We start from the raw sequence: 142,026 nt of genomic DNA, 5'->3' as shown, positions 1-142,026 counted from the left end.
AAATGTTACTTGGCTCGTCAGGTCACACCAGTCCCGACAGTGACTGGAAGCTGCAAGAAATACAGTCGCTAGTCTGGAGTACCCCATCCATACAGAAACCGCAAGTTGCATAATGTAGCTTTAAATTTGGTTCAAACATTTAGTCGTGTCTGTCACTTGTCTCCAGGCCTGTCACGCTCGCTGGTCTTCGTCAAACCTCACAAGTACAGCCAGATCATACCCCTGAGCACCAAACGTAGAATATTGCATCAGTGACTGCTGCAGACTTTTGTTTCAGGACTACAGATGATGAAGACATTATTCTGGATCACCTAGGAAACTGGCACTGTGCACAGCTGTGTGTTCATCTGTGTCGTCATGAATGACTGCATCATTAATGAGGCTGTGTCCAAGGCTCTGGGGACCACAGCGATCACATGGGTCCTCAGTTTGACCTGCCCCCTCTTCCTCCGTCTCTTCTTCTCTTTCTAAAAAGCTGTGCTGATCCCACAATTCATGGCCGTCACACACTTCAATCCCAGAATCCCCTGTGAAGCGCCGGTACCTGCCCGGTGTTGAGTCCTTGTTGGGGTTGTAAGTGCTGTGAAGGTGTGTGTGCGTGACCTCTGGGGGAGCAGGGAGGGCTGCATCACTGTCACTGGGGACGGAGACAGTCGAGTTGGGGTAAGGGGGTTCCTCAGGTGGCTCTGTGGACAGGGATTCTGACTGAGGTGGGGTGTAGGGAGGAGGAGGTGTCACTGGGCGGTCAACTACCTCTTCATAGGCTGGCAGCAGGTAAGTGGGCAGGAATCCTGGACAATAACACAATACAAGTATGTTAGTGTCTTAGTCATTCTCAGTTAGGTACAATGTTAGCATCATAGAGCTGGTTGAGGATACAGAGCTAATGCTGCGTTCATGTGCACTCCTAGACGGTAAACCAGGTATCATTTTAGTGGGCAGGAGCAGGACAGTGAAATGCGGTGAGGACAGCAGTGAATCTCAGCAACTGTAACTGTAGACGGCATTGCTGTCCAAATACTTCACATTATTGCAGTCATCCACAACGGCATTACAAGCAGCTGTTACATAGCTCCCTCACACAATATGCATATGAGGTAATATGTGCTATCAGGCCTCGACACCATGGTGCATCTAGCTGCAGTGGTCTTACTACTTCAAACTTCACAGCACCTTTAATCTGTCACCTTTTCAGTTTAATTGCTTAAATACATGAAACCTGTCACTGTTGTGCCTATAGTTTCTGCTTGTCTTCCCCTTCCGTCCAGTTTCCTGTGCATCCTCTTAGTTTGTGTGTGTGTGTTTATCTCTATCTCCAGATATGATGGTTTTGAATCTTTCTAGCAAACTATAGGATGAAGTGTTCCTTCGTCTGAGAAAATCCTCATCCTTCTTAAGCTAAATAAACTATTTACCACTCTTGGATCAGCTGGAAATAGCCATGTCATCTTATAGAGTGATGCACTGCAGATTAAACTACCCACCAGGATATAAAGTAGTTCAAATTAGCACACCTTTAAACTTTATAGCAGTAAAACATACGTTTGTTCAATCAGCTCTGAGCAGCGTGAACCTGACAGAAGCGCATTCACAGTGATCGTAAAGTGTCATCATCAATTGAGCTCCGATTCTACAATTTGCCACGACAACAGGTCAATACATTCAGAGGATGTAGAAATATTAATGCATGTGTCTGTGGACTGTGGACATTTATCTTAATGAAAAAAAGAGCAGGGAAAAGTGTCAATAACACAATTCTGTTTATTCAGTGCATTAATTCATCAGTGAACACTTACATAGCCTATATTACATTTTTAATATATTTGTTCAGCCTTCATCTGACGGGGACAGACACTGAGAATAAACAAAGTTCCAGATAGGGCTGTCACGATAACACAATACTGCACTATAGAAAAGCCAACCGCAGTGGATGTAACGAAACCGCAATAGTCAAGCTTTTCCCAAATAGTGGAGGTGAATGGTGCTACTGATGTGCACGTGACCAGAGTGCAGCCTCTCAGCCCCTTCAGCATTAATTCCTTTAGCCAAAGGCTCTGAGTGCAACTGCCTCTGTAGCTGTTGTCACCTGCTCAGGAGACAGTGATTAGAGCTGATTTATGTAGCACTAAAATCAGCATTAATTAATACTGCACTACTGAGCCACTCTAAATCACTGCACGCTCAATTCCTTCATTGCAACAGCCTTGGTTCAAGATTTTTTTTAAAGATCAAAGACACAGTGACATGATTTTAATCTCACAATCTGATCAGTAATAATGCGTTTGGCGATTGCACTTGAAAAGGTGTGCATTTTAATATGCAGTACATTTTATATATAAGCAGCTAATTTAAAAAAAAACTCACTTTCAAATTACATCCTGCTGCTGCACCATAACCCTGCTCACTCAGGAATATTAACATATAATCTCCTGTATTGGAGGAATTCTGTTCAATTGTTGTGTCCACTCACATCTTGAGTGATACAGATAGAGTGATTAATTATTCATTGATCCTAAAGCCAGAGCCATTTTTACCATTTAAAACTGGGATTACACGTGTAATGTGCTAAACATTTTAGTGGAATTGCTCTAACAAACTGACGGTCTTGTGTGCAGTGTTGCAAAAAAAGAACTTCCACTCACAAAACAGACAAGCAGAGGTATTTTACTAGGATTTGACTATGAAGTGCTGTTCAAAGTGAGTGACAGCATATAAGAGCAGTAACTTGAGATTCCTGAGTAACAAATATCAGTAATATGACATCGTATGACAGTAATAAGACTGTAAATCTTTGCTAATTAATGTAACTCCATATGTGCTTTGATATGGTCAGAATCAATGAGGAAATAAAATAGTGTGTCTGTCTCTAAGAGGGAGGAGACAGACAGAAATTCACGGTTTGTTAAAGAAAACCTGTCAGCAAGTAGCTTAGGTTCACAGAGTCATGGTAACTGACCCAGCCTTATGAGTGTAACATGGAGAGGCAGCAGCATGTCAGACACATACTTACTGAGATAGAGGGGGAGGTGAGAGTTGTTGTGAGCCTCCCTGTAGGCAATGAGGTTGATCTCATTCTGCCGCCGCTGTTGCTGGAAGCGCTGCTTGGAGCGCCAGTGTTGACAAACACAGCAGCATGTCAGGATGATGATCAGAGTCCACACCAACCAGAACCCTGCAGGGAGCCCACAGTACATGTACCAAAACACACATCGTACATATCCTGACAAATGGTACAACCTCTTTTATACAACTGTCACAGTCTAACTTTAGTATCAACAAACAAAATACCTTTTGCGTTAACAACATACATGTTTTTTCTTCATCTCTTAATTTTTTAACATTACAATATAAGCCAAACTTCTCAAATGCATTGTTCTTTAATGTGGCTCAAGGCTCACGTACAAGGTTCTTAATGGTCAGGCCCCATCATATCTTAAAGAACTCATAGTACCATACTACCCCACTAGAGCACTGCACTCCCAGACTGCAGGTCTACTGGTGGTTCCTAAAGTCTCCAAAAGTAGTGCAGGAGGCAGAACTTTCAGCTATCAGGCTCCTCTCCTGTGGAACCTCCTTCCAGTCTGGGTTCGGGGGGCAGACACCCTCTCTACATTTAAAAACCTTCCTTTTTGATAAAGCCTATAGTTAAGGGCTGGATCAGGCCTTAGACCAGCCCCTAGTTATGCTGCTATAGGCTCAGACTGCCGGGGGACTCCTATGGTGCACTGAGCTCCTCTCTATTCTCTCTCCTCCTCTTCCTCTCCATCATTATGTCTCATGTCAGCCAAATGTCTGCCTCTAACTTGCTATCTTCCCCGGAGCCTTTCCGTGCTTTCTCATCTCTCAGGTTCCTGTGGATCCTGCTGATGTGGTTCTCTGCTGCGGATCGTCGGCCACTCGTCATGTTCTTCAATAATACCATACTGCTAATCTTTTAGTCACACTCCTGTTAGTGCTATAGTCATTGTTAGTACGTTGGTTGCTGTTTTTTCTCTCTCTCTCTCTCTCTCTCATATAATATCTGATGCTGCTCATGTGGGAATTCTTGAATCCTTAATGTTGAATTCCTGAATCGTTGGGTCTCTCTCTAATTAAAGAGTTTGGTCTAGACCTGCTCTTTATGGAAAGCGTCTTGAGATAACGCTGTTGTGAATTGGCGCTATATAAATAAAGATTGATTGATTGATTGGTTGAGTGGCTGTGACACAAAAAGCATTAAAAGTGTATAAACTAAAAAGTAAACTGATTTTTTCTTTATTGTGCCAACTTTTAGGAGGTGTTTAATAGGTGCTCATTTGATCAGAATGACTTTTATTTCATGACTAAATTGAAAAGCTTAATGTCATGAAAAAATATTGACAAAAACTGTGGCAAAATCTCTCTTCATTCTGCCCTGATGAGTGGGACCTGTTCGTTTATTATTGCTCTATGTGCTGTAAGCCTATTGTTAGCTGTGTAGCTAACCCTCTGTTAATGTAGCATTATTTCAACTACCTAGCTAACGCCTATATTATCTGTGCAAAGTATCTGTGAGGGCAGCATCCTCCGGTTGGTGCTCATGGTGAAACAAAAAGGTGACGTATAGATATAAATAATAAAAACAAAGAGGTGATGAGAGTCTTTCAGACAGTGGCAGTCAGTGGCATAGAAACAAAACCCATATGCAGCCCATTGCACAAGCGCTTCATCCAGCCATCTATATGGGCAGAGTCCACACCGTACACCCCCTCCATGAAGCTCCAGCAGGCTGTGACCTTTCCTATCATTTCTCACATGGCACAGAGACAGAGGAGCCCTTCGCAGGCCGATCATGTGACCGCTAGAACATCTGGAACATCAGTTTAGCCAATGTTACAGCCGTTCATTTCTATATGATATGAAAAGTGCAGAGTAAGTCAATAACACATTCTCAGTCTAGATGACTGAACACATAGTTCAGGGTCTGCTCACTTCTTATTGGGGTTTTTCCAGCCAGGAGAAATGTCCCTCAGCAAAATCCATCACTGTCGGAGAAACCTATAACTAAAACATTGATTCAACCTAGACTAAAATTAAAAATTCCACTCAATAACTTAACTAAACAAAAAGACTAAAATGTGGCTTTAAAACAGCTACAATTTTCAGACAAAAACTAAAGACAAGTACAAAGTATGAAGACTAACTAAATTTGAAATTCGTATCCAAATAAACAGTGGTGCTGAAAAAGTAGTGAGTGATGTGTAGTGAAGTGACACCTTATTTTAGCTACTATTCATTAGTTTTCTTCACTGTCTGGCCAATGTCACTGGCTTTTATATTCTTTGAATCAAAAAACTTGTAAGTGCACTAAATGATAAAACCATTAGAGATTGTTCTGGAAGGCTGGAGGCACATACAGTAGGTGCCTCTGTAACATGAGGGTCAACCTGGCAGCTGAGCAGCAGCAGCACCGATGGGCCGGCTCCACTGGTCTGGCTGGTAGCACTCCTGACCGTTATCAAACATCAGCTCCTCACTCTGCTTCCTCCTTCCTACTACTTCCTTTGTGCTTTCTATGAGCCAATGCAGTATCAAGTGTGTGTGAATGTTGTGTATTTGTGCATTCAAAGTGAATAAAGAAGAGGTGGGTAACTCACACCACAGTTCATAGTAGTAACTGCAGCACTGCGTTTCTCCACAGCAGTGACCCGACTCACAGACGTAGCTCTGGTTGTTTGCTCCCTGGCACACCAAATTGGCCTGGAAATACACAAACACACCACTCTGTCACACATATGCGGCAATTCTGCCACAGTAAGAAGAGCTGGCCTTTTTAAAATGATGTTAATTACCATAACACTTTCTTGCATCACAAGCACTTTATTAATCAGCCACCTATAAGTCAGACTGTAGCTACAAACTATCAAACACTGGTAGTGTTATTATAACTACCAGTGTTGTAGGATAGGCAAAGTACAAACACAAGTTCCTCTGGTTCAGAGCTCCACACTGTGTACATTTAGTTATGTTTTGTGGTCATTTGTGGAGACAGTAACTGTATTTAAAACCAGGAGCACCAGTGCCACCCGTTTTCAGTGAATGTGGTGGTGTTAAGAAAAAAGGTTTAAAGAGAATCTCATCTCACATAAAACTATGTATGTTGTAAAGTTTGGTGTTCTTTCTTTAGTACGGCATGGTTATGCATGCTGGTCACGCTGCCCCTCATGATGCCAGAAGAAAAAGGAAAAAACACATTTTATGAGCTGATATCAGGGAAATACATTAAGATATTGGAAACCTGATGAAAATACAGAATAAAACAGCACAGTTATTTCTGTCTTTGTCTATTTGCATCCCTGGGGCCTGAGCAGGCAACACTGACTCAAATTCAAATTGCTGGCTAAGCATAAGTGGAAATATAGTGAGATCCTTATTCACATTGGCGGGGATGACTCCCGAATACACCAGTTAGGGGTCACTAAAATGAATGTGGAGTCGGAGTGTAAACAAGAGTGTCGGGCTCTGTAGTTTTCTCTGGGCCCCTGCCTAAACGTTGGGAGCTTCATAGATAACCGGCAGACTTTTTGGGGAGGACCTGGTCAGATTCTCTTTCACACTTCACTGAACTACCATTAACAGGAGAATTGAAATCATCCAAAGCTGTTTTAGTAAATGATCTGATGTCAGACCATCATATTGATTTATTATCCTGCTGAAACCAGTCCACTCCCTCTAGTCATATTTAGACTCTCATTCCTTAAGGCTCTGGACAAGGAAGTGAGTTTCAGCTATTATCATTTAATTAATCTAATTTATTGATTATGACTCATTTGAAAGCCTTGTTATCGGTCTTTCACACCCAACGCCAGGTCTATTTGTTATAGTGTACAATGCTCCAGGCCTGTGCTCTGAATGTCTTTCTGAATTCTCAGAGTTTCGGTCAAATTTAGTCTTTAATACAGATAAAGCAATTATAGTAGGTGACTTTAATCTTCATGTAGATGTGGAGAATGACGGCCTTCACACTGTTCATCTCATTATTAGACTCAGTTGGATTCTCTCAGATTGTAAAAACACCAACTTACTGGCATATGGCATTGAAATTGGACACTTAATAAACACCCACATAAAACACAATTCAAAGACAAGGAAAAATCAGGCCCATCCTGTCTCAGAATGATGCAGAAAATGAGTCCATACATTTGTCACTTCTTGTGTTGGACTATTGCAACTCCTTATTATCAGGCTGCCCCAACAGGTCTCTAAAGACTCTCCAGCTGGTCCAGAACGCTGCTGTATGTGTACTGACGAGAACTAGGAGAAGAGATATTTTTCCCCAAACTACGTTCAATTAACTGGCTTCCAGTAAAATCCACAATAAAATTTTAAATCCTTCCCCTCACCTACAAAGCTCTTAATGGTCAAGCACCATCATATCTTAAAGAGTGTATAATACCCTATTATCCCACTAGAGCACCGTGCTCCCAGAATGCAGGCCTACTGGTGGTTCCCAAAGTCCACTAAGGCAGTGATGGAACCAGAGCTTTCAGCTATCAGACACCCTCTCTACTTTTAAGAGTAGACTAAAAACCTTCCTTTTTGATAAAGCTTATAGTTCAGGGCTGGCTCAGGCCTTGGACCAGTCCCTAATGATGCTGCTATAGGATTAGACTGCTGGGAGACTTCCTATGATGCACTGGGCTCCTCTCTCCATCTATGTGCTTCATGTCCTTTAATGGATGTTACTAACTTGGTATTCTCCTAAGAGCTTTTATGCTTTGTTGTCTCTCACCTTTACTATCATTATTTGTCATATTATTCATCATTAGTCGTATTGCTATTATCATAAATACACTTGCTATTGTTATTATTGTCATTGCTCTGCATCTCTCCCCCTCCCTCTCTCAACAGGGCCCCAGATGGAAAGCCACTTACCTCTGAGCAGGGCTCTGTCTGAGGTTTCTTCCTGTTAAAAGGGAGTTTTTCTTGTCATAGTTACCTGGTGCTAGCTTATGTCGGGATTCTAGATTCTTTGAATTTTAATTGTTCAGTCGCTCCTAATTAAAGAACTGGGTCTTGACCTGCTCCATATGTTAAGCGTTTTGAGATAGAGAGTGTTATGAATAGGCGCTGTATAATTAAATATTGATTAATATAAAAAAGCATTTAACTGTAATACAGTTAAGGTGGAAAAAAATGAACGTGTTGTGATGCAATTAAAGTGGTGCTCCTAAACTTTGTGCGGGGCTACTTGTGTTACTAGTGAGAAGGTTGAAAAGGTCTGGAGCCCTGTCTGATGCATACACAATGCATAAGGCAAAGTTTTACCAAAGTCCTGCCCAGCCGGCACGATTAACTAATCATCAGAGTAGTAGCAGAATAATATTCTTTGGCTGAACTCATCGATGGGCTCATCTTTTCTGCTCTAACTCTAATGCCTGTTTACATAGTTGCTTCTCTTGCTGAAGAAAACAAACTTGAGCTGGGCCACCCAGAAACGCTGTTCATCCAACTGAGCAGATCATGTTGCCCATGTAAACACAACTGTGCCACTATGACCGCACTGGAACTATGCAGGAGTAGTAACACTTTACCAGCAAAGTCTAATTCTGTAGTGTCTTGTCTTTTTGATATAGGCCAACTGACTTACATCAACAAACTGCAGACAGCACTAAATGCACCTTACATTACTTGTGCAATAACACAGTTAATATGACATTTTATAAATATATAATCTCATAATATTAACTTTCTATTAACTTTTACTTTCTACACTGTAGATTAATATTGAAGACATCAAAACTATGAAGGAACACAAACTAAAAAGTGTTAAACAAACCAGAGTATGTTTTATATTTTAGATTCTTCAGATCAGCCACCTTTTGCTTTGCACTCTCTGCATTCTCTCAGTCAGCTTCATGAGGTCGTCACCTGGATGGTTTTCCAACAGTCTTGAAGAGTTTCCTGAGGTGCTGAGCACACATCTCAGTTGGGTTTATGTGAGGTGATTGTGGAGGCCAGGTCATGTGACGCAGCCCTCCATCACTCTCCTTCTTGGTCAAATAGCCCTCACACAGCCTGGAGGAGTGTTTGGGCTCATTGTCCTGTTGGAAAACAAATGATGGTCCCACTAAGCCCAAACCAGATGGGATGGCATGTGGCTGCAGAATGTTGTGGAGACCATGCTGGTTCAGTGTGCCTTGAATTTTGAATAAATCACCAACAGTGTGACCAGCAACAGTCGAATAGGGCTGTTCACTGTATAGAACTGTGCACCAACCTGACCTCTGCACAACACAACTGATGGTCTCACACATTACGCTGGCTACTCTGATGAATCTAAAATATAAAACATACTCTGGTTTGTTAACACTTTTTTGCTTACTACATATGTGTTCCTTCGTAGTTTTCATGTCTTCAATATGAATCTACGACGTAGAAAATAATAAAAATAAAGAAAAACATTGAATGAGGAGGCGTGTCTAAACTTTGGATCGTATCTATGCGTCATTATACATTCAATTAATATTGTGTTTCTTTAAGCTGTAAACACAGCCACTATTGTCTGAGTAATGTTACTGATGTCTGTTTCTAGTGCCCGTTGTGTGCACACACCCTGAAAACTAAACACGCAGAGACAAAGCTCTGTATGAGCCTGAAAGTGGGCCTGATTCCTCGTCCCTTCTAAAGTTCAACATCATTTTTTAAATTTGAAATTAGACTTTAGAAGAAGAAAGTTTACGTTGAATGGCTGTTTAGTTGTCCTGATTGTGGAGCTGACGCACTTTCATTCATGGGCTCTCAGTTTGATCCACTGAGGACCGGCTAAGTCACGTGCGACACCTAGTGGTAAAGTCAGTATTACGAGTCCAGGCTTGGGCTTACACATCAAACAGGTTTAAACACTTTACATCGGTCCAATCCTATAACCAACCGGTTGAATTAGATTCCACCATGCCACTTTCATTCATCATAACTTTCCAGATTTGTAGACGATGCTTATTGACCTACATTTTCCATTTCATATTCTGAAGTGGGACAACTAATGCCACCATGAGCACTACGAATGGATTCAGCTTCACATTATTGATAATGCCCATCCTGACGTTTTCTTTTTTCCATACTGGATTAACATCACATTCTGTGACCAATCAGATTCAGTGACAGTGTGCAGTGATTAGGGTTGTCAGCTATATTACAGGTATATAAATATTAGTCATGGCGACATTCTGTATTTTCCTATCTGTAACCAAACATAATGCAGGGTTGCACTCTCTTATTAGGTGATAGCAGAGGTGCTGACCAGTGATGAGTGCTGGAGGTCGCCTGTCACTACTTCGGACTCTCACAAAATATGAAAGAATCATAACCAGTAACAACAGAAGCTTTAACAACAGGAAGTATATCTCAGCAGATTGATTCTGTTAATGGGTGTAGCTAACAAATTACTTTTAAGTTTGTTTACTGCTGGCCTTTGAGTGTAGCTCCAAAAGGTGCCATGTAAGTCAGCTAGCTACTTTAAATATATGACTTAGTGACAATATGTCAACCATAGTTTTTGCCCTATTGCGGGGCCGACATACACAGTACATGACGGCCTTGGTTTGTTAGGAAATGACGTTAGGATATCAACTTACCCTCGGTGCCATTTGAAGTCAAGCAGAAAACTAAACGTTTGCTAGTTCCCATCCCTGCTAACGTTAGCTAGGTTACCTCAATTAACGTTAGGCGGATCTAACTTGCTATTCTAACAGCACTGCTAACCTTAGTACCCATGTTTCTGACTGTTACTGTTGAGGCGAATGCGAAAACTGGACTACTAGGAAGATAACGTTAGCTTTCAAAGATCAACCCACAAGCTCGTAGCAGGCAGTCAAAAGGAAAACAACATGAACTATTTGGTCCAAAGCGGGCTGGTGCGTTCAGCTAACAGGCTAGCTAACTTAAATTAGCTATAGTTAGCTAGCTAAACTGCCAAACGTCGGCTAACTTGGCAGTTAACGTTACCTCAACAACTGTGGCCGCCGTCGCTGAATTGTCTTGTCCAGTGTGGAACTTCAGTGACCCCATTGTCAAAAACATTACAGACTATTATTTCTTTACCACTGAACTGTTAATTGAGAGTCGCATTATTTAAAAGACGTCGGCCTCGGTGGCTGACTACAACTCAACAAGTTCAGATAAACTTAATCAATTCTTCCCCCACACCGCACTGACCCTCTGCCATTGGTCCATTCATGAGTCTAGTCATTTCTCGTACAGCGATTGGCTCTTTCTGGTGTCACTCTAAAGTGGTGCTTTCGTTGGCATGTGCATCATCTGTCACCATGCAGGCGGGGTCACTTTACCTCCGTGTTTACCTCAGCTGTTCTTTTTAAAGAAATGCAGCGGGGAGCCTGAGTAGAGATCATCGGCGCTGCCCATACAATTACCCCCAGTAATAATTACTTGATCAGTTAACTAGGCAACAGTGAGCTTGTAACAGTGAGCCGTGGATGACAGATGTACACGTGTTTTCTATTACAGTAGGAAGTACGGTAGTAGAGCTAAAACTGTTATTACTGTTATTAAATGGTCAGTTAAATGAATACAGTGTTTATTTGTCCAAATCTTGACATTTCTGTCTCTTTCTCTTTCTCTTTCTCTTTCTCTTTCTGCCACCACCCCAGTACAGTGAAGGTTTTTGGTGCTCAAATTGTTAACAATTAAACTAAAAAACTTCAGCGGTGATCTTCTTTCCAGAAAAAACGCCCTAATTACTCAGGATAATCACAGAAAAGGTCTTAAATAGTTTGTCACTTTCTGCAGAAAGTACTATCCTGAGAGAGAGAGAGATTTTTATTTGTTGGGTGAAACAACAATTTAATTTGTTCTTTTAAAAAAAAAAAGTGCTATAAGGGGGACCACAGGTGAAAACCTCAGCTCCAACAAGGATGTAGTCTTGGAATAATGCCCCCACCTCTATTATTCTGTCTCATAGTGTTGTCTCTTGGTTATCGACTGCAGTACATCATTGGTTGCACAAACACCTCGATCCTTTCTGGCCAGAGGCCACAGAAAAGCCCAGTCTCAGTCATCTGGGATTTCATTTTCAAATGTTTTACAGTGTTTTCCTTGTTCAGGGTGAACATCATGACATGCTGCTCCACTTTGTTTTCTGTGTCAGCCCAGTGCCACAGAGGAGGGGCACAGTGCTGACCACTATGGTGGGAATTCCAACTCAGAGATGAGCTCGAGGGTGTGGGGGTCCTCACTAAGGTGATACATCCTGTCATATAGGTCTATGGGTTCACGTGGTTGTTGGGACAATCTCCGCACCAGTTTTATCTGCTCGGGGGGGGGGGCCTTCAGAAGTCAGTGACAACACAGCGATAAGGATGCATCACAAGAATGGCAATACATTATATTCAGTCCCCGGAATGAACATTCCAGAACAATGAGCTCATGGGACTTTTCTTCTGTATTTTTCATTCAAGCCTCTCACCTTAATCTTTGTTATAGTAAACACATGTGACATCGTCTGTCATAGACTCTAACCCGTCCTGTGCAGGGCTGAGTTAACCCTCTAGAGAGCCCTGGGACAGAAATGAGCTGTGGGCCCCATTTAACCTCTCCCATCTCTCTCACCCTGTGCATTGTGTATGTAGTCATTTGTCTTTAGTTTGTGGTCACTTGATTAAGCACAAATGTGTGTAGGAATGTGTGCCATGTATGCGTGTGATGAACTGAAAGAATGTAAGCATTAAAACTTTACAAGATGGGGCCTCATGATGATGTAATAATTTTTACTCTTTCAGCGCTGCTCAAGTCGGGATGTCTGTTAGCCAGAGGAACCCAAGTTGAAACAGTAGATGACTTTCATGTATTTTTTTTTTTTGCAGTGGAATGAAATCGGTGTGCCTCCCTTCACTCTCTTTTCTTCCATCGCCGTTGGTCTTCCTCCCACAAGAGCCGGTCCTTTGAACCTTTCAGCCAAGTTTGAGGGAACAAAAGCAAACAAATCACATTGTCCTTTCAGGAATTTTGTCTTGTTCGTTGCCTTTCATGACCTCTTCTTTAGGCACCTCTCTGCCTTGCCTCATTCAGGGTCCCCAAGAAAGTCAATGGTTCCTTACATCCCAGTTTGACAAGTCAGGAGGATACACACTAATCCCCTTAATCTGGCCTTTCTCCCGCATGCAGCCACAGGGAAAGAGGGACCACAGAGAGTAATCCTGTTGGAGAAACAATAGGATTAAGGGCCCAACCCGTGAGTGACAATCAGGTATCCACTGACTGATCTGCAAAGCAGGAGCCCCAGCCACTCTCTCTTCAATGTGACTCTATTTTTGTTTGGCAGGCCCGAGAGGGATGGGGGTGAGGTAGGGGAGGGACTGGTGGGCTGTGATGGGAGGAAGGATATTTCTTTGAGGGGCTGCTGGAGGTCTGACAGGCCTGTGGTCCCCTGAGCTCCAGGGACCCAGGGATGACTGACAGGTGAAGGGTGAGAGCTGAGAGGGTTTGTTATGGGAGGATGGGAAATTTGTATCTGGGGTGTGGGCTAGGGGTGGCAAGGACACAGTTGGTTTCTCTTCACATTTCTCAAGGGATATTTTAAGGGGAGATGGGATGAGTGTATTCTTGATGGGACAGAAGGTGCAGGGACACACAACCTTGGTAAATAGCAGTTTGTTCATATTCCACTGTGGCAGTAGCTGCATAGAATAACATAGTTTCATTCTTCTATTGCCCTGTAAAGGACAAGACTGGCATGAATGTATGGGCCAGTTGGATTGAGGACCATCCCGTGTGCTAATCAGACAGAAAGAGCAACGTACACACAGCTGTTTGATCCAGTGTAAACGAAATGTATAGTTTCATTAAAAAAAGAGTGATTCCGCAAAACAGCTGGGAGCTGTAGTTTTCAGGACATGTTATTTAAGCAGGAGGGGAAAAGGGCATTTATTGGGGGACAATTTTCAGTGTCAGTTTGATCCACATTTGCTTTTTGATGTCATGTGAAATATCTGAAAATGTAAAAATGCAAGAAATCATATGTGAAAAACATGTTATTCTCATTTGGACATGTGCTTTCAAAAGGGGGACAAAACGTCCACAGACTGTAATATAAAGTGAAACTGTCACATAATCAGGCATACATGTCCTTTTGGAGATTTCACATGTGAGTGAAACATTTCATATGTGCTCTCTTGTCGGGGCTTCATCACGACAACAGCAATATATTATACTAGATGGGGGTTCAGTTATCCAAATGGTGAAAAGGGTTGTTGTGGCAGCAATGAGATACAACGAAGAAAAAATATCTAGACATGGGAAACATCCACAACCATGCACAAATAATACACATAAATAATGGTATCATCTCAAGATTATTGAGTGTGTTCATGTCCATGCCTCTGAGCTGCTGAACCCCGTCTGCTATGGAAGAGATGGGAGCTTCCCCTTATGAACACCAGATGGCCCCATTGGTACAAATACAGTCTTCAGCAGGACTCTCACTGTAAGAGCGCCTTCTGCACCCAAACAGAGAAAAGACTGCCCAGTGCACCGACACTTCGAGCACAATAATCTGTCCAGAAACCATGCAAACCTCAAGCAGTGAGGTGCCTCTGATATCCAGTCCTCTGACTGGACTGGCTGCTGCAGCCAGGACCCAGCTCCAGGTCTCAGAGCCGAGGGAAACAAGGCTCACATCCCCTGAAAAGAGAAGCCGTCCGCTCCATTCAGCTCCAGTGGACTTGGCCAAAGAAAACAGAGGCCAATTCTTCACATCTCCTCGTGTTACAGCGATGGTCTTGTTAAGTGCTGTGGGTAAATTACAGGTTAGCCATTGTGTGAAAGGGAATGAGCCACAGGATGGTGGATTTCCATGTGTGACAGGTGCCTGCAGTGGTTACTCTGTGTTTGTCTAGGCTAGCTGCAGCAGCATTTCTCAGTGAAGGCTCAGCCTCAGAGGTAAGGGTTATCCAAGTGGGGTCCAAAGTACTGTTGCTCTCCTGAATGCATTTAACATTTGCTTAATTAACACTGCTGGGCAGAAGGACACAGAGGGAATTTGTTCTAATTGCTTTAACTGAGTAAAAATTTGGTTAATGTTAATGTTCAACATCAACAGTGCAGACTACAGCTGGAGACCCTGCAGAGACGTGCTGAGTGGAGGAAATAGTTCCAACCACAAACTATTTTATACATTTGTGTGCACATTAAATGAGATACAGTGTGCTCATCAGTTAGTTTTAGTGTGTTTCCAGGTGTATTTTTGAGCTTTTGACAGAGCCAGACTAGCTGTTTCCATCTGCTTCCAGTCTTCATGCTAAGCTAGGCCAACCATGTCCTGACAGCTCAGTCCTTATCACGCAGACATAATGTCCATCTGAACATCTCACTCTTGGACAGAAAACACAAAGGGGTTTTTCCTCAACTGTTAAACCATGACACTTTTTCACCTGTTTTTGGCGGATTTACATTCCACTGATATCATTATCTCCCGGGACCAAATCTCCGGCTTAGTGTGCAACATGAAATAGGATTTTACGGGTGGAAATGATAATAGTAAAAAGTTCAGCAAGATAAAATCAGCATATACAGTTGCTTTCTTTTTGTGTTCTTGGAGATAGTGGAAGGCAAACTGGCCACAGATGTTCAGCATGGCATCCCATAATGTCCCAGGTGTCGTGATTTTTGGGTCTGATAATCAGGTTGAATGGGGTCAGATCAAAAACACTTTGTTGGGTAGTGATCATAACATGTAATGGTATCAACTATTTTAGTCAGTCTGGCGGTCTAGTTAGATCATCACTCTAACCGTAGTTTGGACATTCAGACACTTGTCTGGTATTCAAAGAGACAAAAATCTCACTCACCGTCAGTCCAGAAAGTAGTGTGGCCTTTAAATAGCACAGAATAAAGTGAGGGTATGGAGGTAAAGATGGTGGATGAGTTCACATCCAATCACAGACTTGAGGTTAAAGTTTGAACTGCAACTGTTCACCAAACCTCGACCAGACTGGAGTTTGCATTCATAGCAAGTTGGTGTTTTTTATAATTGTTCATATGCCTGATGAAGGTCTTGTTGACCAAAATGCTTTAAAAAAAATCTCCAGTCACTTTTGAATATTTGTGTTTCCAAAGCACTTCAGTCCAGTTGAAATCTGTGTGGTCAAAAACCTTGTCGAGCTCTTTGAAATGGGACATGCAGAGGGATTCTAAATAAGGTTTTCAGAGCCCAGATGTTCAGGTGGGGCTCTATCACAGTCGGTGCACTTGGTTGGTTCCTCCACCATCTTTAATTTGGTGGTGTGTGTGGTGTGTTGTTTTGGGGACTGCCCCCATCCCAAGCCTGTATGATTAATTCAACTGTCAGGAGTCCCTGGGGGTCATATCTCCTGCATGGGTGTGCAATGTCTGTACGCACCCTGGCCACTCCTCTTAAGTGGCCCTACCATATTAGCTAATGGACGGCATATGATCTAATATATGCCATTAATGGCCAGCAGGGAGTGTCACTGCCCAGACTCACAGTGGACACCCTGGGACACGTGGAGCTGTTGGAGCAACACACGAGCACACAACCTCATTATACTGTAGCTTCACTGTGTCTCTCCTAGTTCAAATAACACAAGAGAGACTTTCTCGTCATCCATCTCTTGTCAAGGCAGTACGGCTACAGCAGATCAAGGAATGAAAGTGTTTCACCCGATCCCTGCTGCAAAACAAAAAGAATGAATGATGCAACACATCAGGACGTGTACTGGACAACAAACACGTGTGAATGGGACCAAATGTTAAGTGACGTGGAGCAGCAGTAAAAGCAGATCATGGGTCAGTGATGATATTAATGTATACAGAGTATCTGTGTGGTAAGCTCCAAAGAATCAGACAGGCCACGGTATCCATAAAAGGGAAGCAGGAAGTGAAGTGACGAGTGCAGGTGTGTGTGAGTGTATGTAAAAAGGGACAGAAGGGGTCCACAGGTCTTGGATATTGGAGCACAGGATTTTGAACTTAGGGGCAGCAGGGTCTTGAGGAGTTCTGATGCTATGGTGCCTTTTTCCATCCAGAGGTCCCGATCATGGTCTCGACTGGCTTAACTATCCTTGGTGGAGACTTGAGATCTGAGTTGTTGCAGTTCCCATAGCAGATGGTAATGCAGCTGGTCGTGACACTCTATGGTTTCTCAGTGGAAGCACTGATCTGCTGATGAGGAGAGCTTGGTGGACGGTGTGGGTCCTTCAGAAGACAGTCGTCATCTCCTTCGTCTTATTTGTCTCAACGACGTTAAGAGATGTTTGATGTCTCATTGGGGTTGCCGATGATGGTGTCACGTCGTCCACTCACACCTTCAATGTAAATCATTCATTACACAGCCAATTAACCTTAATGGTCGCCAAGACCATTTGTGAGACCTGGGAACACAGCAGACTGGGTAAGATGATCAGACAGGTCAGAAACAGAAACAAACCAATCAGGTCAACTGAATGGAGGAACGGCAGTGCCACTCATTCACACATACACTCCCACTCACTGGCTCACTGAGTCCAGTCCTACCTGCTGGTCCTCTGACTGCTGGTGTTTCTTCACCTGTCAGACTTCATCTTAGTGATGCCACTGTGTTCCCAGAGCTCAGCTATCAGCTATCAAAGTTATCATCAAGTAAAATCAGAATCAGAAATACTTTATTGATCCCCAGGGGGAAATTCAGGCATTACAGTTGCTCTGATACAGAGAAACACAAGGGAAATATAGGGATACAATAAACTAGAATAACAACTGTTTGCATGTACAATATACAATAGATAAGAACAAAAATAAAATATAGATAAAATACAAATAAAAAATATTACATGAGTCTGCCACTGAACAAGCTCCTGTGCCACCTGTGACACCACCGTTGGAGAGTCCAGCTCCACCCCCACAACATCACTGGTCTTGAGGATCAGCTTGTTCAGTCTGTTGGCGTCAGCTACCCTCAGCGTGCTGCCCCACAGACTCATGGAACATCGTCAGCATCGTCCTGCAGATGTTACAGGACCTCAGCCTCCTCAGGAGGTAGAGGCGGCTCAGGCCCTTCCTGTAGACGGCTTCCGTGTTCTTGGCCCAGCGTCTTTGGCACAGGAACGAGGCATTGCCACAGCAATCTTATTCGAGACAAAACTTACAAAATATTCCAAAGTCGTGACAAAGACAGTTATCCTTTCAAAACCTCTGATCTACAAAAACAACAACATTTGGTATTGGAAACCTGTCAGGTCCTGAAAGGTGACACGAAAGTTCAGATTTATAACCTCTTTCATTTCTACTGTATATCTCTATATCTAATTGCTTAGCTGTTGTGCCCATTGATGGTTGGAAAAATAGTTCACAGCTTAATGGACCCATAAATGTCTGAGCCAGAACAGCTTTACTGTTCTGGTTCACTCGAAAAGTTCAGTGTACACTTCCAGCTCAGCAGCAGACGGGTCCTCAGCTGCTACATGCTTCACTATGGAGCATCGCCAACAAACATCGTCCTTATTACGTTATTCATGTCCAAACAAGATCAACCTAGGATTGGGTTATCTGTGTTTATTACTTGTTATATTTTTAACTGTTATATTTCTGTTTTACTGTATCATGGTTTTTGAATTGTGCTATATAAATAAAGATATAATTATCATAATTGACAATAATACAATACAAAGTAATAATACAATTATTACTACCTCAGCTACACACACACACACACACACACACACACACACACACACACTCCATACCCTCCTAGGACATGGCCTCCTGCTATGTGTGAAACTCCAGGTGCACTGTATGTGTGCTTTGATGATCTGCATGTGTGATTATGTAGATTTGATCTGTGTCCATCAAATGGATCCTTGCATTGTACGGAGTGGATTTGTGTCGTAATATCAGGTACAAGGGTCAGATGTATGTAAACCCAAACAGTGTGTTTCCACAGTGATGAGATGGATTTGTCAAGAGGTTGATGGGCCTTAATCCCCCCGAAGGCTTTGGCTCGATCCAGGCAGCCACTCCAAGTGTTGGGGAGGAAAGGCCAAGCTGTGTTTTCCTCACTGGGACTCATTCACTGGCTAAACGAGTGCCTCGAGCTAGCAGATGAGCCCTTCACCAACAGGCTCCAGCATGTTTCTCATGTCCATCGAGTGGTTTTAGCTGATCTTCACAGAGTGTTACACTGTACTGCACTGTCACTGTCAAAAGTCACCATCATCCCAGATGACGATGCTGCTCACAGTCACATCGATATTTGTAACAATGCAAATGGAATGCATAGTTTTTGGCACTGGCAACAAATTCATTGTATAACTTAAGTAAGACCACAGAGGGTTCTAATTCTAATACAGGGTCTGTTGACACTTTGGCAGGGTTGCAAGGCTTCATTTTTAAACCTGAAGAAATCATGGTTTAACTTTGAATGATGCACCAAACTTTAAAACTAGTGTTAAATTAAGCCTCTTGTTTTCAATCTGCTCTGTGCAGCACACACTGAATCCTTTAAAACAGCCCACCATTGCAGGCACGCCATTAGTGGTCACTAACACCAGCTTAGCCATCAGACACTGCTTAGGTCTAAGGGCCCATCCAGCTGCAGTGAGAAACACTTACTGTGTCCGATGTGCTATGTCCTGCCTGAGCTGCTGCGTCAGATCATCAATCATCACTTCATAGTGCCTTGTGACTGGAAAAGTGAACAGCTTTCACGGCAGACGTTGTTTCAGGTTTCTCAATCTGCTGCCTCAAGAAAGGCCTCTTTCCCCATGCCATCATGTTTAATGATGGTGTGACTCATCTGGACTGATATCCCAGTGGCAGCCTTTGCTTTTGGCTTTTGGCTTTTGGCTGTGTGAAAAGTGTCTGATTAACACTTCCCTCACCTTTTTCGTTTTGAACTCACTTTTGGCAGGGAGGTCACTGTTGTAGTTCTTGTGAAGCGTTGGAAAGTGCCTCTTCACATTCATTGTCTTCTGAATAGTAATGCTAGTTTGGCAGATCTGGCAAAAACACTTTGACTAGGGCAGCCTTCATCCTAATTGCATGGACGGGGTAAGTTTTTATCTTCTTACTTGGCCCCACAGTCATTTCTATGTCATTCTTTTGCTATTACATATTCAATTATTACAGCTTCATATTGGATTAAATTGTTGCTATAAATGAATGAGATAAACTCACAAAAGTTCGCCCTTAGCTTTCCCTTGGTTAGCTTGATTAGCTTGGTTGATTAGCTTCCCTTGGCAGCTCAATATGTCAATCAAGTGGCAGGTGCTATAGGAAGGAGGGAGGAAATCTGAAATCAAGTTTAAGATCTCTAGAATGTGCAGTTGTCAAGTTAGAAATAAATGATGGGCAGCGCTGAGAATGCACTGAGTGGTAAAATAAATATATTCACTTACAAATTTACATAACTAGCAATTGTCTTCCAGAATTTCTCTCATATCAGCAGCAACATTTGCTGTAATGTTGTTTTTAATATTCAGAGGTCTCCATTATAAGAACCTATTCCTTTTGAAAGAAATAGGCAACATACGATCTCTCCATTCTGCGTGGACGAGGACTCAAATGATGCCAAAAGCCTGCATTTGTGTAAATGTGCACAGAGCCTAAGAAATTGATTACCACTGTTGTGACACCTGTTATCTCTGATTGGGGTTTTATGTTTGTCGATCCCGCTCATGCAAACAAAACTTGGCTATGTTTGCTTGCATGTGTGAGTGTGTGTGTTGGAGCAAACTGCAGGAGAAACGTAGGATGCGTGTTTGGGGCTTAACACTAGGGACTGAGATTCAGAAAATCTTGGCCTCTTTGACAGTCTTAGTTCTTCCAAAGCCAAAAGTGAAGCACAAAATCGGCAATGCTGTATTTGTGGTAATTATATTGCTGGATCAAAATAAGCAGTTCTTCTCACAATGTGAAATTATTATTGTGAAAATAGGTAACTTTATTGAATGGGTAGATTTTGTGTATGTGTGCTTGTCATGTGTCATCTAATGTGGATAGGGCTCCTTCTGAAGTCCAGTGAATGCAGTGCGGTCGCCAGGGCAGCGTACAGGTGAGAGCTGCTGAATCTCAAGCAGTATACTGGGCTGCTCACTGGGTCTGAGCTCAGCTGGAAGAACTGCACAACAAACAAAACATGAAATCAGTTTATTGTTTAACACTGAGAATTCTGCTTATAAAATGGTCTTTTAAACCTGCCATGAGATAACACTGTACATACCACAGTCACACTGTACACACCTGCAGGCATTCAGTCTGCCGTTTGTCCCAGAGTCGTACAACACCGTAGTATGAGGAGCCGCTGGCTATCATGTGATTTCCGTCTGTCTGGATGCAGTACAGAGCGCTGTCATGAGGCTCCTCCCACTCAGTCACACACTTCCTGTTGGGAAGGATGTTGAGATGAATTTTAGTTTTTTTTTGCTGTGGTAGCACCAAATTATGTCCCATTCTTGAATGTTCTTTTTAACTCTTCTCATCTTTACTGTTTTTCCTGGAGTGCCAGGGGCTCTAGGGAGAGACACTACTTTTGTTGAAAGGCAGGCGTACCCTACTGTAGTGGATGGGCATTACTGGCTCTTGTCCATCTCCTTAATCTCTTACATACTTGCTCCTAGTGCCACACCCCAGTGCACTGCTTCAGCTGGCGGGCCAAACCATGTGAGGGGGTGGTGTTTACACTGCACCACTCGGCAGATGAGCTGCAACAGGCAGCCATCAGCCAGGGCTTCACTGCTTTGTGCATGTCTTCTGGAGAAGGAAAAGCTACCGGAGCAAACCCACACAGAAAATCTGGAGTGGATCCCCTAAGACGGCTGAACGCCATTGCTGACTTCCTGCCAGGAGCTCCTGTAGCCAAACTGATGCCAAATACATTGCTTTGTTGTCCGTTGCACTACATCAGGGTGGGGATTCTGGGAACCCCAGGATCTCCATATTCTATGCCTGGGCTTGTGTCCTGGAGAGATCACTCCAGTACAGCTCATCTACACTGGCAGAAACAACAAGGGTAATGAGTTAAGAGCAGTTATGAGTTATAAGTCCAGTGTGATTGGTGTGAGCTCACGCGCTACGGCTGTCGATACAAGCTACGGTGGGAGGGACCATCTCAGTTCCACTGGCCAAGCTACCACCTTCTTCAAGCTGGGTAGCCCCCAGGTGCTGATGATAGATCACAGCATCCTGACTGAAAGGCTATCTATCTATCTATCTATCTATCTATCTATCTATCTATCTATCTATCTATCTATCTATCTATCTATCTATCTATCTATCAGTAGGTATCTCTTATCAATGTTATGCTGTATGTCTCAAACCTGATGATGTCTGCCATTAAGGAATGGATGGCTAATAACTTTTAACAGTTAAATGCAGGTAAGACTGAGGTCCTTATTATTTCTTCAGATAGCATAAACTTTCAAGGTCTCTTGAATTGTTCAACAAGCAACGCTAAAGAGAGATTGCATTACGTCCTTGATGACATTTACAAATCTGCCATAAACATCTTCAGCAAGAGGGAGAAGAAGAGCCGAGACTGGTTTAAAGCTTGAATTGGTGAACTGGAGCCACCAATTGCAGCCAAGTGAGCAGCATTATTCGACTAAAAGAGGGAGCTTCAAGAGAAGACACTTGGTGCACTCAAGGAGGAGGAAGGCCACAAATGATGCCCAACAGATTGCTCTACAGTGTGCCAATGGCTGTTGACTGAACCTCTGTCAGAGCATCCAACTCTTTGATGACTCTGGCAACATTCGCACCATGTATGAGGGCACGAAGAAAGCCTTTGGTCCAAGCGTGTCTGCTTCATGTGACACCATAACAGACCAAGGCAAACTGATGGAGAGATTGGAGCAGCATTGCCAGGATTACTAACTCTATTCAAGGGATACCTTTGTCGCAGACACAGCAGTTAAGAATACCAGCCTCCTGTCACTGAAGAGCTCGACATTCCACCATTTGTAGAAAAGCTTCATAAGGCCATCGACTCCCTAGCATGTGGCAAAGATCCAGGAAATCATGCCATTCACCTGGAGGTAATCAAAGGTGGCAAGATGAGTGCTCTCCAAAACTACATGCATGAACTCCTACTGCAGTGCTGGGAGCAAGGGACAGTGCCCCAGGATGCAACATCATCTCACTCTAAAAGAGCAAAGGAAATTGCAATGACTGCAACGATCAAAGGAGTATACCTCCCTCAGCACGTTGGAATGGCCTCTACCCATGTAGTACTGAATAGGTTGCAGTTACTTGCAGAATGGGTATACCCTGAGGCACAGTGTAGAGACGAGGAGGATGATCAACAATCGATATCATCTTCTCCCTAAGGCAGATGCAAGACAAGTGCCTTGAGCCGAGGCGACCACTGTACATCGCCTTCACTGACTTGAACAAGGCTTTCAACTTCGTCAGCAGAAAAGGCCTCTTCACTATTAGGCAGATGATTCAATGTCCCCCAAGCTCCTGAGTATGATTACATCTTTTAATGACACACAAGGCACACAAGACACAGTCCAGTATGAGGGCTATTCCTCTGACCCACTCCCAATTAGGAGTGGAGTGAAACAAGGGTGCGTGCTTGGTCTGACACTTTTCAGTATCTTCTTTTCTTTGCTGTTGATGATGGCGTATACCCCACACCAGAATGGAAACGTCACTTCAAACGTCACAGATCCTTGTACAAATACTTGAGTGCACTCTTAGATGTTGCTGTAGATTTAGGGGCACAGTACTGTATGAACCTTTTATACAATAACACCATTCTACATTACAGTACATCATCTTAGTTCCTAATGCAGTGAGTAATTTTGATTAAGCAGGAATATTCTATAGAATACTTTAGGCTTGCTGTAACCTGGCTGTAATAGTACAGGATTGCTGTAAATAGTGAAATTGTGACACCTGACGTCAAATCACAGAGAACACCCAGCTCCTGATCATCAGATACTGGAGAAGTAGAAGCGTGATTTCTGGAAGTTCGGTTCATTTTATGTTTTTCATTCAACCTTGAAGCATGAGGTTTTAGGATTTTGCACTCTGTGTACTGCAACATGTTCTTTTTAGTGTGGGATGAGATGACAAAGTTAGCCAGCTAGTGGAGTGCACCACATAATGGTTTTTACCTAACCTTATGACTTTCATGTGCTTAGCAAGCGGCTAACCTCTAAATTGCATTGGACCAAATTTGAGGCGGCTGTGATGAACCTGCTGGGAGGGGTACATCAAAGTATAAAACATGTCATTTACTGTTGCCAGTAGATGGTGCTATGAGTATGATTCAAAATTGGCTTGTAGATGTCTTCAGGCCTGTGAAATCTGGTAAAACATCTGACCATGTGGAGTCCAGTTACAATAGTTTATTTGTTCATGTTAAAACATCAAATTTTACTGTGCTGCCACAATAAAGCCGTTCAACATCAGGCATCATCAAGGTGTTAGGTGATTTTCTGATGATTTTTGAGGTGGATGTGGTCTACCTGCTAGGAGGAGTACATCGAAGTGTAAAACAAGTCATTTCCTGTTGCCGGTAGGACTTTGAAATTTGGTGATTTGTCCATCGAAACACGTGCACTTGCCATGACCACGCAATTTGATGAAAACTCAAGCTTTTAACAGCGTTTTATCGTTACGTCTTACGTCGTCTTTTCATTGTAACGATTGTTGTACACACTTACCTAAGTTTGAAGTGGATCTGAACAACCTCCTCGGACTAGTTTGTTAATTTATGACTCCTGTAAATGGCCAAAAATATACTCAAAAGTGAAATTAGTTTCAAATGGCTGACTTCCTGTTGAGTTTAGGGAATGGCACCAAGAGACTTTTTTGTGCATCTGGACATGATACATCAGTGTGCCAAATATCGCATATGTAAGTGAAAGTGGAAGTAGGGGCTTAAGTTTTTAATTTTTGTAGGGAGCACTATCGAGACATTTTGCCAACTCATGTCCAAGACCTATAAAACATGTAAATTTTCACCACGACTATAGGCGCCTAGATATAGTTAAAAGTGGGGGTGCATGATTAGTGACAAGTCACGGGAGGTATGGCAGGAAATTTTTCATTTAAAGGTTTCATATTCTGCTCATTTTAAGGTTCATATTTGTGTTTGGAGGTCCCACTGGAGCAGGTTTACATGCTTTAATGTTTTTCTCATAGTATACATGGCTTCTGCAACTGTTTTCAGCCTCTGTCTGAATGCTCCATTTTAGAAAAACAACAATCTGCTGCTTCTCTCTCGCCATTGTGTTATCAGAGGCTGGTGTTAGCATGGAAAAAATAATGGCGGACAGTGAGGTGGATACAGGAGGTTTTCAGTTGGCGGGGACAGTCGGCCTGCTGAAGGGGTGGAGGAGGTCACAGATCCCCTTATGACATAAATCTAAACGGCGTGTTTTCACACACATTTATCGAAAGATGGAGCAGAAGAAAAAGAGAGAGGATGGTCTTTTTGGATAGTTTGTCAGACTCAAAGCATACAGGAGATACCAATTTATGTTGAAATGACATAAAAAATCCATTTTGCACAATATGGGACCTTTAATTAAAATAACTCTAAACCCTAAAAGTATAATAAAATATAACAAACTACAAAAGAAATACAAAATACAGTAAAATATTGTTTTGTAGTAGTAGTTTTGTATTGTAATGTAGTATTATTCTAAATACTGTAAACTGCATCACAGTACAATTACAGTAGTTTACTGTAAATCGAAACACAGCAAGTGGTTGCTAGTGAAGTAGTAACTGTGTTGATGTTGCCTTGACTGTCTGTGCTGAGGAAACTCTGCAACAACTCATCAGCTGCCTCGCAGAAGAGAGAGAGTTTAGTCTGCCTTAAGGCAAAGCAAGGCAAAGTTATTTGCATAGCACCTGTCAGACACAATGAAATTCAAAGTGCTTTACAGGGACATGAAACAATAAAAACAACACAGAGAAACATTAAGTTGCATGTAAGAGTTGCAAGAAAATAAATAGTTAAGCGGAACGCTGAGTAGACCTGCACCAGGTGACCTCTGGACGCCTCATACCTTTATAAGTAAATCAGTTATGTATTTGGGTACAAAACCATTTACTGCTTTGTAGGCAAGTAATAGGATTTTAAAATCTATCCTTTGGCACATTGGACGCCAGTGGAGGGATTTAAGAACCAGTGTGATGTGCTCCATCTTCTTGGTGTTAGTGAGGACGCTGGGCTCTGGACAAGCTGCAGTTGTCTAATTGATTTTTTATGAAAACACTATGGCAATATTCTAGCCTGCTGATGATAAATGTGTGAATAAGTTTTTCTATGAGTTTTGGCCATAATAGGCTGATTGGATGATTGTTTTTATGTGGAAATTGAAATTGAGGTCTGAGTAGATTATAACACCAAGATTTGTGGCTTGATTAGTGGGCTTTAATTTCATGGAGTAAAGATGAGCGCTGACTTTTAATCTTTCATGCTTGGGGCCAAAAACAATTATTTCAGTTTTATCTGTGTTTAGTTGAAATCCAGTCATTGATGTGTTTGATACATTTGTTTAGCAAATGTAAGAGATTGTAGTCATGCTGAGAGACTGTTACATAGAGTTGTGTGTCATCTGCATAAGGATGATACGAGATGTTGTAAGATTCAATGATCTGAGCAAGGGGAAGCATATAAAAGTTAAAAAGAAGAGGTCAAAGAATGGACCCTTGAGGAACCCCACGCTATTTTTGTTTGCTCAGATTTAAAATGACCAATTGACACAAAATAGTCCCTATGCTGCTGTAAAGATTTGAACCAGTTTAACACGGTGCCAGACAGTAGCACCCACTTTTCCAATCTGTCCAACAGTATTTCATGGTCAACAGTATTAAATGCAGCACTGAGATCCAATAAAATTAGAACTGAGATTTTCGATGCATCGCTACTCAGATGGATGTCATTTAAAACTTTAACAATTGCAGTCTCAGTGCTATAGTGTGGTCTAAAACCAGACTGAAAGAGATCGACAATTAAAAAGAACAACATCAAGGGTCAAGACACCGATTGGTGACAACACCCATGATGGAGGACTTCAACATGTCCAGCACCCTCTCCCTCAGCAGGGCAGCAGGGCAGTATCGACAAGAGCCCCTGCTGTAACTCCACGCTGACCAGTAAACCCAGGATGAAGGTGTGTTGGGTATTTTGGTATGTATTTTGGTCTTTACAGCTTTACAGAGACATATGAGACATCAGGAGAGGGAATGACATGCGGCAAATTGAACCCTAGTTGCTGCAGTGAGGACTTAATGGTATGCGCTCTACCAGGTGTACCATGGATCTGCTCCATGTGGGAGAAACCTGTTTAGCATCAGGACAGAGCATCAGGACGAGTCTCAGTTTGCTGCTGGACAGACTTTTTCTAAAAGCTTGAAGAGTTATTTAAGGAACAGTGAGTAACGTACAGACTTCCTGGAAGATTTCAAATGAGCTCCAACTAAGTGCACCAATAGTATTTGGTACCATAAACTGAAAGATAAAATCTTGGGGGTTGGTTATTCAGTACTTATCAGGACATTTAAAGGTGAATTACTTGACTATTGTAATAAACTATTTTCTTGTTATTACATTCCATTTGTGTTTGTTAATGTTCTATGATGATATTGTGATTCAAGTAGTAAAACTTGGTAAGAGTTTAGGGTTAAGGTGTCATCAGATGTATTTCATGACCATCCTCTACTTATACCAAATTAGAATTGAGTGAGTGGGCGACAATAGGAAAACATATTAGAAGTTTATTTGAATCTATATGCCAAAAATGTACAGGTCAAAAATCTTCTGCCTGTGATTAAGGAACAGCTAAAACTTCTCACTTATCTCTTATATCTTGCACAGGAAAAATATAAATAAATTAACATGGAGGTGAGTGTGTGTGTGTGTGTGTGTGTGTGTGTGTGTGTGTGCATGCAGCAGGAGGCTGAGTGAGCAGCAAAGCAGGGTGGTGGTGGCTGTGGTTAAGAGAGGGGAGTATTTTGGGGATAAGTATTTTCTACCAATAGACATCGATCCTCCATTAGTGCAGCCTCATCAATAAGAGATGGACAGACACCAGGGGCAGACAATGGGGCAGCAGAGCTGTCTGGAGGCTCTCTCTCTCTCTCTCTCTCTCTCTTCTCTCTCACACACACACACACAGTAATAATAATACATACAAATGCACTCTCTAAACCTATCAAACCTGTACGGGGGAGGTGACCCACTGTCACACAAACAGTACAAAGCCACTAAAGTTACTGATTTACATTTTATAATCTACACACACAAAGACAGAAAACTTACTACATCACAACCTAGCAGGATTATTGATAGCACAATGTAAATGGACATACTGTGATGGAGGGTTTCATCTGACAGTGGCTGGGACTGATTTAGTAAGCACCGTAGACCAAACAGAATCGGAATTCGTTTTCTTTTATACCCCAGTCCGTTTCTCTTTGGTGGTGAGACCCACTTCCAGACAGCCTGAACCTCCGGGATGACCCTGGGAGCGTTTTGAGGCCGTTTGGGTTTGACCGTATGAATTATTGATATCTAAAGAGGGACCCCCCTCTGCCAACCTTCGCCCCAACCCAATCTCTTTCAAAGTCCCCAGAGCAATCTGCCAATCAAATCTTATTTGTCTTACTTGACTGATCCCCCTGAATTACAGCCTGAAGCCCATCTAACCTAAATGCTACCCTCTCCAACCATGTTGAGGACCCTGCTGTCATGTACTGACTGCATTAATACGGATGCCACAGTAGGCTGAGGGTTAGCTCCCTGTGCTGACACTTCTGAAAATAAAACAGCAGACTTGGAATGACCTTATGATTTATGACTGATTATTATTAATGATTAGACCTATGGAAGGAAACTAAGGAGGTTTTTAAGAAAATAATCGAATGTAAGGATCCAGGTATGAAGCAGATTTTCACAAAGCAACCAAACTATGTGCAGGAATATGCTGTGATAATAGCCGGCTGACTGGCTCACTCAAGATTTATGACAGATATGATCCAAGATAATCCAATAGATGGACTTGAGAGAAGAGTAAAGTCTCACTTAGCATTGTGGGTTTAACATTAGTAATTGTTGTTAGTAATCATGAATACCTATGATTATTGGCGTATTAGGGCCGTCATTTAAGCAAATCTAAGCAAGTTTAGGACAACTTAATTGTGGTCTGAAGCCACGCTGTTGACAGGATTTCAAAAATACTGCTTTCAGTCAAAGACAACTGCTTTCACTTTTGAACTACTTGCATCGTTTACACTGAAATTGACAATTCTGTTGCCCACTGGGCTTTAGGTAGAACATTTTCAGTTTTTGAGTCTGTTCCCAGAAGCTACAAAGCTGTGAGAGTTTCTCTCTCACTCTTTCCCTCTCTGTGTGGCCTGTCCTACTCCAGGTCTCGAAGGTGGACAGGAGGTTGTGTGGTTTAGGCCCTGTTTGTCAGGTGACACCTGAAGCTGCTTATTGTCCTCCTGGATCCACATTCTTCACACGTTTTATAATCTACACATATTTGTTATCATTTAATTATCATCATAATTAAAACGGTATAGTGTGATTTTGTTAGTCTGTTCTGCACACAAAACATCTGTTTCATGTCTGTTTGTCCCTTAAACAGGGAAAAATGGAAGAAACCTCAGGAACAGGAGGGATCCCTCTCTTGTTGACCTTCCCCATTTCTTCAATTTTTCCCTGTTAAATGTTTTTTTGGGGGAAGTTTTTCACACCTGAATCGAGTTCCTAAAGATTGACATGTCATATGTTGCACAGATCTTAAAGGCCCCTCAGACAAGTGATTTCTAATTTTTGGGCGGTATAAGTAAAATCTGACTTTACTTGACATTCAGTGATATATACTGTAGCTAATATCAGACCTTTAATTAAAATGGTTTCATTGCTGTATATGAAAAGAATGTAATATGTATTTATGGACTTAAGATGAAATCACAAGGAGCATTGACTTGTATTAAGAGACCGTACCGTGGGCTGACTCGGAGGTCCCACAGCCGAATGAAGGTATCATAGCCGCAGGTAAAAAGCTGGAATGGAGACTCGAACACCATGTCCAACACACCGGCCCCGCGACGAAACTGAGAGCCCAGACTGCACACACATTCCGCCCTGACGGAGAAGAGAGGGATGAAAAGAGAGGAAAAATGAACATATGCATTTCCTGTTTCCACAAGGGGAACATGATTGTTGATGTGACGGCATAAGCCTATAAGTGAATCCATCGCATATGAGATGTGGCGAATGAATAAAAAATAAATGTGACAAAATCAACTTCACTTCATCCATCATGTTCGGACTCTTTTCAAGGTGGTGAAATCATCATCAGTTTCTTTACGCTGAGAACAAAATGGCTCCTTTTGTGACCTCAGTCTCTCTGACTCCACAGGCCACTCAGGGCGCAGCGTTCCGCCCCAGAAATGGAGCAAGCCCAACAATCATCAATGACAGTGAAATAAAGAAGTCAGTGATAAAATATACATGGTGCAATCAGAAAGTTGTACCTACAACAAGCACAAACCATATGTAATTTAAATGCGGCTGCCACCCTTTGAAGCAGTCCCTTTGTGCAGTCGTACACCACTCACAGTGCTCCTGTTACGCTTGGAACACTCCTTAGAGCGAGCACGTCAAGCACCATCTGCAATTCGTGCTGGATATTCTCCACAATGTCAAAACTGCCACCCTTTAGCTTCTTTCTGTTCCCCCTTCATTTTGGGGAACAGAAAGAAGCTAAAGCTGCAGGAAGCCAAATCCGGTGTGCAGGGGGTGTAGGGAGGGGTGTTTCAACATGCTGTTAGCGGGTGAGTTGTCTTATTGGAGCACATAATTCCTCACACCTGCGACATTACTGTGCTATAACATTTGAGTATCTTTAACCTAAAACATAACATTATTTAACTGGTGAGGTTCTCTTTGGGTGGTAGGCTTCAAAAGGTGAGATGATTGATTGCAACGCGTTATTTGGTCCTATCATGATGATTAACTAGGTTTATAGTTGTACGCTAAGGGGTGATGGTCCTCAATTCTATAACTCCACCAATGGGCAAAACAAAAGTAGCTACATACGTTTTTGCTTGACAAACCATCATTGTGACAGTTGAGTTATACCCAAGAAAACAAGGCCACAGAGCGAGTGTGTACGGCTCCTCTGAGCATGGCTCCGCCTCGCCCTGATGCTGCATGGACAGTGGTCGTGGTGGTGGTGGGATGAAGAGAGCGGCTGAAGATCTGAATGGGTGTGAAAAGGGGTAGACTTCTGATGAGCTCAAAGCTGGGCGCTGAGTGTAATGAAACTGGAGGTGATTGGGTGGAGGGAGGATTCACAGGAGAGGGTTTGTCACACATAAACATCACACAAAGTGGCAACACCCATAATGCAAAGCGTTTTTAAAGAGTTTGGTTTAGACCTGCTCTTCATGGAAAGCGAAATGAGATAACATTTGTTATGAATTGGCACTATATAAATAAAGATTGATTGGTTGATTGCTAGATAGATAGATTGACAGATCGATAGATTGATTGATCGATGGCTTTAACAGGTGATGTCATGGTGGCTACGTCACCCTCTGATATACAGTTACACAGGGAAATGGACATAGAACCCAAACACAGACAAGGCAGCAGATGAGTTTCACTGATTGTAATGATGAAAGAGTTTACAGGTAGGCAGACAGGCAGACAGGCAGACAGACAGACAGGCAGACAGGCAGACAGACAGACACGTAGGTCAGTAAGTGCAGGTCCAGGTGATCTACCAAGGAGTGAGTGAAAATGGGCTGGTTGAGTAATGGCAGCGCTGATGAGGACAGAGACATATGAGACATCAGGAGAGGGAATGACATGCGGTAAATTGAGCCCTGGTCGCTGCAGTGAGGACTTAACGGTATGCGCTCTACCAGGTGTACCATGGATCTGCTCCATGTGGGAGAAACCTGTTTAGCATCAGGACAGAGCATCAGGACGAGTCTCAGTTTGCTGCTGGACAGAGAGTTCGGACAGACTTTTTCTAAAAGCTTGAAGAGTTATTTAAGGAACAGTGAGTAACGTACAGACAGCATCTTCCTGGAAGATTTCAAATGAGCTCCAACTAAGTGCACCAATAGTATTTGGTACCATAAACTGAAAGATAAAACCCAGGGGGGTTGGTTATACAGTACTTTTTAATTAACGTGTTTTTTAATTATAGGGACATTTAAAGGTGATTTACTTGAATATTGTAATAAACTATTTTCTTGTTATTACATTCCATTTGTGTTTGTTAATGTTGTATGATGATATTGTGATTCAAGTAGTAAAACGTGGTAAGAGTTTAGGGTCTAAGTTTGGTGCATGGGAGGATAGCTCACCATAACAGTAACCATAGCTACTGTATATAATAAGCTAACCAGGCCTCAGAGTCATATGCTTCAAGACATTAGCTATAGTTTGTCAGGTCCCAGTTTTGGTATGCTCTCACCAATGCACCTCCCATGCTAAGGTGTCATCAGATGTATTTCATGACCATCCTCTATTTATGCCAAATTAGAATTGAGTGAGTGGACGACAATAGGAAAACATATTAGTCTCCAGTAGTTTATTTGAAACTGGATGCCGAACATGTACAGGAGTGTACACTACCGAGGAGTGAGCAGCACTGATGAGGAAGGGGGCCTGGAGAACAGGGAGTGCAGATAGAGAGGAGGGACACACAGACAGACTGTGACAGTTTCCTTTTTTAAATTATTGCTGTCATGATTTGTTTTTAGTACCTTCACATGTATTTGAATTTATATCTTCTATCTTTGACAAAGAATTGTTTACTTGGATTTGGAACCACTACTGTCAGAGTGTGTGTCACTGAGCCTGGGTTAGTGAGCACAGCTCTGAATGTAGAACTGGGGACACATCATTTGTACGTACAAGTGATAAATAAAGGTAGTGTGTGTGGGTTGATGCGGCCATGTGCTCGTGTGTGTGTGTGTGTGTGTGTGTTTAGCTGCATGCAGCCCTATGCTCTTGTGATCACAGCTCTGTCCTGTTTGCTCCTCGCCTCTTGATTATTGGAGAATAACTTGCACTCAGCAGGGCAGATTATTGCAAAATAACTGTCTCTTTGTTGCCATTTAATACCCTCCATGACCGTGACTGTGTGCAACTCTCACACGTTTGATACCTGCCCCATAGCAACCATTTAGAGGAGGCCGCTGGCCTTGGCGACCGAGCTGCCTTGTGATTCGACTCGTGGCCCCCTCCTTTGCCCTGAAGCTCAATCTGCAGGCTTGGCCTGGTAATCCCCCAGCCTTACCTCAGGGGGCCTTCTTATTGGACCAGGGCTTTCTCCACAGGGTGCCTTATTGGGTGAGAGCTTTCTCATTGCCAGGGTCTCATGACTAAGCCCAGGCCAATGGGGAGTCTGTGATGAGTCTGAGTTTGTGTCTGTGTGGGGTAGTGACTCCTCGTTTTCCCATTACCACTAAAACCAAGGAGCTTAGCAAATGCCACACAAAAAGATGTGATTCAAGCCAAAGGGATACGAGCCTGTTCATTCATAACTAAATAATGATGTCTCCATCACAGCAACACCCCCTGAACTAAGAAATGATCAATTCATGACCTTACCCACTGAAACCCTTCAAACAAAATGATTACATTCTTTTGCTGTTCTGAAAAAAAACCCAGTTACAAACACCCAAATGTGAAAGGAAAATAAAAGCTAGTTTTCCATAAAATGGAACCAACATCTGTGCATGGATCTTAAAGCCAGTAATAGATGAGCTGGTGCACAGTACAAAACAGCAAGGATTCTAAAATTGGTAGGTCACTGACTTTTATGAGCTGCGTGTGATTACAGGATGGAGGCATAAGCATATAATCTGTCAAATGACTGTATCTGTTCGCCAGCAGTAGCGCAATGTTCTGATCTGACCACTCTTTCTACTGCTTGTCTTGGTCCATAATGCTGAATCCCTGAGTCTGGCCTCCAGCGTGCCTGACTGGGAAACGTCACATGGCACGCTCTAAAACATAGCTGACTGGCTGAGTCATAACTACTGCACACAGTCCGTCCTCAAAGCATTCTCTGATGTAAAAATCACAGGGTGACATGCGTCACTGACTGTAGTTATGACCCCAAATCAGCTGAAATGTAGTGATGCCACACTTTTGGGCCACACAAGAGGAAAACATGTCATTTATTTTGAAACATGCATACATTAAATAGTTGGTGCCTTCAAATGAGGTCTTGTTTATTGTGTCAGCGATAAGAGTCCATGTGAACCCCCCCCCCATGTGGTATTTACTACTTCCAGAATTTTTCTGAAATCTCTGAATTCATGTGTTGTGATGTTTTCAGAAATGGCTGGGAAATTGTTTGGTGGACAGTAGTTTAACAAATTGTAATTTTAGTCATATAGAGATTTTTCTTAGTTTCTATGTTCATAATGAAATGAAAACATCTGGTTTAGACTGGGAGCATGTAGAGCAGCTGCAGAGGTTAGTGGCAGGTGCACGGGCTCTGCAGAGGACGGTGCCAGAGGTCCGCTGGAGTGTAGACGCTCCCTCCTCAGTGGAGAGAGGAGGAGTCTACACTCAAACTGTCTGGAAACTTCAAGAACCGCTGTACACAAAAAGTTCCCCTGCAATGAGGGATTATTAGCAACATTTCTAATGTGCTCTCTTTCAGTTTGACCTCATAATAATGTGGCTTAGATCATCTGGATAAACTGCTGGTGTGTTTCCAACCAGGGTGATGGTCTGACTGCTCCTGCTTGGTGACCTGTCAGAATTCATTGTTGAGATGTTACACTGTTCTCAGATCTCAATTACTGAGTTAGTGTTAGTCGTGTGACTTACAGGTCAGCATAAATACTAGGTGCTCAAAACACTACGCTCATAGGTCACATGCCTACATGATCAAAAAGTCAGATAGAACCTCCATGGGGACAAATAGTTAGCTCTTATGGAAACAAATTGTGCAATGTTCTTTGTGAGGGGCTTGTGATTATAATGTCGGAGGCCAGATGAAGAAAACTCTTGCAGAGTCATGACTAAAACTGTGTGTATGCACAGACTGAAATGTGCACCTGCATTATTCTAGAAAGCCTCACACACACATGGTTCTATTTTCTGAATCTCTATCATTGTGGACAAATGCATGCCATAAATGGACAAAGAAGCATTCTTAAACACCCGTTTGCTCCTGAATATCTGTGCCCACTCCACCACTCAATGATGTCAGTGTTTTTGGTGATATTTTCCACTCTCCTGTCTTTGTGTTGCCTGTCCTCTTCCAGGTCTCCTTGGTGGAGGCTGTTTGGCTCAGGTCCTATCTGGTGACATTTGAAGTTGCTCATTGTCCTCGTGGATCTGTGTTCCTCACATATGTTTTACAATCTACACGTGTCTGTCGTCATAATTTGTTCGCACTGTGATTCTTTTGGTCTGATCTTCACATGTAACATCTAATTCCTGTCTGGCCGTCCTGGGAGAGGGATTCCTCCTCTTTTGCTCTTCCTGAGGTTTTTAAATTTTTTTTAAAGGGTTAAAGGGAGTTTTTCCTGACCCAAACTAAGGGTCTAAGGATGAAGGATGAAGGGTGTCTTGTAGCTGTACAGACTGTGAAGTCCCTTGAGGCAAATGTGTAACCTGTGAGATTGCACCATACTATAAATAAAACTAGAGTTCACTTTAATATCTTAGTCATCATTGTTAAGCATCAGAAGGTTGATCAATAATCAATTTCTAGAGCTTAAACTTGTTAATCATTAGCAGGGAAATAATGTTACAATATAAATAGAATAATGATCAAATTCATCAGTAATGAATCATTTAAAATTCTAAATGTGACTGCAGGCTTTGCAGACTGCAAATATAATAACGTAAACAAACAATTCTTTACTCTAAGCTTACATTTCTCAAATATTTCATGCCCACCTTATTAATCACCTGCAGGTTTCTCACCTAAAGCTGTGTGCACACTGATCTGAAGTCTGGCCAAAACCACAAGACATCAGACCCAGGATGCAGCCCCAACTGGAATGACAATGATCCTTTAATTGCCATTAATATAATGATTCAAATGGAAATCACTGTTTTTTGAAGAGAAATAATTTTGCTGCTTTAGAGTGAAGCTGCAGCGTGGCAGCTACTTTGTGAGATGGATAGACTAGCGGCCCTGGGGGGCACAGACTTAGTAATTGTTAGGTGAGGGCTGCTGGCTGTGTAACATGCAGGGTCTAAGTCCTGATTTGAGCCTGTCTGGTCTCTCTGCAGGAGTCATTTTGGCTTTAGGGGCCACACACACACACACACACACACACACACACACACACCAGTTGTGAAAGGAATCATTAATGAACTGACAATGTTGAAAAAATAGAAGAAGCTAAGGGTGTTATCCTTTAGTGAGGAGACAGCTAAAGAAAAGCAGTGTGTGTGTTTTGTGGCAGAAGTGGTTGGAGGCTCTTGTAAAGTTAAGTCTGGGCTCTAAGCAGGAGCCTGGGGATGCACTGGGAAACAGGCCGTCTTGTCAAAAGCCAAAAGACAGGTAGAGAAAAGATGCCCTGCTGAGGTTTTTACAAGCTAAAACAAACAGAGGGGAGCCATGCAACCTGCTGCACGTCCACCCAATTTCCCCTGCACCCCTGAGCTCGCTGCAGCAGGAATGTGAGCTTTCCTGGCAGAGATGATGAAGGAGGGGGGAGGGGGGGGCGCTGGCTGCTGGGAGCCATCACCAATGACCACCTTCAAAATGTCACACACACGTGTGCACTGCAAAGACAATACACTGCAATTTGTATAACAGAGCTCCCCGACGCTGACATTTCACCCCACTCTTTTCACTTTCAGGAATGTCAGGAATCCCATCCTGGCCATTGGATTGTAAAAAACAGCAGAGCTCTCTTTCTAAAGGAACAGAGAGTACAGAGGGGAATCTTGGGAGTTGGGAGTGACGGTCAGGGTCCTTTCTCTTTGATGCTTTTTTCCCCCCTCTGTGTTTAGCCATGAGCGAAGACAGTGTGAAAAGTTGGGGTGTTGCTTCATTGGTGCCACTTGTGTGGGATCCCCTCTATATGGCTGATCATAAGACCTCTTTGTACCGCTGAGATGAAAAAAAGAGGCAACGAATTGATTGCAAAGGAGGGAGAAGACTGTTAAATGAAATTAAAATCAAAGGCAGTGGAGCTTTATGACCCCCCCCCATCCTATCCTATGATCCTGTTTTATCAACTAGGACTGACAAAACTGCAGCTATCAAAAAACGGTCTCTGTAGTGTTTAATGAGATGACTTTATACCATTATCCAGCTCATTTCAATTCATCCCCCCGTTCCATGGTTGTTGTCCCGGCTCTCAGGTTACTGATTGGAGCCTGTTAAGAAACGCTGCTTGCTAGTGTCTCCTCTAGTGCCTCAGGCTCAACCGAAAACCTATTTATCTTTGATCATGTTTGAATCAACGTAACAGTATATCATTCCTTCTGTGATCTTTGTTGATTAAAATGAAGAATTAGGACCTAACACTGAAGACATCTGCCTGTCCTTCAACCTTTAAACATTTTGCAAAGTGCCACCACTATTTCCCACAAGGACAGGAAGTGAGTGGTGGAATGCTTCCTGTGGTCTCTGTGATCTGGCCATGGCGGCAGCTGGTCGTTTTTAGGTGCTGCAGGTGGAACAGTGTCTTGTTTGTGATCTTTTGGCTCAGATGGATCTTGAATCAAAGGTTGTGCAGTTGTGCTATGCACAGGATTTTAAGCTGATGCTGGTGGGTGCTGCTGGAAGGTAGGGGCTGATGGTGGTGCATGATGGGAAGAGAAGGTACAATATCTGCAGTGTCTGAAGGTGTTACTGGAACTGAAAGTGAGCCAGTGTGTGCGTGCAAGTTACTATTCCTTACAAATGAGACACTGATGGGTGGGGGATTCATTTCAAATGAAAAGACATTAGTGTTAGAAACCTGTTCACATATATGTGCTCATGTGGGGATTCTTGAATCCTTCATGTTGAATTCCTGAATCGTTGGGTCTCTCTCTAATTAAAGAGTTTGGTCTAGACCTGCTCTTTATGGAAAGAGTCTTGAGATAACACTCTTGTGAATTGGTGCTATGTAAATAAAGATTGATTAACTGATTAATTGATTAATTGATATGTCCAATTAACGGTTAGCCATAAAAGAATATTTTAGAACATCTTCCACTTTGAGGAAATATGTTTTTTTTCTACTAACCATTTACTGTTTTACTGTTATCATGGATGGACAGACAGACAGATAGACAGACAGACAGACAGATAGTAGTATGTAGACACCCTGTTGGCATCAGTTTGTGTGTATGTGTCCTAGACTAGGCCCCTTAGTTCCAGTGAAGTGAAACCTTAATGCTCCAGCACACAATCATATTTTAGATATTAGATATTCATTTCCTTCCATTTTTGGGTTTGTCCTTTTCTTGTCTTGTGGCCTGGTTAACACCTGCTGGGGGGCCTGAGAGCAGAAGAGGGGAGGCACATGAATGACCGTGGTGTCGCAGTCACATGATCATGAGACACGTATGGCTGGATGGTTTGGATGTCTACATAATACTTTGTTCAATCTTTTGGCCTGGCAGTGTACCTGCCATTAAAGTAGCTGAAACTTGGTCTGCAGAAAACCCTCCTCAACTTCTTCACTTGTTAGTAGACCAGATGGAGGATGATCAGTTTGGACATTAACTAGCTTAAGAGAAATAACTAATAGCTACACACTAGTGACTGACAAACCGCACACAGTGATAGTGATAGTGTGTGTGTGTGTGTGTGTGTGTGTGTGTGTGTGTGTGTGAAAACAGTCCGTGCAGATTAAAGCTTCAATGTATCCGATTGCAGTAAATATGAACAATGCACCCTGATCACCCTCACCCTGCACCCATCTGACTGTGCACCCACACACAGCCTGCTAGGCTGCTCTCAGTTGTTTATCAGATAGAAAATCACACCGGGGGGTCACCTGTCTGTCTGGGTGAGACACTCTCAAGGTGCCTGCTTATAGACTGTAGAACGAACACAGCAAAGCCCCCCCCAGGTTAAGCCAACAGGCTTTCTGCACTTAGCCATAGGTCTCTGTGTAATCATGATATCTTTAGTCAGCCATGACAGGACAGATGCAGAAACAGTCCACGATGTTTGCATCAGTATCTGGCTGTCACTACCGGACTCTTCAGGATGTCGAACACACTGTCCTGGGGAAATATGCAAAAGTCACAGGTGACGTGAGCAAGGACCGGTTTATTTTCCAATATTTAATGTAGTTTTCTTTAAATATGGGGGGGGGGGGGGGGGATTACACCTTGTAATCATGCTATTTTCCCTCACCACCTGCACCCCCCAGAACAATCTGCCCACCGTGGCAGGCTGTGTGTCCCTGTCTCCTCCTCTACTCTCAGATTTCTCTATCAATTGGCAGCAGGAAGCGTTTTTTCCTGTCCAGCGCTGTGTTGTGGTGTGATGGCCTGTTTTAATTGGCCACAGTAAAGCTGGGAATTACAGTAGCTTTGGCACGGATGTAATCTGGTTTAAACCTCACCTTTCAGAGATAGGAATGTTCAGAGGCCCCACATTTTGAACTGCTCCTTGCTCAAGACTAATGTGTTCCATGGTGTTTTCAAACCTGTGCTTCACTTGCTTTTTGTATCAATACAGGGCCACGCTGCTGCTACAGTCAGGTATGTTTTACATGGAACATTCATATCAACAGAAGCCACGTGAAGACACCCGTCTGGTAAATTACATATACAAGATCGCATGTTTGGTGGTGGAACTTGTCAATAGAAATTAATAACAGAATCACAGTGCATAAAGGAGGGACTGGAGGCAGGGGAACACCCTGGGCTGGTCGCCAGTCAATCACAGGGCCGACACAACCATTCATGCTCACACTCGCAGGTAATTTAGAATCATCAATTAACCTGCGTGTCTTTGGACTGTGGGAAGAAGCCGGAGAACCAGAGAAGAACCCACACAGGCACAGGGAGAACATGCAGACTGCACACAGAAAGACCCCAGGTTCCAACCTGGATTCGAACCTTCTTGCTGTGCTAATAAGATAACATGAGATAAGGTATTCCTTTATTAGTCCTATGATAGGGACATTTACAATGTCACAGCAGACATGACGAGATATAAAAAATATGTACAGCTACGGTAGAGGAAGTGTAAGAAATAAAACATAATATACATGAAGGAATATAAAAAAGAAGGGGGAGATATTAAGTACTGCACATTGTGAAGTGAGGTAAAGAGATGAATAAATATATTGCACAGAGGGAGGTTGCTCTGAATAAATATATTGCACAGTTGGTGTACATTATACTGCAGTTATTGTCAGTTTTGGTGCAGTGAGGTCTACTGGAGCAGTGCTGACTGTAGAGTCTGACAGCTGCTGGAGGGAAGGACCTGCGATATCACAGTGTCAGTCAGTGTGTCCTTCTGCTGCCTCCTCTGCTGTCTTTTTGTAACCTTTTCCTTGTTTGTGCAAAGCACAATTCTTTGGACAATTCTCTTGACTGACCCATATTTCTAACATGTAACTGAACATCACTGTGAACAAACCTCTAGCCAGTCCGGATATTTGATGTGTTCTACCTCAACCACACCTACAACTAATGAAGCCCTGGATTAGTTACATCAGCTGTGCTTGAGACAACATCTGATTTGTAAATGAGTGTTCTATGAGGGGTTGTGTTCAGGGGGTGGAATAATGTTCAGACTGCAGACGTCGTTAAAAGTGGGATATTATGCTGAATTTGGAAAAACCACCTGTAATATTGGTTGTGTTGAGCCATTTCAATTGTTCTTGTTTGAGTTGTTCATTGAACACAGCTGGAAGTTTGTACATTTTGGCAATACGCCTAATTATAGTATATACACACTTAAGCACACTGTCATGGATTCTGTGTACCGTACTGTGGTGTCTGTGGTTTCACACCCAGTTAGTTAAGATTATAGATTAAGATTAAGTTCTCCTGAGTCCATCCACCAAACATGCAATCTTGTTCTTGTCTGAGTTGGTCATTGAACACAGCTGAAAGTTTGTGAATTATACCTAATTTGGGATGGGGATAATTGTACGTGTTTGTGTATGTATACACAAGGATTTTGTGACAGGAGTTGATGAGGAGATAAGACAGGAACTGAGACGTGTGTTTGAAATGACATAAGAAGAGAGAGGCGAGACAGAGAAGGGGGAGCAGGGTGGTCAGTCTGACAGGAAGCCAGCAAAAATATAATATAATACCTGATGCTGCTCATGTGGGGATTCTTGAATCCTTCATGTTGAATTCCTGAATCGTTGGGTCTCTCTCTAATTAAAGAGTTTGGTCTAGACCTGCTCTTTATGGAAAGCGTCTTGAGATAACACTGTTGTGAATTGGCGCTATATAAATAAAGATTGATTGATTGATTGATTGATTGATTGATTGATTGATTGAAAAAGGACTGTGTGTTTAGTCTTTTTGACCACTGAAAGAGCTTGAACACTACATCCACACACTGATAGCAGGGGCTAGCATCCATGGTGCATGTATTTCCTTATGCAACTTGCCTAAAACAAGTCGTATGTAATGAATTTTGATTCTTCAAACAGATATTTTACATATTTATTTACATTTTTTATACTTTTTTGTTACATAATTCTGAAACTAAATTTAATAATTACAATTTTAGATGTGATAGATTTTCACAGTTAATTTCATGAATGAATGAAGAAAATAGCCTGGAGGTAATGTGCTTCTCTGTTTGAACAGTCTGCTGTGAACCATCTTCAAACTTCTGCTGAGATTGACTAGATAACTCAAATAAAGACCATTCAGAAGTTTCCTGCAGTTCAAACAATTGTGCTTTATGACAGACACGGCAATGCTCAGGCAGAACTAATGTTAATCTTTAATCCATCCATTTACTTAGAGGACCCCACAGTCCAAAGGTATAGATGCTGATTTTCAGAGCCCCTCTTAGTTTATTCCTTCTTCTGTGGTTCCTGATTCTTTTTGCTCCCTTCCACTCTCCCCTTTTGTACAGCTCCCCTGTGGGAGAGGTGGGTGTCATTCTTTCGCCATCATAACCAATCCCTCTATTTCTTGTATGTTCTTGTTTATAATCTTTGTTTCCCATTATGATATATGTCTGCAACAACCTGCCAATATGTTGATTTTCATGAACCAGCATGTTAAAAAGTGTCACACTAGCATAAAGTTGTCACAATTTAAGCGAACTTCTGTTTTGTACATTCATTCTACTTGTGTAGGATCTGCAGTGGGCGGCCAAAATCCCATCGAGGTTCTGCTTTTCTGTTTGTTTGGCAGAATAAACAGAGTCCCATAAAAAGATCCTGGAGTGACGGTGCCTTTACTATTTAAATAACACAATGCAGAAGCCCACCGGTCACATATAGAAGTATAGTGTCCATACAAAAATAGAGAGGGTGTAAAATATTAATCTTGCACTAATGTCGAAGATATAAATAGTGATAAAAGATAAATGCTCAGCTGTTACTGACACTTGATTTGTCCAGAAATTAAGCACCTCATGTCCTTTTGTGTTTTTTGCATTTTGTGGGCCATTTTGCCGATTAAAGTAATTTATAAAATATGCATGTCCAATGTCTGGAATGTAAATATAATAAGTTAGTTACATCAAGCAAAGATGTTTTTAATTCTGCTGAAACTACAAGGCTAATACTAAGTACTTCAAAGCACCATTCACTCGTCACTGTTCATAATCTCATACTAATTTCTGTACTGACTATATAGTGCAGATTTAATTTACTGAGCGCTGTTTGCTGCCTGTTAACAAATGAGAAAATAGTTACAAATTTGAAAAACTGCTACATCTTTTTAATTCAAATGCAGGCTTGTATGTCTCTTTTATTTAAATAGAGCCCTACTGAAGCTTGACTTTCACTCTGTCAGTGGCGGCTAGTGACTCAAAAAACAGGAGGAAAACCACTGCTCCATATCGTTTTACACTATTTAGCCACTTGTCTCCACTTTCCTGTGTTCAATGAAAAATCAAAACAATGGCCTCCAAGATTTCTCACAGCCAGGACAAGCAGTAACTGAATATTACACACAGTGTGTAACGAAACACTCATCAGCCAGGTGCCAAGACACAATTATGATAGTGGAAGAAACACTTTTACACTCCAAAATAAAAGCACTACCACGTATAATGGCAAATAATGGGACCAAATCAAAATCCAAGTTCTTCTAGCTGTGTTCTTCCAGAGAAAGAGAGAAGCAAACACACTGCCCGTGCAGCAGTCTGCCACCAGTGGGGTCCTGCCGTAGGTCCAGTCCGGACAGCTTGATGGAAACTATGCTGCATCAGCAGAGCGGAGCTCATCCTGTACTGCTGCTGGCCTCCAGTACTAATCAGTCGTCACTGTTAGTTAAACGGCCCCTCAGGGCTGCTACGATGCGTCAACTGTTGCGTCAGCTAATGCAAGAAGCTAGCACACCGCTTGGTAAAAAAGGAAATATAAATCTGAAAAAAGGACATTTGAACTTTGAACTCTGTTTTAACGGTCTACATAAAATGTAATGTTTTAGTGATGTGTGATTTGGAGATTATCACTGGACCAAGGCAATGCCCATATTGTGTTCTGATTGATTGGTTAGGGAGGATGTCCTGTCTCTGACTGGCCTGACCGTGAAATTGTTAACCCTAAGCATGTGACTTCCTACGCCTAAAACTAACCAATCACAGTTTCCCATGCCTAACCTTAACCAATCAATGGTTTGATGGACAGGACTTTCTTTGGCCGTCATAGGAAAAAAAAAAGTGCACCCCCCAACCCCCCCCCAAAACCGCTTCAAACTGAACAGACAGCCCTTTACCCTTTTGCCTGCAGGTGTCACTGTTTCACCATTTTCATCACAATTTCATAATGGATTTTTTTCCTAGAGGATTTTGGTAGTTTTGTGTATACATTGACTCCCTCTGACCTCTCAGCATAGAGGAGGAACAGCCCCCTCTGCCTCTGTGGACCAGTCTCCTCTGCTGTGTGTGTCTGTTGTCACAGAACTGTGCATCACTCAGCGGGAGACTTCGGTGTTACACTGTACAGCAAAGCTACAGCACATCAGAGCAGCGTCCTCACTTACCGTTCAACATCCCAGATGCGAAGAGGGGAGACGTTCTCACAGCATGCAGTGCCTGTTACAAAGGAGCTGTACACAGAGAGACAGGAGAGAGAGAGAGAGAGAGAGAGAGAGAAAGAAAATAAAATGTGTCAAAAAAGTATTTATGCCAGCTACAATAAAGCTCTACAATGAAACCAATAACAGCAACAGAATAAATATGATACCTTCTGGAGGATGTTCTTATTAATGCCTGACTGAAAGGGATGTCATTTAACAATCCAAGCCCCATGAATCATTCTAAATATATAAAACTCAGTGGGCCACAAACAGAATCCCATGTGATAACGTTCTTATTGGATAAAGAGGACTGGCTGTGTGTATTTTACCCTATTGGCTGTTAACTGAATGAATTTCCGTACCCCCCCCCTCAAAAGTGTCCCGTTACAAGTTTGGAGATAAATAAAGTCAATACAATACAATACAATGGATTGATTTCAATAGTAGTTCTAGAATGACTGAAGGAATGGCTCGCCACTTTTCCAGCAATATTCATTCTGTTTCTCTGTCATTCCAGATCCAGCACATCTCTGTTCTGCAGTAACCCCTTTTCCTGCCAGTCCCATCACTCAACCTTCCCCACTCACGTACTCCCCTGCTTCCCATTTTTCCAGTCAACACCGGAGTATATACACACCAGCCCATCTCCACTCTAACACCATCAGGTTGTCTAGTCTGCATGTGCCCTAGCTTTCCAGCATTCAGCCTGTTTTTTTTCCCAAGGGAAGAAGGTGCCAGAGACAGCTGCTGTGTCTCTAGGTTCTCTGCTTTTTCTTATTTGTCTTTGTTTTGTTACCTTTTTTTTACACTTTTTACTGCAACGTGCACGCCGCCAAAGTAACTCCCAACATACAAAATGATAGAGAACTGTTACACCTCAGACCATTGGTGACCAACACTTTCTCACCGAGGCTGTTCTCCTAACCTGGAGCACCTTATGATCTATGACTATGCGTATGATTACCTCACAGCCAGAGGCTGCTGGAGATTTAAACAACGCCAACCTGAGGAAAGTTCTGACAGGATATCACTAACACATCAGCTGCCCTACACGTGGTGGAAAGACGGTCACTGTTGACAAAGAAACTGCCGACAGAGAGGTCAAAGGTAAAAGCATAGGAGATGATTGTGGACTACAGGAAGCGACAAGAAGAGGGACACTCCCCCCTCTCCATCAATGAGACTATGGTGCGAAGACTCAGCAGCTTCAGCTTCCTCGGTTTCCACATCACCAAGCACCTGACCTGGATTCACCATTCCGCAGACACCGTCAGAAAACAGCTAGACAATTTGGCTTCTTCTGTGGGCTGCACAGGCTCAGCTTGGATTGCAGGATACTCTGAGAGGATCCTGAGTGGCTGAGTCACTGTCTGGTATCACAGTTGCACAGTTGTCTCCAACCAAAAGACTCTATAGAAGATGGGACAGAGCTGCCATCCATGGAGGAGCCACACCAGCAGGTTCACTGCTCGTCTACATTGCATCCATCCATCATTTATCTGGACCGCTTATCCTTAAGGGCCGCAGGGGGGCTGGAGCCAATCCCAGCTGACATTGGGCGAGAAGTGGGGTCACCCTGGACTGGTCGCCAGCCAGTCACAGGGCTGACACATACAAGCAGACAACCATTCATGCTCACACCTACGGGCAGTTTAGAGTCACTAATTAACCTGCATGTCTCTGGACTGTGGGAGGAAGCCGGTGAACCAGAGAGAACCCACACAGGCACCGGGAGAACATGCAGGTTCAAGGTTCAAACCACAAACCTGCCGGCCAGCGGATTCACACCCAGATTCGAGCCTTCTTGCTGTGACGCAGCAGTGCTAACCACCGCTCCACCATGCATCTACATTACAGTTCATTCATTTTATCACAATTGTACACCAGTCTACCTTTAATTTTTGCACTATTTATGTCTTAGATTCTCTTTCTCTCATTTTACTTGTGTGATTTTCTTTTGTACATTGTCAGCATTGTCAGAGAGCCTGAGAGCAACGACTTTATTAACAATTGCTTCACTGTAATTGTTGTGCAGATGACATTTGAACTTTCAATTTAGTTCATTGACTTTATTTATCAACAGCTACGATTGCACAGAAAGGAAAAATATTATCTTTACAGCTTCATGTAAGAGTGACAGTAGATCTAAAGCACACTGGGACACTTTGTGCTTCTCTTAGGAAATTGTTAAATGTTAAACAAGTCAGATAAGGATTCTCCTTGCTGTCACATAGCAGCACACACACACACACACACATCCCTGTCCCTACCTCCAACACACATTGTTTCCCAGAAGAAGAGAAGAAAACTACAACAGTCGTGATCCTTTGATCGGAGTGGCAGGTTGGAATTAGCAGCCTAGGTATGCACGGTGAATACCATGCATGTGGAGAGGTGGGGGAGCAGTAAAAAGAGAGGGGAGGAGCGCTGTGGGAGTGGGCTGACAGGGTGTGTTTGGGTGTTAGAAGCTATGTAGAGGGTGGGGTGGTAACCAGGGCTTCTGGTGGTAGGGGGGCTTCTGTTGGGCAGGGCCTGAGTCTCAGGGCTTAGTGCCCTCCTGCAGGGTTGACGGACAGTGGGGAGGACCCGCCTTTTACACACAGGGAGACACTTACTGACAAATTCTGCTGACCAGATGACAATACTGTCCATGGAGATACAGTGGCAGAAATAACACTGAAATCCATGTATGCAGAACCAGGAAGTGGGTGGAGAGAAAGCGAAGCGAATTTTATTATTTTATTATTATTTTATTTTAAGATCTTATCTTATCTTATCTTAAAATAACACCAACTACTCAAATACACTTCGATGGTAGATGGTTTACCCCCTGACTCCTCTGAAGCCACTGACAATACTAGATGTAACTTCCAGCACTGTCAACACACCAGGCTGATATCCCATCAGCCCCATGTGTTGGCACGCCAAAAGGAGCCGTCTAAAGCAAGAGGAGCTACGTCAGAGCAAAAGGGATACTGAAGTGGACACAGAAATGAAAATTCATACTCAGGCTGTGGAACTGAAAATACAAATATGGCCGTAAACCACAATGAGGGGAAGGAAGCTATTAGCTCCAGCTGTGGTGGAGAACGCTGTCAGAATGTGATGCAAGTTTGTATCTTCATTTAACCTCCCTAACAAGACAACTAGTGCCAGCAGCGTGGGCTCAGCATACACTTCTCAACAATGAGACACTGACTGAATTGAGTCATGATTGGCTGAGGGTGGTTTGGCCACATACTGGTTGCCCTGACCCCCTGATTGATTGTTAGATTGCTGGCATGGAAAGAGATGCCAGAATTGAAGAGAGAGGTCCTGGGCCGCTACCAGGATGCCCCTGGCTGAACAAGATTCAGACACTCAGGGCTGAAAAAGTGCATAAAACCATTGAATCAGTCGTTCCATTACCATTTGCTGGATCTTATTTTATTGTTATCCATTTATATTGTAAAGCACTTTGTAACTCAATGTTATTTTAATTCCATTTTTTAAACAAAGGCACAATTCTGGTGTATGTCAAGGCATCTTGTGCCTTTATTAGTGAGTGGACAGAAGAGAGCTGACAGGAAGCTGACAGAAACAACATGCAGCAAAGGTCCCCGGTCAGAGCCAGCCAGGATGCTGCACTTCATGGTCATCGCCTTAAACTCTGCACCCGAGGCACCCGGCACAATAACCAATTTCATAAATGTGTATTATTTTCTAAATAAATACAAGAGCCACTGCCCCCACCCCACCCCAACACTTCTACGACAAAACCTACGTCCTGGACAGAGATGGTTGGAGGTGCAGACTGACCTTTCACTTAGTACCTTCTGGAGCAAAAGCTGTTTGCTGTAGCACATCTTTTATTCCAACTGTCACCTCTGTAATTATTATGTAACACCCCCCCAATGCCCTTAATTCAACATCGATCCTGGAAATTTAGTTGGAATTTATCCAACTAGGCGTGAGATGAATTTTCTGTTACTTGAAAATGCTATGCAGGAAGGCAGCTGGCATCAACGCACAGTGGTGACGACTGGGATGTCGTTGGTGGTGGTGGTGGGGGGGGGGGGGGGGGGGGGGTTGGTTAAAGCAGTGGCAGGACAGGACAGGGCAGGGGGGTGACTAAGTGCGGCATAGAGGCAGCTGTCAGGCCCATTATGCAGTGCAGCCCATTGGCAGGCCCCCGGTAATTAGTGTTGGGTAAACTCATTTATGGTCCAAATGGGTCGGGTGGGGCCGGGACCAGTATGCATGGAAGGTGACCTCTGACCCTGCTGACACAGGATACAATAGGGTTACGGTCACACTCACTATCTGGACCCTATTACTCTCCATTACTCACATTACTCACCCCTCACTTGGCTGTGGAGCTGGCAGAGGAAGGACAGGGGACACCGGCCACACAATGAAAGCATGACTCCCACCTCACCTCCCCTGGCTCTCTCACCCCTCTGAAGCACCAACCAGCCCTGATTTGGGGTCAGAGCTTGCACTGATATTATAGCTGCTAAGGTCAAAGCCTCTCTCGCCTAATGTGGGACGGGCGTCCCCTTTAAACACACACATATGCACATGTACACACATATATGCATACGTACATAAACACACACACACACACAAAGTCACATCATCTCTCACCAAACAGAATCACCCTCCTCTGCCCCGTTCTGTGCCTCCCCCCACGGTCCTCCTCTCATCATTAGCAGCACGCTGGGCCTCTGCTGCCGTTTGGGTAACCTCATCAGCTGGCTGTATTATCTAAGGGCCTGTGTGGTAGGGTCACACAAACTGAGTCCTCAGTGGGAACCCAGCTACACCGACACACACACACACACACACATGCGCGCACACACATGTGCGCACACACACACACACACACACACACACACACACACAGCCCCTGCTGGGGGTTGAGTCCAACAGCACCAACATTGTTAGCTCCAAATCAACATGTTGACCGCGCACAGAGAGCACCAGACTTCCCCAGGCCCCCACCTACTCACTGCTGCTGTCCAGACGGTCACCATTCTCTGATCCCAGCTCAGTACACACCAACAGCATCTTTTACGGGACAACAACCCCTCAATATGTGTACCTATCCACAGGTTTGGGGGAGTTTAAGCTGCTACTAAAACATCATTCTGGAGACTGAATTATTAGGTGACTTTCAAAAGCACAGAAGTGACCCAGTATTGGACACTGCAGGGCCGTACCTGGAGCAGAAACGTCCATGGTAAATATTGTTTGCCTGTTTTGGCAAACCCACAAATAGTTGGGGTTGCATTATATTGTCAATTTAGAGTTGCATGTTAACTGAATCGTCATGTCTTTGGACTATGAGCGGAAACCCATGAAGGCACAGGGAGAATGTGCGACCCGCACACGGAGGGGGGATTACAGGTCAACTTTGTTGGATGTAAAATACTGTCACCTGTTCAGCATAACTTTAAGCTTACCTGCTCATAAACACAGCCTTTTCAGCTGCTGGTGATAGTTTCAGAGTGGGTTTGTATCCAGATCTGAGCAAAAAGAACCAAAACTATTTGCATGGCAAGGTACCACGAGGGTTGAGATATAATATGTGTTGCTTGTAATTTGAGTGCTGTTTGGTAATGGCATAGTGTCTGTCTTTTTCTTACGCCATAATTCAGCACTCAATCTTTTTTCTCACTGCTCTGGCCTCCTGTCCACAGTCAGTACTTTACACCACAGAAAAGAGATATTTTTTAAATACAAATGCTAAAAATACAGAGGAGGAAAGGCTGAAGTATGATTAAGAACCTTCGTAGACAGGGTGAGGTCCTCATGTGTAGCAGCAGCATTTCATAGCAGACAGTTTAAAACTGTTTAAAATGTATACCCAAAGAGACTTTCTTTACAATGATGCAGCACAGAGACAAAGCAGCAAATCTGGAGAAACTAATAACATTTTTTTTGATTGAAAGATGACTCAGTTAAATTAATTAAGTGTGTCACCATGAGGTGGAACCTATTAAACAGACAAAAAGAAACTTCTTTACGCTGTGATAGATTAATCACGAGGATTTGGCCCTAGCTCTGGTTCTTTGATGATGGGTTCCAGTTTGACTCTGTGTTGTGCTTGTGTTATAAGTTATAACTAGAAATATTGACAAAATTAAAACAGCTCAAACTTTGAGAGTTTGGGATTTCAATGTGTGGAACCTGCCGCTGATGACACTTGTGACCCTGACTGACAAATGATTTAAATTCTTGCCTTTCCTAACGGCCTTTGGAATTAGAGAATTTCAAAAAAGACTTCTGTTAAGAGGACATAATACAAACAAAAAGTAAGTCAGTATTTATCTCAGCGTCTGCCCCGAGGGCCAATTACACATGAATGCAAGAGAACAGCCCACATCCCCGCTCTGGGAATGTGGAGGCATTTGGCTCTGGACTCCAGGGGCGGTTTAGCTTTGCTCAGTCACCCCCCACCCCCACCCGTCAGAAAGAGGGTTGTTAATTTGTTGCGCTTGACCCCAGGCTTTGTGCCTGACGTGTATCTAGTTTGTAAAAAGTGCTTTTATCTGCTTTCTAAATATGTCTGAGCTCAAAGGGTTATGATGCTTTTATATCGGTCATGGGGGGAGACAATGGTCAAAGGATGCAAGTGCTGACCCCCGCTGACACAAACCACACACACATGCGCGCACACACACACACACACACACTCACCCTCTGCCACTCCTAGCCTCCTCTCCCTCGCTCCCTTTAGCCTTTTCTTACACACCGATATGCATGGGCAAACATATGCAAGCACATAAACGCACTTTATCTCTCTCACAAATTCACACTGTTATGCTTGGACAAACACACACACAGACACACACACACACAGATATGCCCGGACCCTGTTGTCCCATCCCCACCCCCCTGTGGTCCTTTTGGCTTCTGTTTGTGTCTCCTGTGTGTAGGGTCACCAGGACATTCCTCAGTCGGCCCCTTGGCTCTGTTCACCCGGCTGGAACAGACCGGGACCCAACACAACTGTCCACACTAGACCCGGATACACACACACACACACACACACACACACACACACAAACACACACAAGACACAACAACACGCTAATGTTAGCTGACTGTGGTATCACGTTTGGTCTCTATCATACCTTTTTACCAACAATAACTAGTCAAACTGTAATACGAAATAAATGAAAATGCGTAATAATAAGTTGGTCACTGCAAGAATATGTAACTTTAGGTGAACTGGATAATGATACTAGTGGACGCAGTTACACAGTAACATCTACTGTACTGAAAGTTTGCCAACACTAGTTAACTAATGTTATCGAACATCAGTTAGAACAGTTAACATAAACTACCAGCCATACCAGAACCAGCGATGCTGCAGCAGCAGTGGACTGATAGCTGGATCCATTTAGACTCTCCATGCTCAGACCCTTATTAGATCCTGTGAGGGATTCCAAAGGATCTGGATCGCAGCACCCTGCCCCTCATTACAGCTGATAAATTCATCACATATGGAACGATGGTGCAGTGGCTTGTATACAGGTGTATATGCACAACCATTTCAAAGTCTGGAATCACCATGTGAGGTAGTGCTAACCCTCAACTAACCTTCTATTTCTACTGTGAAGTTTTAACAGCAGCTTTGCTAAAACAACACGCCTGTTAATTCTATTATTGTTTCTGTTTAAATCTGCACTGATTTTAATGTTAAAGTTCCAGTTTGTTTTACCAACGTGTAATAATTTCCTACATTCTTAGTTAAGGATCTTAGTCTCTTTCTGTGCTATCATCATTTTGGTTGAACTAATGTACAGCATGTTGTCCTTCATGAGCACTAAATAATTTTGTTTTCTCTCTCTCATCTCTTCATACAAAATAACATTTATTGGTAAAGAAGACTCTCTGCAGCCTAAAAGCATGAAAGACCATTCAACAAAACAGAGCAGTGCCCTCAGTCACCTGACTGCACCCAATCAAGCTATGGGGGCAGACGAATCCAAACTCTTGAAATGTTTGACTAGGGTAAATCCCTACATGAAGACCAGAGCACTGCAAAACTATTTGGACTTATTTCTTTTGAAAAAGCAAATCAGTGAATGGATGATTTGGAAGGATTTGGTTTAACAAACCAAAAGCCATTAGAAGCAAACGGAAAAACTGCAGTTTTAAACTCAAACAAGTGAAAGTCACAGTCCACTATAATGTGGTGACATTTTTGGTGCGAGTCAGTGAAAGGAGGTCTCTGTGACAAGTGTTTGTATGGCAGGGGTCAAAGAGGAGCGCGACTGACAAGTTTTAAATTGGGATCCACTAGATGCAGAGCTTCAATGATCAGAGCTTTCTCCTGCTCAAAATGTGGTGGGAGTGACGCTCATTAGGATAATGTGATGTATGAATAACACTGCAGCCGGTACACATCACACACTCCCACGCTGTTAGGGCTCCACAGAGCCTGGATCAATACACTTACATACTTTCATACTGGCTGCACAGATTCGCTAATAATTCAAAATGTAATGTCAGGGCTCATAAATGTACATTAAAGAAATGGAAGAGAAAAGTTAACCAATCCAACCTGCTGCTTTGAATTTATACCAAACATCATAAAACTTTCATTTGTATCAATATGTATATCTAGATTCAACAGAACTACTTTTTACAAAAGTCTAGGGCTAGAACAAATGCTTTTCCAATTGTGGACAAATTACTTTTCAACACATTTGATAATTCAATAAGATAAGATAAGATAAAACTTTTATTGATGCCCCATCGGGGGAAATTTGCATGTTACAGCAGCAACACAGACAGGGGCGAGATAGGCATGGATAGAAAAAATAAGCAACAGTAGGAAAGCAGGACAAAAAAGACTTTAATAACAATAATTATTATTTACACTATGATAAATAATAAATCACTGGTGACAATAATGATTTATGTCCTGGTCTCGGGGGGGGGGCCCTGCCCTGCATGTTTTAGATGTTTCCCTGCTGCAACACGATGATGATGTGATCATTTGAATCAGGCAGACTAGGCTTGGGAAACACAGACTCACATCATTTATTAAGTGAAGACATTTTCTGGCTCACTCCTGTGACTTCTACATTGTAAACTGAATAATGTCTTTGGGTGTTCGACTAATCTAATCTTTGGAAATTGTAATAAAAGCTGTTCTAACTGAACAGCTGCCCAGTGCCCAAAGTCACCAAGTGGCAGAGAGAGCCTCTGACCTGCAATCATTCATTTTATACCATAAAACCCCTCTCTCTCTCCCTCTCTCTCTCTCACTCTCACACACAATTACAAAGTGTGGAAATGATACACTTTGAATTAATAAAAAAAAAATATTTTATCCAAATCAATGTTTCCAAATAAACTGTAATAAAATATGGTGACACTTCAACACCCCTACTCTGCTTTTATCAGCAGTGTATAAACATTTAATAATTGGTTTATTACACAATATATATAAAGTAGGTGTAAGCAGATATAAGGACGTATTTGTAGAATTAAAACTAATAATGACAAGATTTTATATTATTATAGTTGTGTAACTGTGTTGTCATTCATTGTGTCTTAGTACATCAGCCTGTCCACACAAATAGGTACAGCTGTGTCAAATATTTTAATAACCACTTGTTTATTGAGTTTTGTCTATGTAATGCATAACAATGGAACCGTCTGTCGCAACGTGCATCAGCTGGAATATTTTACATATGACTTTGCATAGTTTTACCATTTTGTTTTACATATTGAGACTGGAAAAATATTATAATAAATATGTTAGAAATGTAACTGAGGCTGCAGCTAATGAATGTTTTCATTGTCAGAAACTCTGTCCGTGATTTTTATGATTAACCAATTCATCATGTAGCTCAAAAGATGTCACAGCCCTTCAAATGTCTTGTTTTTTTTCAAAAGCACAAAGTTTTCTGATTCACAATGATCAATAGAGATATTGATCAGTCATATGATATAATATCTTAGAGACAAAACAATTGGAGCTAATTTAACAGATTAATTGATAATGATAAATCTATTGTCAAATAATCTGTCGATAATTAATTTTTTCCTGTTAAACTGTTCATCTACCCAAGTTGTATTCATGTTATTAACAGTTAAATAAGCAATACTAGAAATCATAATAACGAAGTGTATGCAACATAACCTTTAACAATAGAAACCCTCTCTTAAGGGTTCTTACAAGAGTAGATTTTACAGAGGTTTAACAAGCTCAAAACTGTTTGGACACCAAACCAACAGATCATCAGCATGTTATCTGTGCTATGCATGCATCCTTCCACACAATGAAGGAAAAAAGCATCACTGCTATATCGTGCTCTGATTGTTTTGGGACATTTGGAAACAGACTTGGACAGTTGTTTGCCCCCATTTATGTTTCTATCATGTTTAACAAGGCAGAGGTTATCTTCCAGAGCAAATACATGTAAACACTTCCCTTGTAAAGTTGAGAGCTGAGAACACCTGTATGAGGCCAGCATGTAATGAGAGGTCTTTATGTGCTGTGTGTGTCTCGGTGAGCTGGAAGTTTCTATCAGTGTGTGTGTTTGTGTGTGTAGTAAGTGTGGGGTGTTTGCAAGGTGTGTCTCTCTTCAGAATGTCTGCCTATAATGCCTGTCTGCATGAAGCTATCTGTGTGTGAAAGGAATGTAAGGTGTGTGTGTGTGTGTGTGTGCGTGTGTGTGTGTGTGTGTGTGTGTAATGAGGGGGTTCAGAGGGAGCTGTGATTATTCTCGCCTCCTGTGGTGTGGGTCCTCTGGCTCTGTGGGCCCCAGGGAAAGCGCCCTGTATTTAGCGTGTGGGAACACACATTCTGCCCCCTTATCGCTGCATTGTTGCAGCCTCGCTCTTTTCTTCTCTTTTTTTAACTAATTGAATTCTTGACTCCTGAGCCACAGGGACGGCTCGGGAGAGACCAAAGAGAAAGACATGAATTTCAGGCTTTTTCTTGCGGTTGAGTGGGGCAGAGCAGTGGGGGTGAAATTGGAGTGTGTGAGGTTGGGTGGTGGTGGCTGTGGCGGTGGTGGTGGGGGTGTAGTCAGAGATGGCCGGCTCTGGCTGGCTGGGTGGCTGCTGTGGAGTCACCCTGTACTTTGATACTGGCGGTCAAAGGTCGTCCTCCCCCAGGAGTGGTGAGAAAGTGGCGAATTGGGGACGGTTTATCAAACAATCATTTTTTCCTTTTGGAAACTTTCAAAAGCGCTTTTGGCCCCTGCAACATCTTTGTAGTTGTGCTTGAGGAACTCCAGACAAAACAATTCTTACCCCCTCCCTGTTCTCACCTCTCTTCAGGATGGCTTCTCCCTTCACTGGCTTCTGCCCTGCCCCCCTTCTCTACACTAGTGGTCAGTGTAGCGTACCCCCAATGCCAAACCCTACCCCAGCTCCAAGTCAGGATACCCACCTAGTCTGGCAGGAAAATGGCACAGGGACATAACTGGCTCTACACTGCAAGATTATCAAAGTCAGATTGTGACAAAAGTTTCAATGTTGTAAAAAAGTATTGTGTCAACCACTGACATCCTCTTTTCAAACATGAAAACACAGCCATCTCCATCTATATGGCCACAGGTGCCTTTTACCTAACTGTTCATTATGGCTGTATAGACTACGCTCACAACACTGTTATGAAGACAGAAACACTTGCACTACATTTGGCATCTGGTCTCTTGAGGGGAGCTGTGTCAAAAGTTCACAATGCTTCAAAGGAATTTAGTTGATGCACTAGAAATGGGGATATTTATTTAGAATTTATCAAAAAGCCAAAATAGGTTTGTCCTTATCTGCTACATTCATTCCCTCTTGACCTGTGTCAGCATCAAAATGCTTCTTACATGTTAATCCATCAGTATGAAATAAATTAAATATCAAGTAATACAACATTTATTAACATAGCAGTTAGTAATGAGTACTTTTACTGTTACTTTCTGCAGATAAAATGTCTTCACTTTTGCTCGAGTGCTACTTCGAATGTAGAATATATACTTCTAATGGAGCATCAATAAAAGTGTATGGCTGCCTTTTACTTTTACTTCACTTTTACTTAAGTAAACCGAGTAGCTTAAATTATTTTTTGCGGATAGCACATGATAGAGTCACACACTTCTTACAGTGACGGTCAGAAAGACCTTGTGCTAACGTGGTCTTTATGTTAATCTGGCAGCATTCTGTCCAAGTGTTGTCACAGGCCCAGCCTCCTCAGAGTGCCATAATGACTTTTACATAGAAGTGATTTAATAACCAAACCAAACTGAGTTCATCCTCAACTGTTACTAGCAACTAAGATGATACAGTGTGATTGAAAACAAAACAAAAAATCACTGCACCTCAGCTGTTTTACCTGGTGCTTAGTAAGGAAATCGATATAGAAATGATGGCAATAAAATCCAGGATAAGTCTAAAAAGCTAATCAGAAATATCCCAATTCGAACCCAAACCTCATGTCCACAGACAATAAGTATGAGCTAGACAAGCACAGCCTTGTCCAAGTAACCCTATCAGCCATGACTCAGTGTGAGAGCTGACCTGCCGCTACACATCTGCAGCTGCCCAGCCCACACATCAACCTGTTGGGTCTTGTTTGTGTGAGAGCTGGGTCTGCAGGAAACCACTCAGTCAATTATTAGCTTACCACCTGCCCTACTTCCTAATGCCTGGACCCGCACACACAGGGTATACAGCAGGGGAGAGAGAGAAGACAGGCAGGAGAGAAAGAGAGGTATAAACAACTCTTAGAGAATTTATCAGGTCTCAAATAATGGGAGGCACAAACAAATCAAGGCCACATTAACAGGGGTAGCAGTGTACTAGAATGGCTCACATGCTAAATTCTGCATAATGTCCACTTCACCAAACAGGTGAAATTGTTTATGCTTCCTAACTGAACAGATTGATAAACCCGAAGTTTAACGGACTTGGTGTTATACTGTGATAATTAAGAGTTCTCTTAATTTTTTTGAGCAGTGTATTCATATCAATAGCAGTGTTAGATTTCCTTCTTACACCGCACTGCCATCTCTTTTGTCTGCTACAAGCCACTCAAGATTTTCATTTTGGTAAACTGACAAATCACATTTCAGACTCATCAGTATTTACTTTAATGACAACTAAAAGTTACAAAATTGGCCTGAAACAAAGTACTTTTGATGCAAAAATAGCAATTGACTTAAAGAGTAAAATTATAAATCAGAATTCTAAAAACTACGTACAACAGAAATTGAATGGACAAAAAAGACAACAGATATAACAATGGGAAAAAAAACGTATCTAATGTATTTAACCCCTTTTAACCTCACGTGGTGCCTCGCCACATTTCATTGACCCTGTCCAATATGAGCTCCTTCAGTGGGCATTGAGTGTGGAAAAAGGAATATGATTAGGAAAAGCAAACTGAATGGGGGGGGAAAGAAAGCCAAGGTCCATTGCCACTGAAGGGATCGATGTCTGTTCCAAGGCAAAAGAGAGAGCAGACAGGGGCAGCCACCCTGCTCTAGCCTTGGCATTTCACCACAGCCATAACAATCCTCACTAACAGACCTTGAGATGATATCCAGTGGAACAACAGAAACACAGGGATGGAAACACAGGTGGGATGATGTGTATGTGTGTGTGTATGTGTGTGTTGGATGGAGTAGTGTCTATAATCTATCAGCTCTCTGCCAGTTGATTGTACATGCATTAATTGACGCCTGCCTGTCAGTAGGTGGGATGTCATGGTCCAGGGAGAGCTGCTTTCCTGCAGTAGTAACACACGTTGATTCTGGGAGATAGAAGAGTGCAGTAAACTGAGGAGTTTACTCGCCCCAATCCAGAATGTGTGTAGTGAGCAAAGGTGCAAAGAGCCTGGTGCTTCTAACCTTTAAACTCAGTTTGTGAGATCAGTTGTAAAATATCTTTTGTGGCTGTAGAGGAAGTCATGTCCGTAATAATTCCAGTGTTGTCATAGTGATATCATCATAGTTCATAGGTTGAGCACGGAGAAATCTCTAAGAGAAAGTGTTACAAACTGGAGGTGCAGGGTTGGAAACATTGGGGGGTTTACCAGGCAGGAAGGATCTAACAAAATGATTGAAGGATTGATTGTGTACAACTTCAGTGCACATAAAGTGCTATAAATTGTTTGGCTAAACTTTTGCCAGTTATGGTTTGTAATAACAACACTTCAATACTTCCTCTTGGATGCATATTTACGATCCAGCATCTGTTCTGGGGAGGGGACTACAAACCCACTGCCTGGAAATGTCTCAAACACAGCAAAATAAAATAATAACCTTTATTTTACCAGAACATATTCCATTGAGATTAAAAATTGCTTTTAGAAACAATTAATTAGTTAATGAAAGAGACACAACACAAAAAGATATGTTTACAATATGTGAGATATACAGTAGAGGACCAACTTTCTTCTGTGAGATATAAATACACAAGTGTGATGAGAGGAGCCTTGTACAGCACCAGTCAAAAGTTTGGACACACACACTCTCATTCAACAGTTTTTCTTTGTTTATTATCTCCTACATTGTAGATTAATATTGAAGACATCATAACTGTGACAGCATACATATGAAAATATGTAGTAAACAACAAAGTGTTAGACAAGACAGAATGGTTTATATTTCAGACTCTTCAGAGCAGCCACCTTTTGCTTTGATGGCAGCTTGGCATTCTCTCAGTCATCTTAAAGAGGTCGTCATCTGGAATAGTTTTCAGTTAACATGTGTCTTGTCGAGAGTTCATTTGCGGAATTTCTTGTCTTCTTAATGTGTGAGACCATCAGTTGTGTTGTGCAGAGGTCAGGTTGGAGCACAGTTCTAAACAGTGAACAGCCCTATGCGACTACTGTTCTAATCCATTTTATGGCAAGAACCACTCAGTTAATTAATTACTTTAAGACATGAAGGTGGGTCATTGTGGAAAATTTCAAGAACTCTGAACTCTGAAGTTTCCTCAAGTGCAGTCATGAAAACCATCAAACTGTAATTGGCTCTCATGAGGACCCCCCAGGAAAGGAAGACCAAGAGTTACCTCTGCTGCAGAGGTTAAGTTCATCAGTTAACGGCCTCAGAAACCACAAATTACTATCACCTCAGATTAGAGCCACATCGATGCTTCACAGAGTTCAAGCAGCAGAGACATCTCAACATCATCATCGCCTTCATGGTGGAACTGCTGCAAAGAAGCCACTACTGAGAGAATTGCTTGGCCCAAGAAACATAAAGACTGGACATTAGACCAGTGGAAATCTGCCCAAATTAGAGATTTTTTTGTTCCACCCCCCATGTCTTTCTGAGAAGCAGAAAAGGTGAGCGGATGGTTTCCCACCATGAAGCATGGAGGAGATGTCCTCAAGGAGCTGAATGAGAGAATGCAAAGAGTCTGCAAAGCTGTTATCAAAGCAAAAGGTGGCTACTCTGAAGAATCTAAAATATAAAACATACTCTAGTTTGTTTAACATTTTTTAGTTTACTACATAACTCCATATGTGTTCCTTTATAGTTCTGATGTCTTCAATGTTAATCTACAATGAATAAAATAGAAAAAATAAATAAAGAAAAACCACTGAATAAGACTTTTGACTGGTGCATATTAAAGTATACCAGTATGTGTTTCAGCGAGTTGCCAGTAAAGGCCATCCTACCTGGGAGTAAAGCATGCAGTGGTGAGTCAAGGCTGTATAGTTTGTGATAAATCTAAGGAAAGCATGGTAAGCCGTGTCAGCCGCAACAAGTCTCGTTTTATATTACAAGAAAAACAATTTGTTTCTAAAAGAGAAACTCAATTTAATCACCAGTTTTTTCTGTAAGCACTGTACATGTGGCTTAAAAGGGCCGCGAATCACTGATCAGAATGCCCAAGTATTTAAGGACTTAACCTTCTCAGTGACCTTTCCCACAAGAGTGACTACTGTGGCCTGCTCTTGCCATTAGAAAATAACATGAGCCTGGTCTTATCAGCATTAAGATCAAGTTACAAGTGAGATTCAGATGTTCTGGACAACATTAAAAGCAATTTGCAAGTTGTGGATCAACCCTGGCTGATATGATCAATGGCAGCCAGGGTTGATGCACAACAGTAAATAACTGTACAAGCAGTGTAAAAATGAATATCAATCTGTCATATCTTCTATCTATCTTCTATCTCAAATCATTTATGGAAATGGTGAATAGAAGTGGGTTGAACACAGAGCCATGTGTAACACCCATGCAAACAGACAGAACATCAGAGCAGTGACCACATTTAACACACTGAGACCAATTGGTGAGGTAGTTAGAGAACCAACCATTTGTTTGGTCTGAAACCTCTAAGTTAAAGTTTGAGAAGATCATGGCTAATCATGTCAAAAGCCTTCAATAATTCAATAAAATGTGCTGCACAATGTTGTTTTATCAAGTGCCAAGGAAATGCCATTAACTACCTTCAAGGCTGTAGTAATAATGCTATGATTTTTTCTAAACTCCGATGAAATGTTGATAAAATGTCATTTGAATATGAAAACTCCTTGAGCTGCTTACCCCCAAGGACCTTGGACAGTATAGAGTAATAGTATTTCGGCAGTCAGCCTGTGGTTATTTCAAATCATTGGGTCTCCTCCTTTTAACAATGGGAGAACAAAAGCAGATTTCCAAATCTTTGGGATTTCTTAATTTGCCACTCTGAGGTTAAGAATATGTGTGAGAGGCTCCGGAATTAAAATCAGCTGCCAGTTTAAAAAAAAAATAGGGATAGATGAGATCATTGTTTAAAGTATTACTTGCGATTAAAAAAAAAAAAAAACTTTGCTGTTTTGATTCGAGAAGATATTTTTTTTCTCTTGTCTAAAAGCAAGCCAGTCAGTGCTAAATCCCATCAACTTCACCTTCAGCCCAACCTATGCTATGCTCACGTATGTCTCTTAGGTCAGAGGAAAATCAAGTGTTATCCCTCCCCCAATGAATCGCCACCTTAGCCCCTGGTAGGGTCTCCAAAGGCGAAGTGGTTCCAGGGGAGGGGCCAGACTGAGAGCGGTTCAAAAACCCTGTATGACGAGTGAAACCACCAGCAGTGAAGGAGGCCGCCAAGCTGAAGAAAGAGGCCTTTCAGGCCCGGCTGGCTCGGGGGTCTCCTGAAGCAGCAGATCAGTAACGGGGGGGCCAAAAGGTTTGCGGCTTTGGAGGTTGCTGAGGTGAAAAAACCCGGGTGTGGGAGGAATTCGAGGAGACTATGGAGAAGGACTTTCGGATGGCTTAAAGGATGTTATGGCAAACAGTTCGGTGGCTCTAGGAAGGAAAAGCGGGGCTTGGCTCGTGCTGTATTCAGCCGGGGAGGAGAACTGCTGACCCGGACTCGGGATATCATTGGGGAGTGGAAAGAGAACTTTGAGGAACTTCCGAACCTGATCAACACGTCCTCTGTGGAGGTGGCGGAGTCTGAAGACTCAGGGAAGCATTGTCCATATCCCTGGCAGAGGTCTCTGAGGTAGTTAAGAAGCTCCTCTGTGGCAAGGCGCCAGGGGTGGATGAGATTCGACCAGAGATGCTGAAGGTCTGGACATTGTTGGGCTGTCATGGTTGACACGCCTCTTCAGTGTTGCGAGGAGGTCAGGAACAGTAGCTATGGATTGGCAGACTGGGATGGTAGTCCCCATTTTCAAAAAAGGGGACTGGAGGGTGTGCTCCAATTATCACGGTATCACACTGCTCAGCATCCCCAGGAAAGTATCCTCCAAGGTGCTGCAAAGGAGGCTCCGCCCAATTGTCAAACCTCAGATTCAAGAGGAACATGGGGGCGAGTCATGGGAGTTCGCCCATCCAGTCTACATGTGTTTTGTGGACTTGAGGAAGGCCTATGACCGTGTCCCTCGACAAATCATGTGGGGGGTACTACGGGAGTATGGGGTACCGGGTTCATTGCTATGAGCTATTTCGTCCCTGTATAACCAAAGTGTGAGCTGTGTCTACATTATAACAGCAGTTGCACAGTGCTGTACATCTTAACTTTAACCCAATCTATTCACGTTCACTGCAGCCCCGATGACAGAGGCCCAGAACCAGGAGCCTACCATTTCCAGTTACCCTACCTCACTGACCTCCCTTAAGTCATCAATAAAGGTGGACAGAATATCTTTTTAGGGTACATAACCACAGACTGTTGAGGTGGGCCACTACTGGAGCTCCAGTCTTTCCTTCTCGCCGTGGGACTGCAGATTGGGGTAGGTGCACCCCTGCCGTGCTCTGAGTAGACTACTGCAGAACCACTGGAGGAGAGTCCTGCTCATCCCCGGACAGCTTTTAAGTGTTATGACTTATGACTAAATGTTACTTTATACAGAAGTGTAAACTGAGTACTGATCAGTTCTACAATTGACGACCTGTCTGTCTGCCCATGTACTGGTACGCACTCTGGAGTCGCCCACCAGTGGAGTCTTCCACCAGGCTAAAGCTAGTGAGCTAGTCAAGGCAGAGAATGTGCCGGAAAATTTGAGTCACAACGCAGCAACAGACTGTTGTGAATTACCAGCACGAAGCACACACCCTTTGAGCTGAAGTATGAGACAGCCTCGGCTCTCAAATCTGTGTACAGTGACAGACATCTAGTGGGCTAATAGCACAAAGCTCAGATTAGTAAGATCTGAGCTAAAGGTAACATTCGTTCATCTGTTGTGTACTTTGGAGGGGGTGGATACTCAGTTGGATACTTTCAAAATCTAGCTTACTTTTGCAAGTTTTTCCAATTCTGCATACCCTTAGACCTAGAGTTGCACTAAAAATTATTCAACCTCCTACTGCAAATTAGGTGTATTGCCAAAATTGTATTTAAACTTTCAGCTGTGTTCAATGAACAACTCAAACAAGAACAATTGAAATAGCTCAACACAACTAATATTACAGGTGGTTTCTCCAAATTCAACAAAATATGACACTTTTATTTACTTCTGCAGTCTCAACATTATTCAACCCCTTCTTGACAAGCGTCTTTAGTAGTTTAGTAGTTAGTAGAGCACCCTTTTGCTGCTATGACCTGCTGCAAACGTGATGCATATCCAGACACCAGGTTCTAACAGCGTTCCTGAGGAATCTTAACACATTCCTCATGGGCATGCAGCCAAGCCTTAGTGGACGTTGAGGTAGGCTTGGGATCATTGTCCTGTTGGAAGGTCCAATGATGCCCACATCATCCTTCCTCACAGACGGCCTGATGTTTACTCCTGGATTTCCTGATACTTGATTGAATCCATCTTGCCGTCCAAACGCTGCAGGTTTCCAGTGCCAGAAGAAGCAAAGCAGCCCCAGAGCATCACCAAGCCACTGCCATGCTTCACTGTAGGCAGTGTTCTTTTCAGCATCTGCCTCATTCTTCCTCCTCCAGACATACTGCTGATCCATAGACCCGAAAAGTTCCTGTTTTGTTTCATCACTCCATAGAACGAAATCCTACATCTTCTGTGGCTTATTTATATGCTATATTATTTCGAGCATACTGGACTTGTGCTTTTGGGTCAGTAGTGGTGAACGTTTTGGTGTTCAGGCTGGGGGCCTTCAGTGTTTAGTATGTGCCTTACTGTAGAAAGTGAAACCTCAGTGCCTGCTGCTACCAAGTCTTGCTGCAGGTCTTCTGCAGTCACTCAAGGGTTTTTGGCCACCTGCCTCCTCAGATATCTTGTGACTTAGCTTCCTCTTTCTGCCACATCCCGATGGTGTAGACGGAGTTCCTTTAGCTTTGAACTTGTGAACTATTCTTCCAACAGCATCTCTAGGAACATTCAGTGCTATCATTTGTATCTTTTCCCTTAACTTTTTGGACAATTGTCTTGACTAACCCATATTTCTAACATGCAACTGAACGTCACCATGAACAAACCCATAGCCAGTGCGGGAATTTGATGTGTTCTATCTCAAGCACACCTGATGCAACTAAAGAGGCCCTTGATAAGTTGCATCAGGCGTGATTTTGCCAATACACCTAATTTGCAATGGGGGATGAATAATTTTGAGTGCAACTGTAGGTCTAAACTTAAAGGCAGGATCTGCAGAATTGGAAACACTTGCAAAAGTAAGCTAGATTTTGACAGTACCCAACCAAAAAGATACCTTCCCCCCTTCAGGCCTCGCTCTTATGGGTTGCAAGTGATTTTAATGTGTTGTTCTTTCATATCCTTTGTGACTTTTAGCTAGGCTTGCGCTTAAACAACTGAGGGGGAAAAGGATATTTTCCTTTCAGGAACCAGCTGAAGTGTGGGGCAGGAGTGTGTTTAATAGGTTTATCAGTGAGATGACATCTGGTTTCAAGAAGAGTTTTAATTAACCAGGCCGTTGGTCAGTGAGAGGTAGGGTGCAGGTTTCCATTATGAGGGGGCGGCGTGCTGAAGCACAGCCTGCTATTTCAGCCAGCAAATTGGAGAATTAATGATGTGAATAATCTGCCTGTTCCTCTCAGATCTGAGATACTCTGCGGCCTGGATCTGCCAGACAAGGCAACCATGCAGGTATGCTGATATACTGCTTACTTCCTTGTGTGCAATAGTCACAAGTTTAGACTGAAAATGAGGACATTTTCTCTTCTCCTATTTATTGAGGGTCAATGCAGTACGTCCTTTGTGTAGAAAAGAGGAAAGTACAAGTGTGGAGGTCGGTTTGTTGGATGGGCATGTAGTACATCCAAGTTTGCGTCTAGTCACAAGTCAACACCTAAAAGATCTTCTGGTTTATCACATAGGATTTTAAAACTCTGGAAAGTCTTGCCAAGCACACTGGAGAATAGACATAATCTACCAGGAATATGCATTTGCATGTATTTGATTCAAAGATAATGGTTTTATTTAAATGAATAAGTGTTTCAGTTGTCCAACCTTACTTTAGCCATAGTTTATAGTTTTAATAAGACAATCATACCAGTTAAAGAGTAACCTGCTTCTGCAGTTAGGTAGATCACCTAAAGATGTGATTTACTTTATTTGGTCAACTAAACCCCTGCTGCTGTCATTGTCCTGCTATGCTCAAACCACAGGAGCTAACGTTAACTGCTATACTTTGTTTTAATTATTCCTGAAGCTGCATACAGAGCAGACAAATAATCAGTGTGATGGGAAACCCAAGACCAGGGTTGTTTCCACCCTGCAGACATACAGACACTCTGCATCACTGTTGGATACTGTTACAGCATCCTGCATCTGTCTGCCTGCATGTCATCAGTGGTGTGAGTGAGTGTGTGTCAGTGTGTGTTATTAATTGCCTAGGTGTAAACATGGCTGAGAAATCAAAGGCACTTCTAAATCACCACTAGAGTGAATTTTGTTCTGCTCTGTCAAGCCTGTTTCAGTCAGTACCTTCATGGATATGTGCCATGTCTCACACACACTTTGAATGCAGTATAAAGTCTAAAATCTTAAGCTATTCCTTTAAAAATATATTGTGTTCTGTAAGTACGTGTTCATACTAGTCAACTGTGTGTGGCTCCAGAACCCTTGTGAGTGGCTCTGAAGAAACGCTTACCTTACTGTGGGACTAATAGCAACAGACCATACTCTGTCATACAAGGGAATTGTGTCTCTGGGGCGGCACGAAGTCAAAGTCCAAATCTAGAGAAACAAGAGTCAACAGTGGGCACATGTCAGAATATGAAGATAAACAGTCTGAACTTTTGTGAAATAAATGCAGACTGTAAATACCACAGCACTGTGCATCATATTAATAAATTAGAATTGTAGAGGTGCTCTGACCCGGGCTGTCTGGTCTCTGGATCCACTGATGATAAGTTTGTCTTTAGAGTCCAGGCAGTTTACTTCCTGGTTATGACCTGATAACTCCATCAACATGTCATTCATCCTGCTGTGGACCAGGATCTTGCCATCACTGAAACAGAAAAAACATGCTTGTCGGACTTCGCCTGATATCTCTACTGGTGGGCACATTTCTACCGTTGCATGGTACATTCCTTCGTATCGCTCAACCCCACAGTGGGCTATCTGATTGCTGACTTGTGCATCCTCAAAAACGTAACTACATATTGGAGCTATGGTGGCTATGGAGATACCATGTGGGGGCTCCAAGAACTGTTATTGACTAGATTGATTATCTCCTACAAAGATATATCTGTCAAGATTATGGGTTGTTGAGTACGTAGTACAAGTAGTATCTGTTATTTTAGTAACTCTGATTAATTATCAATGTTATCAAAGCCAAATAAAAAGTCAAAGGAACAAATAGGGCATTAGCTACCTTCCACCACTGATCAGGTGAGAGGCCGTCAGCACAAAGCGACACACATCACCCTTGTGGCCCGAGTAGACTTCAAATGGGTATCGCTGGAGCCTCCTTGAGTCTTGGTGCAGATGGTACGCTCCAATATCAGCAGCCTGAGACAGAAACAGTGCGTCCCCATCCAGCTGCAACCATGGCAACAGTCTGAAGACACGATTATGAGGTTTAAGAGAAATGTCACTTATTTGAAAAATGAGAGTAAAGAGATAAGAGATAAGAACATGATAACATGATTGAAGAACCCCGATGATAGACCAGAAAAATATGCGGTTATGTTTCGCATTTATGTAGAATACACTATGTTTGGCATAGTTCAACATTTGGGGAAATATGCTTATTTTGCTTTCTTTCCTACAGTGGACAAGAAGATGATATATATCTCATGCCTGTGTGTCAAGTATGAAGTTAGAGTCAGGACATGGTTAGCCTAGTTTAACATTGAGCCTGGAAACAGGGAAAATGGCCCTAGAGGACTGTGCCACTCATGTGCAGTACAGAAGCTCTGAATTCTCATTTTATACATACTCCATGTCTCATGTGTTACACCGCATCTTGTCTATGGATTAAAAAGTGTTTGAGCCTTTAAAAAGTGTGAAGGCACTTACTTTGTCTTCCATTTCAGAGGAACAGCCCTTTTGCAGACCCCATCATACCAGTTATGAGCGGTCTTCACTCTCTCCTTCAGCGGGATGTGAGGATATCTGCAACAACAGATATGATATGATAAATGTATGTTCAGTGGTAGAGGACATAGTGGAGCACTATTTTCAAATAATGAATTAATTCAAGTTTTCAATGAAACATACAGCTAGACATGAACATTCATTCTATATTTTATTATTTAACACATATATTGCCAAACCCTTGGACCAATCCTAGCATCCCTGTTTGGGAAATGACAGAGACAAACATTTTGGATGATCACCCTCCAGCCACAGACGTAAACCTGATTTTGTTGAAGTGTACGATGCAGTAAAACAGGTGGCAGGCTGTGTAAAGGATCAGTTTACCTGAGTAACAGTAACAAATATCTTCTCAATTCCCTCTAGTGGCATCTCTCCATACACACACACTTCTGGTTTTAGTTGCCCAGGTCTCTGTGACATTTCTGCCTCAGTTCCAACACAACGGAGGTGGATGGAATTTCCTTTGTGGTGCTTACAGTATGCGAGCACTTTAAACGGAGGCAGTAATCTCAAAACCTGGACAAATAAGCCAAAACCTATCCTTCACGTACTGAGGGAGGACACTGGGATGTCAATAAGGCTCTGAGCTAGTTAGTCAGGAGAGGCTATGTGTCGGTCACATCTGAACATGCTCAAGGAGAATTCCTGTTTGTAACAGCTCGAATGATATTTTCATAGCCATCATTTCTATTGGTTATGAAAACAATAACCACGAGTTGCCCTGGTCAAGAAGAACGGCAGCATCTCTCTCTCGTCTATTGCTGACCATCTAGTGAGGGTTTAAAAAATGCCCTGACAGGCAAAAAAATGGAATGAAGACAACAGTTTATCCAGATGATCTAAACCAGTTTATTTGGAGGTCAAACTGAAAATAAGTACACCTGAAATGTTGCTCTGTTTACAACATTCATAGATAGACGCATGTATAGACACTTCTGGTAATCATTTTACTGTTTGCCTTTTTTGGTTGTCTGACTATTTCTTGTGTTTCTTCTCTCCTCTGACTCCTTTTTTTTTTTGCAATTTCACTGCATGTTATATATGGCAGATACGACTAACCGATCTACAGACATTAAACCGTAGTTTCAATATTGATCAACTCCGCTCCACACTACAACTGGTTTTCCACAGTCAGTCGGCTTGTTTGTGCAACACTGAAAATGATATTTGGAGAATATGCACGCCTAAAGCAAAACACCAGCACACAGGATGAAGCTCTTGGGGCTGATCCAGCTTCATCAGCTTGTCTTCACAGGGCCACACAAGCTCTAAATGTAGGTTCTGTGCTCACATTTGGCATATTCCTACATGACAGTGCTAACAAAAAACTAATCTGTCCACTCTCCATGCTGCAGAGAGGGTGCAGCTCAGGTCATGGGGTCATGGGCGTGGCCTTAAGTGTGGTGGTGCTAACGGACACCATACCACACCTGTCAGGTAACACTAACACACTCCCCACATGGATAGAAAGTCATTTAAAAGGTTCTCACGGTGCTGTTTAATGAACACACCACCTATTCATGGTCACTCAGCTCATCATATTGAAATCTAACTCCTGATCTAAGCACTATCTCCTGCTGTTTAAAACACAGGAAGTAAACCGAGCAGCCACAACAAAGAGCACGTGTCAGTGATGAGATGAGAAAAGTCTGTCAGTGCACAGAGCAGCGCTCAGGCTGCCGCTGCTAAGCTAGCAGTGTGCGGCTGTTAGCTTACATGTCCGTCCCATTGGGGCAGATTCCAGTGTTCAAAAACTCCTGAGCAACCTTCCTCCACACTGCGTCCCGGCTCACGAAGAGGTAAACGCTCTTACAGACTTGAGAGAGGCGACAGAGAGACTTGTAGTCCAAGTAAGACAAGATGTGATAGAGAACATCCTCTGGCAGCTGGGAGAGCAGCATGGCGGGCTCTGGGACTCTGCTCCTCTCTCCTCGGACACCGGACGTCCGCGTCCCGGGGCAGTGCTGCTGTGCTTGTGCCGTACGCGGTGATGGAAAAGTGATATTAAAGACAGTGGACAATATTCCATGTTTCGGAGAGCAGCGGGGCAGAGCTACCAGGAAGCCATCGCAGCAAAGTAATGACAGCTGAGGACGACGCCGCTACGTGACTGGACGTGATGACGTAGGCCGTCGAGCCTCACACCGCTGAAGGATTGTTGTGTTGTGAAGTCCTGTGTGTCTCTGACTTTAAACTAATTCCAGTACATGCAACAGGAAAGTCTCGTTACAAAGAGGTTATCTTTTTAATGAAGGAGAAATGAGGATGATTTGCTTTCCCCAGCCGTGTGATGGCATTTCTAACTGAGGTTAGTGTTACATTACCACCTCCAGAAGTCCTATTCCTGCAGGGAATTATGGGAACAAGACAGGACAGTGATTTTGAGAACAATCAATATTATTTATTCGTTTGTTTGTTTGTTATTTTTGCAGTCTGAAGAGTCTTTCAGTTCATTTTTTTTTATGATGACAATGTTTTTTAAGACTTAGATTGGTTTTTGTTTTTGATTTGCAGACATAATTTTGGCGTGGAGGAGAGGGTTTGATTGGAAGGGGCAGGGAGAGCGTAACTGACACAATGTCACTCTGCCAGGTAGGTGCATCTCTCAAGTGGGTGTTGCAACCAAGCCCTAGGGAAGTGCAAAGCTTTGAGGCCAATTTTATTTAGTGGCCAAATTGTGTGGCTAACAATGGCATCCATATTTGAGACTCCCAAAACTTGCGAAATTAATTGTTTTATTATCTGAATTTGATCCATTCAGTCCAATAACATGTGGAAAGCCTAGAAAAGATGCACAATTAAATTCTTTTGTCCCCATTCAAGCTAGTTGAGGGCTAACTCAGCAGGCCAGAGACCCTAGTATGCCATGCTCTATGGGCCCAAAAATGTGGAAGATCTTAGTGCTTTAATGCCTGGGAAGTCAAACTGTTTTTGATCTCGTGCCACTAAAAAAACTTATGTATGAATAAATGGGGCCCCACTGCCAACTGCCACTGTATCCAGTTTTTATTTATACGTCCAACAGCCACGCTTTCACAGAAACAAGCTAAAGGTAGCTGAACAGTAGTGGAATAATGCCAGGGCTACACTGCCTACCTCTACCTGTGCATAACGACAAGCTCACTGAACTCGCACTGTATGTGTAAGTGTGCGTTCAAACCTCAGTTCAGTTAAAAGAATGCAAGTATTATGTGTGAAATTCACTTGAAAAGTGATATTACTGTGCAGCAAAATGGTCCCTGTTATTGTTCTCTAATATTACTGCTGCATCAATGTGGATGTTACATAGTACTATTGTAGATGTCTAAGCATGAGCTAATTTTATCGACCTTATTCACTGTTGGGTAGATGAATCTATGAGTCATCATATGTTTGTCAGGTCGCTGTCCTGTTTGAACCCCCTATTTTCTCCTGAAGCAGCAGACTGCTACTGTGGGGTCAAAAGGTTTGTGACTATGGAGAAGGATTTTCGGTTGGCCTCAAGGAAGTTCTGGCAAACCATTCAGCTGTCTTCAGCAGGAGAATTGCTGATATTGTTGTAGCTGTCTTGGTTGACATGCCTCTTTAGTGTCACATGGAAGTTGTGGGCACTACCTGTGGGGTGGCAGACTGGGGTGCTGGTTCCCATTTCCAAGAAAGGAGGCCACAGGGTGTGCTCCAACTATTGGGGTATCACACTACTCAGACTTCCCTGGCGTAGTCCCAGAGAGAAACTACTCCTATTCACAAAATTGCCAGTAGACCTATCTATGTGAGTGTTGTGTCTAAGAAGCTATAGATGAACAAGAATGACAGATATCTTCGGTAAGCTTATCAGGAGAAAACCTAAATGTTCAAGATGGTTACCTGACATGTCCTCTAGGTAAGGTGTGATGTGTGACCCAACTGAGGAGACCACAGTCTATGGTGCTGTGTTCCAGGAGCCTTTGTAAGGTAAATGTGTATTCCTTGTATTCCTTTAGAACTCAGTAGCAGTGACTTCATGAACTTCTTTAATGATAGAATTCTAACTATTTCTAACTATTAGAGACACAATGCATCACCTCCTGCCCTCGACAGGCTCTGATTCAACCTCAAACTTAGGAATCATGGAAATACCTGTTGGGCTTAATGTGCATTTGGACTGTTTTTCTCCAATTGATCTTCCTGAATTGGCTTCAATAATTTCCTCATCCAAACCGTTAGCTTGTCTCCTAGACCCCATTCTTGCTGGGCTACTAGAAGTACTACCCTTATTTAACACGTCCTTACTGGATATGATCAATCAGTCTTTACTAACAGGCTACGTACCACAGTCCTTTAAAGTAGCAGTAATTAAGCCTCTTCTGAAAAAGCCTACTCTTGGTTCAGGTGTATTAGCCAACTGTAGACCTTTATCCAACCTTCCCTTTCTCTCCAAGATCCTCGAGAAAGTAATAGCCACCTTATATATGCTTCCTCTGGGTAATATCAGGAAACACTCCATTAATTTCCACTGTAATGCAGATGATACCCAATTATACTTATCAATAAAGCCAGATGAACCCAATCAGTTGACTAAACTTCAAGTCTGCCTTAAAGAAATAAAGTCCTGGATGAGCAGCAACTTTCTGCTGCTAAACTCAGACAAAACTGAAGTTATTCTGCTCGGCCCTAAACACCTTAGAGACACATTTTCTAACAATATAGCTATGCTTGATGGCATTACCCCACTAGAGCACTGCACTCCCAGAATGCAGGCCTACTGGTGGTTCCTAAAGTCCTCTAAAGTAGTGCAGGAGCCAGAGCTTTCAGCTATCAATTCAGTTCTGTTCGAGGTTTCTTCCCGTTAAAGGGGAGTTCTTCCTGCCACTGTTTCCTAATATAATATCTGATGCTGCTCATGTGGGGATTCTTGAATCCTTAATGTTGAATTCCTGAATCGTTGGGTCTCTCTCTAATTAAAGAGTTTGGTCTAGACCTGCTCTTTATGGAAAGCGACTAGAGATAACACTTTGGCGCTATATAAATAAAGATTGATTAATTAATCAGTTAATTGATTGAAGAACAGGTAGGAAAGAAACTGGAATTAAATGCTAAGACTGGGTACTACATGAGATGATCCACATGGGGAAAGAAGGCTGATATATATCCAAAGGAGCTAAAAAGGGAATGAGAGCAGGTGTGCTGGTGACTGAGGGCAACTATTGAAAACAACAACCAGCAAAATAGATGCAAACATTATTAAACAAGCATCCATGACTTTAAACATACATTAAGATATGCTTCAAGTGAGGTTTTGGTGAGTTCCATGAGGATTCAGCAGGACATTCACTCAGCTGGTCATTTCAAGTTCAAAAATGGATCTGAAAAAAATAAGTTTGAAGGTTTCTTCAGCTTACTTTGTGAGCATGAACAAAAACACCATCATAACTCAATTTATGAGCTTTTTCCAGGATTTTGGGTGTTCAGCTTGCTCAGTATGTACTTTTATTCTTGTATTTTAATCATCATATTTTATATTTTACTTTTGCACTATTTAGATTTTACATTCTCTTTCATTTCTCATTTTACTTTTGTGATTTTCTTTTGTACATTTTGGATTAGCAAGGGAGAAAGACTTTCATTGCTAATGCCTACTATAATTTTATGCATATGTCAAATAAATCACTCAAACTAATAAAGATTAATCAAAAATAACTACTCAACTGAGTAAACTCCAGCATCTGCGGAGCACCATGAGTCGTGGTTAAAATCTCCAGACAAAGATTTGCATTAACTGTCCCTCCTCACATCCTATTGTGATTTTTACAGACATTGTGCAACACAATGAAAATGGACACCAGTCCAGTAGTGTCCAGAGGCCTGTTTAGCCACTAAAACTGCCAAGATTGTGTCATGGTCAAATGACTACCAAAAGTTGATTGACCTTATGACATTTTGTGAGGCGCTTAACCGTTTAGCATCAGTAGCATCAATTTGTGCTCATTCACTTGATGAGGATCCTCAAGGCTTCAGTTACGAGTGACATCCCTGCAGCTCTTTGATCAGCTGAGCACAAATGCACATAATTGAAATATGCAGATTGTTTTTTTTTTCTTTCTTTTTTTAAGAGACATGTCCCCTTGTTGAAAGCTGTGCTCTCTAAAAGGCCACGTCTCAAACACTGGGCCGTTTATGGTTGGTTTTCCAGCTGAACTGTCATGGCTAAAAGGAAATGAAGAGGTTGGGAGGAGGGATACGGGGAACGGAAGGGTTTTGGGGGTTGTGGTGGGAGTGTTTCAAGGGGCAATGGAAGGGGGTGGTGGTGGGGCCTTCCCTTTTGATCTTTTTAGGACAGCAAAGAGGGAGTGGGGGCTCTGCCTGAGCTGGCAAACACATTTAGCTGGTAATTGTTCAGATCAGACTGACAATCAGTCTTGGAAATGCATGGACAAACAAAAGTTTACAGCTCCAATTGGAAAAGTCAACAGGTCTCGCATAAGGCCCGTACATAAACAATGAAACTGTCGAGCTGGAGCTTCACTTTGATCACTTGTTTGCGTTTCAATTATCCAGCCTGGTTGGACTGGTGGCTTTTGTTAGCACACTGCTGAATGGGGGCTTGAATTTATTGGTCTGCCTGTCATTTTTGATAGGGAATCCTTCCACCTTACTGCGTCTGCACTCAGTGCAGAGTGTTTGCTTGTACCTCAGTACAGTTCAGTACAGTATGAACTCACTGCTGGTAGCCACTAATCAGATACAAGGTGTTTTATCTCATTTTTGGAGTAAAACAATATGAAGTCCCTTTGATAACAGAAAGCCAGATCCAATGTTAAATTCTTTTTACACTTGATTTACTCTTTTCATTTTCCAATTTTTCAGTGCAAATCTGTTGTAATATCATGTAGTTTGTAATTCCTGACAGTTAAGTGTGTGAGGTGGGTAATGAACCTAGAAGAAGAATATAAGATTAGCCAATGTGTCTGTGTGATTCCTTACACCTCTCATTTTGAATTATTACCACTAAATTTGTAATAACCAATACGGCTTGTTCTCCATCCTCTGTCAAACACTTGGGCTGGATATGGAACGTCAATACTTAGTGTCAGGGTGAAATGTGTCTCAACAATTCATGGATGCAGCCACGATTTTAGAGACACTGAAGTCAGGACAGGAGAGCGAATGAACGAGTGACGAGCCAGTAGCTTTTAAGTTTTACCACTCTGCATGATGGTCTAACGTTCTCTTTTCCACACTGCTACAATTTCATTTCTAGTGGAAAAAACAAAAAAAAAAGAGTTTCCTCTTTTTATTTTCATAATATTTGCTTGCAAAAACATGCCACGTGTAACTTGTGTGTGATTTTTGTGTGTGAGTTTTTTTTAACTGAGGTATAAAAAAGTTACCAGTATCAACAGTGGCCGACCCTTCAGGACATTTAAAGGTGCCAGAGAGCAGAGGCAGCTGCCTGACTGCTGCTGGAGGAAGAGTCCACGATGGCGATGAGAAGACCACGAATAAACAGCTCTAAACAAATCTAAAAGTTAAAATTATAGAAGCACAAGCAACGCAGGAACACAAGAACGTAGCGTTAGCTTCAGCTCAGAGCTCTCTGGGCTCAGAGGCTGAGCTTTGTGCTGTTGGCTCACTGAAAGTTTGGCTGCACTTTGTCTGCCATTGTTGTGCCACCAGCTCGTGAGTTTAAGCAACTTGTCTGCCTCGCCTTGTGAAAGACTCCAGTCATGTGCAATGAATGCATGGGCAAAGTGCACGCAGGTCGACAGGTGTGTGGGGAGACAGGCAGGTCTGCTGCTGGCTTACTTTGTCAGATCATTTGATTTACTGATCACTATTAGGCTGTCTTGGGAATTTAAAGGTTCTGACAAAAACTTTTTCTAAAATAACTTCCATACACCACCTTTAAGCTGCTACTGACAAGACTGCATGACCACTGTGAGATATGACAAAGCCTTTGAATATACCTGACAGTGTGTATGTTTTGTTATGACCAAATCATTTATTTAAGCAATTTAATACAGCTTTACATTTTCTGCACACTGTGTAAAGATACAGAAATGACTGTACAGCAAAGTAGTCAATACTAAAATACAAAGTGGATCAAAGGCATAAATCAACCAAATGCTAAAAATTACAAAGACAGAACAGAAAACAGAAAAAGAGAAAGAAAAGGAAAATAAATACTAAATGAATAATAGACACAGAAAAAAAATAATGAGTTAATTAATGGAAGAAATAATGGAAAGGAAAAATGCCATTTCATTTTGAAATTGAATTACCACTGTGCACTAACTGTGAGACATAACATAGAATTCTATTAAAATGTTTTACTTTGAAAACATCTGTAGATCAGCATGTGGTTTGGATTCATTTTGTGAATAAAGAAAACACATATGTTATGGTATTTTTTAAGGTCCACAAAATAGATCAGATAAAATAAAATAATTCCAGTGTCAAGTATCCAAAAAGTTACTCATATTCAGTTGTTAATATTTTGATCCAAAAATTACAATAAAAAACATCAAAGATTTTCCAATAGTTTTCAAAGTGAAATGTTTTGGTGTAATAAATGTATACATTTGGTAGTGGTTCCGTTTCACAATCCCATGTTCCATTTTTTTCTAAATGAAATCACTAAAACCTGTCTGCTCTTCCACAGCCCTCCAAATGGCACCTCTTGTTTTTGAGTCCAATAAAGAAAATGGTTGAATATTTCATTTAAAAGTGAACAAGTGTAGTTTTCCCTTTGGACCATCCATTATCAGTAAATGTCTCATTAAAATCCTTACTTTACTTAAAGAAAATAATATAGATAGATAGATAGATAGATAGATAGATAGATAGATAGATAGATAGATAGATAGATAGATAGATAGATAGATAGATAAATAGATAGAAATTCAAAGACTCAAGAGAAAGAAGAGAAGAGAAAGTCAGTAAGTTTATTTTTTAAGGGGCAACATTAACTCTAGATAGACATATCTATCTCTACCTGATGAACTACTGATTGATATTTTTGATAAATCTTATTTTTGACTTAAGTGAAGTCCAGATTACTTTTATCATATGACTCTTCCACCATCTACAGCTCATAGCAGGCAGCTCAGAGGGTCGACAGCCGCTGTTTGCTCTCTGGGAAAATCCTGTGGCTGGAGGCTGTAAGTGCTTTTTAATGGGGGGAGCTTCTGTGTCGGCTTGTGGCATTCTAGGCTGTTTAGGGAGGCAGGGTGGTGTTCTCTGGTCACCCCTGCTATTCTACGGCCTCCACAGGGGGGGTCGAGGCAGAGGTTAAATTGCTCCCTAAGCAAATGAAGAAGGTAGCTCTGTTTGTTTATCCGGGGTTAAGGATGATGGTTGAGGTTGAATCAATTTACACAAAGTCTACTGCCTTTCCAGATGGTCCACAAATCTTGGATTGAGAAGCAGCGTCATAAACTCCCGGAGTCTCCTGCTAAACTACGGTCTCTGTTTAAAACGATCAAAAGTGGCAGTGTATCACTTTTGCTATCAGGTTACATCATTGAGTTATCACAAAGTAGTGTCTTTAAATGACTGATGTGGTGCCTTCTGTGAAAAGTCCGGAGGGAAAGATCCTCAGTTAATCCAATGTGGAAGGAGTTAAGCAGATTAAAGTCAAGTATTGTCAAGACCTTTTAATTTGGTGCTTTGTGTTAGACTGCCGCTCATAGGTCAGGATTAACCAGCGAGGGAATAGAGAGCAGAAAAGAAGTGTGGGGTCACAAGATGTTGTATCAAAATTGAGATCTTTTTATGGAAATGTGATGAAGATGACATTATGTATAGTGGAGGAAGAATGGACAGGTTACCACTTTCTTACATTTCATAGACTAAACTATTAATCAGTGAATCCAGTAAATGAATCAACAGATTAATTGATAATAAAAATAATAATAAGTTGCAGGTCTGTTCAATATCAAAACTCTTTCTAAACCTTTATGATGCATTATTATGGGATGAGTGAAGACAACTGACTAACTGCTGCAGGTGAATCCGGTCTAATAATAATAATAGTAATACTACAGTAATCTAACTCTCTTTCTCAAAAACAAACCTGCATAGACACACACACTTGTGCCCGCTGGGATTGTCCAATCTGATTAAACGCTGGGGTGTTAAAAGGAGGGAGATAAAAAAGAAGGAGATGAAAGAATAACAGCTGAGATACGAAGAGTTACAGAACCTGAAGGCAGCCTAAAAACAAACACAGCGGTAACATATCCACAAGAGCACAGCGCTCTGACACTGACGCGCTGCTGTCCGCTAAAAGGAGGGAGGGAGGGGGGTCTTCATGACTTCAAATGACCTTGTTATCCCTGTTGATCTCAGCGTAAGAATACCCTCCCTGGTAGCTTTCCTTGGTCAGGTTTCATTTGGGGAAAAAACCACAGTGTTCCTGCTCGGTGGAGAGCTGCTGGTGGAACAAGGTTACCATCGATACATGAAGGGAAAGTTTATTTCTCATCAAACCTCCTACGGAAAACAAAAAAAACCCCATCAAACCATCAAAATCAGATGAGGTGTACACTAGTTTGTGACTAAAGTAGTGTGGGTCAGGTCCAGACCAGACCTGCTGTGTGTGCTGGGTCTGTGCAGAAAGCACCATCCTCATGCAAAAAGGAACAAATTACTGATTGATCTGGCTCAGAGACTACTGAGCTTTCCTGAACTAGCCAGTCTCAGAGAAACTGACCCTAAAGCTTTCTAATGAACATTTGCAGTAAATATATAAATGCAACTGCTGCAATACAGAGAAATGAATGAAACTGCAAGGCTGATGAGTGAGGGGGCCAATAGATGTGGAGAAGGTACCAGTTAAAAGCAAATGATCGGGCTGACCTTAACTATCCCCTTCTGTCATGCTAGAAGTCACTTTTGATTGTTTTCAGTATTGAACGCAGGAACACAATCTCTGCCTAAAGACAAGCATCAGAAACAATAACCATGCTTTAGTTGCTATGAGTGGATATTGCATTGCAAGAGTTGGAATAGAATGGAAATAAATGAATGACATTTTCAGTGGACATTTTTCACTTTCACACAGTCATTGAACACATTTTGTGAGTTTGCCAAATGTATTCATTAAAACCATTTCCTCCTTATGTTGATAGAGAATGCAATCCAGACAACATTACACTTCTTTCAAAACATTATTCGCTGTCGCAAATTAGTTGTTACAAACCAAATTTAGTTCAAACTACACGAAACATATGCTGGGTGCTGGGTGCTGGGAGAGACAGCAGGTCCGCAGTGGGAGCAATAGTAGGGGGTGTTGGGAGGGCGATCAACGGCTGTGGGAACAGATACTTAATTCATTCCCATTGAGATTTTCAGGAGGTTCATAGTATTTTTAAGGGGACCAAACCCACAGCGACTGCTTCGGTCCGCTTCAATCAATCAATCAATCAATCAATCAATCAATCAATCAATCAATCAGTCAGTCAGTCAGTCAGTCAGTCAGTCAGTCAGTCAGTCAATCTTTATTCATATAGTGCCAATTCATAACAGTGTTATCTCAAGACTCTTTCCATAAAGAGCAGGTCTAGACCAAACTCTTTAATTAGAGAGAGACCCAACGATTCAGGAATTCAACATGAAGGATTCAAGAATCCCCACATGAGCAGCATCAGATATTATATTGAGCAACAGTGGAGGAAGAACTCCTCTTTAACGGGAAGAAACCTGGAACAGACCCAGGCTCAGGGGGGCTTTCAGTCAGGGTCCGTGTTGGGTGGAGGTTGGACAGAGAGAGAGAGAGAGAGAGAGGTGGGGGGTATACTGACAATAGGAATATGACTAATAATGAGCAATATGGTAACAGTGACAATAGATAATATATGAATAATAATAACAGGACTAATATCAGTAAAAAGTGTCCGCAGCAGTGATTCATGAAGCCAGAGAACCACAGCAGGAGAACCAGGACCAGGATCCACAGGAACCAGAGAACCACAGCAGGAGAACCAGGACCAGGATCCACAGGAACCAGAGAACCACAGCAGGAGAACCAGGATCAGGATCCACAGGAACCTGTGTTTAGTAACAGTTAGTAACAGACATTAAAGGGACATGAATCATAAGGACGTTGCGTGTTATTGATCTCTGTTTTTCTAATGGCCAGGCCTGCCTCTGCTTCAGATAGAGTCTTTACAGGCTGGAGACAAATGTTCAGACCTCAGATTACTGGCACATACTGCTGTTCTCCTCTGTTTTCTAGCGTAGCTTCTGCAGACTGGACAACAGTGATAAATAGCTGACCACATACAGCTAACCAACAAACAAGCCATTACCTAAAACATAGAAAAGCAGCAATTTGTCACATGTGAGATGATATTTTAGCTTGATAGATTATCTGAATTCTTGCAGATTAATTTTCGGTCTAGTGACCAATCTGCTAATCAACTAATCACTTCAGCTTTACTGTATAATACTATCGCTACTAATAAAGAGCTCCGGCTGAGTTTTCAATATAAATGAGCAAAAAACGTGAATTGATGCACAACGACAGTGACACATTAGTTGTTATTAAGTACGAGGAATTAAACTGATGTCAGTAAGCAACTTTAGATTTTTCTCTTCATGACAGTTGAGAGAAAAGAGTGATAGGTAGCAGATAACAGAGCTGAAGGTCCCTGGTTACCCAAACCATAGATGTTGCAGTTATATGTTATGTGCTGAATTTCTGGTTCTGTTCCAGGTTTCTTCCCGTTAAAGGGGAGTTTGTCCTGCCACTGTTGCCTAATATAATATCTGATGCTGATCAAAAACTTTAGTCTGGACCTGCTCTTTATGGAAAGCATCTTGAGATAACATTTGCTATGAATTGACGCTATAAAAATAAATAAATAAATAAATGAATGAATTAAATGAATTAACTGATTGAGATTGACTGAATCATCACAAGGCAAACCTAAATTTGCCTATAATGTCATGCCAACCGCTCCCTTAATCATTTAGGTTGTCTAAACTGTGAGACAGTTCAAATTGGTTGGGAGAAAGCACAAGCCGTTGGGCTACTGAGTCAGTGTAGAAAGTTATTTTAATTACTTATGTAGCTGAAGTGACAGCTAATTCAAAACCATTGTTTTACTACTAGTCCTGAAAAGTAAATGTAATATATATATTTTATCTTCACGTTTGTTCAGTCAACTGATAGTAAAAGGTTTCCTGTTGTCTAATAAATAATGTGTTCTTTTCTAATTCACTCATTTAAGTCTTTCTGTGATGTCACTGTCCACCTGTCATCTTCATTTACTTTCATGAAAATACACAAATTATTGTCACAGGTTACCAAAGTCTTTTCTGGGATTTCATCCTACACTAATGAGGGACACAATGTGTTGTTTGGAGGTTTCACCAGATATCTTCGTCCTTACATTTGATCTAACTATCTACCACAGATTTTACAAGGAAATATTTTATAGTAACTTCATTAATGTCAAAAGACTTGACATTTAACAACTTGCATTTCTAACAGCCTGAGGTGTTCTTCATACAATGACTATGGAGTTGAGTGGAAAATCACTGATTAAGTCTCAAAGGCACTTTATGGTGATATTGATCCACAGCAACTAAGCTAATGAACTCTAGAGCTCACGATCCAATAAGTTGCATTTCTTTCACCCCCCCCTACATATTTAGTATATGAAGACCCAAGAATGAGCTACTGCGAGAAACACTCTATAGCAAAATGTTGGCTTATTTCTTCTCCAAACATTATTAGTTATTGATAAATGTCATGTGGGAAATAAAAATCTGTAGTTATTAGCATATTGTATCAAATGAAAATAGTGACTTTAGGATGTCTGCTGCCTCTATGTAGTCAGGACATGGTGTAGGAATGGTGTAGAAAGCAAAGATGTCCTTTCCAATAACTTCACAGTGATTGTGAATTTCCCCCTTTTAGTTTTTTTTAGTTAATCTCCATCTACGACTTGATGTGCACACGTGTTAAAGATCAATAACTCTACGCTAAAATGATTTCCACACAGGGTTTCACAGATGGGACCAAACAAGAGCTTCATATCAGCATTTTAATGAACATTTATTACACATTTAAATAAATATCCCATCCTTAAAATTATTTTACACATCCTCAAATAAAAATATATTTATATATGTATAAAAACAGACATTCAGGGGGCAACAAGAACACAAGGGGGTTGGGGGTAGTGGGTGTGTGTGTGTGTGTGGGGGGGGTTCCTTACACTTGAATGCATTTAGTTCACATCAACATTACAGTCAGAACAGGAAGCCTGTGATTATCAGATGTAGCTGCCACATAGTTCCATCAGACGCTGTTAAAGCTGTGTGACAGACAGAGGGATCCAGCGCAGTGTGTGACGGCTGAGGCCCTGAGCGCAGCGGCCCCTGGCAGAGCGCAGAGGCCCCCTGGTAGAGCGCAGCGGCCCCTGGCAGAGCGCAGAGGCCCCCTGGTAGAGCGCAGAGGCCCCTGGCAGAGCGCAGAGGCCCCCTGGCAGAGCTCAGCGGCCCCTGGCAGAGTGCAGAGGCCCCCCGGTAGAGCGCAGAGGCCCCTGGTAGAGCGCAGAGGCCCCTGGTAGAGCAGAGAGGCCCCCTGGCAGAGCGCAGAGGCCCCTGGTAGAGCAGAGAGGCCCCCTGGCAGAGCGCAGAGGCCCCCTGGCAGAGCGCAGCGGCCCCTGGCAGAGTGCAGAGGCCCCCCGGTAGAGCGCAGAGGCCCCCTGGTAGAGCACAGAGGCCCCTGGCAGAGCACAGAGGCCCCTGGTAGAGCACAGAGGCCCCTGGCAGAGCACAGAGGCCCCTGGTAGAGCACAGAGGCCCCTGGCAGAGCGCTCACTCAGGGCCCTTCAAGTCTCCTTGAGCAGCAGGCGAGAGTCCAAAAAACGACTCCACTGGTCAAATTAGTAAAAAACCAAAGCAAACCAAACACAACGCACTCTACTAGAATGAGGAACTTTTGTGCATCTAAAACAAACTTTTCTTCTCTTTTTTTTTCATGTTTTTTTTACACAGGACAGCTCTGAGTCTGGAGTACAAAAATAGATTTCTCCTGTTTTTTGACTATGTACAGCTTTTTACTTTGAGAAAAATAGACAGGAAGCTACGCGCTGGGATCTGGTGACGCTCAGTATAAAAGAGTCTGGAGGTTTCTGCGCAGAGCGCAGGAGTGTGTTGGCTGCTTCAGTCCCTCTCTCTTCTTCCTCCCTTCTTTCCTCTCTTCCTCCCCCTCAGCGTTCCGACGAGTATCGCGTGCGCTTAGTCCTTTGGCTGAAGGGGTAGTGGATGAAGTCGAAGGGGCGGTGGTGGCTGGGGTGGGCGGGCTGCTGCCCCTTCGGAAGCCTCTTCATGAAATGGACCTCGCGCTGGTGCTGGCGCGTCCGCGAACCTTTCCGCGGCCGCCCGCGGCGCGTGAAGGCCATGTACCAGCCCTCGTAGCGCGCGTTCCTCAGCGCGGTGTAGTTGTTCTCCAGCACGATCTCTGTAAAGATGCAGTCGCGACCTTGTCCGTTTTTCTGCAGAAACACACACAGAAACACTCAGTGGGAAGGTTCAGGAAAGATTTACAGATGGGAAATATCACATGGATAAAGGCTTCCCTGTGCAGCCTGTCCCCTGCACACACACACACACACACACACACACACACACACACACACACACACACACACACACCATCATGCAGCATATGCTACAGTCATTACAGATCAGAGAGAGGGGGATGACAGTAAGGATGACTCTTCTCCCCCTTCAGAAAACACCCAGCAGCCCTTGTGGCTCAGTGGCTTTAGTAGCCTTAATCAGCCCCCAAGTGTCACTTTCACTCTTGGTCAGATCTCCTGTTGCATTTGCAGCTAAATTTAACCAACCAGGACTGCTTGAATTGAATAACAATCAATAGATCCTTCCATTCGCCCCACCAGTCCTCTGCTGCGTTCGCTCAGATCACAACAGAGAGCATCTCGGGGATGAGACCGAAATAACCCAGTGGGTGAAGTGTGACCTCCACTGGATGATACCATGAGGTAAAAGAACATAACCCAGGTTGGTCAGTGACAGATGTACGGTGAGGTCACATGACTCAGTACTGACTGGACCTGCACACACGGCGCCGGCCTACTGTAACACGCTCAAAGCTTTTAGGTCAAAATAGAGCGTTAAAAATAGACACGTCACACCCATGTGCATATATACACCCAAAAGACACAGTCCCTGTTCATTCTTTCTCTTTTCAACACACACACACACACACACACACACACACACACTGGGGCTGGGCAGGCTGTGACTGGGCTGGTAGCTTGGGGCAGATGGTGTACTAGGCAGGGTGCTGGGTAGGTGGAGGGGAGCGTGTGTGTGTGTGTGTGTGTGTGTGTGTGGGGTGGGGGGTTACAGAGAGGCTGGCAGCTCTGTTTATTAGCTGTCACAGTGAGAGAGGGGCACTGAGGTAGCCTCAGCCTGAAACACACACCTACAGCACCGTCATAGCACAGCAACAGCAGCAGAGCTGGGGAGACGGACGCTGACGCTGAGCTCCAGCGGAAAGGCTGTGATGCAACGAAACATGCTTCGTTCAGCCTCCAAACACTCTGGTTACAGTAATGTTTCTGAAAGGATGAAGGAGAACACCTTCAGCAAACCCCACAAACACACCCAAAGCATCAAAGCATCAAAGCATCGCTCCGGCTTCATGTGGTCATGGGGAAAGTCGTCTGTTTGCCGTGATTGTGACCTTCAACACTTCCGTATCACAGTATTAGCTGCAAATCATTCTAGATGACAGTTCTGTCGCTGTCGAGCCTCTATGACGTCAGCAACATGTAGTCTGAAATGTTAGCACGGAGCTACGGACATCCCACAGACTGAAGGGTGATTTGGATTTCTCTGCACTCTAAATAATCTCTCACAAATCCACGAGACAAACGGCAGAACCTCCTTCGACTGCTCTGCATGTGCCGCTGCAGCCGTTGACATTTTGACCTCAGAAACAATAAGCCAGCCTTTTGACTCTTCCTCACCTTGCCGACGAGCTTCCCCCTCTTGTTCATGCAGATGTAGAAGCCCGTCTCAGCTCCCCTGATGCGCACTCGGCTCCCAAATGTGTCCGTTTCCACAATGAGTTTAGCTAAAGAAATCAAACAGAGAGAGTTTTGTTAGCAGCTGCAGCTGAGAGCAGGAAAAGGTCTGTGTGTCACGTCTGGTGCCTGCAATACTCTTAAAACCTGAATGAATGACTTAACAGGGCACATGCATGTGTACATGGTCGTAAAAGCATTGACAACACAAGCAGAAAATCTCCAATGTGTTTCCAAGCATGCAGACCCCCCCCACCACACACACACACACACACACACACACACACACACCAAACCTGTGGGACCATTCCTGGGGATTTATGCAAGCAGAAATTCTTGCAAAATGATAAAACCACGTGTCTCTTGATTCTTTGAAAGCTAAAGAGGCGATTCTGGCAGGCCCATCATGAATTCCTTTTCAAATAAATCTGCATTGACCTCACACATAAAGCTCCACATTTGTCTCTATATCCAGAGAAGTAGTGAAAGAAACAGGAAACGTGGACAGTTCAAAGAGCTTGACTTTGTGGAGCTTCGTACATTTTCATGTCGCTTTTCACCGAGATAGAAAAACAAAGACAGTGAATTTCATTCTTGTTTAGGTTTTACATTTTCAGCTCATTTCCAGTCTATAACGACACATTTCACTGCAGCATCTCATATTAATGCTGAACGTTAAAGACCAATAGCAGGTGACCTTTGATGAATTCCATTTTAATCCACATTGTCTCATAAAACGGTTTCTGTGACGTCGCCACGAGGTTACTGAGGATGGTCTGGGCCTGCCCCCCCCACCCACTGACCAAACGCTACACATCTGACAGTTACAGTCATGGACAGAACCAGCAGCTACAGCGGAGCTCAATGATGGCCACACACACACACACATACACACACACACACTCTTTCACACTTGTTCCTTCTCTCTTGTTTCATACTAAATGATGTCTGATGACCTGAATAACTTCCTGATTTTGTGAGGCCACACACACACACACACATGCGCGATTGCCTTTGAATTCAGTTCAGTTAAACAGAAGAACTGTCGGCTGAATGGCTGCACAGCTCGGTGAGGCCTGTTTGGTTCTGAGGCTGCACAGAGTGGGGCTGAAGGTGGGGGTGGAGGGGGAGAGGGAGCTATGCAGGAAATGTTCAGGAGGTAGAAGTAAGATGACTTCTAATGACTCTGCCAGACCTGCAGGATCTCTGGAGGATCCCCTCCAGCACCATCTACAATCCACCGGACAGTTTCTCTGAGCTCTGAGCCTCTTCCCCTCCAGCAACACTGACTGGGATCACAAATGGTGCAAAGAGTGAACACATCCACCACTCAAATGTTTGGTTAAAGAGGAATGGCTTCAAGGAAATACTGATGAAGGGGGGTGGTGGTGGTGGTGGGGGGTGTCACTTTTGTCTGGAAATGTCAGCATCTTGACACTAGAAAAGGCAAAGCTTTGAATAGCTGAACGAATTCTATATTCAGCAGCTTCTGCTGCAGAAAAATAAATATCTGATGCTCTATCCTTGTGTGTAAAAAGATATTAAAATATTCACGTGACTTTTCGTTCGTTATTCCTCCCTCATTTTTTGGCTGATTGTTTTTTATTATTTGGATATTTTGCTCCTTCAGTGCTCCAGACCCCTATTTCACCATTTCAGCGACAGTAGAATATATATATATATATTTATATTTATGGCTTTGAGCCTTAGAAAAATGCAGGAATAATATCAGTCACATGGCAAAAAAATCCATTTAGAAGTACAAATAAATCCTGGAAGCTAAAATGTAAAAATGGTAATAAATAATCTTTTTTTTAAATTGAAATTGAAACAGTGAAATAGTGCACGTGTGTTAAGGACAGTTTTTTTTAAAAGATGCATGCCGACATGTAATGAGGGCCGCAAACCTGGAATCTCCTTTCGCTAGTGCGCACACAGTGAACCACAAGTCCTCTGGTCACTAACAATAAATATTAACTGACGTGAAATAAATCCAGATTATTTATTGCACTGGCGCCAAATTTCAAGAAAAATCCCAGAAATTGTCGCCAACTAAAAAAAAAGCTCCATCAGTGAGGAGAGACTCGGCTCCTCTCTCCCTCTGACTGGGAGCCGCACGGGAGGCTGCGGTGCTTTGGTGGCCCGGCGGGGCTCATCTTACCGTGCGCGTCTCCGTCCTCGGCCATGGCGTTGATCCTCTTGTTGGGCAGGACCTGCACGTGCTTGCCGCTGGTCCTGCTGTACAGCTGGTAGATCCGGATCAACCTGCGGCTCACGCGGTCCGTCACTTTGCTCTGCTCGCTTACATGCTGCGTGAAATTAGGCGGGGACTGATTGGTTACCTGTCAGAAATTAGATGTCACCACAATCATCAGTGTGTGTACAGGTATTGATTGATTGATTGATTGATTGATTGATTAAACCGTGAACAGGGACACAGGATGGGGACTGGAGCTAATCGTGTGTCCTCTTGGTTTCCTACAGGACTTCTCTGAGCTCTTAAACACGGAGGGGACAGAACACCCAACGCAACAACAGCTTGTTGTTGTTTTTTTTTTCCCGAGTGACAAGTGTAACAAGTTCCAGGAGAGCTGCTGCCAAGTGAAATTAACAGCTTCCAAAACGGACGTGATTACAGGTTGTGCGCGCAGGAGAATGTGCGCCACGGTGCAGAGCAGAAGCGCCTGGTGGAGCAGAACATCTAACTCTTAACTTCGCTCCCCCCAGTTTCTCGGACCTGTCTCTCCTGTGATGGAATGGCTGCTGCCGACGGAAACATTGGCACTGGCCACTTTGAACCCCACGTCATTTTTCACAAGACTCGCAAGCATTTCCCTGCGCCCCTCTGCCCCGTCTGTGCCCGCGCGTCCTGTGCCAGGGCCGCTATGTTCATCAGCAACCTGCCAGCAGGCCGCGCGCCCCGCTGCCCGCCGCGCTGTGGGAGCCATCCGATATTGTTGTATCACATAATGTTGTGATCATCCCTCACCTTTTCCTCCCTTTGCATCACTGGCTTTGATTGCCATATGTTTTGCAGATTTTTTTTTGTTTTGTTTGACACTAATAATCCTGGTTTTAGCGCCCAAAACGAATTAAAGGAACATTTAAAAGAAACATTGATGGGGAAAATGAAATGAAAGCAGCGACGTACCTGAGCATAGTAGCAAAATGCAAACAAGTGTAGAAACCTGCAAAGAAGAAGAAGAATAACAGGCGTTAAGTTACTTCAGAGACACGGAGCTGATGGTGCGCTAAGAGAAGTGAGGGAGGACGAGCACTCACACATAGCTCAGCCTGGATGGGATGGATCGCATGTTGGATGGAGGTGAAAAGCTCTTCCAGTTAATTCAGGATCCTCTCAGAGCGGCACAAATCCAGCTGATCTCGTCGGAAATCAAACAGTCAAGTCCAAAGATTTCACCGAAATCCACAGAAAGTTCAGAGGTGCTGACAGAGAGGCTCGGTCCTCATGGAACCAGTGTCCTTCACGGGCAGACAGCTCCACGGCACCGATTCACCAGAGTTTCTCATCCAAATGGAGCCTGTCCGTGCGTGTCACAAGGGCTGCGCAAAGTCTAAGTGCACTTGCTGGAGCGGAGCTGTGCGTTGGAGTGAAGCGCTGCGGGGTCCGACCGCTCCGTGCTGTCAGACCGTCGCTCCCGGTCTTGGGTAGTGATCCCCGCTCCCGCGCGGCCTCCAGGTGAGTGCGATCCCGCTGCAGAGGGGACCGGGCTGGCTCGGGCTGGCTGCCGCTCCTCAGGGCTCTGGCAGGGGCTCGGTGCTGCTGCTCCGCTCGGCTGTAGCAGGACTGCAGGCAGGACGCTCCTTCTCTCCTCTCTCTGCTCCCATCCCACGCGCTCCCGTGTCAAACCTCTCGCTCGGCGCTCACACACCCCCGGTTAAAATGGCAGGCTGATCTGCTAAGAACAAGCCCCCTTTTTCAGCAGAACAAAAGCGGACGGCCCCGGCCCCACTCTCCCCTCCCTCCCTCTTGATTTAAAACATCTCTGTACCTGAGGAGCGGCCCACACTTGGTGTCTGTGCGCGGGGGCACTGGGGGGGCACTGCCACCACACGTCTGTGAGAAAACACCAACTAGAATAGGACCGCTTATGATGATGATGCACAGTAGTATTTATGATGACCGGCCAGCAATAACCTGATGACCCCCCCCACCCCCCATCTCTCCTCTCCTCATAGTCAATAATACTCTGTTCCTACAGTTTTGGGAAACACTGGAGCTGCTCAGCTTTGTGTATTGACAGAGCTAAGTGTGAGACATTAACAGGATTACAGGCGATTAGCGCCCCCCCCTCCCTATTTGATAAAGAGAGCTGCCTCTTCTCCTCTTAAAGGTTTAACTCAAACGCAGAGACTTATTCACGGTTCATCCAGAGTCATACATTAACTCGTGGAAAGTGATCCAGAGAAGCGGACAGGACTGTGGGACAGAGCGCCATCAGACAGGGCCCTTTGGGGTTTGACGTAAGACAGCCCCCCCCCCCCTCATTATTCTGTCCTGAACAGCCTCTGAACGTCACCATCATCAGCCAGACTTTATTGATTGATTTGCCCGTTAATTACGCTCCTTGGTATCACAGAAACTCAGCACGGTCTGATTAATAAACTTCATTTAAGGTGTCACTCAATTAGCTGGGAAGGCTTGAAATGGCCCATTGAGAACATCACTGGGCTGAAGGTGTGAAAGGTTCCTCTGCTATTGAGGACAGGGACACAAAAGGCCGCAGTTTCTTCGGGGGGACTTGAAAGGTTGTGCTACGTGATCAGAATTATGAATAGATGATGTTGATTCTGACTTTGATACAGCTTGATGAGACACCTCAGAGCCACTGTGTCCTCCAGCCTCCACCCCATCACAAAGGATGGTTCCACGGTCAGCCTGTGATACACCATTGAGCCACCAGCAGGCGCTCCAGAGGAGAGGACTAGATGCAGGGGGGCAGTGTCCTTGATGGTGTAATGTGACAGTATTAAAGACGGTGTGGAGCTGTGGATGGAGCCCTGCTCTGCCTGCGTCACACTGGAGAGTTACGTCATCTCTTATCTGCTCCACTGACACGCTCCATGTTTTTTTTTCCTGTTACCTTCCCTCCCTCCCATCAGCATCTTCTGCTGTGTGTGTGTGTGTGAGGACAAGTTAACCGTGTAACCCCGTATATTTGTATTTATTTGTTACATCCCTTGTTTCTGCACTGCTTCTGCTACTGACACTTTGTTTCTGCAGCTTTTCTGTCTCCTCTGCTCTAACAAGTGAATTTCCCCAGCGTGGGCTAACTAAAGTCTCTCTCTCTCTCTCTTACCTCTCATGTGAGACATGAAGTGGGTCAGTGTGTGTACGATGATGTGCATAAGAGTGTTGGTGTTATACTAAAACTGTAATGAAAGCTATTGGTGTGTGTGTGTGTGTGTGTGTGAGTGTGTGTGTGTGATGAGCGGCAGGTAGCTGCCACTCTGTAGCCTGGCTCAGGACCTGGCTGCCCTCCCCTTAACCCCAGGAGCCCTGCATCCATCAGCAGCCCTGCAGGGGGCAAACACCCCTCCCCCTCTGCTCCTCCTCTCCCCTCTCCTCTCCCCTCTCCTCTCCCCTCTCCTCTCTGTCCCTCCACACCAGCGAAGGGCTACGAAAGCTCATATTTTTACACAGAAAATACAGAATGAAGTCACATTTGATGGCATTGTTAAGACGTCGGTATTTTAATTCCTGCAGAATTAGATTCTCAACAGGCAGCAAACACATGGACCCTCACAAAACACTCAAAGGGAACATTTTAAGTGAAGCTCAGTATTTTGAGCTCCGAGTGTTTTGCATAACAGCAAACGCCATGTCGACTGTCACAGAGGTTTATTCTGTAGCAAAGTGAAATTAAGCCGAACATCACAGCAGGCTTTGAGATTTGTGCCTCTGCCGCAGTATGGTGGAGGTGCTCACGGTGGTGAACATCTCTTTTCCTTACTCTGGACTCTCTGAAAACTGTTTTCATGGGAACTACTTCTTCAGTAAAATGTCAAATGCTTATTCCCCCCCCTAACTTCCCTTTTCATCAATTAGCTACCCAGGTGTAGCTCTGCTTTCCTCCATCTTTCCTACTCCACATTCCAATGTGCAGCCATCTGCCACCTTACCTCCTCTGTCTGCTCTTCTCCCCCATCATTCCCTTCCCTCCACCCCCCCCTCTTTAAATCTGCCATTACAGGCTACTCTCTGCATTCAGCTTGGGTCCACAGGATCTAAAAGTCATCATCAGGTGTATGCAGATGTCCGTGTACCTCCAGTTATTAGTGACTACATAGGCTCCTGTAGAAAACAGATCTGCTGTGTGGAAGTAGGACATTATAAACACTACTACTACACGTCTGTGGTATTGGAGCATAATCTAGGTGGACTCACTGCTCTTCTTACTAACTAGTTTCTAACGACTGTTCGTCTGACCACATCGAAAGTCAGACTTTCCACCTGTTTTGAATGGTCACCCTGGTGGGCCTGCTGAAAACTGCCTACCTCTGGCTGCCACACTGACCCCAGATCTCTCTCCAACAGCTCTGTGTCTTTGTGTGTCTTTGTAGTCTCAGGATACGTACAGGGTGTAACAGCACACACACCGTGGAGCTGCTCACAGCTCTCACATAGTGAAATGACCTGAGTGGTGTGACTGCCATCCATGCCGTGTCCTGTACCGAATTTAAAAATATCATAAAAATAGGCCTTCTCCATGGTGGCGCTGACGAATGGAGGAAAACGCAGCGGTTAGAAGAGCGGAGGAGGTCTTGCTGTCTTTGCTAACTCTAAGTGGTGCAATCTTGGACAGGTATCTGTGAGGGAATGGACACGCCCGATGGGTGGGTGGTGATAGGACTGACACCGTACTATCTGCAGTGGGAGTTCTTGACCAGTATTGCTGTGACTGACACGCCACCACCTGCTGCGGCAGTGAGCACGAGTGACGTCACTCAGAGCCCCCCTGAGCCCTCATAATGATCAGGGGGTTAGGGTTTTAGGGGGTTAGTGATGGCCTCAGTATGCCAGAGATGGTTGTGCCTCTGAGGTTGTGATTAGCATCATCGGAGCACCTCAAAGAACTGTAATGGAACAAAAACCTGGCCTGGTCACACAACCCTGACAACCTCAGGCCCACCAGAGCCAAATGTTAGAACATGTTAAATAAGGTGCGCAACGTGTGAAATAAAGACAACAGCAACAAATAACTGTTCTATATTTATTTTGACCTCACCAAGCACCGTACACTTGACCTACTACGCCGTAACGAGCATGTGACCTGTTACAAAATGCTGCGCTCTCCACGGTGTACGATGGTTGGCTAGAGCTGCTCTCTTTTCATTCTTCAAATGCAGCAAAGTTTAATTAACAATCACCAATAGATGAGATGAGAGAACAGAGACAGTGGAAAGGTGGTAGACTACTACTAAGACAACAGCAAACTATAAAGGCAAAATTGAATAAAGCAACTAAATAATAAGAAATAAGTACGTTTTGGCCCTTGACTTGTATTCTTGACATGATTTGGCCCTTGGGGAAAACTAATTGGGGAACCCTGGTACATAGTAACCAGAGCTCTGTTCTTTGCTGTGGTGTGACCTGTGCTGAAGTGGCTGGTGAGGCCAGCAGGCTGAACAAGGCGCTAAAGAAGACCAGCACTGTTGTCAGAGTGGAACTGGTGTGCTGAATTTTGAGGCTATCTAGTACAATATAGTAGATTATGAGTTACCAGAGAGCAGACTGGAAGATAGAATGACAGTGCTTGTGGACTTGGCCTTTGTGGGTGACTGTCTCATTCATTAAACAGTTGCAATCAGCTTACCTCGTCTGCTGAATTGTCTTGTTCTGTTGGTTTGCTTCGCCTCAAGAACAATTACAACCATTCCAGTGAGACAGCCAGCCAAGAAGTCTTGAGTAACTCTGTGGTCCTCCAGTCACTTTCTTAGGCCCCAGTCATTAGGTGTGTGCCTACAACTATTTCTCCATCTGGATGGAGAGAGAGAGAGAGAGAGAGAGAGAGAGAGAGAGAAAGAGAGAGAGAGCCTGGCAATTCAGACCTTTCCAGTCTCAAATCCAGGGCGACTTTGATTGCCCTGCTGTGTTTGACCAAATATACCTACCTTCAAGGAACACGTGGTACTAATACCCATTCCATATGACCACTTAAACCCAGCACAGAGGCTTCAGCAGGAACTCCTATTTGCCTCCACTCTGGCGCCTTGATCTGTTCAACACTGAGTGTGACAGTAAAGCCATATTTGCAGGAGATGTTTCTCCTTCACTTCTCCATCATCCTACATCCACACTAATACGTTTTCTTTTTAAAATGGACGATGTCCGTCCAGGTGCTTTAGTACCATCTCAGAAATAACCTCCATCCAGAGTAACACCTCCGTCTTTCCCACACACACACGCACACTCACTTAAAGTACAAAATTTGTGGATTTTCTTTCATAATGCAACTACAAAGAGTGGTTTTATTAACAGTATTACCATTTATGTACTGGCTGATGACGTTTGCCTCCTGCACTACTGGTCGTCAAAAATGATGCCATTTGTTTTCCTTTGGAAATGGGTCACGTGATGGGACGAATCAGGGAAGGACACGTGACTGATAAAACCCAGTCAGTCTTTACCATTTACCTACATGTGTGTCACAGACTGTGTGGACTCTTGAAAAGGATGTTGTATCTAAGATGAGTGGCACAAATGTTACTGCTCAGTTTGCTTACCCATGGTGAGTCCATCATATGTATTTACAGAAGATGACAGCGTCCATGCTGCAATACAGACATGTGGTAAATAGTTGGTATGTGTATAACACCTTTCTATTCTTTTCGACCAATCAAAGTGCGATAACACTACATTCACATTCAGCCATTCACACACCATTCAGACTGATGGGAGTTTGGCAGCCCTGCCATCAGGAGGGAGCTAATCATTCGCACACATTCACACACCAAAGCTATACCTCAGGAGCAACTTGGGGTTCAGTTTGTTGCACTTCAGACACTTCAGACTGGAGGAATCTTCCGAGCGGTGGATGACCTGCTCTATCTCTGAGCCACAGCCGCTTCACATATGTGTGAAATGTGCCAACACGACTGTCAGGACACATTGTAAGAGTCATTATTTTGTTTGGCTTTGGCTTCAGTGGAAACGATGGACTGAGGCTGCTGTTAGTGTTGCTGTTGGGTGTGTGTGATGCTGTTCAGAATTTGTTGAACCTCGTGGTACTACCTTACATTGAATAAACTATATATATATAGTTATATAATCAGAATCAGAATCAGAATTCCTTTAATAATATAGTATATATATTACACGAGCAGATATATTTTGAATATATGCCAGAAAACAAGTGTTGCTGCAACTTACAGAAATTTTAGTTGCTGTTGTAGTTCTGTACAGTGTGCACCTTGTTAACAAGTAAAAAAAACACACACACACTTGCACTTTTATACTTTACTTCTTTAATGCTGTATCCTCACGTAAAACACATGTGACACAGTGTAAGAAAAGCTTTCATGTATATGAAGGCCAGTGATTAGGGCCATGTTCTCTGCCTTCACTGCAGTCCTCTGGATGTCGCAGGGCTGCTTTTCCCATCCTCCACACACACACACACACACACACACACACACACACACACACATACACACACACAACCTGGCAACCTGCTGCTGGTGAGAATTAGCTGAGCTGAGTGAACGTCTTAGAGCTGCAGTGAGAAGAGTGTGGACACAATCACACATGAATACACGAAGAAGTAGAAGTACGTGCAAGGGAACAAATGCACAATGAAAGACGCAAGAACATGAACGTGCGTAGTCACACACAGCCTCAAATACACAAAAACATGCCTTTCCTCTGTGTATTAAGGGTTGGGGTTTAGATTACAGCATGTCCTGGAGAGAGTACTAATACGGCATCTGAGGTCATCGTGCATCAGAACAGCTGTGTGTGTATGACAGCACTGACAGTGTGTTATGAGCTTGGCACATCCATCTTCATTTCTGCAGCTTCTTAGCAGCGCAAACAACATGACAGATCAGTGATGAGGAGATGTAACCAGTGGCTGCAGGTGACATTCAGGTGTCCTCTGCCCGCATGCAGTGCTCAGGCTTGCCAAGATCCATTTTCTTTCAATTTTGCGTGCGTGCTCACCCTGGCACAACATTAAATAACATAGTAATAACATATCTTAACTTTATATGCGCCTGCTAAGCTTCTGACTAGTACACGTCACACAACATCCACAGCAGTTCAAACACACCTAAGTCTCAGGTAAAAGTTAACAAAAGTGGTAGATGAACTCCATTTCCACAGCCGTTTCCAACCTGAGAAGATTTTTTCAAAGCCTCACTTTCACCGATGCACCGGACCAAAGTCTACCAGACCCAACCAATTCTATCCGTATTGGATGTTATTGCATCTCATGACGTAGTCCCATGGCAACGTACAGGAAGAGCTGAGAGTTCCTCTGTCTCTCTACAATCTCTCTGTGCATGGAAGCTGTAGTATTGTGAAAGTTAAGAGGAAAAAAGTCAGATGTGCGTCTGCTCTGAGGTTCATCCATGCAAATAGTTTTGGTTGCCAAGCGTCAGAAATATGTCTCCGGGATCTCTGCCTCCACCCCGGTGTGATGGAGGTGAATGGAATTTAGTTAGTGCTTTTCACAACATTTATGGAAAAAACAAACTAACTGTTAGTTTCGTTATTTAATTCATGATGATGAATTAATGAATGTTTCTCAGCATGATAATGTACAAATTCCAACAAAATCAGCAGCAGCTTCAGTGCTGATGCGAACATCTCACTAGCTCCTATGTGTTGATGTATGTAAGTGTGGCCTAATATGGCAGCGAGTCATGACAATGACATTCGTGAGCTCACAGGGAAAACAGCAGGTGACTGCAGGCTTCACATTCCTGAGAGGACGACCACCAAATGGGCCTGATGCTGAGTGGAGCAGCATGTGTGACATCTCTGAAAGATGCACCACACACACTCACACACACACACACACACACACACACACATACACACACACACACACACACACACACACACACTCACACTCACATAAAACTGAGTGGTCCCACAATGATTAAAGGGAAAACTGTTCTTGTGACATCCTGCACACTTTTACTGCTTTAGGTGTTTTTAACCCTTAAAATGAAACAAATCACTCGTACAATCCACGGGAATGAAAGTAGCTTTGATGAGAGATTTGTAATTTTGGCAGGCTGCCGTGACTATTGGCCCTTCTGCTCTGGTACATGTGCAGGAACGAGAGAAACTAGCCAAACAGAAAGTGTTCCTTAGTGTTGCTGGCAGGTCATTTTGTCGCACAGACTCAGTGGTTTCTGTTTACGCTGATCATAAAACAGCTGATCTGTATGATCTGTGCGGAAAACCTTTAGGTGGCAGAGAGTGAGAGCAGCATGGAGAGGCAGGTTAGGGTTAAGTGGAATAAGTGAGAGACTGGAAGGGAGGGAGAGATCAGGCAGCGGGCAGAAGGGGAAATAAATTGAAAAAGCAGAGATAATATAGGGTCTTTCAAGAATTTTTTTCAAGAAGGGAATGAAAAAAATGGGTGATGGAAAAGAGAGACGCGGCATCGTGTTCAGGGCTGTTGTGTTTCTTTAGGTTGCCCTCATCAAAGGGACTCTGGCCCTGATGGCTTTACCATACGCTGCTGTAGGGGTTAGAGCTGGAGCATGGCACTGCACAGTACCTACAGGACTGCAGCTTTGGGGAGTGATAGCACTCTGCCTGCTGCCTGCTGATGACAGAGACTGGAGGAATACCACTCCGCTGGATGGAGTGAGTGTTTAAAATGAGTGAAGACATGGCAAGGTGTGACACAAAGATCTGCAGCCACAGGGCTTTGTGAAAACTTGAAATTCACAGCTCAGAATGGTTAACTACCCCTTGAGGAGTTTCATACAACCCAATAAGCACAGTTTACTCACTGTTTGAGTGGTAAAAATATTTCTTTTGAATCATTGTTGTATGTATTGGTTGTAATCTGCGATATCAAATTTCATTTGCAGCTAGATCTGTATTGTCTTTAAAGTAATTAAGTCCAATAAAAGTTCAATTCTCTTCAGTTTTATGTGAGTAAATAATACTATATTGACAGTGCAGATATTTTTGACATCTTTGTGAGCACACCCTCTAAACCTGGAGCCTCTGAGTGGATGTTGACCACCAGTGGGGCATGCTGTTAAGACTCGCACCGTCAGCTTCTGTTGTGCACCGCTGAGTGAAGAATGCCATCCTGCATCTTTGACCAAAAGTGATACTTGATACCGTTGACCATTAGTGATTTAAGCAGCCTGTCAGGTTACAACATTTGGGAGGACCATAAGTTCTTACTCAAGTCGCACAATGCATGCTGGTTGGCCTCTCTTACGAACTTTAGCACAGATTCTCATCAGACGTTAGTGAGCGGTGGTGGGCATTGAACAGAAACAGGAACCTTCATGTTCTCTGCTGCTCGCTCTCTCTCCTCGTCTCACCAAATGCTCGCCACGTACACGTGTGCTACATATCAGTAAATCTAGCAACAAGTGTGTAGATGTTACAGAGTAGAGGTCCACATGTGTTATCACAAATGGACTCAAGTAAGAGTGAAAATACTCAGTCATCGGCAAATGCTACTCTTCTGGTTGTGTACAAATGAGGGGGCTAGCGTTACCTGTCTTTCTTTCATGGGTCCAGTTCTGGTGATGGAAAATGTCCAGAGTCATGTGACCTCAGTTAAAGTTGAATTAAACCTGTGAGGTATCCATATTTCTTTTAGTTTCTTTATTTCTTTTCTGAAATATCGAGTATCCCAGTCGTACTCATGTCTTCAGGGTCTTCGAGGTGACATGAACACTGTGTACAAGTCAGATATTTGAAATCATGACGACTTCAATACCACAGAAATGCAGCATAAGCAACAGGTAACAATGGTAACAATTCCCTGCTGGTTTAAATTTGTACAGTAATGAGCTCCGAACCGCCTGTTTGTCTGTTGGAACTGAAGTGATGAACTGAACAATGTCTTTTTAGAGACATTACACCAATCGAACAGTCCAGACATCATCAGTCCAAAACAGTTCACGCAGATTTGAATACAAATTCTATTTCTTTCTTACATTATGGACATTATAATCAAAACTTAAAACGTTTGCTAGACCTAAATCAACAAAAGCAATGATGATGATAATAATGATCATACGCTCTGTGTCAGTATCAACCTCGACCTTTGACCCCAGTATTGTGGTGTGTAATTTTGGTGTTACATCTGTAGAAGCTCTCTGCTTCCTTTATATTACAGGCATATTTTCAGCCATCCAACTCAACCAACTGCCCTGTGATGCCCTATTCGGTCACCATGCTGTATTTAGGCAACACTAGGGCCACAGTGGAATGCTCTGTGGTGGGACTGGGGTGCCTGAAGGGTGTGGGAGGTTCACGGGGCAGGAGGGCTACAATTTAGTGGGGAAAGACGAGGCTGTCAGTCAGATGCATTATCTCAGCTCAGCACTGTCAATGGATCTGTCACCCCTGGGTGGCGACAGAGAAGGTCGCTCATATCTGAGAAAGGCTGATAACCCCGAGGACCCACAGAGCAGAGACCCTCGCTGTCCAGCTAGACGGACTGACAGCACATTCGCTCCTCCCTCTCATCTTTCTCTTTCCAGCAGGGGAGAGCTTAAACTGAGCGGAAGGCTATGCTACACTACATGTACATGGTTTGTCTGTTCGTATTTGCATCTTTAGGTGTTTCCTGGGTGTTCCTAGATTTGCTTCAATTCTATCGTTCACAGGGTGGGAGCCCTTTAAAGTCGGGTGGAAAGCTGGTATTGCCAGGACATCAAATAGGTTAATTGATATGGTTGATACCAGACAAGTCAAACAAATGGTATATAAAACTAAGTAGGCCTTGGATCATGGATATGCATAACATGTGTTGTAAATATGAGTTTGAAGAAGAGTTCTTTAAGTTGCAGAAAACTGATATTGTATCTCTGAGGAAAGCGTAAATAGAGGTGGAGGATATTACCCACGATGAATGGGCTAAGATTCCTCAGGAATGTTGTCAGAACCTGGTGTCCTGATATGCATCATGTTTGCAGCAGGTCATAACAGCTAAACGGTGCTCTACTAAGTACTACAGGTGCTTGTCAAGAAGGGGTTGAATAATGTTGAGACTGCAGCAAGTAAACAAGTGGCATATTGTAATATTAGTTGTATTGAGCTCTTCCAGTTGTTCTTGTTTGAATTGTTCATTGAACACAGCAGAAAGTTTGTCCATTTTGCCAATACACCTAATTTGCAGTGGGGGTTGAATATTTTTTAGTGCAACTGTACGCGGTTGAGTTTTGGATAAAATAACTCCAATACTTTAGGAAGTGAAGTTACGTACATGATGATTTATGCAGCCAAAACAACTCAACACTGACTTTTGGTCCGACACAAATCCCAGTCTCCTGGTAAAAGTCCTCCTGCTCTCCTGGTAAAAGTCTCCCTGGTCTCCTGGTAAAAGTCCTCCTGCTCTCCTGGTAAAAGTCCTCCTGCTCTCCTGGTAAAAGTCTTCCTGGTCTCCTGGTAAAAGTCTTCCTGGTCTCCTGGTAAAAGTCCTCCTGCTCTCCTGGTAAAAGTCTTCCTGGTCTCCTGGTAAAAGTCCTGCGTTTGACCAATCCAACCACCGTGGCCTCCTCACAATGTGGACTCTCCACACAACGAGACTTTACTTCCTCCTTTGCTTTGCACTCCATAATCATTACGGCCACTCAGCAACGCCAGCTAAACATGGGTCAATCCAGCTGAGCAATAGATGATAGCAGCCCACCAAGCCGAATGAGCGGTGGAGAACCCTGACGGATGAGTAGTATAGATAATGGATAGATGGATTCCACCACCACATCAATATTATTTTCTAATGGGGGGGCACCAGGCCAGACGTCAGCCGGTCAGGCTGGTTTTTAGCACCATGGACGACCAGAGGTTCATCTTGGATGTGGAGAAACACTTTGACTTTAGCTGCTGTCTGTAGCTGCAGCACAACAAAGTAGGAAATACATCCAAAAAACACATTTAAAGCAGCAGAAGAAGAAATGCAGCTTGTTTGCTTCTGTCAAAAGCATGAACATCACACACTTCTGAAACTTTCTATTTCTAGGTTGTTGAAGAAGGTGTGTATATCTGATGGGTTGGGGTCTGAGTTTGAAGAATACACATCAATGTAAAACGATTCAGATATTTTATCTATGTCTTGTGGATTCCACCTGCTGAATTGCTGCTGCTTTTTTTCTTTTGCTCTTTTGTGCTGTAACTGATAAACCAAATATTTATGCATTTTGTCGCTCATTTTGTATTTGTTCATTGGAATTGTTTGTTCATCTGTCTGTTGATTGCTTGGTCTTCTGTTGTAGGTGTTTGTCTAGCTCCTGTTTCATTCTCCTTGTTTGTTGAGTATCATATCATTTGTTGTCATGACCATCCTTCTTCAATAGTGGCAAACAATGAGATTTGGATTCTAATGTGGACGGTGAACTTTCTTTGCCTTCGGTGAGCATGTGTTCATGCTTATCAGCAGACTGAAATAGATCAGGGTGAACAAGATGCTCAGTCTGACATCTGGTCTCTCTGACCCAAAAGCTAAGAGAATGCTGCTGGATGTTTTGGAAAAACTGACTCTGTTATTGGGCATCAGATATTGGCCAGCTAGTATCACTGAACTCTGACATGACTGAGCTAAGCCCTTGATCTAGAATAATTCATTTCATCTGCATTATCATTATCATCATTTCATTTGCTTTAAAGAAGTTAGTGTAAGATGAAGTGAGACACTGACATCTTGATCCCTGAGTACGTTTGTTTGTTAAAGAGGCAAAGTAGTTCAGACTGAAGCAGAGGGAAGTGGTTGGTTAGGGGTTGGTAGGCTGAATGCTTGAGTAAGTGTGTGTGTGTGTGTGTGTGTGTGTGTGTGCGTGCTTGCATACGTGCGTGTGTGTGTGTGTGTGTGTGTGTTGGGGGTGGGAGCGGGCTGTACCAGTTGATAAATCTGATGTGGGACGACCTGGCTCTCTGACAGCAGCTGTCAGTGGAATAGCAGGGGGGTCCTTATCAATCAACCCCCTGAACTGCCAATCAAATCCTCTCACCATGGCAACCAGGGCCCTGTTATCTACACAGCCTTCTGCCTGGGTTTGGACCTGAAAGGGATGAAACAGACAAGAATTATATATATACCTAGTTGTTATATATAGACTCCTGAGATATCAGGTGTGAAGAATGCATGACGAGGGAAGAAATCAGCAAAGCTGATTGGTCCATAGTCCTCCTGAGCATGTAATCTATACTAATTAAGGACCACAGCACAAATGTTCCAGCTTTGCATCTGAAGAGGTGACAAATCAAACTTTATCAACTCAGAGGTGAAAGACATTAACTGTACCAGAGCTTGAAGAGTTTGAAAACTAGATAACAAGATAAACCATCGTTTTACAACTGAGCTCCCTCTGTTCACTGATGAAGACCATGACATGAAACTGAAAGTCCTAAAAAAAGCTGGCAAGAGGACCTTGATGCATGATTTTCTCGTGAAGGTTGAAATGCGGGTGTTTTTCCACACTGCCTAGAATAAATGTGGAGGAGGTAACAAATAATTGACATTAAAGAAGATTAAATATGGTCCAAACTATCATCTGCTACCAGGAGGATCAAACCCTGACGGTGTCTGCTTCACCAACACATGAATGATAGAAGGAAAGACAAAAAGGGGGAGCAATATGGCCTCCTGTTTCTTTTTCCCTTTTCTCTCATTCGTTTCTGTCATCAAGACACACACACACACACACTCACACACACACAGTGACAGACAGTCTTTGTTTAACAGTAGCAGAATGAATATGTAAAGAAGAGCTCATAAATAGAGAGCTGAAAGACATCCAGCTGAGGCTGCTCAGGGCCGGCCTCCAGCCACACACACACACACACACACACACACACACACACACAAACACACACACACACACACACACACACACACACACACACACACACACACACACACACAGGTCCTTTCAGGCAAAGACAAGCAGCTCTCAATCAAAGGTCTGTAAGGGAAACAGTTGTTAACAGATCAATCACTTGTAGGATGAGACCAACAGAAGAGCAATCCATCTATCGTTGAAGCGATATGCTAATGAGAGGAGTCACCACTGACACACACTTCAGCTGCTGCTGCTTCAGCGTTGCTTGTTAGAGAAACGGGCAGGAGTCTTGAAATGATCCTGGGAACTGGGAACATACAGCATGATTTCCAACAGTTTCTAATACTGATATCTGCTTTAAAAAGCTGATCTAAATTGATTGTGCTTGTCTTTACTGAACCTGATTGCAACTGTTTAAAGAGAACTCCAACATTTTAGGAGACACAATGGGCCTCATGCAAGAAGCAGTCAAATAAGCACTGTGTTCTTCTGTAGCACCTACCAAGACCTTTTTTTCTGAGGTATGAATGGAAATCTAGTCCATGTTCTCCATGAGGGAAAACACTGACTTGAACTAAGAATTCTAATGTCTTTATTTGAATGAATTTGGAGTTTAAATCTATTACTGAAATCAATTAACTTGCAAAATTTATATTCTATTCATCAAATCCTGTTGACAGCCACACTATAGTTGTTTTGGATGGAGAGATGCCACTGCTGTATACTGACACACCGTCTAATGAGCCGGCTTGCACTGCCAACCAGTTCTGACATGCTGTGTCTACATCCTGTGCAGCAGTGATGTAGTGGGGCGTTACAGTATGAAACTGCATCGGAGCCAGGTGTGGTCACAAGGAGAGCACACCACACCTGACCACACCCAGCGGTAACGTTTGGTGGCTCAAGAGGTTCAACTTACTTATGCCTATCAACCTATAGAGGCCAGTTCTTCAAAAATGTAGGGGGTGGACGTTCACTTCAAATGTCATTTTTAAATGTCACAAGCTGAATTCAGTTTACCTTTCATGTACTAGAGTAGAGGCAGTGTGGTGGTACAGTGGTTAGCACTGTTGCCTCACAGGTTCGAATCGGCTGTCCAAAAGATGTGCAAGTTAGGTTAGTTGGTGATTCCCTGGGCCCCTTAAGGACAAACGGTATAGACGATGGATATACTAGAGTAGAGATGGAACGCTGGATAAATAAAACTGTGTGGTGTTGGAATTTGGGTGAACATATCCTTTTACATTTGGTTCCATCCAGATGCTGCAGATTGAATAGTTTACTACTGTCCACCTACTAGATGTCATCCACAGGGTTCAGCCATAACCAGTGGCCTCAGCTGTCATGCACCTGCAGGATGGACATGGTATCATCTTTTTAAGTGCTCCATCAGAGCTGCTTTGGCACTTGGTTCACTCACAATCATAGTTACCATCCACTGTAACAGGGAAGCTTTAATCATCATATTTAGAACCTGATGCAATGCTTCAGCTTTAGCTTTGGTCCACGTGTTAAGATACATTCATTCATGAGCCATCTGACCTCATCAGCAGCAAATAATGTGGGTTAAGAGTTAAAAACGTCCAAAGTCATATTAGAACTCCTGTGCAAGGAGGAGCCATATGTCATAATCTACTCAACAATGTTGTGTTCTCCTTTTCTAAATGAGCTGAGCATACGTTGTGCAGCGTGACCACAGAGCGTCAGCACAGTGGAGCTGTGGATGGGTGCAAGAGTGTCCAGAGAGTCAGAGAGAGAGAATGAAACGGCGGAGGGTGTGAGTCAGTGAGAGTGAGGAGAGACACAGAGCATTGCACACATTGCTGAAATAGCTGATGTTGACCTGTTTGTGGAGAGTCGGAAATGCTGCATAGCTGTATGTGTGTGTGGTCATGTGTTTGTGTTGAAGCACAGCCACTGTGTGCTGTTTGTCTCCAGCCTGTGGAGCCACGCCAGACTCTGTGGATTTTCCTTCTCCTCTGTCCATGTTGACTCTATCCCTCCATCTCTGTCTGCTCACTCCTCATCATCGTCTCCTTCATTCTATCTCCCTTCCTCCTCCCACTTATCATTTTCCAACTGTTCATTACTTTATGTATATAATACAAGAGATACATGAGAATCTCAGAATTTCTACATTCAGCATCTCAGAGTGGATGAATTCACAGCATCCATCCATCCATCCATCTTCTATACCGCTTATCCGTCAGGGTCGCGGGGGGAGCTGGAGCCTATCCCAGCTGACTTTGGGAGAGAGGTGGGGTACACCCAGAACCGGTCGCCAGCCATTCGCAGGGCCACAGAGACAGACAACCACTCACTCTCACACTCACACCTACAGGCAATTTAGAGTTAACCTAATGTGCATGTCTTTGGATTGTGGGAGGAAGCCAGAGTACCCGGAGAGAACCCACGCTAGGATGGGGAGAACATGTAAACTCCACACAGAAAGACTCTGGGTTCAAACCGGGATTCGAACCCGGGACCTTCCTGTGTGAGGCAACAGTGCTAACCACAGCACCGCCATGCTGCCCTTCATCACTAATCTTTATGCTAATTTGGAGGAACATATCAGAGACTATGTTACATTTGGAAACTATTAATATCAGACACATGAAAAATACAGCAACAACCGAAACACCTCCTACAGAACAGAAGTCCTTTATCTTTCATTCATACTCTCTCCTGATCTTGTTCTCTTCCTACCCGGCTATCCAGCTTCCTCCAACTATCATTGTGGCCTCCTAGCCACTGTCAACACTGTAATCATCATAGCTGTGTTGGCCTGCTCATTACATGAGGGCTGTGTTATGATTTGGACAAATTGCGATAAGATGTCTTTGCTTCTCCAAGGGTGAAAACACTGGTTGGGACACATGGAGCTGGATGAGGAAAAAAGCACGTGGACTAGAAAGGGAAGGGAAATATTCTCTTTGTCAGTGAAAGATGCAGAATGCGATGTCTTTTTAAAGTTAAGCTCTTGTGGTTGTAGCAAGTCGTGCAACTGTGATGATCCATGAAACACGTATTCAACGTATTCAAACATGCTGCTAAGTGCATCTGTGTGTCTTGTCACCACAGTTGCACACGAGACACACATTTCTAAAGATCTTAATCCAAACGCTGACATTTTTAACTTGCATGAGGAGTGAGCGTCCTGTAACCTGGACTGTAATTATGTTCCTTGGCATTCAGGAAGCTAGACAACTAGCTTCCCTGGACTGCTGGTGTCACCGGGTTGAATCTTTCATGTTACCATAGGTAGGGGTGGAGAAAAAAATCTTCAGGTCAGCTACATTATTGTAATTCTATTATTAGTATTGGAGATATTATGAATTCCTGACAATATCATCAGGAATCTGACTCAGCTAATCAAAAGAATGTTTGTATATGGTTTCACTTGTTAACTGCTACAGATACCCTGTATAGTACATACAGTATCGTATTTAGTAGAATAGTGTTCCCACAACAACTTCCATCCTTCCTGTTCTGCCACCAGTGCTTGAAGGCCACATCAGCATGGACAGTTTGATACTACAAGCACTAATCTTAATCATATCGATTCGCTCCTTTCCCTCACAAGTCATTTTCACTGAGCTGCCACTAGTTTGAAACAGGGGTAATTACTGATCATCGTCATTGTTATTCAGGCCTCCAGGGGAGAGATATGTACTATTTATTTTCCAGTCTATCCAGCTACCTTACAGTGATACCAGAGCTGCTGAGAATGATTTGAAGTTTCTTCTTGCATTAACATGAAAAAAAACATACCACATGTGTATTGGTGAAATATTTGCGTGTCTACTCTCAACACCTCAGCAAGTGATTTTGTTTATTGCCGACAAGACTTGCAAGCCTTTGCCTGAGGTTCATATTAGTTGTGAATACACAAGATGCCTGCAGGAGCATACTGGCACAACCGGTCTGCTGGATGATCGTGCTGAAGATACATACCGTGTTAATGGATTAGAATGTTGATCACAACTCAGCTGAAATCAGATGCTTCTCTTATATTTTGCAGTGTACTTTGTATGTTGACTTTGGTCTTTAATTTACTGGACTTTCTTCTGTTCTGTTGAGATGTTTGTTGTATTGCTATTACTTGTTTCACAAACTAATTATTCAACATTGGCACTGGGAAAAATGCCCCCCTGTAGTGTGGCCCTCAAAGAATATGACATCCTAGTCATGAGAAGTCATGTTCTGGTACTGTTTGCCACTGTGTGCCTCTGACAGCTCAGTCTGGTGTGTACTGTCCACATCTGATGTTCCACATTTTTCACATGTTACATAGTTCGATGGGACCTCATACAGACAGCACACAAGCCTTCAGTAAAAGATTTGAGTCTCCAGGGCTAAAAGTTGACCGAGGTCAACCTCACAGATTAAAGCCGTATCTTCCGGGTGAGGTCCAGAATGTGGCCGCTGCTGAAATCACAGGTTGCAGATGGTCACTTTGTGCTGGGCGTACATGGACCGAGCTCCACCCAGCAGGGCTGGACACACCTCTGACCACATATTCCGTTGCCAAGCACAATGAAACCTAAGCGTTATCATCTTGGTTGCACTCCCCTAATCCTCTTCTGCATGGCTTTGCCAGATGGTAACAATTACTTCATCTCATTTTACTAAAAGGCAGATTATAAAACCCATGCTTTAGTGGTTCATTGTGAAAAGGGGGTCCTTTACTATGTTAGGACCGGGACTCTGAACTGTGGGATCTGGACCTGCTCTGAGGACTCTGGACCTGCTCCGTGGGGTCTGGACCTGCTCTGTGGAATCTGAACCTGTTCTGAGGACTCTGGACCTGCTCTGTCGAGTCTGGACCTGCTCTGTGGGGTCTGGACCTGCTCTGTGGAGTCTGAACCTGCCCTGAGGACTCTGGACCTGCTCTGTGGAGTCTGGACCTGCTATCTGGGATCTGGACCTGCTCTGTGGAGTCTGAACCTGCTCTGTGGACTCTGGACCTGCTCTCTGGGATCTGGACCTGCTCTGTGGAGTCTGAACCTGCTCTGAGGACTCTGGACCTGCTCTGTGGAGTCTGAACCTGCCCTGAGGACTCTGGACCTGCTCTGTGGAGTCTGGACCTGCTCTGAGGACTCTGGACCTGCTCTGAGGACTCTGGACCTGCTCTGTGGAGTCTGGACCTGCTATCTGGGATCTGGACCTGCTCTGTGGAGTCTGAACCTGCTCTGTGGACTCTGGACCTGCTCTCTGGGATCTGGACCTGCTCTGTGGAGTCTGAACCTGCTCTGAGGATCTGGACCTGCTCTGCGGGGTCTCGATCTGCTCTGTGGAGTCTGGACCTGCTCTGAGGAGTCTGAACCTGCTCTGGGGGCTCTGGACCTGTTCTGAGGAGTCTGAACCTGCTCTGGGGGCTCTGGACCTGTTCTGTGGAGTCTGAACCTGCTCTGGGGGCTCTGAACCTGCTCCGTGGACTCTGGACCTGTTCTGTGGAGTCTGAACCTGCTCTGAGGACTCTGGACCTGCTCCGTGGACTCTGGACGTGTTCCGTGGACTCTGGACCTGTTCTGAGGAGTCTGAACCTGCTCTGTGGACTCTGGACCTGTTCTGAGGAGTCTGAACCTGCTCTGGGGGCTCTGGACCTGTTCTGAGGCGTCTGGACCTGCTCTGAGGACTCTGGACCTGCTCCGTGGACTCTGAACCTGCTCCGTGGACTCTGGACCTGTTCTGAGGAGTCTGAACCTGCTCTGGGGGCTCTGGGTGGCCTCTGGGTGGCCTGGCTCTCCCCCACAGCCCCCAGGCAGCCTCTTGTAGCACCAGGCTACTCTGACACCATGTTTACAACTTTTGGTAACATTTAAAAAGTGAAAAACGTGAATTTTATTTATATTTTATTCATGTTGGTCCACAACAACATTTTCTAAGATAATATATTGTTGATGCTTTCCAGGAAATGGAATGGAAATGTATAACTCAATATTTACACTACACTGTATATCACAGTGTAGTGTAAATATTGAGTTATACATTTCACTAAGAAGGAGTTGGATGTTGTTTAGTCTTGTTTTAAATAAAATCATGCTTTTATAGAAAATAATAGATTTCATGACACTTTCCATGATTACGCATTGTTGCCATTAGCAACAATTTACAAACTACGTCCCCTTAATTTTTTTCCTTCATATTATTTCAAATGTATCCATTACTTTAACAATTCTAAGTAAAAAACACACATTAAACATCCTTTATCATTTTCAAATGATAATTCATGGAATAGAGGGATAAAGACCAAATGTTACTGTGAAATATCAATGAATGCACAGGCTTGGGAACTTCCTGTTTGACTCCTGTAAACCTTAAATAAACAGGAAACTGGAAACTATTTAAGGAGGATTTTTAAACCTGGGCCCTATTTTTACACATTTTGGGTTTTGATGAAAAACATTTCTGCACACTTAGATCTAAGCTTTCGGTCCATCATCGTGTGTATGTGTGTAGAGAGCAATATAATGGCTGTTAAACCAAAAGGATCTTCCAGATCGATCTCTGTAGGGATCCTTTCCATAATCCATTTCCATAATGCTGTCAGCGGCTAAAACAAGCTCTTTTAGTGGACCTACTGTGATCAGGTGCAGTTGTCCCAAAGGATCACGTTGCAGCCATTGCAGCCCGCTTGGTGGCTGCTGGCTGAGGTGATCTTCTGGACCAGTTCCAACACTTTTACTACCTACCAGTCACTCAGACAGCAGGATATCAACATATGGGACACAGGGTTAAACATACCTGAGCCCTCCGTTAGTATTGCCTATTGAATTGCATAGATACTCTGATGATTGTGTGACAGCCAGTGTGTTTCATGAGAAGTGCTGCAGATTCATATGACTGGACTACGTCTATTTCAGCTAGTGGTTTCATGCATCATGGCTCAAAGCACGACACATCTTAGAAGTTGGAATACATAATTTACTTTGGTAACTGTCAGAGGAGAAAATTGATATCTCTTTTTTTTTGTCTCTCTCTGCCAGGAGAGTATAGAGATGGAGTCCTGACATCACGTCCTTTCGAGCCACTGTTTGTAGCCAGGGTGTGTAATTAAATTCAAACTGTCACCGGAAGAGGGAGATAAATAACAATTCCAGATTTTCTTTTTCAAATCTACTGTCCCTGTCTACACAAATGGAGTGAATGTAGACATACTGTTGAGTATTGTTATATTCCAAGACTGAATTTTTGGTCATTTGTGTTAAAAATGTAATTTTGAATGAGGTTTTCTAAGTTCTAGACCAGAAATGTGGGTTTACCCCCCGTCTATGGGAAGAAGCCCTTTGACGGTGATGTCAGTGTCCTGATATGTTATTATCTTGTGACCGTGCAGCCAGGAATAGAAAAATGACAACCAAACAACAAAGTTTGAACTATGTGGGCAGCAGCTGATTTCTTTTTAGAAATACAGAACTAATCAGAAACTCAAGCCATCACATCAACAAGTCCTAGCTAAAACTTAGCCCCCCTCCCTGAACCATTAGCTCAAACATGCACTTCTGGTAACCTAACCACTATTAAACGAGCAGGTTGTATTTTTACACCCTGGCTCAAGTCACAGCTCAGCCAATCATAGTAGCATCTGGAGAGGCGACTATTGTTGTGTTTTGTGTATTAGTGACCATAAAGTGTCTTCATAGGGCCCAATAGACCCACTGTGGGATCCCATGGACCAAACACAGGGGCCACTACTGGGAAACATTTGTATTGTTATTCGTAGAGGCAGACACTCTCCCTTTTGAGCGCTGTTGGGGGATCCACTATTACAGGTAATTGTGAACTGTCGCTACTTGTTGAGATGAGGGCCTCGTACACAATGACCTGCTGCAGGGTACAATGACTTCAAATAGATTTCAAGGTAAACTGCCTCTGCACAACAGAAGGGCTGAGGCCCATCAAGTCACAGACACTGAAGGCCACCTTGTGTATTGAGCCGTGTATTGGTGATTTGTTGTTTTCGGGTTTCGAGTCGTAAATGAACAGAGTAATAACATGTCTGTGCCACTTTTGCCAGTGAAAGGACAGTATTTGGAGGCGGGTCGGGATGATGTTGTTGTGACCCTGTAGAGCAATAATGTTGTGATCAAACAGATAGAAGCTTTGTGGGAGCCCAGCCCAGTCTGAGGGTCTGGACAGGCTCACAGTCTGAGTGAACTTTAAAGATGACCTATTACTACCAGATAAGTCCCACTTCCACCTGCTGTTTGTTTTGTCCTGTGTCATGAGGCCACAGGCAGCTTTAAGTGCATCACCACTGACCTCTAGTGGGAGTTTATGTTCAGTGCAGCCCAGGACAAATAAAAAAAACTCCTGCCACTGTATCAATGTCATATTAGAATAGCATACATATCTAAACAGTGTTCTGAAAGTAGGTCTGTGAGTACATGTAAGTGTGCATGTATGAATTTGACATTTAGCGGTTACATTGGTCTCAGGTCAGTGAGCAGTCTGCAGACTGCTGCACAAGCACCTGCGATTCAGTTCATCTTCTGCAGTGCAACATATTCTCAATTAATCCCAGTCCTTGTTACATCTCCAGTTTTCTTTGACTATATTGTTGGTGCGTTTCAGTATTGTTGGCTAAATTTTGCTAAATAATACAGGTTTTAGCAAAAGAGGTGTCATGAAAAGATAAATCTGCCATTAATCTATGTTTTTTATTTTATTACTGTCAACAAATCTGATGACCGAATGAATTCGGGTTAACCAGCAATGTGTTTTTGATCTCTCAATACTTTCTGACTTTCCTACTCTGTCAGTGGTTCTTGGCTCCAGGGCTTTTGGTTCCTACTGGAGAAATAAGCTCACAAATATACAGTTTCACACAGATATTTCCTAAAACACCTGGATGCTGTAGTTTTTAACGAACGTTTGGAGCAGGAGGAAATGGTGCATTCGTCTGGGACTATTTTCAGTTGCGAATTAATACAAATTGCTGATGTCAGATTCTGTAGTTGAGTTATATTCATCCTCTCATCTGTCTGCTCAGAAACAACATTTGTGGTGACAAAACTTGCTACAGTGATTATTTATGAATGTTTTCATCGTATGGATGTGCTAAAGCATATTTGCTGTCATGATTAAATCCTCCAGGCTACAGCAAAATAAAGACACATCCATTTAGTCGGGATACTATTACATGGTTAATCATTAACCTTTGACCCTGACATTAGCTTTACATTTACACACACACACACACACACACACACACACACACACACTGATGAGCATAACAACCAAGATCCAGGAATACACCAGAAACATGGCCCCTGAAGATGAGCTGCTGCGTGAATACCTCAGGCAGCAGAAACTTGATAGTGATGTGGACGAGGATGAACCTTCCTGGAGGGACAAAATCCTACACGGCATGTACCACCGACCGATAGAGGAGGTGGCTGGTAGCGAGACATCCTACCAGTGGCTGGAAAAGGCTGGGTTAAAAGACAGCACACACACACACACACACACACACCCTAACACATATACATTGTGGAATAAAAGGCTGCAATCAACATGTGACTGTCTTAAATAATGAGGGAGAATAAACATGTGAGTATTGGAGCAGTCAGCAGAAACCAGCACAGCTCTGGAAACGGCTCAAATGCTTATTGGCCCTCTACGTTAGCATACAAGCATCTGTGATCATGTCTGTAGCCCCAGGGCAAGGCAGCGGTGATTAACACTTAAAACAGGCCCAGGATGCCCTCCACCCCCACCCCCTCACACCAGCTCCGGAAAACTAATATATACTGGGATATCAGCTTGTCCACTGATATGACGATGTGAGAAGGATTGGGTCTCTGAATGTTTCATTCCATAATTGCTCAGTGATTTATTAGTTTCTTTTTGGTTTGGTCCATTTAACCACTTCCTCACCAATACAAATGCAGCCAGGTGCTGCTGACACCCACTTGAACGACAAAAAAAAAAGGAACCATGCTTAACTTTTACTGGAATGTGAATTCATCTGGCAAAGCATCGTGTTGGCCAATCAAATTCCTGGTACATTACTTTGACTTCTTTAAGCCATCAAAAACTAACATAGTTGCTGCTGTGATCCTTTTAAATATAAATCTAAATATATAAATATATATACATATATATACTGATATAGAGGATATACTCTAAATTCTAAATTCTAAATCAAAAACTTTTTCGGCATAAAATGTTCAAGTAGAAGTTGAGGTGACTGTTATGAGTCGACTGCAGCTTCACTGAATGATGCTGAGATTCCTCTCAGAGGACCCCCCCCCCCCCATCTGAACGTTGGTGTATTTATGTGAAGGAGGGGAAAAGTGTATGCGTGGCCACAGTGCTGTCTGTGTGGCACCACAGTGCTAAAGCATAAAGAACAGGCTGGCCCAGTCGTAAGACACTCTGTCACGAAACACTTACAGCCCATAGCAGAGAAGTGCCACATTCATCAGCTATCTGCCAGAGCATTTACACACCCGCCACCAACAGCTCTGTACGACAGGACAGGGGGGACGAGAGAGGGAAGGCAGACAGGGACACGGAATGAGGGATTGCAAAACCTACTTGAAATGCGATGAGTGATTTCCGCATGACCAAAATTATTTCAGTTCAATTTAATCCAACAGGCTTTATTGACATGACAGGTCTGGAAACAAGACTGCTAAAGCTTTGAACAAATTAAATTAAATAAAAAGCAAGATATAATTTTATCTTTACGTTAGATTAAAGTTGTAAGTTATATATCAATACATGTATCATATATGTCATATTTATATATGTCTTTGGGTGTCCTTCATGATCAGGTTACCCACTCTGGATGGGTCCCGTCCATCAACAGTTGGTTCATCTGTGCCGCCAGGCGTTCGTGGAATGTGGTTCTATAGCCAGTCGGTTTGGATCATGTCTTCATACCTGATACTCTTTCTTGGATGTCTGCCGTTGTGATGGTTACTGGCTCTTGTTCTGAGAGATAGCTGAGGTCTGCTTTTAGATTTTAAGTCACTGACCACTGGTGCCATATGATGCCTCCTTCTCCCGTATGCTCTTCCCATACTGTTCAGTCTCTTCTGTAGTATGTAGGCTGCCTCAGATCCTTCTGTCTGCTCATGAAATCCCAGACAGACTCGATGATCAGGGCTCTGTGGGGGCCATACCACCACTTCCAGGACTCCTTTTGCTGCCCCAAACTTGCAAGGAACCTCGTTGCATAGTTGAGTAACTTGGCCATGTTTCAACGTCGGAGGTTTCGCTTTTTGGCTGCAATTCTTCCATGAAGACCACTTCTGGTCAGACTCCTCCGTACAGTAGATGGTGTACCTGTATCCCACTGGTTTCTGCTGGTTCTGAGCTGATGGCCCTGCTGGACATCTTCAGATTTAGAAGAGAAGTAAACATAATGTGTTTATTATAACTGGTTAATCATACACCTGACAGTGATCCTACAAAATCCTGACGTGTATCTGGAAGAATTGATGCCGTTTTGAAAGCAAAGGGTGGTCACAGCAAATATTGATATTGATATATTGATTTAGATTTTTCTGCCGTTTGCTCACTTTGTATCTTGTAAATCAATAAAAATGACATTTTCTTCTATTTCATTTATTAGATTAAATCTTATATTTTTGAAAGCATTCTTACTTTACACTTTGCAGCATTTCTTCACACCCGCCCAAGACTTTTGCACAGTATAATGTATATATTCCATACATATACATGGAAAATGGTCTGTATTCATATAGCATCTTTCCCAAAGTACTTTTACATCACATCCTCAATCACCCATTCACGTCATTCATACACAAGGTTTCTAAGTCGGAGGAGACTATTCTTTTGTGAGCAAGTAGGGAGTAGCCGGGGATTGAACCACCAGTGGTAAAGTAAAGCGAGTAAAGGTGGAATTCTAGAGGTTCTTTGTGTCAGAGATGCTAAGCAGTCTGTACTCACTCACTACACTAACTGCATCTCCTCACATCGACTCAGGGAGCATTCAGTACAGCTCACCACAGTATACATTAAACAGTGCATAATGAATACAAACATACGTCATTTTCTATCCTTCTTGGACCTCCTTCCACACCAAGACAACTGCCAAAAGGAGATAAAACCACTATCCAGAGTAGGTAGATGTTTCCACACCAGTCTTACCTTTTAGTACATCGAAAATGGAGCTTTTGGAAAACAATGAAGTGCACCTCCTCAGACGTGGTCACGACTGTGTGGCAATGAAGACAGGACAACAACTTTCTGTGGACTTTAACCTCATCTATCATCACTCATTTTAAATGTTGCTGTAATGAAAGAAAATCAACTGTTTATTTTGTCAAGCAACTTTGCTATCAGAAAATAGTAATTTGATTGACATCTCAGTTCACCTGGTGAACAGGTACTCTTCATGAGCCACAATAAAATGACTATTTCACGCTTGCTCAGAAAACAGAAAACCATGTACATACACACAGTTACATTAAAAGAGAGTCTGATCACACAGCACCTTTTCTCTGTGCTCTGGCTATCCATCTGCACTAAATCTATATTTTCTAATCAACTTAGGGCTGATTTAAAATGCTCTTCAGAGCAAAATGGCATGGAAAGATCTAATTCTGTGTTTGTTCAGTATTTCTTTTCACTCAGCTGATCACCACACAATTATTATCATGAATGAGACTGCATGAGTAAAACTGTGATTTGAGGACCAACTATAATTAATAATTCATGTTGATGGCAAATTTTGACAGATGATCAAAACCAACCTGCGAACCCCTGCAGGATGGAGCGGGCCTTCTCATCACAGTTCCGAGGGAGTAGATGGTCAGATGGTTGGCAGCTGTCACACATGTGATGATGCTGCAAATTCAAACAATTCCTCCATGGGATGGAACAACAATACAGCAGCATTTCTATCATATCTTTCATGTGTGCTCGTCTTTTCAGACATGCCTCTTTACTTAACATCTTCTATAGTCTGAAACTGTTAGCGGTGAAACCTCTTCATCGTTGGCTCAGTTTGATTTGGTCCTATTCTTTTTCTGTGCTGTGTCCTGTTTCCACATTATTTTAGACACAACTTCTCCTCCTCCTCAATTCGGCCTCTCTGGTTTAATTACAGCAGCTGTAACTGGCTGGAGTTGAGCTGGATCATCCATCTACACACAACGCAATAAAGATCAACAGAATGCTTATTAGAGACACAAGACAAGAGTGTGTCCTTGTACACTTATTGGGCCCAGAGAACACCCACAGTATGGGATTTGGATGAACCCCACTAGGAAAACAACACTTTACACACAAAATATTAGTTTTGTGATGGTTAATGTTAGGGTAAGAGCCAGGGTCTGGGATAGGTGAATGTTTTTCTGACTCAAATTAAGGGTTGCATTTCTCTGCAGGCCCTGACTGTGTGTTTGCTTTTCACTGTTATCTGATCGTGAAATAAAATACAATTTTGGTCTGAATGATTGTGATGGGTAGTAGAAGAAGGTCTATTCTCACCACCAGAAGACCGGTGCTCACTTGACGTGTATTATACTCATGACAAAAACCAGTATGTATTAGTTCTTCAGAAGTGTGGCATGTTGTTCCAAATTTAGCCTGCACAGTTAGCCATGATAAGTTAACAATGAAGAGCTTGTCTGGCTGCTCTGATCTGTTCAATCGGAAGTTTTTTCAAGTTGTTTCTCAGAAGTACTTGAGTAAATAACTGGGCAGTAGTAGTAGTAGTATGGAAATTTAAATTAAAGTGGACCCAGGCATCTTCCTGCTGGATATTTCAGAAAAACTGAGCGTCCAGAAACTCTTCATCTGAGCAAGAACTCAAGGGGAAAAACCACAAAATTATCTCAACTTGGCAAAAAGAGTTAGCTGTTGTAAAATCCAAGAGCCCAGCCCAGACTAGTTTCCTGCCATGCATACAGTACATTAACCAGTGATCAGTCAAACCAGTCTCAAACCATAATCCTCATGAAAATGGATAATCTTGTCATTGTTCATTGTTAAGATCTTTATTAAATGTTCATGGGCTGAGTGTGCAGTCTATGTAGTTTTTTCTGTCTAAGACAGAAATATGTTACTAGCTAAACTACTACTAGCGAACTGTCATGTTATCATTAGGCTGATTGACACTCAAATGTATTCTGCTCTACATTTTGATCATCATTTCCACACCTCCCATCAGTGAAGACTGGTAACAGACTTGAGTAATATTACCTCCTTCACTCCTAAACTCTGTTTTAGATCTGCCATGAATCAAGCAAAGGTAAATTAAAAGTAAACTGAAAGTAATTCATTGAAATCATTGAAATCTTTAACATTCCACACCAAGCTGTGGAATACATATTTTTCTTTTCTGAAAGATATTTTGGGATGGGAACTGTGCTGTGCACTTTTCCCATCCCTTGACAATTTTAACCCAACCTGGAAATGACACAGATCCTACTGAAGAAATAACATCAATACAGAACACGACAACACAGTATTGAAACATTATTTCATTTATATAGTTATCTTTCAACAATTCAAGAAGACTTATGTATATTTCAAAGTATTCAGACAAACTGGATTTTGCTATTTGTACAAAACAGCACACTTTACTGCCCAGCTCATAAACTACAGAGTACTCTGTTGTAGGTTGTAAAATGACTGCGTATTAAGAGCTGGTAGAGAGATTTTATTTACTTAAAAATGACACAATATCAACAAGTCATATAAGTTTGCATTAAAAACATACCATAATAAAAACATGCATAAATATTCAGATGGAATGTCACATCATAGATGAATTTTTATGCAATATGCAAAACTTATTTTTAAAAGGTTAATTTCTGTCACACATTCATACTGCACCCAATTATTTCCCAGAAGCTGCTGTATCTATGCTGTAAAGTCCTGATCACTTTGTTGAGTCTACCATAAAGTTTAAACCACTCATGTATACAACTGAAGCACTCAAAAGCATTCAAACAATGGCTACAGGTATGATGTGGTCTGCAGCTGGCAGTGCCCATTTTACAACAAACATTACTAAAAGTAACATTTTTTACCAAAGTGACATGATGGACACCCCAAACCCCATCTCAATAATGCTAACCCAATAATGCTAACCCAATAATGCTAACCCATTGGTAAGTGTGCGTATGATGAGAAGCAGCTCTTCAAAAGCTGCTGTGTGCTGTAAACATCCATCCAGTTTGCAGACAGACAGAAGCACTTTGCTAAAGCACTTAACAATGGAGCTAGCTATGCAGGAAGATCGTGTCCCCGTTCTTAATCCTGCCGGCTAGTGGTCCAGTGTTTTTTCTTTTTTTAATGACATTTTTCGTGTTGCGAGATCTCGGCAAATACTTGTAATACAAATAATACACGTATTATAACCAGTGGAACTGATGCCGAGTCGTACAAAAATTAAAGTCAAGTTGCAATAAACACTAGCTTTCCTTGAAGTTACTTTCCCTCACATGGAAAGCTTGTTTTAGTAGATGTGGGAACATGGTGATATTGTTGCGGTGAAGTTGCACGATTCAGAATATGTAAACAATTTTATTTGGATGTCAGATGGAAAGTGAGAGGACCTTAGATGTTTCTAATAATCCCTCATTGAACAGGGAAACTGAGCAAGTACATTAAGCACTCTAGATTAAACATCGAGCAGGAAGTGGGTCTGTAAATCGAGATTTTTCTTTCTCCAAATAAGTTTGTCTCACATGGAGGTATGTTTGCAACCTGGTTGATGGTCTGACTGCTCATGTCAGTGATCTCACCATGGTACTGCACCTCAGTTTTTTCCTTAGAGAATACAGTGTTAGTAAGAGCAGCCAAGCCTAAGAAGATATGTTTAAGATACGTTTAAATTTTCCTTTAATGGCTCAAACCGACAAATTGACAAGAAGTAAAGATAGGAAGCAAATACCTGTATGTATGTGTGTATTCACCAGTGTGATTCAAGTGAGAAGTCCAGGTCCACTGAGTCCAGGTGAGGTGGTTTTTGGTTAATGTGTACTTCAAAACAGTAGAATGGAGAGGAGGAAATAAATGAATGGTTATGTAGTTCAAGTGACAACCTGAAGCTCAGTTAAGGTACAGAAGAAGAGCTGTCAAACTCCAGTGAGGTATGCTCCATGCCACCATAGCCGTTCATCTTCTTAAGCTTCAGCTGGTCCACGTGAATCAGGCCCTGGGTCTCTAGCACTGCCTCCTTCTTAGAGAACATCCGACTGATCTCCATGAAGGTCTTGTTTTTGGTCTCTGGGATCACAATGTAGACATAGGCAGCTACGGACAGACAAATGGTTGCAAACACCAAGTAGCAGTAAGACCCCGCTGACATCTGATGGTTGGAGAAAAAAATAAAGAAGTTAGTTGAGCCTGGGGGGTGTGAGAATTGAACAACATCATGTTTGTTCTCTTGACCTTACATCACCAGAGACCAAGAATTCAGTTTCCTGCTTTACACTCAGGTTGCAGTTCTAAACCATACCAACACTTCACAAGTCTATATTTGGCACAAAAAAACCCAACAAAATGGTAAAAAAAAAAAAAAGGGAAAACACATCTAGTGAGATGAGCATGTTGGAATACAAAAAGAAACAGAGAAAGCCACACAGTCATAAATCTTTTGTATTTCATTCATGTGCCTGGCTCCTCTAAGTCAGCATGTCGAAATGTCCTTGAGCAAGACACTGAACCCCAACTTGCCTCTGAAGCACAGCTTCAGTGTATGAATGCATGTAGTGTAAAAGTGCTTTGAGTGGTCAAAATACATAGCAGCATAACCCAGCGTCTTGCCCAAGGACATGTGGACTGGGGCCACAGCCAAATTTTGGATGTGAGAAGAACTGTTGTGCTGAGCTGCATGTTAAAATGAATGAAAAAAAAAGTGAGTTAGCAATTGTAAAACTTTACAAAACTGTATTGATGAACTCTATAGAAAATGTTTCAAAAACACTACAACAGAACCTGTTCCATAAAGTGCACTCAAAAAAGTGTGGATTAAAGTCCAACACTTAACTTGAATGAAGCTAACAAATCAGTCATAAAGGTCATTCAAGTTCACACAATGACACTAATTTGACATTTGTAGTCAAGATAACTGCGTGTACACACTATTCTTAAGCAGCTCCTGAGGTTGAACACTGATCAAACTGATCCACTGTGGAAAATAGCTGTGTTAAAGAGGGAGCGGTGAGCAGCACTTACTTTTACAAAAATATGAAGAATTCAAGCATCTCTCTGGCTCATAAACAGAGCCAGAGAGAAAGGCTGGCAAGAAATAAATTGCTATTGGATTTGAATGCATACATAGCAACTAAATAAAAAGGTAGACAGCCTCATTAAAGCTTGGACACAATGTATTCAAACTGTCAATAGGAACAGAAAATCTGTAGGTTTATAAAATATCTTACACAAGAGCACACAGATATTCAATCTATATCTACTTCTACTTCTACTGACCTTGTCGAACTGTTTTAAAAAAAAAAACTTAAGCATGTAACTTAATTCAAGTAACTAATTTTAACCCAGACCACAAATCATACCTGACTTTGACAAAAAAAAGTCACCTGATGACTGTTACTATGACAACGAAGGTCACCTGCATGTCCAAAACTTGTAGAAAATGTTGAAAGGTTTTTCCGAAATATATATTTTGTAACTCTAAATGGACAGTGCATATTTATTATTGCCAACTAGATGGTGGAGCCCGGCATATGCAAACCTGATGCTAGAATGGAAGCTACAGGGTCACAGAAGTGTGGGGCCTCTGACAAAGCTGCCAGATTTGGGAGAATTGGGAGAGAGAATGTGTTTGGTATTCATTGATTTGTTTTCCTATTAATGTTCTGTCTTTTGTCTTGCAATAAAAATTCTTTAAACCTTGTTGGGAACTTTCTAAATATGTTTAAGAAAGAATGTGGATGGGAGCCAAACCAAGCCAGAATAACCAGCTCTGATTAAATAACATGTGTGATTAACAAAAAGTCTGAGCACCCCTAGTGGTATTAATGTTTGGGACAGAGAAAACTGCTTTAAATGTTAATACCGGCACAGTGTATAGTTCTCACCTGTAAGAAGGGGAAGACAAAGCCCACAGTAAAGTTGGACAGCCAGTTGAGTGATCCTCCTACGATGTACGCCGCTGGGCGGTGGGACTGTTTAAACAGCTCTGCTGTGATCAGGAAGGGAACCCCCGCTGGAACAAGAGCAAGAAAAAGATTGTCTTTTGAATGTAGTTGTGCTGAGGTCATTGAAAAGGGCAGTTTAGTATGACTCTTCCAACAGGTTTGGCTGTTCATTAGAGACAGCTTGAAAAAAAAATTAAACTGCTCAGCAGAAGCTGGAATGTCTTGACAAGTAGTCCCTCCACAAACTTTGGGTCCTACATTTCTGACTGCAACTTGATAGTGACTTACATTACAGCCATATCCTTAAAAAAACACCTCCAGTTTGTAAAGTTGGCTTTCTGTCACAAAGTCTAAAATCAAACTGATGAAATCACTATGAAAACATCAGGACTGTATTCTTCCACAAACACAGGTTCTCACATGATGAGAGTGAATTAACCATGATGTGTAAACTAACTACTCTTAATGTCTCCCATCCCACCCTAAAATGCCCCTTAAGTCATTTGTAATATGTACAGAGACCAAATCCAGTTGTTCATATTTGTCTCTTCAGTTCATGCTCCACCAGCTGATGTCTGCTGTCATATCAGATGGTATGTATGGTTGTATGGTCATATCAGAGTGAACACAATTCTATATATGAGGCATTTCCCTTGAACCATGTTAGAAGAAGAGTTTTAATTTTATTCTTTAGAGTTCAAATGGTTTATTTTGTTTTTACAATTGTATTTTGTAAGAAGGAAGTTCACACAAATAAAGCTTATAAAAGACAAATTAGAGGTAGTCAGCATTAGCCGATCAGTTGAGGGCCAGGTCAGCATGTCAAGCATCCAAAGTGCCTTATTTGTCAAATGTCAATTTGTTATTTGCATTAAGAAAAATAAACATGATCTGACATTTATCACCAGCTAAGATATAGGGGACCATCACTTCAGTTTTAAATTTACAGTTTGTGATATCTATGGCTATCTGTTTACAATTTTAAATATGAATTAACTAACAATGAACAGATTTTACAAACTCTTCATATCGTTCTCTGACATTTCTGTCTCTACCACAATATCACAGCAATAGTGTCAGAACAGAATCATTGTCCTGGTTATTTTGGATGCACAGTCCAAATTAGAGCTTAAATTATATGTCCATAAATATCAGAAGATTAAATGCCAACTGGTTGTGTTTGTGTGGAAACGCCACTGAGCTAGCTATGGCTGTATTGTTGCTGCATGTCCTGCATGCTTGCAGCTGATGCGCTGCTGGCAGTCCAGTTTGCTATGCAGCTGAATCTGCATGTAGGGGACAACAGGGGGCGCTGTTTCATCAGGTTGGCATGAGACACCTGGTTTCCTGGTCAGATTATTCATCATGTTGCTGTTGTCTTTGTGATAAAAGTTTGGACGTGATTCATTTTCATACCCAAACATGTAAATTAAAAAACAAGGAAAGTTCCTGCATTAACTTTGTTCCTTGCTAGCTAAAGATGAAAGATGAATCTGTGGAGCTAATATCTTGTGTTGTTGTTGTCTTGTCATCATTTGGATTCTCCTGTGTGAGCTCAGTTGATCTTGGGCATGGTTGCCCCCGGTTGTTTTAAAGATGTTTTGGAATTCAAAGGTTATTTAGCTGATCGGTACAGAATTCCTCACTCAAACTTTGGATTATGGTCGTTCATGGAATCTTTAGCTGAAGTCATGCTCGTTGTTAATTTGGTTCGCCTTAAGAGAGGACAGGAGGCCTGGCTGTCATAAGAGCAGTGTTTCTCCTTTAACGTGCAGTACAGAGCAACTTGCCTGGACCAATACAGAATCCAGCGATGATCCCGACCACACAGCAGACACTGATGTAGCGCATGAATAATAAGTGAGCCTGCAGGAAGAAGAAACATGAGGATGATCACATTTCATTCTGCCAGCAGGAAGGGAAACATCACATCCAACGCAAAGCTCTGTGTTGGTGTGGATGTGTTGTTGCAGGTATACCAGTGAGGAGATGAAATGAGATGTGTGTAACAGAGGACCACCAAGCAGAGAGGGGCCTGTGTGCATATTTACTATTCACTAATACTTGAATTTATATATAGTTTTTCTTTGTACGCAAAAGCACTAGTGGTTCAGAGCAGGTTTTATGCTTTACTAGACATTGATGAGTGTACATCTGCTTCATCCTTTACCTTATGGCACAGCTAGTCACAATGATGCAGTTTTGGAAAAATTGTGAAATTAAGCACGCCGTAGAAGGTTTCAGTAAGAGGATAGCTGAGCACAGACGGAAACATTTTCAGTTCTAAAACAAATAATGCTAGTCAAGCCTTTTCTCTAACCTCACCAACAGAGATATCGACAAGTCATGCGCCTTGCTCACCACCACCGAGAAGCTAACCAACACCATCACTAACGTCTGGGATATTTTACCCGATATAATATACCCAATAAAAATTACTCCCATAAAAGGAAAAAAAGGTATCATGGGGGGGGCTATAAAAAGGCTCTAAAATTAGAAAAAAAAAACACACAATGAAACAATGAAAATCACGTGACCACAATGGTGTAGGTGAAAATCACCCGACGTTAGTGTTCTAGGGTTAATTCATCCAACCTGGACATGCCCCATCTTGGTCAAATTATATATGATAATAACGTTGCTTGTCACAGCTGTCACGCTATCAATGCTGAGAATAAGTAAATAGACACACACACACCTGTAAAATGAGGGCTAATGTGATTCCAGCACTGCAGACGCCCATCATGACAAAGCCCCCGATCATGAGCGGCCTCCTGCCCAGCTTCTCTATGGTGAAACACTACATTGGGAGACACAAAGCTCACGTCAGACAGTCTTAAATGACTACACACAAGAATATATACCTCAGTGAGCTTTAACATATCAAAAGGAATAACCCCACATTTAGGGAACACGCTTAATTTCGTTGTCTCTAAAAGTGGCATGAGAAGATGGATATCAGCCTCGTGTGTGTGTTAAATATCATAGTGAAAAACACTCAGTATAGTCCAGACACAATAATAGGTTCACTTTACCCTTTAGGAAAGAATAAAGGGGAGAACGTCACAGTGTTTATTACAGCCAAACTACACGGCTCTGGTTCATCATGTTGATATCAAACGTTTGCCGTGACGTCATGCTCATTTCTGTCTGGTCATTTGGTGTAAGACACAGAAACAACTGATGTGAGGAGAAATGTTGTACTTTTTTAATGGGTCACAGTAATTCTTCATGCTGCTGTTGCTTTTGCAATAAAGGTTCATACTGTAGGTGATTAATCATTTCATAATCAAAGATTTATTTTAAAAAAAGGAAGGTAACTGCTTGGTAGGTAGCTGCTAATTTAGCCTAATTTTTCAGTTGCTAGCTCCAGACATGTGGCAGCTGGGGATGGTTGTCTCTGTAGTTATCGATCAGGAAAAAAATCTAAAAAAATCTTTTAAGCATTTTAAGCTCGATACACCAAATCAGTTTTAAAATACTCAGTGTGTTTGTCTGATTGTTCAAACCATGGATGTGAATCAAGATAATCTGTTTGAATTTTTCTGTGTAAAGAGGTAAAATGAAGGAAATGTCGCCTATTTTCGAACTTTAGACAGAGCCAAGCTAGGTGTTATCACAGGCTACCATGCTTTATGCTAAGCTAGGCTAACCACTGACTCCACCTCTGACATAAGATTGATATCCATCTTCTTCTTCTTCCATCTTCTTCACCAGTGAAAAGACCAGCTACAGTATACCTCTCAAATTTGTACACTTACCCCAATGAGTCCAGCGATGATCTCTATGATTCCCGTGCCTGCTGTGGTATACTGGATCTCTGGTGCTGGGATACCTGCATTCTCAAAGATGTCGTTGGTATAGAACCAAATCTGTGGTGTCAAAATAAGAAGAGAAACATCAGTGAAGTGAACTGAATTTGTCAGTCTTACTGATCAGAGTTCAGGGATTACTTACAAAACCTCACTTGAGCAATCATCATCATCACATGATATGGGAATCATCATAGTAAGAACTTTTTCAGGATTCTCACTCAACTGTAGATTTTGACCCTACTTATAATGTCCTCTCATAGCAAAACCCCCCAAACGGTCAATATTCTTTTGGTGTGAGTTTAGACTTATTCAGTAATGTTATTCTATGAGTCTTACAAATCTGACCTCAGTCCTCTGACTCCTCTAAACGTATAATATCTCAGTGTTGTCCTTACGGCCTGTTCTACTGCCACTAATCACTACATCTAACATCTTTCAAATGATTAGTTTGCCTGTTAAAATGTTTTCCATCAGGTCAGCCGTTTTAGTGATTGGATACCATCAATGTCTCAAAAGTCATAAATCTTCAAATCCTGCACATAGAGGCTCAGATGAAATGACCACTGGAACCTACTGCCAGTTGTTACTGCCCTCAGTGGTTATCTCATGCTGCATCATGGGTGTCACTGAAAGTCTAACCAATAAAGTTTTCAGAAGTCCTTCACAAGGCCTGATGCATCCCTAAAAAGGTCTTGCTCATTGCGACGGTTTCATTGACTTGCAGCAGCGTCACAGTAGATCTATCAGTACTTTCCTCTGATCATTTTTAGGCCGTGGGAGTAAGAGAGGTGGAGCGAGTTACATCACAGCACGTCAGTAAAATGCCGTCTCAACTGTTCTCCATTTGAAATATGTTTTGGACTTCTAAGCGTGGATTAGTGTCTCATGTCGCTTTGAAATCATCAAACCTTAAAGCTGTTTGTTACAGTTCAAGTTACCTGAATTTATGAAAGAGGGCGAACATTTTGTTTTATATATCTAAACATTACAAAGTATTTTGGACTCCTTTAATCTAACAAGAAACATACACATACAAGTGCATATCTCATTGGATGGATGGATGGATAGATAGATAGATAAATAGATAGATAGACAGACTCTGAGGACAAAGGATCCTCTGTGCTGCCAGGGTGTGGTGAAGAGGGTGGCTGACATGGTCCATGATGGCCCGCAGCTCCGTGAGCGTCTTAGAAACTGTTCTGGAGATAATCTCCATCCATACTAACAAGCAACAACAGGCCCTTCAGGTAGGACTGCTGCTGCTTTGCACCGCTGGGCGCAGATTCTAGAGAAAAACAATTGTTGACCTTAGTTGATATACAATCTGATGTAGTCTAAAGGAATCGAGACATGCTGCGTGTCATACAGCTACAGTTACTCAGAGTAGCTAGCTAGTTACAAGTCATCTGTGAGTAGTTTGGCTAAGACATTAAGCACATGCAAAACATTTCCATCATGTGACATGTGCCTGGAGAAGAAAAAAAACAATGGTTTGATCACTGAATTGAGGAGGCAGACATGTCGAACTTGCGGGATGCACAGGTGGTGCTTCATCGCCACAGAGAGAGACAGCAGACATTTGCTCCCAGTCAATTCAATTCAATCTGACATAAATTTAAACTATTTGAGGCTTTGGGGGAGCAGGACAGGACGGGAGGTGCTTTAACTGGAGACAGCAGATGGTGGTGGTTGGAGGTAGACAAGTGCACAAACACACACAGCTGGCATTAAGTGTTACACGCATACATACAGTCCTGTGGTGCCTTTACTATCACCATCACATCAGTGTACCCAAGAACCTCAGCAGCACGATCACAGTTATCATCATTATTATCCTCACAATAATCCTCAACATTAGCACAACTGTGCTCACATTCGTTAGCATCATCATCAAATCACCTCAATATCGCCTCAGTCACTGCCATCTTCATCATCATTATCGCCATCATTATTATATTTATCATCATGGTTGTTGCTGTCAAGTACAGCGTTATCAGTGTCATCTTCAACATCACTAACATGGAATATATGGAGTATAAACCTAGTTTCAACAGTGAATCTCACCATAATCCTCCTCATATTCAGTCTGCTCCACTTTGTTTAGGCAGAGCTAATTAGCAGCTAAAAATACAGCCTGAGCTAATGAGCTCAGGTCCAGTGTTTAAAGCGTGTGCTTTCTGGCCCGGGCACACCACTAATCATTAGAATGATTAATGAAGCTCTGGGGCATAATTCAGAAGGGGAATTTGTTAATCCTAACTCCAGAAAAATAAATGATAAAATCAGCTTTTTGGCTTTATTCATAACACCATGTGAGGCTTATAAAACAATGAGAGATCTTTTAGGCCTGTTTGCATCTCAGTGTCTGTGTCTGATACGCTAGATCAATGAGATGAGGGAGCTGTAGAAACAGGGAGAAATTGAGGGGAGTGAAAAAACAAATGACTGGAAATGAAATGATGGTGAGGGACATTAAGTGCAAGTTAAAAGAGCCCAAACTAACTGAAACCATCTGATGCTGCACCAGTATTGTACGTCGCTCATCACCGTAGCCTAAAGGCTCTTTTTACCAGACGCCATTTGGCAGCTAACAGCTGATGGTAAGGAAGCGCAAAGAAGGGATATAGTGACAGACCTTGTTTCATGCCGCTTTATAGATGCTGCTTTAAAGCAAACACCTGCTAAGCCTTGGTATGCCCTCTAGACATGAGCCAGATACAATTGGAGCATTTTGAATTGAATTGAAATTGAAAATTAAGCTTAAAAAGTGAACTGAAGTAACTCCAAACAAATATTTAAGGAATCAGTTCATCAGGATTTGCATTGCTCTGTCAGGGAGTGAAAGGTGTCAGCACATGTCAGCAGACAGATAAGGTCACATCTGTGTGTGACTCCCCCATTAATAATTCCATAAGTCACTGTACTGTGTGTGTATGTATATTTTTTTTTTTAGCAAAAAATAGTTTCTACACCATTTCCTTACACACTGACTCAATAAGGTCTTCTTAATGAAAATAAGTCTGTGATGAACAGAGTTTCCATTTCATTCAGTAGTGTAACAACAACTCTACGGTGTCATTTTAAAGAGACAAAGGAGCTAGTTATTAGCACTAGTTATTAGCACTAGTTATTGTTCCACTGCCTCAAATGGCCAAAAATCAATGAATGCAGCTTTATTATCATTGTCACTTTATAACAGGTCATTCAGCATGCATTTGCTAAACTTGTGTATTCTGTTTGAGTCAATGTGAAAACATTTCAGCCCCACTGACTTTATAACATTGCTTGATGCATAGTGTCCATGGCACTTTAATCATGGTGAATTAGAAAGTTAGACTAAACAATGATGGTATTTAGAAAGACATGACCCAGACCCCCCCCTCTTCCACGCAGACATTACTTACAGCATCAATGCCAGACAGCTGCATGCCGATGTTGATGACCACCACACTGAGCACCTGCCTGCGGACAGTGTCATCTATCAACAGCTTCCATACTGACAGCGTCTCCACTGACAGCAGGGAGCGCTGCTCCTCCTGCATCTCTTCAATCTCAGCCTGGATGTTACACTTGGCTCTGTACCACTTCAGGGCTGAGAGCGGGAAGACGGGATGCAGAATGGTTACGGCACATCATGGGGACATACAACAACACATTTGAAACGTAAGCTGCTATAGCTACACTAGCTGATGTATTTGATTTGATTTTTTATAATTGAACGCTTGGAAAAGCAAAATAACAGTGGTGTGGACTCCTGTGGGTCACAATGGTGATTATAAAAGTGATTTAAAAAAATGTCACTGATTGTGCAGCCTCAGATCCTCAGACAGGAAGTTTCCGGGCTGAGGGGCCTTGACTGCACCTTTAGTCTGAGAAACAGGCTCTGGCTGCCGTGGGAAGCAACAATTGAGCAATATATCTGGGATCTTAACTAAGTGCTTTAAATGTGATAATTAAAATCCTCAAATCAGATGTGATAGTGTCCACTAGTATTTGTTAAAAGCCAAGCAGCTGTGTTTTGTTCTAGTTGATGATATGAGATCAGTGTGAGTTTCCCATCAGTGCCCAAATGTTTTCTTCTTCTCTGAGAGCATGGTATGCTGTCAGAACCTCAAATAGAAAAATACACACCGAATGCAAAACTCACAATCCTGCACTTCTTTTAATTTTATATTCTCAAATATAAAACAGTGTAGAAAACTGTAATATAAAGTCTGAATAACAGTATAATACATTTCCCTCTTCCTCCTCCTCTCACTCTCACTCTCTCCCCAGTTGGCATCCATTGCTCCAATACAGAAGAACCTCACCTGTGGCTTTTTTATTGGTCAAAGCTCCGATTAATAATTGAACAACTGTGTAACGTGTGAGCAGAGTGGACTGGAGTGGAAGTGTGTCCCATGTGAACACAAGAGCTTTTATTCATGAATGCAGAGAATTGTATGTTTGGAAAAAAGGGTGGTTTACAACTGCAATCTGTGTGCAAAACAGGAAATGTGCTCAGTATTTTAGCCAAACTGGTTCAGGCTGAGTTGCAGGTTGTTGTCATTGTGTCCAACAGTTGGAAAAAAAACTACTGGCTGTGTGTCTCTGTTTGCACCACTCTTTTAATAGTAATACCTTTTGTGAAGAAGGTCAGAAATGCCATGGAGCAATAAAGGAATGCAACACAATACATTACCACTAAACTGTGACAAAACTCTTTTGGAGAAATTCTCTCTCCATTGGGCCAATTCTGCACAATTACTCTAATGTAATTGTTTTGCCCAAAGCATGAAGCATGGTGTTCTCTTCTTCCTGTAAAGCCTTCTTACGGTGTGCAGCAGTGCCCAAACACTGACCTGTGATGGTGGCGTGGACGTTATGCTTCTCAATGAGCAGGTATCTGGGACTCTCTGGGAACCATGGCAACAGCATCAACTGGATAAACGTGGGTACCACCACCACTGAAAGAAAGAGGGGCCAGTGCTCCTCCTATAAACACAGTTATACTTACACACATGCTGAGAATGTCATCTGCTCATTGTGTTCCTATAAGGCAGGGATTAACTAATCTTAAAACTATGTAGTTTTATTTGAGCATTTTTGTTCTATTTATTTGAAATTATAAAAATATAACATAATTATAAAAATGACATTATGATTATTATAACAGCAGGCACACTAATGCTGGTGACACTTAAAACGTCAGTGGGAAAGCCTGAATTTGGGGGTTACATGTAGCATAGAATTGTGTTTTGGTCACAATGACCTTGTCTACCGCGACAGCAGTTGGACTTTGAATGGTAAAAATGAAACAAATTTAAAAATTGCAAAACTAACTGAGTTTTGGGTTCATTGGTGGCTTGTGGACTTCATGGTCATATGAATTTTGCTGCAATCCTCTCCACACAGGGTGTAGTTAGAAAGCAGTGGTGGCTACCTTTCCTAGAAGCTCATGTAGGCCAAGGATTTGGGCGGTGAAGACTCCAGTACCAATAAAGATACTTGGCACAAGACCCAGGAAACCTCTCAGGTTCTTTGGAGCTATCTCACCCAGGTACATTGGTACTACGCTCAGAGAGATGCCTGCAGTAAAAAAAAGCAGAGAGAAAACTGTGTCATGATTTACTACACTAGAACAAAGCACGTAGATGCTGTGAAACAAGGTCCTGGAAGAACATTCTCCTTCAATGTCAAGATTTGCTGCTTGTGAAACAATAATGATGAAATATCTTCAAGTTTTGGACGGTTGTTGGACAAAACAAGTCATTTGAAGACACGACATTAGCTCTGGGGAAAATGTGGAGGGCATTGCCAGTTATGTTTTTTTTTCGGACAAAATAATTTTCAGATTAATCAGTTGCAGCTCATTGTCACTTTACTCTTTGACAGTGGGTGGCAGTGAAAGTTTATCATTTTAGTGCGACACCCACTGTCCACATCACTGTACAGGCAGAAGTCAATTTACAACAACCAGTGTGCTGAACTGGGTCGACACGACTCAAACAATGGGTAGCCATGTTTTCATTAAATGATACATTTTGCGCATCTGAGCTATAAGAGCATTAATGAGGTCCAAAAGCATGTCTTTGTGGAACTGGCTTTGTGCATGAGGATATTGTCCCAATCAAACAGGAAAGGACCTTCCCTTAACTGGAACTGCACACATTTGGCCAATGGTTTGACCGGAGTGTGTCGTCACACTTTTTACTCTCATGTGATTTAGTCATCAACCTTACAACAGTCTTTCCTACATTGAAGGGAAGCTTAAGGCCTTGGGTTGAGAAGGGCTGAGATTTTAAAACCAAGTTATCAACCATCAACAACACTTAACAACTTAAGTTTTTTAAGCTCAAGACCCTGATGTCAGTTTTAAAATGACCAAAATCACCACCTCTGTATTACTAAGTGTACTCAATCTCTTCTAGTTTTTTTTTGTTGAAGCCATAGTTTCACACCAACTCATTATGAATGTAACATTTAATGGACGTCATGTGGGAGCGACCAGCCTCACCTGACCTCCTGACAAAGCTGTTATGCTGCTACCACACATCCTTAGCTAACAAGTGAAAAGGAGGCTAAAATTAAGGCTGTTATCTTCCTCTTTTTAAACTTACATGTTTGGTTATGAAGCCGACAAACTTTTATTACAAAAGCAACAGAACCATGAAGAATTACTCTGATGCATAAAAGATACAAAAGTTTTGTCTTACACAAAATGGCCTGGCAGAGGTGAGAATGATGACTGAATGTTTGACATCAACATGATGAAACAGAGCCCTCTAGTTTGGCTGTAATAAGCACTGTGACAAACAACCTGTGACACAACTAACCCTGCTCTCTCCTGCACAGCAGTATATGGGTGTACAGGTTTGTGTGCAGGGTCTGTGTGTGTATGTGTGTGTGTGTGTGTGTACCTGAGTGAATTCCTGTGATGAAGCGGCCAAAGATGACCATCTCAGGTGAGCCACAAATCCTGCTGAATCCCATGAATGAACCGGCAATAAACACGAGCACTGTTGTGTTCACCACTGTGCCTTTCCTGGAAGTAAACACACACACACACACACACACATGCAGCAGGCAGACATTTTGAATAGACATAAAAGCAAATGGCCCAGAAGTTTATGAAACAGTGACGACAGCAGCAGTATGTGGTCAATAGCAGTAACGCCCCCCCCTCCCCTGAAATACACACAGCCATAATGACGGACATGTGTGCCTGTATAAGTCATGGTTAGCCATAAAATGCTATCACAGCTCATAAGGTTGGTCATAAGCTGTGATGAGCCATAAAACACTGCTGTGTGAAGAAACTGATCAGCCTGTAAATGGGATTATAAATTGTCCGCCTTTCATTTACATTTAAATGTCCACTGAAGATCTATGAAATGGTGGCGATGAATGGAGCTCTGAATATAAAAGTACTTTCCTCTGCACTTTGAAGACTGGTACACTTCTGAAGGGCAGAGGGGACAACACCGATGCTCCCGGAAAGACAACAGGGTACCAGTCACTCAGTGACTTAAGCCCCAGTGTCTTTTCTTATAAAAAACGAAAGTATCTTTACATCTCTATGTGTGATACGGTATCCTGGAATCTTGTATGCAATTCAGGTTACATAAATGATTATGAATCTAGAAACCTCTCCCGATCAATCTGTGGAAGCAAATGTCTTACCTGCCGAAGCGAGTGACCAGCATGCCCACGATGAGGGAGCCCAGCAGACCTCCAATAGCAAAGACAGACACAGTGAGAGAGTACATGATGGTCAGGGTCTCCCCACTGAGTCCTGTTCCATTTCGACTCACCACTGTCTTGTTGTAGAAGTCCTTTATGTACTGAGAGGTAAAGAGATATAAAGGGAATACAGGATGAAGGAAGAGGAGGAAGAGGAGGAAGAGGAGGATGAGTTATGAATGAAAGATAATATAATAATAGTAGATATGCCAAAGCTTTGACTTAAGGGGGTGTCATGTTCTACTATTTTTATAACACATTGTGCAGGCACTGGCCGGGTGTTCAGGTTCCAGGAGCTCAAGCTATTTGTTTTTTGTTGCTAGCTGGCCTGAGACAAATCCCAGACTGCCATTTTAAGGTTGGCTAGCGACTACCTGTTTCGACTAGATCAAACATTTGTCACATGTCAAACATCATGTATGCACCATGTCCCAAGGAAGTGCGCCATCTTTGAAGGCAATTTTACAAAGTGGCCAAACCTTGTCGTACAACGATGGCTTCCATCACGTGATTGGGCAAAAAGACTTTTTCCCATTGTGAACGAGACGCCTGCAAATCAGCGGATACATTTTTTTGAGAACCACCAGCCCTTCGGAACGATTCATTTCACCAACAGGATTTGATCCGTTCAGTCCGGTTACATTTGGAAATTCAAGGAGAGCCATATGATTATTAACCCCCTTCAAATTAGTGGAGGGCTAACAGGAAGTTAGTCTGCTCAGCAGGCTCGAGACTCTAGTGTGCATGTCCTATAGGCCCGACAATGTGGAAGATCAGGGACCTTTACACCTGGGAAGTTTTTTTATACATCAATGATATGAACTGGGTAAAAATCCCAGAATAAACTCCACAATCAGCCCAAGTGGGAATTCTGCTGTGCTAAGCATAAGCAAAGCAACATTTAGAGGCGTGAATGAAGGGAAAGATGCTGATTGACTGGGGCAGCATGAACTGAGGACCGAAGACCTTTTACATTTTTGGCAGGGTCTGAAAATATGAGAAGAATGTAGGAAATGTGAGAGAACAATGTGAGAGAATCATTGAGTCCAACAAACTCTCTGACAAAATACACCCTTTATCATTGGGAGGTAAGGGGATTTTCAGATCTGGGGATCTGGTGGTGGTGATGGTGGACACTGATGAAATAACCATTGGTGTCTCTAAAAGACGATGATGTTACATGAATGTAGAATGAAGAGGTGTTTTAATGCTTTACTGACCAGGAGTGATGCAGTGTGTGATTCTGCTAGCAGGTTGTTGAATAAGGCATTAAAGCACTAATTAAGTGTTAATTTAGTTTTTATTCATTGATGAAAAAAGTAATACATTTTCATCATAGATCCAGTTTCACTTGGTACAGTACATTGGTAGTTTTAGTCTCATTTTTATTGTTTAACAGTTTTTGACTAAATTTAACCTGCTTCTTGTTTGAACCAATCAGGGAGCATTCCTTCCTGATAAGAAAGTCTTCTTTCTTTGTGTGTCATGTGGTCAAAATATCCTAGTTGCACGAGACCAACACCAACACTCTGTCTTTATTTCTTTCTCTTTTTTCACTCTGACGTTTTCAGCTCTCTGTCTAATCAAATCCCCAAGTCTTTATTTGACCTCAGCCTCCTCATCAGTCCACCACGGGATGGCACGAGTTGTTGGATCAGCGTCAGTTCTTTCAACTGCAGGAGGAAGACTGGAGGACATACAGGGCATATCTTAGTTGAAAGAAAAACCCAACAACTCTTTGTCTCTTTCAAAGTAGTTGAATATTAATGTTTGTAGTGATGTCAGGGTCAAGGTCTTTCAGCACTAGTAGGAGGACAAAGATAGATAGAGAACTGAATTGCATTGGTATTCTACTTTCTAAAACAGCAGAGGGAAATGATTCGTCAAAACATGTCCCATGTTGTCTAATTATAACAGCATACACTACTCACAAAAAGTTAGGGATATTCGGCTTTCAGGTGAAATTTCAGGATGAACCTAAAATGCATTCTAACCTTTCCAGGTGAACTTAATGTGACCTTCTCTAAACTTTTGAATGCACATGTCCAACTGTTCAGTGTTTCAGTACTTTTTGCACCAGTTGCTGTTCTCTAACAAGAAGCTTAACAGCAACATTCACAACAGGTTTGATCCATGAATCCACCAATACATTTCCTGCTTCAGTTAGAATTGGTATTTAAACAGTCCTCCTCATCCTGCTGTTCACATTCTGACATCATGAGACCAAGACGACACCTAACAATTGATCAGCAGCACCTCAACACTGGAGGCTTCAAACAGGAAGTCCTCAGACGGAGGTGTTCACTGAGCTTAGAGGGTCACAGAGTGTCATCAGGAGGTTGGAACAGTGATACAGAGACTAGAAGAGTCACAGAAAGGAGAGGAGTGGACGTCCTTTGGCCACATCCCAATTTATTGAGACACTGAAAATGTTTTGTTGTGGTATACCTACCACTGTTGTTAGCTTTTCTTTCAATAAATTGTTTAAGATGAATAAAATGACCATTGCATGCTTCTACTTAAATGCCCTACTTTCATGATATAATATCACTGTAGCATTAACTTTTTACATTTTCCATATATTTCACCTGAAAGTCGAATATCCCTAACTTTTTGTGAGTAGTGTATGTCTGTGTTTAGAGTTAGACTAAATTTTATCCAACTGCAGAATTATTTTTTGTGTAACCTGGTTGTTGTCTAGTTCACTAGCTTTACTAGCTGGTTGTTATTAGCAAAGACCAATAGAATTATCAGAGCTGTAAGTTTATGGAAAGCCAAAATGGTTTACGGGTCCAAAACTATTAAAAACTCATTCAAAATCAAACTGACATTAGTAGTAACGTAGACGACTAAAACTCTAGCCTTGCAATGTAACCTTTCTCAACAAGATGTCTAAATAAAGACATACATATTCTAATACATGGTTGTAACTATAGCAGGGCAGTTACAGTTACAATGACATATACTACTGAAACTTCATGGGAGCTGTTGTTTATTATGCAAATTAATTAATTATTCTTTAATTCTTGAATGCAAATATATATAAATTCTTTTTAATATGAAAGGTTCAAATTCTAATGGCAAGCGGTGCAGTAGATGTCATGTCATGTATCTTAGAATATTGTTATTAGATACCTAGAACACTTGCTTAAAATGTCTCATACACAATGACAGTTTTATGTGTTTCAGTGGAACCGTTAGGGCTGGTAGATCTCAGCTGTTCAGCTTCTCCATCTCAGCCACCAAGGCATGAGGTGGTGTGTCATGACGGCGTGAGATGACAAAGAAACAGTGCTATCTGCAATTCCAGCTGTACAAGCCCAGTGCATAGACTCATACTGTGCTGCTGACATAGATGTACCACCAAGTGAGCGGTTAACATCAACCAAAACAGAGACAGCTATTGGCATAGCTCGATTCCAGCAGCACATCCCTCCTATGAGAAATATTTAACTCTCATGGTAGTATGTGAAGAGTAATTTCCACCGTAGAAGGGGCATTCACGGTGCTCCTACGTATTAATGTATTTAAATCACCATCTTCTGTGGGAAAAACAGTCTGGCAGACATCCCTCCTGGGGATCTGGTGCACATTCCCCTATTTTTTTATGCCACTGCAACAACTTAATTGTTGGTAGTAACTGACTGACAGCTATGGGCAGAGGATAAAAGTAGAAATAGTGAGGTAAAAAAAAAAACAACAACTGGACTTTCAGCTGCTTGCAGCCTGGGCAGAAACATCCCCAAATCCTCATGAGGGAGCCAGCTGTCCACTCCTGTGCGCCTCACACAGAAAGGGCAGAGAATAAGAATGGAAATGGGAGGAGAAGATACCTCTCCTTGTTAATGCTGCATGTCAGAAACTCTGTCCATCACTAAGAACCTGAGCTACTGCCCAGCATGTGGGCTGCCATGGCATTACATCGTGTGGAGAAAAACTGGAGAATCACAGTGATGTACCCAAGCTTCCTCCCCTTTCTCCATTTAAGAAGTCTATTGTTCACATTTTGCACTGAAAGCTATAAGAACTATGAAATGTGAAACTGGGATCACTGAGTTTACACATTTTATACATTAGGTGAGGAAGATATTCAAACATTTTACTGTTTTTTGTCATACTTTTTAAACATATCGTGAGTGTACTGAGCCCTGTATCATGAACTGAACTGAACAGTAGTTTAGAAAATTTGCTGTGGATCAAAGTGTTTTATACACTAATTGATGATCCTGGTCCCACCACTATTGAGACAAAAATGTAATATCTACCTTAATATTGGCTTCCTTGAATATATTTCAGTCCTGGGTTTACCTGTTAGGGGGGCCCTGGGCAAAACTTTGCTTTTGGGTCCATCTTGTGGAAGTTTTATTTACTGTTTATTTACTTTATCTAGTTGTACTCACTAAGTGAGTGTGGGACTCCTCTACTTGATAGACCGACGTGATATGCTAAAATTGTAGGTTCCATCTTGGTTGAGATGGAACTTTGGTGGGTCAATTCCATAACAAACGCAATTAATTAAATTACCAAAAATCATTTGAGAGGCAGTGCCCCCCGGCAGCTACCTGATTTATAATCCAACCCTGGGTCACAGTGTGTGTGTGTGTGTGTGTGTGTGTGTGTGTGTGTATCTAACCACAGCTGGGGAGTTGACCACTGCCAGATTGTAGCCATACAGCATGGAGCTCCCGAAGGAGGTCAGGAATGCCACGGCCAACAAAGAGCCGGTCAGCTGCTGCAGACGGAGGGAGAGAGATTAGTCAGGAAGTGCAGAATACTGAATGTAGTTTCATGGAGGGTAAGAGATTTTAAGGCGGTAAAGATCTCACACCGTTTGTATTATAACAACTATTGCATCTCCAAAACAAGCTCCATTTTGTCCACTGAAATAATTATGATAACCTTGCTTATATCTTTTGGAAAAACAGTTTTGGTTATCCATTGTGCATGATGCAAAAATGATTGCAGCCTCTCCACATAAAGAGGTCACACAGTGACAGGAAAGATAAGCTGTGAAACAGTGATCATTTGTCACAACTAAAAATTTCAGCAGTGATACATTTAGATTTAGACTACATTCATGCCAGTTGTTATTTTATCATTCATTCATTCTTCTGTTTGCTTGTTTGCGAGCAGTATGAGGCTGGTGAGACCTTAGAGGCAGGGGTAGGCCTAATACAAACCAGTCGTATAATGTGGCAGTCTTCATAGAAAGTGGCTTAGACAATGACACACACATTGAGGGAGAAGTTTGAACCATGCCTACTTTCACTTCTCCACAATCACACAATCTGACTACTACTTTTCTACTACTACTACTTTTCATCTGTCATGTTTGTTTAAACCCTGTGCTTATATTAAGAGAAAGTAGCATTTGTACTTCAACTATGGATTTGGAACGAAGCTCTAACTTTGCCTCTCTAAAATGTTTTGTTGGAATGTTTCACATTCCTCACAGTTACCAAACCAAGTGTGACCAGCATCTGATAAAGAAAGACATATCCAGCTGAACTCCATGATGTCACAGCATAAACTGTGAGAGAAAAGGGAAAATAATGAATAATGGCCAGAAAGATGATTTAATCAAATACAACCAGATCACATGGACAGTTATGAGAGTAGATACTACAGTAGCTTTTCTTAGTTGTTTACACATGTTCTTTAAGAGTACACCTCATAGTCCCCTCCTCCTCACTCTCTCTCTCTCTCTCTCTCTAGACCTGCTCTTTATAGAGAGTGTCTTGAGATAACGCTACTATGAACTGGCGCTACATAAATAAAGACTGATTGATTGATTGATTGATTGATAGTCACAGAACTCTACACATAAATCCAAACACACACAAACAAAAGGGAAAACTCAACACACAATTGAACAGTGACATCCATCCATCCATCCATCCATCCATCCATCCATTATCTTGTGGTTATCCAGGGTCAGGTCGCAGTTGCAACAGGTCAAACAGGACACTCCAGACATCCTTCTCTTGAACAACCCATTCCAGCTTCTCCTGGGGGATCCTGAGGCGTTCCCAGGCCAGATGAGATATATAATCCCTCCAGCGAGTTCTTGGTCTGCTCCCGTGCCTCCTCCCGGTGGGATGTGCCTCCAAAGGGAGGCAAACAGGGGACATCCTGACCAGATGCCCAAACCACCTCCACTGGCTCCTTTTCGATGTGAAGGAGCAGCAGCTCAACTCTGAGCCCAAAAAGCTTCCTTCTTCAACTTGACAGCCTCCCTCAACGACCACCGGTGCCGACCAGCACCAACGAGCTTCTGACCACAGCTCCTAGCATTCCACATCCCTAGAGGCAGTCTGCGATGCCGGGGGTCCACATGCTGTACAGGGTACAACCTGTGTAACGACCCCTGCAGGTGGTGAGTCCACAGGGCTTGAACAGCGACATGCTCAAAGTAAAAGAGTACTATAAACATCAGTATGAGCACCGTATCAGGTGACTTATGCCTTTTGCACGTTCAGTCTTACTACATTTGTACAGTGGTCAGCTCTAAAATGGCTCTTTATGCTTTACACTCAAGTATAAAACACACAAATATACTGTTATACAAACAAAAATGCTTTTAAATACTCAGTACACCCCAGTAAATATAAAGTTGTTCTACGCATAAAACCCGTAGTTTTTGACAGTTGTTAACAAGCTTTTACCTATATTTAAGATACTTTTACGAAACTGTTGACACAGCAACACACCTACATCACACACTTAGCTAAACATTTTCTGTGTAAAAGCACATTTTGTTGAATTAATTCCACACTCATCAAACACAGCAAACCAGACTCAACAGCAAATCAATCTTTCAAAACACGAGCATGTGTTCTATCCAAGAGAAACAGTCAATGTTAGCAAAGCGACTCTTTAAACGCTAACAGCTGCATATCATAGACAACATGACATTCAGTGTTTTTTAGAATTCAGTTTCCTTTTCATAAAAACCACAAATAGGCACAGGGGAAACCATCAAACTGTGCAGTCCTGCTCTAACCTATGCCATCTTCAGCATCTGGCCACATGTTCTCATCCACATCACATCTTATGTTGTCTCTCATTATGCACCTCAGACAGAAGCACTTGGCATGCCTTATCCACCCCTGGCAGTCCACACATTGGTTTTCCTCTCTCTGCTCCAATCAGAAAGTCCCCTTTTAACTGTATATATCTTGCTCTTGACCTCAGGTGTCATGTGAGCAAATTCTTTTAAAACTACACTTCCCTAGAACCTCGCCATGCAGTTTGATACAAACTGGGACCACAGTTGTAGTTTATCTACTGAATATATCACATATCTAGAACAGCTGAATTAGTAAAGACACCACATCTGATATATGAATAAATCTGTTAATGTAAACAATATAATAATATCATAGTAATAGTAAAAAAAAAAAAAAAATTCCAATGTAATGCAAAGTGGATGTGTTCTTCTCCATAGCAACGGTTGATGGGGCGCTAGATTATGACGTCACTTCCGCTATGAGAAATAGTTTTTTGAAAAGAGGAGAAAAGAATTCAGACTGATGGCCTTAACAATAGCCTCCTGTACAGGTGAGCTATGAAGGATGCTGTCATATTTTTTATGCTGAGAAATATTTAACAGGAAGTGACGACAGCGAGGAAAAGCGGAGCGCCTTCGCCTCCATAGAAACGATCGAGCCACTTCAACTATTAAAAACTGACAAAACACATGATTTTCCAGGATGGAAGGAGAAATAAATTAAAATGGATGGTCAAAACATTAACCTGTCCTATTGTTGACTTACAAAGGACACATCTTTGACCCTCCAGAAGAGAGACAAGCAAGGATAAAATCTGGTGGTGTGAGTGGTGTTGACTGTTAACGAGACTAAGGATCTATAGTCATGCTAGAGGCTTAAAAAGGTGTTTGACATTGCTGGAAAACCGATAATTTTATAAAATTGGTGTAGATAGGGGCGAGAAGATTTCACATGTCAGGATATGTTAGGATGCACTGACTTTTCTCATTCTGTCGGAGCACACACACATACAGTATATCAGATGTCTAGAAACACCTTCTCATTCAATGGTTGTTCTTTACTTTTATTATTTTCTACATTGTAGATTAATATTGAATCTATCTAACTATGAAGAAACACATATGGAATTATGTAGTAAACAAAAAAGTGTTAAACACACCAGAATACGTTGTATATTTTAGATTCTTCAGAGCAGCCAGCCAAAGTAGTGACTACCTCATGAAGCAATCAGCTTTGACTACTGTTCTAATCCATTGTATGGGAAGAACCACTCAACAATAGTCCACCATTACTTTAAGACATGAAGGTCAGTCATTGTGGGAAATTTCAAGAAATCTGAATGTTTCCTCAAGTGCAGTCATGAAAACCATCAAACGCTCTGATGTAACTGGCTCTCATGAAGACCCCCCAGGAAAGGAGGACCAAGAGTTATCTCTGCTGCAGAGGATGAGTTAGAGTTACCAGCCTCAGAATGGGATGAGTTGGACTGCAGAGAGAAGGAAAAGCAGCCAACAAGTGCTCAGCACCTCTGGAAACTCTTCAAGACTGTTGGAAAACCATCCAGGTGACGACCTCATGAAGCTGACTGGGAGAATGCAGAGAGTGCAAAGCAAAAGGTGGCTGATCTGACACTTTTTTGTTTACTACATAACTCCATATGTGTTCCTTCATAGTTTTGATGCCTTCAATAGTAATCTGCAATGTAGAAAGTCATAAAAATAGAGAAAAAACATTAACTGAGAAGGTGTGTTCAAACTTTTGACTGTTACTGTACATCCACATACCAGTAAACTATCTATCTATCATCTTATACTCCTGATGATGCTTCTGGAGCCCATAGTGGTTCTGCCTTTGTTAAAATGGTGCACTGACACTGACATGAACCCTGAACCCTGGTCCAGAGCACCAGCCATCTTTGATTATCAATCAGTCATTGTTTTTGGCTATTAACATAAAAAAATGTTTACTTATTAGTTGAAATATGAATTGTGTCACCAACAAATAGACAGAGAAGAAGAGTTGATAAATACTAAATAATGACTTTCACAGATGAAGACACTGAATGTAATCAAGTCTAATGTAATTCATATTTTTGTACTTTTTCACTTTCACTTTGTTCTCAAATCGTACAATTAAATGATAAATGGTAAATGGTCTGTATTTGTATAGACATTTCTAGTCATTTCGTCTTCTCAAAGCACTTTTACATCACATCCTCATTCACACATCATTCATTCAGGAGGAATCTAAGCTGGAGGAGACACATTCACACACTGAAGCTGCTTCAAGCAAGTTGGGGTTCAGTGTCTTGCACAAGGACACTTCAACACACTGACTCATAGCTGGGATCGAACCACCGACCCTCCAGTATATTCACTGTATATCATTCACTTTGCCCGACTCAAAGCACCAATAAGTTCACCCAACTTCTATCAGAAATTGAAAAATTATTAGAATGTTTTTGGAGTAAAATCAAAGTAACAGTTTTATGTAGCTCAGGTTTTCTTTGTCATTGATTCATTACAAACTTCAAATATCTTATAACATCTTATTCAGTGCAGCCACTGATCTACTTTGTCCCAAGTACGGAGCTACAAGTTTGAAAGCTGGTAGCAAATGCTGTAAGCCCCTGAGGCTCTATGTCTGAAACAATAGGGAATCAGTCAGCTGACATCCCTGGCTCGAGATCTGACCTAAGTCATGCAGTCAATCTGAACTTACCGACGTGATTTTCCCCGACGATGGAATTAAAACTTCCTCAGCCATTTAAGAAATCTGTGGTCCAGTCTCAAACAGCAAACAGCAGAAGGATCTCTGTCTACAGTGCAGAGGATCTCATGGCTGTGGCAGCAGGCGTGGTTACACAGGATCCAGGCCACTGTTAAAGTGGTCAAGCCCGTTCATGTGCAGTGTGCCAGGCCTCTCCTACACCGAGCAGCAGTCCACAGGCCCCTGATAACAAGCCCACACAGTGTCATCACATGATGGAAAGCAGCGTGACAGACTGAGAGAAAAGCCTGCTGGAAGCAATTAACTCTAAGTGAATTTACAAAGAAATAGGAGAGGAGAGGAGAGGAGAGGAGAGGAGAGGAGAGGAGAGGAGAGGAGAAGGAGATGAGGGAAAAGGAAAAAAATGATGAGGCGGACGAAGAAAGAAAGGGAAGGAGAATAGAGGACAAAATGAAAGGAGAGGAGAGTAGTTGATGAAACAAAAGGTGAGAATAGAAAAGAGAAAAGAAAACCAAAAAGAGATGCGTAAGATAATGAGAACAAGAAAGGGGGAGAAGAGAAGCAAAGAAGCCGGGGGTGGAGGTGGTGGAGGTGGTGGTGGTGGTGGTGGTGGTGATGGGGGGGGGGGACTTACTATCTTTACTGAAATAAAGAATCACAACAGTTCTTCCAAAAGTGCACAGTGACATTATTAATAGTCAAATGCAGTTTAGCACACAGACTCCCACAATCAGGCACATAGTGAGTATATTCTACCAATTTCATTTGCAGTTGACAGAAGCGAGGCAGTATTTTCTGTGACTAATTATTGGGTAACAACCACCCGCACAGCATTACATCTTTCTTCATCCTATGACTTTACCTCCACTGCTGCTGCATGAAAGCTTGCTTTTGTTCTGAAAATCCTGCCCTTTGGCACTAACGCTCTCTCAACTGGCCTACAATTCTTCACACTGCACTAGAAATTTGTAAATTCCACCAGCTGGTCTGAGAGTACTGCACATCACGAGTGGATACAAGCACTGTCAGGTAACCAGATTAGACTCTGATTTTCTCACGTGAAATGTGCCAAGTAAAAAGGCTCAGGAAGGAAACAGAAGAAAATACTTTATATGCCTTGAAGCAAAAGGACAACTACAACAAGACAGGTTTCCCTCCATACGCCCATTATCTATACTGCATATCCTTCAGGGTTATGGGGGGGCTGCAAACAATCCCAGCTGACATTGGGTGAGAGGAGGGGTACACCTTGGTTTGGTCCAAGACAGGGGTGCAGGGGGTGCAGGGGTAAAGAAGGCTGAACAGGACCACTGCAACACAACAGGAATGCAAGGAATCAAAAACAAAACAGGCACTGTTAAATCACGAGCTAGAATATATGATGGTTTTACAATCAGTAGTGTCCCTGACATCAAATCTGAAGATATACCTATATGGTTCTTAAAATTCTGTCATTCCATTGTTCATTGCAAAATAATCAACAAAAAGTTGTATACAAACATCTGGATGAATATTTTTCACCTCACAATATACATGGCACATACCAGTTGGGTTTCAGAGCCAATCATAGGACT

General features: G+C 42.6%; 4 protein-coding genes across 4 annotated transcripts in view; all 4 read right to left on the bottom strand.

Annotated features, from left to right (window-relative positions):
• Positions 1-11,125, bottom strand: part of wbp1la (WW domain binding protein 1-like a) — a 12,108-nt gene extending 983 nt beyond the window's left edge. The window contains exons 1-4 of the mRNA XM_070841639.1: positions 10,966-11,125; positions 5,616-5,718; positions 3,011-3,172; positions 1-791 (exon numbers count right to left, since the gene is read on the bottom strand). The exon at positions 1-791 is cut by the window's left edge and continues 983 nt beyond it. Coding sequence (XP_070697740.1) covers positions 298-791; positions 3,011-3,172; positions 5,616-5,718; positions 10,966-11,040 — 834 coding nt within the window. The 5' untranslated portion in view covers positions 11,041-11,125 and the 3' untranslated portion in view covers positions 1-297. The remainder of the gene's footprint in view (positions 792-3,010; positions 3,173-5,615; positions 5,719-10,965) is intronic.
• Positions 11,126-20,884: 9,759 nt separating this feature from the next.
• fbxw4 (F-box and WD repeat domain containing 4) lies at positions 20,885-69,129 on the bottom strand. Its single transcript, XM_070841026.1, has 9 exons — positions 68,757-69,129; positions 66,960-67,055; positions 66,313-66,498; positions 65,814-65,946; positions 65,587-65,672; positions 44,087-44,152; positions 29,942-30,082; positions 21,208-21,349; positions 20,885-21,085 (listed from the first exon to the last, which is right to left on the bottom strand). Exons 1-9 carry the CDS (start codon positions 68,939-68,941, stop codon positions 20,951-20,953), a joined length of 1,170 nt encoding a protein of 389 aa, XP_070697127.1. The 5' UTR covers positions 68,942-69,129; the 3' UTR covers positions 20,885-20,950.
• A 12,988-nt stretch (positions 69,130-82,117) lies between these two features.
• Positions 82,118-87,384, bottom strand: fgf8a (fibroblast growth factor 8a). The gene is made up of 5 exons (XM_070840998.1): positions 87,353-87,384; positions 87,222-87,258; positions 86,232-86,412; positions 84,014-84,120; positions 82,118-82,510 (listed from the first exon to the last, which is right to left on the bottom strand). Exons 1-5 carry the CDS (start codon positions 87,382-87,384, stop codon positions 82,226-82,228), a joined length of 642 nt encoding a protein of 213 aa, XP_070697099.1. The 3' UTR covers positions 82,118-82,225.
• Positions 87,385-116,954: 29,570 nt separating this feature from the next.
• Positions 116,955-140,597, bottom strand: slc2a15a (solute carrier family 2 member 15a). Its single transcript, XM_070841038.1, has 12 exons — positions 140,444-140,597; positions 135,346-135,444; positions 130,653-130,813; positions 129,890-130,014; positions 128,413-128,558; positions 127,832-127,964; positions 126,395-126,582; positions 122,937-123,047; positions 121,874-121,975; positions 120,966-121,041; positions 119,116-119,243; positions 116,955-117,383 (listed from the first exon to the last, which is right to left on the bottom strand). Exons 1-12 carry the CDS (start codon positions 140,486-140,488, stop codon positions 117,129-117,131), a joined length of 1,569 nt encoding a protein of 522 aa, XP_070697139.1. The 5' UTR covers positions 140,489-140,597; the 3' UTR covers positions 116,955-117,128.
• Between the last annotated feature and the right edge of the window lie 1,429 nt (positions 140,598-142,026).

Source organism: Pempheris klunzingeri, chromosome 12 (genome assembly GCF_042242105.1).
Source record: "Pempheris klunzingeri isolate RE-2024b chromosome 12, fPemKlu1.hap1, whole genome shotgun sequence".
NCBI lineage: Eukaryota > Metazoa > Chordata > Actinopteri > Acropomatiformes > Pempheridae > Pempheris > Pempheris klunzingeri.
This window is presented reverse-complemented; position numbering and strand designations above follow the sequence as displayed.

Coding starts and splice junctions, on each gene's coding strand:
- slc2a15a (XM_070841038.1), bottom strand. CDS start 140,488: ATGGCTGAGGAAGTTTTAATTCCATCGTCGGGGAAAATCACGTCG. Junction 128,559..129,889: donor CATCACAGGAATTCACTCAG/GTACACACACAC, acceptor TTTTTACTGCAG/GCATCTCTCTGAGCGTAGTA. Junction 126,583..127,831: donor CGTCCACGCCACCATCACAG/GTCAGTGTTTGG, acceptor TCCCGCTCTCAG/CCCTGAAGTGGTACAGAGCC.
- fbxw4 (XM_070841026.1), bottom strand. CDS start 68,941: ATGCTGCTCTCCCAGCTGCCAGAGGATGTTCTCTATCACATCTTGTCT. Junction 65,673..65,813: donor CCAGAGACCAGACAGCCCGG/GTCAGAGCACCT, acceptor TTGTTTCTCTAG/ATTTGGACTTTGACTTCGTG. Junction 30,083..44,086: donor CGCATCTGGGATGTTGAACG/GTAAGTGAGGAC, acceptor CTTCTCCGTCAG/GGCGGAATGTGTGTGCAGTC.
- fgf8a (XM_070840998.1), bottom strand. CDS start 87,384: ATGCGATCCATCCCATCCAGGCTGAGCTATGT. Junction 87,259..87,352: donor CCATCCAGGCTGAGCTATGT/GTGAGTGCTCGT, acceptor TCTTCTTTGCAG/GTTTCTACACTTGTTTGCAT. Junction 86,413..87,221: donor CATTTTGCTACTATGCTCAG/GTACGTCGCTGC, acceptor AATTTCTGACAG/GTAACCAATCAGTCCCCGCC.